Here is a 136,774-nt window from a genome sequence, read left to right on the forward strand (position 1 = left end):
GCTATCAGAGAGTGCTTATGATTCTTCCATGAAATTGGTCCATCAGCAAGCATAAAAATGTACCCAGAAGTAGACTTCAAGTGTGTTTACATCCAGCATAATCAGCATCTGAATAACCAACGACTTCAAGGCTGTCTGTTCTTTGATACGTGAGTATGTAATCCTTAGTGCCTTGTAAATAATAAATATCGCAACACTTTCTTAACTGCTTTCCAATGATCAAGTCCAGGATTGCTTTGGTATCGACCAAGCATATCAACTACAAATGCTATGTCAGGACATGTACAAACTTGAGCATACATAATGCTCCCAACTGCAGAGGCATAAGGAATTTCTTTCATTTGTTCCATTTCTAAATTATTTTTGGGACGCTGAAATTCACTAAATTTATCACCCTTAACTATAGGGGCAACACTACTTGAACAGTTCTGCATGTTGAACCTTTTCGATATAGGCCCTTTGGGACAATCCTAAAATACCACAAGACCTATCTCGGTGAATTTCTATCCCAATGACAAAAGAGGCTTCACCAAGATCTTTCATTTCAAAATTTCTCGTAAGGAATTTTTTTGTCTCATGTATCATTCCCAAATTATTGCTAGCAAGCAATATATCATCAACATACAAAACTATAATACAAATATTGCTCCTACCGATTTTAAGGTAGACATATTGATCAACCACATTATCTTTAAAATCAAATTTGGTAAGAACTTCATGAAATTTAAGATACCATTGTCGAGATGCTTGCTTTAGACCATATATGGACTTCTTAAGCCTACAAACCATATTTTCCTTGCTTTCATCCTGAAAACCTTCAGGTTGGTCCATGTAGACCACTTTATGCAAGTCACCATTCAAAAAAGTTATTTTAACGTCCATTTGATGCAACTCTAAATCATAATGAGCTACTAAGGCCACGACTATTCTCAAGGAATCTTTATTAGAAATAGGAGAATAAGTTTCCTTATAGTCTATCTTATCTTTTTGAGTGTATCCTTTAGCAACTAATCTAGCCTTGTATCTTTCGACATTGCCTTTAGGATCATGCTTGGTTTTAAAAACCCATTTGCATCGAACAGTTTTGGCTCCCTTAGGCAATTCTACAAGATCCCAGACATTGTTGTCTTTCATGGATTTTAACTCGTCTTTCATGGCATTTAACCATTGAGTTGCATTTCCATTTTTCATGGCTTAGGCATAAGAAACAGGATCATTCTCCAAGCCTATATCACACTCATTTAGGTAAACCTCATAGTCATCTGATATGGCTGGTTTCTTTTCTCTTTGTGATCTACGTAAAGGTTGTTCTGCAACTGGGACAACTTCTTTTCCAATGTGAGAAATCTCTTGTGTACCAATAGGTTCAAGTACTACATTTTCTTGGATAATCGTGGAAGGCGTAAAAACACGATTTTCCTCCAAAGAAATATTTTTGAGATTCATACTCCCACTAATGTTTTCATCCTCTAAGAACACGGCATTTCTAGTTTTAACAGTTCTTGTGCTATGAGTGGGACAATAGAATCTAAAACCCTTTGATCTCTCAGAATATCCAATGAAATAATAACTTGTAGTTCTAGGGTCTAATTTCTTTATTTGTGGGTTGAAAATTTTTGTTTCTGCAAGACAACCCCATACATGTAAATAATTCAAATTAGGTTTCCTACCAACCCATAACTCATAAAGAGTTACAGGCACAGCCTTACTAGGAACCCTATTAAGAACATGTACAGCAGTTTTTAAAGCTTCACCCCACAAGTAATCTGGCAAAGAAGAGTTAGTCATCATACTTCTCATCATGTCCAAAAGAGTACGGTTTCGTCACTCAGCTACACTATTTTGCTCAGGTGTACCAGGCATTGTGTAGTTAGCAACAATACCATTCTTAGCCAAAAATAAAGCAAAAGCACTTGGATTTTGACCCGACTCAGTGAATCTACTATAATATTCACCACCTCTATCAGATCTTACACTTTTAATCCGTCTGCCAAGTTGATTTTCAACTTCAGCTTTATAGAGTTTGAACATATCTAGTGCTTCTGATTTTTCACGAATAAGAGACACATAAGTATACCTAGAAAAGTCATCAATAAAAGTAATAAAATATTTATGTCCAGAAATAGTTGGAACAGTAAAGGGACTACATATATCAGTATGAGTTGTGTCTAATAATTCAGTAGTCCTAGTAGCACCCTTTTTTTTTTGTCTTTGTGTATTTTTCTTTAATGCAATTCATACGAGTACTAAAATCAGAAAAATCAAGTGAATTTAAAATTTCGTCTTTAATAATACGTTCCATCCTTTCTCTTGATATGTGGCCCAAGCGCTTATGCGACAATATGGATAAATTTTCATTCACTCGTTTTCTCTTTTTATTTACCAAGTCGTTTACTTTAAAGGATAAAAGAGATTGTGCATAAGTGGAATCTAAATTCAATAAATAAAGATTACCATATAAAGTACTAGAACCAATCATATGAGAATTGTGGAATAAAGAGACTATTATTTCCAAACTTAAATTCATAACCACATGAATCAAGTTATAAAACAGAAATTAGGTTTCTAGTAAAAACAGGAACATAAACTATGTTTACTAAATCTAAAATGAAACTAGAGTCCAAAATTAGACGGAGGGTGCCAATAGCCTCAACGTCCACTTTTATTCCATTCCCAACCGTAATGGTTCGTTCTCCTTTATTTAGTTTCCAACTTGTAAGGTATCTCTGCATGGAATTTGTTATGTGAATACTTGCACCAGTGTCAATCCACCAAGAATTTGATGGAACATCTACCAAAAGGGATTCATAAGACACAAAGTATTGAGTGTTACCTTTCTTGTCCAACTAACTTTTAAAACCTAGATAGTCATTTTGTATGTGACCTTTCTTTCGACAGAAATGGCATCGAATCTTATTTTCTTCATTAGCCTTGTGAGTTTCATCATTTGCATTCTTCTTCTTCTCACTTTGCCTTTCTTGAAAATCTTTTTGGTTGGACCCAAGGTGGTAAGGTGAGCCATATCAGGCTTTTCAACTTTAAGCCTCTCTTCTTCTTGAACACACATGGCAATTAACTCGCTCATCTTCCACTTATCTTTCTGCGTATTATAATTGATCTTAAAAGCACCAAATTGCGCAGGAAGAAAAGTCATAATGAAATGAACAAGAAAACCTTCAGAAATTTCCATGTCCATTCCCTTTAATTGAGAGGCCATGTCATTTATCTTTAAGATATATTCACGAACACCACTCAAACCATCACATTTCATTGTCATCATTTTAATCATGAGGGTACTAGCAAGGGATTTAGAAGTTCCAATGAATTATTCTTCAATAGATTTCATATAGCTCACTGCACTTTCAGAAACAGGGATTGCTCATTGAATTGCAAGCGTAATTGAGCCTTTCATAATCATTAGACTTAAGCAATTAAAGCATTCCTATTTTTCATATAAAGTCTTATGTTCCTTAGAACTTGTATCATTAGGCTTTGTAGGAGCTGGCTCTCTTAATGCATAGTCTAAATCCATAATTCTCAAAACAATTCTAATTTGTTCCTTCCATTTCTTAAAATTAGTTTCACTCAAAGCTTCAATACCAGACAAGTAACTATTAATTGCAGTAGGATTCAATGCTGCAAACACATAATATCCATTACATAATATAATCAAGAAAACTACTTTTCACATCTTATAAAAATAACACCATAAGTTAAATATATCTAACTATAAAATATAATTAGTTAGATACGAAATCAAGTTATCCTTCCGTTCGAATAACAATCACCTTGCTTGTTTCCACTTTTCAAAAAATACTTTTTAAAAAATTATACTTTCTTATTTTTCGTGTTTTTTTGTTTTTACTGAATTTTTTTAATATTTTAAGTAATTTTTTTACTTTTTAGACACACCTAACATAAATACACCTAAAAAGTAAAAAAAATGTAAAAAAAATCTTTTAAAAATTCACTAAATACAAAAAATACAAAAAAAAAATACAAGAATTAAGTACATTTTTTGTATTTTTATGTATTAATTAATTTTTTAGAATATTTTTTCACAAATTTTTTACTTTTTAGATACATCTAAGTAAGGTGCATCTAAAAAAGTTAAAAAAATATTTAAAATTTAAAAACATTCACTAAAAACAAAAAAATACGAAAATAAAAAAAGTTAGTTTTCAAAAAACTTAATCCAGAAAATTCAAACCAAACACACTGAATATATTTTAACAATTCATAAAAATAAATGAGATGACTAATAAAAATAAACAATATAAAATAAAATAAAATAATCATTAAGACCGTAACGAGTTTATCACCGTTGGGCAGAAAAACTTATTGTTATATTTATTATACTAATCATCTCGGTTGTTCAAACATACATAGTGTTGAACCTTCGTTGGGTTGATCAACAATAATGTTTCAACTCATAAGGTGTGTAACGAAACATTATAAGTGCATAAAATATTTTATTAATTACCACTTGTTCAATAATTTTCAATTTTTATTTTAATAAATAAAAATAAAATTGAACTAGTGTAAATCAAGGTTTTGCACTTGTTACATAAAACATCATTATAAAATGAAATTCATACTTATACGTTTCACGCATCAGAATTGAGAATCAAGCTCTGATACCAATTGATAGAAAACTTTGCGGAACATAAACTAAAAACCGTTAAGGATTCAATTCTATACATGAAAATTATATGAATTTCTACTATACAAAATAAGTGAATACATACATTGATTCATGATAGTATGAAATTCTCTTTTAAGAAAGAGAAACCTTGAATGAAAGACCTTGATCTTCAAGTTCTTTACTTGTCTAAGATCTTCAAACCACTTCTCTCTCTCTCTCTCTCTCTATAGGTGATAGGAGCCTTCTTGTGATGACAACTTGAGTTTTTTTTTTTTATGGAGAGTATAGTTTGGGACCTTACACTATTTATATTAGTATTCTTCCCATCAAAGAATCCATTCATTCGATGAACTTCATTAAATAGATTAATGTATCTTATACATTCATGATACATAATGCATCTTCTATATTAATGAATTCATTAGATAGATTAATGTATCTTACATATTCATAATAGATACATAATGCATCCCTAAAATTCATTCATAATGAATCTATCACATACAATGCATTAACATTATCTCCATTAGTCTTCTATACATTGTATATATAGGTGCATTCATCAATGATTAGTCACCATCTAATTAATGTAGATGTATTTTTCTTAATGAGATGAATCTAGTATAATTATACATAAGCCACATTAAGTCATATTTAGGAAAAATTCTTACATTCGTTCCAAACATCATATTAGAATATAGATGTAGAATCATTGTTTGGAAACACAACCAAACACAGAATCTTCATATAGTTTTGTTTTCAAATTTTATTTTAAGTTGATAAAAATAAACATGAAAATATATTTAATTATTTTCACCAAAAAAATGAGAAAAACATATGATATGATAAGTGTTTTTCATTTTTTCACCAATTTGTTTTACAAAAAAAATCTTTAATAAAAATAAAAAACCAAAACAAACAAGCTACATATTTTTCAAAAATATTTTTTTACTTACCGTGCTTGTCTTATTGTATTATTGTCGAAAAATATGTGCACTCCTTAAAAAGAATTAAATTAGCTCAAAATTTTTCGTTTTAAAGGGTTACTTGCAATAAATAAAAAATGAAATATCGAATACGAAACACTCCTGAGACTTGATTTCAAGTTTCGACTCAAATTAAGAATTCCTTTTCAACCCTATAATACTGAAGAGAAACACCCACAATCTCATTAACCAAAATGCTATTATTTTGCCACCACAAGTTCATAACCCTTGGTACAAGAGGCTAGACAATTGAACTCTCTCTTAAGAAAATCATAAAAGAAACAGGAAATACACAAACATAATACAATCACAATGATATTTATTGCTGTCAGGATTACTATATGGTCTTAATCAAGAGTTTATTTTTCTGCAATGCTTTCGAATCTCTCCTCTTGGACCGGTTAGGGGAGAGATGTTCCCCATCTTGATCATGGACTTGGCGAATTGCTCGAAGAAAAGCTCATAATTCTCTGCATATTTCTTCACTAACTCCATTGATTGTTGGTTCTTTGTCACTAGAACTTGGTCAGAACTCAAAAGCCCCTTAGAAGCCAACAAGTTCTTGAAGTAGTTGTTATCAAACTTTGTTGGGGTGACAAAGTCCAAGAAGAAGAGGTTCTGATCACCGCCGGACTTAGGGCATCGGGTACGCAATTGGGCGGCATATGATTGGTCAAGTGTGAAGTCGGCTAGCCCATTGCCAGCCTGGTTGTACAACCTCTGCCTGAAGCTAGTGCATCTGGCATTCCCAATTGTGTGACTCCCTGGCATTGGCAATTTTTTTTTTAAAAAAAAAAAATGTAAAAATAGGTTATTTTCAAAAAAATATACAACAAATATAATTTGAAAAATAAAATGTAAAAAATTTATGTACTTTAGATTTTCGAATCAATTAGTTTTTTTTCATAGATATCTACACAATGGCCTCGTTTGGGAAGTTGGTTATTTTAGTAGGTAAAATTTTTTGTATTTGGAAAGATGGTTGGAAAGAAAAAGAGTAAAATAATTATGGGTTTCATGTGATATTTTGTTTTATTGACTATTTTAGTCTATTTTGTCTTGTTGTAAATTTTAGCCTGAAAAACGTCCTAAACTCACTTTTTAAACAGGGCCAATATGACAAAAAATTAGAAAATGACCAAACCAAATCGTTAAAGTGAATTATATGATAAACCCCAAAAATTGGACTAGATGGCCTGATCTTTTATGAAGGACAAGAACTTGGTTCCTATTCAAAAAGACCACGAAACACACGAAAACTATAATATTTACCGGACAATGCCACAAGATCAACAATGTCAAGTCCTTGCAACTTAAATTTGGTGAGGATGGTTTGGAAAGTATTGTTAGGGGCAGGAATGTTGTTGTTGGAGCCACTCAAGCTTGCACCTTTGGAGTCCCTTCTTCCTAATGGGACCTCCCAGCTAGGTCCACCAGTCTGCACATTGTACAATTCAAAAAATATGCTATTATGCATAGCTTGTAAGGGTAGTATGGTCATCTAATCCAAATTGGCACTAGCTAAAAAGCAAGACATACAAGAGAGGTGGAGTCTCTAGCAGCTAGAGCCAAGATATCAGCACAAGAGACAGTGTGAGGGCATTCCTTCTCCAATGCAAATTTGATCTCATCGATAACTTCAAACCCACGAACCGAGTCTCGGTTAGGGTTCGACCTCTTCTCACTCAGCATGCTCCCAGTGCTCACTAGAAGTATCGATGCATCACACCCCTGCATTTAATTAACAAAATCATAAACCAAAGTTAGTAATGCACTAATCTCAAGAGATTAGTTGGATGCAATTTAAGTATTCATTCCTGTTAAATTTTTAATAGTGGGATACTTGGCAGATTAGAGGTAAAAGCGAGGTCAATACAAGTGGGACAGTGAGACTATCTATACTCCGAGGACTAGGGGTAAAAGCCCTAAATATTTCCTTTTGTATAATTTAGACAAGCAATTTTATGGTTTAAGATAATATTTAATTTTTGGAACCAAAAGGTTAGCCGAGCCACGATATGCATATCAAGAAGTGTAGGTTACCAAGCTCTTACTTGATATGTGTGGGATAGGACCCTAGACCACATGTCATTACAACAAATAAGAGTTTTAGAAACCAAATGTTTTGGTTTCTACAAGTAAAAATTTTGTTATAAAAGATATTTAGGGACCAATTTATATCGTCATGAGGATAGTTGCTAAAAGGTCGTTTCGAAAAGTCCAAAACAAGGCTTTTAGCGAATTTTTTTTGAAAATGTCACTGATAAATAAACTTTTAGGAACAAAATAATTTGGTCTGAAAATGGTTTTTTTTTTGAGACAAAAATTTGGTCGCAAAAGAATAATAATTTATCACTAATGTCTAATTTTTGTTGTTAAAAATATAATAATGGCACTTTTTGTAACAAAAATATTTGGTCCCTAAAAAATAATTTTATCCCTAAATTTTGGTCTCTAAAACCTTAATTTGTTATAGTATGTATTTAAGACTAATTGAGACAAAACACCGAATACTCAAAAGAAAGAAAAAAGGGTCAAGTTTTGAAATAAAACTTTAACTCAAAACACATTCTATATCATGAAACTGCCTCACCAATTAGTAAGCTAACTAGTATTTTTGATTTTTGCTTTACATTCAAATCCAATTAACAACAACTCACATGGCATATTTCAGCCCATCACATATACATGTAGACATTTTTTCTCCATAGCTAATCTAACAACTAATAATTATTTTTGTCTATAAAAAAATAAAATGTAGTGCATGGGTAATTATAGGGTCCTGAAAACTAGTAGATTAATTAATAGCTCTGCTTGCTTGACTGACCTTGACAAAACAGTCATGGAAATGGAGCCTAAGCAATGAAGCAGCCATGCGGGTATCTTTGGCGACAGCCTTTGCAACAACAGACTTCACAATTTCTTGAGCTTTGGGGCAAGACCGGCCGTAGAACTGTGGGTAGAGGTAGCCACCATTGCTCTTCCCAGCAAAGCAAAGTGTTGGAGCAAAGACAAGGATGGTTACAACAATGAAAGAGCTCAGAGATTGAGCCATTGTAGTCCCTGTTGTTTTTCTTAGCTAATCTTTTATGAACTTCAAGAGCTATATGAAGGAAAACTTGATATAAGAATGTTTGTCGTAATGAAAGCTTTAGATGGGTAAAGGGTATTTATAGAGAAGACTTCATAGAGTATTCTGTAGAGAGAGAGAGAGACAGAATAATGGAGTTGGTAGAGGTTTTGGTTTTGGTTTTGGTTTTGGTTTTGGTTTATGCATATGATATGAAGTAGAGAAACAAACTTTTGGTTGAGCTTGCCTAATGTATCCTTAAAATAGAAAACAATAATTACCAAAATTTGTTAGATTGTCTGAAAATATTGCAGATTTGGACTTCTGTTTATATCAATGATCATTTGTCCCTAAATTTCCTTATCATCCGTTTTTATTTATTTGTTTATTTTTATTCGTTAGAACGTATACTAGCCTGATCTAAGGGAGAAGGAAAGGGGATCATCCTCAACACCTCACATGGGGCTCAAATCCGCAATCTCCACTGTAGAGGTTGGAGAGCATACTACTTTGACACAAGACCATGTGTCTTCTTCTCATATTTTAAAACACTTTACATCATTAAAAATCTCGAAATACAATAATTTCTATTGATGATTCTGTATAGGAAAAAAAAAATAAATAAATTGAAAATAGAAGATTACGTGCCTTCTATTCAACCATGAAATTATGTAAATGATGCTTGAATTTGAGCAAGGTCTAACAAAGCAATTCTGCAATCCTAGAATCAAAACAATAAATGAACCAAAAATATTCAGAAAATGAAAGGTAAGCGTAATTCAAATTTGGTGTAATACAAGGTACACCCAAGATAAATTTGACTCATATATTGCATTTTCTGGATACTTCAATTTGGTGTTTTTTTTTTTTTTTTGATTGAATGATTCAATCTAATAATAAGCATTTAAATCTGGATGGCATGTCAATAAAAAGGACCATTCACAATGAATCCAACCAAGGACTACAAAGGTCCCTCAATCACTATACACACATACATGGCCTAGTATTTGGTACTCTTAGTTTGTATGTACACAAGTTAAGAAATTTGGGTGAGTCAACCCACCAGGGTCTGTTTTTTCTTTTCTTTTGGTACTCTAGTCTTTTTTCTTTTCTTTTCTTTTCTTTTCTTTTTTTTCTTTTTATTTTTATCAAGTCTGTGGACAGTGAGGTGAGGACATGAATGTAAGGTGGAAAGCACAAAGAGTTGGAGTAGAAGTACCTGCTCTCTTATTTTCAAATGTACCTAAAAATAAAAAATAAAAGAAGTACCTGCTCTCTGTTGACAAAAACTTTATGATCACATTTCCTATTATATATGAACATTGTAGGTATATAAAATGTGAATGTGAAATAAATCCAAAAATGCCTAATGTTTTTTTTTTAAATTTATTTTTATGATTTATTTTTAGACTTTGTGTGTAAATTGTTTATGAAAAAAAATTAGATTGATTGGATAATCGTAGTCATATTTATTATGTTTATATTTTAAAAAATGAATGATAAATATGATTTAAAACTAAACTATTTAAATTTTTTAAAGAAAAATATAAATAAAAAAATCATATAGATACAATTATCAAATATGTTTTTTATTTTTATTTTTATTTATAGATGATTCACACATGACATAAAAAATTAATGTTAAATAATCAAAAAAAACACTGAGTGAGGATGAATCTAAGGCCTAACAATATAGTCTAGTCGTTCCTCTACCTGTAGAAACGCTAAACAGTTTATTTATTATTTTATTTTTTCAGAGTTTCCTTGACAATGTTTTATTCATTTTTCATGGACCTAAGAAGGTGTACGGGGAAGAAATAATTCTCCTCGTATAATCCTGTTGACTAAGTTCACGTTCCTCCGTACGATGTCGTTTTGTCACCTGAAAACACAAACGTGAGCTAGCCGGCGGGTGTGTGCCGGAAACCTCTCCGATGCCTAAGTCAGAAAACTTGACAAATAGACAAAGCTCAATGTGTTCAGAAAGCAAAATTGTATGTTGTATTATGTTACCTCCTCCAAGGTGATGCTTGTGAGCTTTTATAGGTTTCGAGTGGCATAATCCTAGTAGGACTTTTATTTCTCCATGCAGAGTCCTCCTAGGATTCATATTCCTAAAGGATAATGCTTATCCTTTTACACCCCCACTGCTTAAACCAAGTGGGATGGTTTTTACTTTGGCCGAATTACCATATGACCGAAATAATACTGGCTATACCGAGCCACGGAGTAGGCCGTACGAACAGTAGTTCGGTTCTTCTTCTTTCTACATCATATTTCAGTTCTCTTTATGCACGAACCATGGTGTGGTTGGACCGGTCTACAGAGTAGCAACATTCCGACCGACCTACCCAGAATACATCATGGCCAGACTATCTCCGAGACCGACCTTACTAGAAAAGTTGTACGGACCGAAGTAACTTAACATCTCTTCTGGGCCGAAGTAACTTTACCATTCTTCAACCGGAGTAACTTTCTTACTCTTGGACCGGAGTAACTTTTACATTTCCATTGGGCCGGAGTAACTATTACATTTCCATTGGGCCTTTTTATCCAGTCCTTCGTACTTTGGGTCATAAAGTTCATCCCTGTAGCTCGGCCCAATTTTTACCAAAAATTACCCTCTCAATTGCCCCTTAATTCCATCTGCACAGCATGATTGGGATTACCAGTTTACTAGCCGAACTACAGTTTTTTAAGCTTTTCCAGCCGGGCTAAAAACCCTTTAGCTTCTCCAGCCGAGCTAAAAACTCCAAGCTTTTTAAGCCGAGCTAATTCTTACTCCGGGCATTGTTTTGTCCGGTCAAAACGTCTCTTCAATCATGACTGTAACGCTTCCCTTTCCAATAACACGTGGCAGATTCTGATAGGCTGGGGGCAGCTGTCACGCCGCCCTCGTACTACGAAATTTTTTGAACAGTTCCCGCCCTTTTCCTTTCTCTTTCCACAAAACAAACATTTCTATTCTTGAATCATTCACTCGTACTTCTTACCTTCTTCTCTCTCCGTGCTTCTGCCTTTCCAACCTGTGTTTGTGTTCTTCATTTGCAGCTACTGTCTCCATCTCTAGTTCCTTCTTCTTCAATCTGGTAAGCCAATCCATTTTTCCTCCTTCGTCTTGCTTTCGTATTTTGCATTTAATGTTTATGCGAAACATTTTTGCCCATTTTCTTGTTTGCTTCAGTACTTTTATGAAAAAACATTTAGCAGAACCCATGCGTGTATGAACTTCTGTAGAAAACTAGTCTTAGATCCAAAATTAGGTAGTAACCGAACTAGGATACTGTTTGTCCTATATAGGTAGATCACTTTAGTCAATAACCGAACTAGAACTCGAATAAATAACAAAAGTTTCAATGAGTCACCAACTCCTGATTCACTTTAACCGAAATAAGATCACCGAGGTTTGAACATATTAAACTAGGAACCTCGGTTTTCAACTGAACTAAGCTTTTGGGGCTAAGCCAACTTTCTTAGTTTCTAAACCGAACTCAGAAAGCTGTCCCTAGAGGCTCAACCGAAGTAACTTTATTCATACTTCAACCGATTTAGGCCTTTGGGGCTAAACTAGCTTTCTTAGTTTTTTAGACCGAACTCAGAAAGCTGCCCCTAGACGATGAATCGGTCTAACGAGCAACCTGCTCAAACCGAGCTATCAAACCTTTTGACGAACCGAGGTAGAACCAGTTCATGAGGCCGAAGTAGGGCTCTTATACCTTGCTTTTAAATTGTAGCACGGTCCAATGATCAGTGCTTAACCCCTTTGTTTTTTACTTTGTAGACTTAAGTTACCCAGGCACTCCTGCGTGCGCTCAACCGAGCTACTGAGCACAATTTTTGCACCGATATAATTTATTCGTAAATTATACATCAGATGCGTAAGTATAGGTATTTGGTAGAGACCCCCGGTGGCATGGCCGAATTCCGAAGGGATTATGGCATTCCAGACGATGTACACCTTACCCTAGCCAAGAAGGATATCATACCCTGGGGTGAGGCAGGCTTTGTACCCTTTACCCTGCTTTCAATAATAGAGACCGGACTAAGGTTCCCAGTCCAACCTTTAATTTGTGAATTTCTTAGGCAAACCAGACTATGCCCAACCCAGCTATCCACCAATACATACCGGATAATAATGGGTATAGCCGAGCTAAACCGCCAAGCAGGCCTGAACCTCGGTTTAGCCGAAATCTTCCACCAGTACTCCATAGGTTCCAAAGAAGATGGCTGGGTTTATTACCTTAGGATACGCCGCCATAGAGAAAAGATAATACAAGACACGCCGGATAAGGACGTTAATGATGATGACTTTTTCTGGGTATCGGGCAATTTTGAAGATCAGCAAGCCCAAATCCCAGGCCGAAGTATAAACTGGAAGAAAGGAAAACCTGGTAGAGTTTACTTCGGTTTTATGTATGTTTTTTCTTGTACTTGGGTTTCAGATGTCATAACCGATCTAACAGTTGTATCCTTTTTGCAGACTCAGCTCATCTTGCTTCCCATTATAGTTACCCAAATCTGAACACACTCCGAGCCACATTACGTGTTAAAGAAAGGAGTTGGGCTAAGCTTCTAAACTTTGAGCCGACCTACAGATATAGCAGTCGTCGAAAAGCCCGAGTGATCGATTTCCTTCTTGAAGACGCACCTGAACCGGTCCCACCCTTGCCCGAAATACGACTTGTCCCATTAACCGCTGAAGAAGAGATGGCAAAGAAAAGCAGAGTTAGGGCCCTTCTGACCGCAACAACCAGGGCCGAAGTACCACCATCAATCCAAACGCAGCCTGCCGTTGTGGCCCTCCCTTCTCAACAGCCTTCTTCATCTCGCCCTTCTAAACGCGTCCGATCTACATCGACCGAACAGCAACTTGTCGATGAGGTTGAATCCATCCCCCAAAGTCCTCGACCAACCTTTCAATCGGAGCAAACTGACCGAGCAGAATCTTCCACATGGGCTCCGAAGCTAACCTTCAACGACCGAAATATCAAAGATTCTGATTCGGTTGTTGCTGAAAAAGATCATCAATTGGCCTTCAACTTGGCCAAAAGTGTGTGTCTCTCCAAAGATATGGAGCACCACCTAAAGCAATTAAACACCGAATTGAAGTCCATTCGGTCTTCGTCGAAGTCAATGATTTTGGTAAGTAGCTCTGTCCGTTTTTCTGTCTAATTTTTCCAACTTTTACTTCGGCTCAAGGAAAGTCTTCGTTTTGTCAGGCCTTGCAGAAAAACAACATTACTTACAAGAAAGTTCAAGAGCTTAGAAAAGCCACAAGACAAGCAATGGCGGAAGCCGAAGCAAAGGTGGTCGAGCTAGAAGAAGCCGAAAAGAAAATGGCCGAGCTACAAGCTGAGAATGGCCGACTTGCCGGTCTGGTTAGTTCGGCTGAAGCAGAGAAGCAGAAAGCCGCCATCGCTATGAAAGACAAGTATCTGCGCGAGTTGGTAAAACTTGAAAAGAGAAAAGATACCGAAATAACCCAACTAAAAAAGAGCGCGAAGGGAACCGAAAAGCAGGGCTACAAGAAGGCAGATGATGCTTATGTCAAACAGTGCGACGCTGCCAAGGAGCTGTTCTTCAAGTGTGGCTGGAGGGCAGCTGTTGAGAAGCTCGGTCACAAACCGCAGACCGAGGTTTTCAACCCTCTAGCCTACTTCATATCGAGCTCCCTTGGGGAGTATGCCAATGCCCTGCAGCAGCAGTTTCTAGAAGACTCAGATTCCGACGACTCCTCTGCTTCTGAAGATACTCCGGTTGTTAGTGCAGACCCATTACTTCGGTTGGAGCCCATGGTAGAGGACCTACCTATTGAACAGCCAAGTGAAACCGTGGTTCCAACCGAAACCATCCTGGCAACCGAGGGCGAACTTCCTCTTGAAACCGGTCTTCAAGTTGATGGTGATGCAGCTTTTGACGCCGAAATTGAAGAACTTTTTTCTTGATTATGTACTTTTTCCTTTCGTTATTTTTTGTTCTTGTAACCGGGCTATGCCCCTTCTTTGTAATGGGTTTTCAATGAATGAAAAATTTTACTTCAACTCTTATTCCGGTTTTAATTCATATGCTTGCGCTTGTAATGTCTTCTATTACTCCAACTGTTATTTCGGTTTGAGCTGGTTAAACTATACTTACAAGCCAACCACTCCTTAGCCGACATATTTACTTCGGCTGAGGAGTACACAGTTGGTTTAATCCAGCCGATCCAATTTCAGCCATACCCTTACTTCGGCTGAAGAGTAACAAGAGTTGGTGTATTCCAGCCAACCACTCTTCAGCCATACCCTTACTTCGGCTGAAGAGCAACAAGAGTTGGTTTATTCCAGCCAACCACTCTTCAGCCATACCCTTACTTCGGCTGAAAAGTACAAAGAGTTAGTTTATTCCAGCCAACCACTCTTTAGCCATACCCTTACTTCGGCTGAAGAGTACAGAGAGTTGGTTTATTCCAGCCAACCACTCTTCAGCCATACCCTTGCTTCGGCTGAAGAGCACAAAGAGTTGGTTTATTCCAGCTAACCATTCTTCAGCCATACCCTTACTTCGGCTGAAGAGTACAGAGAGTTGGTTTATTCCAGCCAACCGCTCTTCAGCCATACCCTTGCTTCGGCTGAAGAGCACAAAGAGTTGGTTTATTCCAGCCAACCACTCTTCAGCCATACCCTTACTTCGGCTAAAGAGTACAAAGAGTTGGTTTATTCCAGCCAACCACTCTTCAGCCATACCCTTACTTCGGCTGAAGAACAACAAGAGTTGGTTTATTCCAGCCAACCTCTAAGTTAGTTTTTCCATCCAACTTAGAATAGTGTTTGGTTAATCCGACCAAACGTCCTACAGCCTGGATCCTTATCCTGGGCTTAGGAGGGGTGTTGGTTTATTCCAGCCAACCTCTAAGTTAGTTTTTTCCAGCTAACTTAGAACAATGTTTACAATATTCCTATCTTTACTAAAGCTAACTTTTACAAAGAACAATTTATGCTGAAAAGAATTGCTTGTTTTATTGAAGAAAGAAAAAATTACATGTTTAAAAAAGAAAAGCTAAAAGTAAAATAACTTGAGATTGGCCGTGTTCCATGGCCTAGGGATTGCTTTGCCATCCTCGTCTTCTAGGTGGTATGCCCCTTTGCCTGCTAACCCAACCACCTTGTAAGGACCTTCCCAGTTTGGCCCTAACTTGCCGTCTCCTGGAACCAAGGTGTTTCCCATTACTTTGCGCAGTACCCAATCGCCGATCTTGAATTGTCTTGGATGCACCTTTTTGTTGTATTTTCTGATTAACTCTCGTTGGTATGCGGTGATGTGAACCAGTGCTCTTTCTCTTCTTTCTTCTGCAAGGTCGAGTTCCAATGTTATGGATTCTCCATTCAAGTCTGGATCAAAATTTTCGCTTCGAATTGTGGGGAGGCCAACTTCTAGTGGGATTACTGCTTCCATTCCGTAGGCTAAGGAAAATGGTGTTTCTCCTGTTGATCGCCGAGGTGTGGTGCGGTAAGCCCATAAAACATGAGGAAGTTCATCCGCCCACTTGCCTTTTGCCTTTTCTAGCCTTTTCTTTAGTTCGTCCAGGACGACTTTATTTGATGCTTCTGCTTGCCCATTTGCTTGAGGATATGCCGGTGTAGAATTGTAGAATTCTATCTTGTATTCTTCACAAAAGCTTCTGAAGATTCCGCCGTCGAACTGAGTACCATTGTCTGAGATCAGTGCTTTTGGTATGCCAAACCGAGTGATGATATTCTACCAAACGAACTTCTTCACATCTTTTTCTTTGATTGATGCCAATGCTTCTGCTTCCACCCACTTTGTGAAGTAGTCTATTGCTGCGAGAAAGAATTTTCTGTTGCCGGGTGTTGTTGGAAGTGGTCCTACTATGTCCAAGCCCCACATTGCGAAAGGCCATGGGCTAGTTAATGGTAGGAGTTCTCTTGCTGGTTGATGTATTTGGTGTGCGAATTTTTGGCATTTCTCACACTTCTTCACATATTTCTCTGAGTCTACTTGCATATATGGCCACCAATAACCTTGTGAAATGGCCCTGTAAGCTAGCGACCTTCCCCCTTGATGGCTTCCGCACACTCCTTCGTGTATTTCGAACAAGAATGCTTCTACTTTGCTGGGATGAACGCACTTTAGGTAAGGCCCTGAGAATGACTTCTTGTATAATGCCAGAGATGGAGATAGCCAAAATCGCTGCGACTTCGCCTTTATTCTGTTGGCTTCTTTTTTTTTCTTCTGGTAGGATGCCATCTTTTAGGAACAGGATGATGGGATCCATCCAAGAGGGGCCTAATTCTGCGCAACATACTTCTTCTGCTTCGGGATCTTCTATGCTTGGTCTTGGTAAATAGTCGATCAGTAGTGGATGAGGTATGGAGGAATCTGCCATTGAGGCGAAGCCTGCTAGTTCGTCTGCTCAACTGTTTTCCTCCCTGCCGATTTGCTCTATCCTTACTACTTCAAATTTCTTGATCTCTGTTCTGACCAATTCTTGGTACTTGGCCATCCTGTCATCCTTCACTTCATAGTCGCCAGAAATTTGATTTACCACCAGTTGTGAGTCGCTGTAAACCATTAGTTCGGTGGCCTTCATGTAGTATGCTGATTTGAGTCCTGCGAGAAGCGCTTCATACTCCGCTTCGTTGTTTGATGCTGGGAAACCAAGGTTGATTGCTTGCTCTACAACCAGGCCGTCTGGGGAGATGAGGACTATGCCAAGCCCTGCACCATGCCGGTTGGATGCTCTATCCACAAAGAGCTTCCACATCTCCCCAACGAACAACTTCCAGCACGTGGAGGGGTTAGATGATGTCGTGGGGTCAAGGATGGTGTTTTCTTCAAAGTCCATGTTTGCTGTCTGCCCTTCGTCATCTGATTGTACTGTTGGTGAATCTTTGTTTGTTTCTTCCTTGTTGTCCTTAGTTTGGTCTGCCTTGGAGTTTGACTGAGTATCTTCTACTAGGGGTTACGCTATTCCGGCGTCAACTTCCGTCCCTAGTTCGGTTGTGTCAGTTAGGTCGACTGGGCAGATATGATGACTTCCAGGAGTAAACTCTGCGATGAAGTCTGCCAAAGATTGGGCTTTTATTGCGGTCCTGGGTTGGAACTTGATGTCGAATTGTCCCAACTCTACTGCCCACTTCAAAATTCGCCCAGAAAAGTTTGCCCTTTCAAACAAAGCTTTTAGTGGGAAAGCTGTGAGAACGACTATGGTGTGGGCGTGAAAGTAGTGTGTCAATTTTCTGGAGGTCATCATCAAGGCTAATGCCAATTTTTCCAGTGGTAAATACCTTGTTTCGGCTCCCAGCAATGTCTTGCTGACATAATAGATGGGCAAGTGTTGGATTCCTTCTGCACGTACCAACACTGCGCTGACTGCATGCTGAGAGACTGCCAGGTACAAGAAGAGCTCTTCACCAGGTATTAGGGTAACAAGCAGAGGTGGGGAAGACATGTATTCCTTCAAGCTTTCCAGAGCTTGGTCGCATTCTTCATCCCACTCAAACTTGGCCTTCAAAGCTTGAAAGAATGGTCGTAGTCTGTCTGATGATCTGCTTATGAACCGATTGAGCGCAGCCGCCATGCCGGTGAGATGCTGCACTTCTTTGACTGAGTTTGGTCTCTCCAACTCTTGGATTGCTTTGATCTGGGAGGGGTCTGCTTCTATACCCGGTTGGTCACAAGGAAGCCCAAGAATTTGCCGGATCCTACACCGAACGCACACTTGGATGCATTGAGGTGCAACTTGTGTTTCTTCAAGACTTCAAACATTTCTCCCAAGTCCCTAAGATGATCATTCTCATCCTTGCTTTTGACCACCATGTCGTCGATGTAAGCCTTCATTGTTCTGCCTAACAATGGTTCAAACATCTTGGTAACCATCCGTTGGAATGTCGCCCCTGCGTTCTTTAGGCCAAAGGGCATGACCTTGTAGCAGTACAACCCCCTTGGTGTTGTAAAGGATGTGACCTCCTGGTCTGGTTCATGCATGGTGATTTGGTGATAGCCTCTGTATGCATCCAGAAAGCTAAGTCGGTTGTGCCCTGCCGTCAGGTCCACTAGTTGATCTATCCGGGATAGAGGAAAACTGTCTTTTGGGCACGCCTTGTTGATTGTTTTGTAGTCGACGCAGACTCGCCATTTGCCATTTTTCTTTGGCACTACGACTGTGTTGGAGATCCATCTTGGGTAGTGCGCTTCTCTAATTGCTCATGCTTCCAGCAGGTTGCCTACTTCTTCCGCCACTATTTCAGCGTGGTGGAGTGCCGATCTGCGTGTGCGTTGAATGACTAGTCTGGCAGATGGGTGGACATTGAGTTGGTGACTGATGAAGTTTGGATCAATGCCTGGCATGTCGTAGGGCGTCCAGGCAAACACTTCGATGTTAGAGGTCAAGAATTCCAAGACCTCTAATCTCTCAGCGCTGGACAACGATGAGCCAAGCAAGAAGAACTTATCCGGGTTCTTTTCATATATTTTTACCTCCACCAAGTCCTCTACCGCTTTCTGATCAGCCTCTTTACCGACGTCCGCAAATAGTTCATTACTTTCAGGTTCCTCCACCGAATGAACGTACCCTTTGGCAGCGCGGCTGCCATTTACTGTGGTGAAACATTGTTTTGACATGATCTGATCTCCATAGACTTCTTCAATTATACCGGTGTCGTTGGGGAACCGCATTACCTGATGGTAGGATGACGCCACCGAGCGCATGGTGTGCAGCCATGTTCTGCCCAAGATGATGTTGTAAGTGGAGGGGACTTTCAACACCCAGAACTCCACTTGTTTTGTCACGTTTCCTGCTCTGACTGGAAGAATTATCTTGCCGACGGGCCATTCTGGCATGGAGTTGAATCCAATCAGGGGAGACACGGCTGGCGCCAAGTCTTTGTCTTGTAGCTTCAGCTGTTTGAATGTTTCGTAGTACATGATCTCACATGAACTACCCTGGTCAATCAGAATCCGCTTGACGTCAAAATCCTTGACTCGGAGAGTGACGACCAAGGCATCATTGTGGGGGCAATATATTCGATCTAAGTCTTTGTCCGAAAAGGACATGACGTTTTTTGTCTCTGTCTTCCCCTTCTTAACGGCAGGTTGGGCACTTTGTACTTCTCTAAAGTGCTCTGCCTTTTTGATTGATCCCTTGAGCTCGCATACACGCTCAGGTTCAAAGATTCCATGTATTACATTGATAATGCCTTGAGGTGGGGCGTCGATTGGCATTCCGTTGGGGTTATTGTGATCTTGGGGGGCTGGTTGCGTCCCTCCTTCAATATATTTATCCAAGTGGCCTGCTGCCACAAACTCTTCCAAGTGTTGTCTCAATGGCGTGCAATTCTCAGTGCGGTGCCCTTTTTCTTTGTGGAAGGTGCACCGTGATCTTTCGTCATAATCCTTCTGGGCTTCTCCTAGCTTGGCTGGCCACTTGACGAAAGGCTCATCTCTTATCTCACTGAGAATCCGATATATCAGTTTCTTGAACACCGTGGTTATGGCAGTGCGGATTCTCAACCATCTTTTATCGGGGTCCTCTCCGTTATCTCGTTTGCCACGTCCGTTCCTGTTACTTCGGTCTACCGTGTTGACCTTTGCTGAGGTTTTCTTTTCTGGTACTGCGGTCGCACTAGATTTTGCTTTGGCACGTGCGCCATCCTCTTCTACCCTGATGTGCTGATGCACTCTTTCCATCAGGGCCTCCATGGTGAGGGGTGGTGTCATGGTGATCGAGTCCCTTAATCTGTTCCCAACTGGAAGGCCTCTTTTATACTGTGCAATGGCGAGATTGGTGGGGCAGTCCCCAATCTGATTGAATGTCTCCCAGTAGCGACTGTTGTAGGATCTTAGGGTCTCTTTATCACCCATGTCGATGGAGAGTAGCTGATCGATCTCCACCGGGGTTTTAGTGTTTGTTCGGAACCTTGTCACAAAGGCTTCTGCTAATTGTGCCCAAGAGGCTATGCTGCCTTCTGGGAGCTTCTTAAACCAAGTCAAGCCTAGGTCGCCAAGACTTGATGGGAAGAGTATGCACATTAAGGCCTCGTTTCGCCTGTATACAGCCATGACTTGGCGAAAGTGGCTCAAGTGTGAGTACGGGTCCGTCTTCCCTTCATATGTGGTGAATTTCGGCTGAAGGAAGCCTGATGGTAGGGGCGCGTTTTCGATTGCTGGAACAAACGGTGAAGTCTGCAGTGTTGCTAATGCCTTGTCCGTCGGTTCATAGGCAGGGCGCGGTATTGGCATTCCAACCTCGACGCTTCCATGCGTCCGAGGAGCCAACCGCTGCAAGGTTGAAACTCTATGTGGATCCCTTGCCCTGGCATCCTTCTTGCATCGTGCTTTCTCTTCGAGCACGGTTCGTAAGTCGGATGATCTGGGTAATTCCGTCTGTTTAGATCTGGTTTGGTGCGAATGCGAGGGCCAATACGTGCTTCCTTCAGTGTATGATCTCTCAGATCTCGTCCTCTCAGACCTGGAGTGACGAGTTCTGGAAGAAAAGGATTGAGTGTCGCCTGTCCTGAGGCTTCTGCTCTCTCCTTGCGAGGGTGTAGTATTCCTACTACGATTTTCTGAGTGGCGAGGGGGCGTCTTGTTTTTGCGCCCCTCTCCTGTCGCCACTTCTTTTTTCTTCATCTGGCGCTTCAAGGCTTCCATGTCCGCCACCATCTTCTTTATCAATTCATCTTGCTCTTTCACGCGATCTTCCAGAGCTTGAGGGTCAATCCTCCGTCTTTGTCTGTCAGGACTTTGAGAATGGGATTGACGGGGGCTGTGAGTCCGTCTCCCCCTAGCATCTCTCCTGGAGGTATGTCTTTGGGGCTCCAAGTCCGCCATGGGAGGGACAGAAGGTAATCCTTCACGCCTTGCGCCCCCTTCTGGAGTTAGTCCGTCGACAGCGGATTGCGGCAAGTCTTCAATGTGTGCCATTGATTGTGAAAAGGAGAAGCTTAGTCAAGAGGTTTTGTTCTGTCTGTTTTTCCCACAGACGACGCCAATTGTACGGGGAAGAAATAATTCTCCTCGTATAATCCTGTTGACTAAGTCCACGCTCCTCCGTACGATGTCGCTTTGTCACCTGAAAACACAAACGTGAGCTAGCCGGCGGGTGTGTGCCGGAAACCTCTCTGATGCCTAAGTCAGAAAACTTGACAAATAGACAAAGCTCAATGTGTTCAGAAAGCAAAATTGTATGTTGTATTATGTTACCTCCTCCAAGGTGATGCTTGTGAGCTTTTATAGGTTTCGAGTGGCATAATCCTAGTAGGACTTTTATTTCTCCATGCAGAGTCCTCCTAGGATTCATATTCCTAAAGGATAATGCTTATCCTTTTACACCCCCCACTGCTTAAACCAAGTGGGATGGTTTTTACTTTGGCCGAATTACCATATGACCGAAATAATACTGGCTATACCGAGCCACGGAGTAGGCCGTACTAACAGTAGTTCGGTTCTTCTTCTTTCTACATCATATTTCGGTTCTCTTTATGCACGAACCATGGTGTGGTTGGACCGGTCTACCGAGTAGCAACATTCCGACCGACCTACCCAGAATACATCATGGCCAGACTATCTCCGAGACCGACCATACTAGAAAAGTTGTACGGACCGGAGTAACTTAACATCTCTTCTGGGCCGAAGTAACTTTACCATTCTTCAACCGGAGTAACTTTCTTACTCTTGGACCGGAGTAACTTTTACATTTCCATTGGGCCGAAGTAACTTTTACATTTCCATTGGGCTTTTTTATCCAGTCCTTCGTATTTTGGGTCATAAAGTCCATCTCTGTAGCTCGGCCCAATTTTTACCAAAAATTACCCTCTCAGAAGGTCTATGGCTTTTCACCATACAACCCATCCAGTGTTTATGTGGATTAGTAATTAAAAAAGGATATTTGAGGGTTGGATAACTGCTCTCCTAATTGTCCAAACGTAAAATGACAAATTATCTTTATATGGAGAAACAGTTGGCTACATATATATATATTTTTGAAAAATTAATATTCAAACAAATTTCTTGTATTTTTTTGAAAAGAAAATATAAAATTAAAAATCAAAATACAAAAAAACATACCTTAAGTCCCAACGGATAGTGTTCATTCACCATGTCTGCCCTTTTAAATTTATGATAATTACAAATATACCCTTTAATATTTGCTTAAAATACAGATTATTTAATATATTTTTGAAAAATACACATGCTCTTTCAAGTTTTTAATCACATAATAAATGAACCCTTAAATTAATAAATCTAAATCAATTATTAGTTTTTAATAATATCAAAAATATATTTTAATTAATAATTATGATAATTTTATTATTGTATAGGAGAGTAGTTACTAATTTTAATTTTATTCATATCTTAAACAAATCTCAAAAAATATATTTGTAATTTATCCATAAAATAGACATCTCCTTCAAATCATTCCCAAAAAATAAATATAAGTCATAAATAATTTGTGTTTATACCTACCACTAATATATATATATATATATATATACTTATTACAAAAAATAAATAGTTAAGGTTTATAGTAGTCTTCCCAATTAGTAGCAGGTGATTATTTAGTAATTCCGGAATATGAACACGTGATATTTTATAGTATTATGATTAGTGGAGAAGGTGGGTAAGTAGAGTATTGTATTAGGTGATTGATGAACATGATGAGCATATTGAATGATAATTAGTTAAGGAGTACAAACACGTGATACTCTAAGAATATTTAATAATTTCCCATTAGTAGCCTAGCTGGGCATCTCTAACTCTTAAACTCAAACATATATGAACTTTATATTTGGATAAAAATTAGAAAAAATTAGTCTAAGCTCCCTCTCCCATTTTTAATAATAAAAAAAATCTATAATATTATTTTATGATATCTAACGTCTCTCACTCCACCCCTGTATATCTCACCTCCACGCCAACTTGCAAAACCTCTCCCTTTCTCTCTCGCTATACACACGCATATATTGAAGTTGATCTATAATGATCTGCTGTCGCCATCTCCAAATCTACAACAATCCGCTGCTGCTGTCTTTAAATCTACACCGGTCCACTGCCATCTCGGCCATTGGTCTCCGATCAAACTCTCATGTTGTGTTGGCCTCAGTTATCAAGGCTCGATTCGAGCTCTCTTTCCATCATCAGAAGATCTTCAAGGCTAATGATCACATCTGTGTCGCAATTGCCGAACTTACTACCGCTGCCTTCTAGGGAAGACAAACGAGAGGAACAAGTTCCGCATAGTTGTCCCCACTTACAATGAGCGCCTCAACATTGCCCTTTTTGTCTATCTCATCTTTTTGCACATCTTATACTCTATATATGTATATCTGTCTCTTTCATTTTGTGATTGCACTATATTATTAATAACTCTTTGTTGACCGGGGAAATTGAAAATGAGTGAGAAGACCCAAAAAAATTGCAAAATTATAAAAAAAGTTTATCACTTTAATTATTAAAGTGGGCAAGTTTTACCACTGAAATTCAATTCTCTACTATCAAACACAGAGAAATTTGTGCTAAATTTTCTCTGGTTTGGTTAAAATGTCTCTGGTTTGGTTAAAATAATTTTTTTTGGTTTAAAATCATTATGCTAAAATTTCTATGATTTGGTTAAAATAATTTTCTTTGGTTTAAAATTGTGAACAAACATAGAGAAATATGTGAACAAAGATATTTGGTTCATTTTTTAGAACTTGTTTTTTTGAATATTTTTTTGAAAAATTAGTAACTAGTTTGAAGTTCTTTCTCTTGTTAATGTCGAGGTTCTTTCTCTGTGAAGAAATTCTCTATGAAGAAATTTCAAGAGAATTTCTCTGGAGAGTGGGAAGTCTAGAGAAATTAGAGAAAATTTTTTTGGGAAGAATTTTTCTGAGAAGTCTAAAGAAATTTTTTGGATCAAATTTTCTTTAGATCAATTTGAAGGACCTTAGACATTATGAAAATATTAGATGTTCTTTATGCTATAAAATCTTAATACAAAGGACCATAAAAAAAGTTCCCTAAAAATTATTTAAAAAATCTATTTATTATTTGACTTGAACTTATATTAAGTTGAGTTCTATCTATTTTTTTTTTAATATCAAAATTAAAGAAGATTTAAATATTTACTTAAAATTTTTATAATTATTTTGCAATTTTTAAAAGTACAACTTTGTCATTACTGGAATTTTTACTTAAACTCATATATAAATGGATAAATTATGTTCTGCCTCTTTTATATTTGGTCACTTTTCACTCTAATTTTTAAAGTTTATTTTTTCTTAATTTGGCTTTTCATGTTTCAAATTTTTCCCAATTATTCTTAAAACTAATTTTTGTTCAAAATTAAACAGAAAATGACACATTAATAGTCACGTGACATAAAAATATTTTATTATGTATAACTCACATTTTTAACATAAACTTAAATTCTAATATAATAATATATTTATGTGATAGTTATCATGACATTAACTGTTTAATTTTGAATAAAAATTAACTTTAGAAGTAAATTGAGAAAAACTTAAAACTTAAAAGGCTAAAGTAAGAAAAAATAAATTTTAAAGGTCAAAGTAAAAAAATAATCAAACATAAAGGGACAAAATGTAATTCACCCTATTTACATGTGAGTTTGCCATTCCATATCAAAACAAATTTGTAGGCACAAAATTGAAAGGAAAAGTCTCTGGTACATTCACTCTTCAAAAGGCATTCAATATGTACCTTATAATTAAAAAAAAATGAGATAATTTTATATCTCCTGAGTTATAACTAAAAAATAAAATAAAAATAATAATCAAATAATATGTGAGACATAACCAAAGATCTCATAAGTTATAACTAAAATAAGGTCATAACTAAAAAAGAAAATTAATCATAACTAAATAAAAATGATATAACTTAGGGGTGCATATAATAGAGGGTGTATATGTGTTGGAAAATTTGAATTTAAATTTACTCCAATGGTTGTGTCTCTTGAGATGAAAGGATGTGTCCTTTTGAAGGATCACAACCTTTCTGAAGAGTCACATAGAAGTCTTTATATTCCATCTCCCTCACTTCATTTTATATGGTGAATTGTCATTCTTCTTCACTTTGCATTTATTCTTCATTTTTCCTGAGTCTAATTTTCCTATAAAGAGAGTTCATGCACAACAAAGTTCGCTAGGCTTGCATTAGTAGTGCTGCTAGTGCAAAACATTGATCGTTTTATCTTGGGAGATAGACGTTCATTGAATCCTAAGCACCGGTGAGAGGACGAATCTGTCTTAAGGAGAGAGTGTTACACACTCGACTCGATCAAGTTTTATCTATTTATACTTTATCACGTTATTATATCGATTTATTCCAGTTTTGGTTTTGCCCAAAAATCGTTTGCATATTTTTAAATTATATTTTCCCGATAGTTTGGTACTATTTTTCTAACAATCTTAAGCCAGATTTTCCATGTATATAATTTTTGGAAAAATATAGTTTTGTGTATCAGGAACTGTTATTAAACAGATTTATCATTGTTCAAACAGTTTCGGTTATAACTTTTAAGTAGTTTGAATCTATCATAAACCAATTTACATCTTTTCTATTATAATATGTTTAAATTTATATTGGGAGTCAATTGGTTTGTTCTGAAACTTCACTCATTAATTAAAAAATTGGTATTTTTGTTTGAGTAATCATGTTAGTTCAGAATGTATATCTGTTTATTATTATTTGTGTGTTATAGAAAATATTATGATAAGTCAGATCTAAGTTCTATGAATACTGGTAGGAAAGTTTGAATTGATTTTCATAGTTGGTATTGGATGATTGTTTTCGGAGTTTTACAGAAAATTGACTTATCAATTTTTATATGTATTTATTGTTTATTGATGTGTTCAATAGTTTTTATCATGCTTTGATTTTCACACAAAGGCACTTAGTGGTGCATCATGTATGTCATGATGATGATGATGTAGTATGAAGAACATATATTTTGATTAAACAATATTGGGATTTTGTAAATCAATCTTCTTTTATATTATAAATATTAGATTTGGATCGGTACTTTTTCGAAATTAGAACGATTCAGTTATTTTATTTCTTGGATCACATAAACCATGTATAGCATAAATATTTGTATGGTTTTAAAAGAATTGTTGTGAATCAGTTTTATATAATCTTGATTTACATATTCAGAAACTGTTTGTTTATAAAAATGGGTTGCTTTGAATCTAATAAAAATGGATGTCTCTAACTTCGTGTATAAAGAGTGCTCATTATATAAATATATATATATATATATTTATGATCTTTGTATAAGAATTGGTTTGCCTATACAAAAACAGTTTTTTGTCTTTACATGCAGACATAACCGGGATGAATAGTTACAACTTTTCGAATTATATTTATTGAGAAACTCAGATTCTTTTGATTTTTGGTTTGTCTATTGACAAATATTTTTAATCAATTGGAATGGCTTTACCTTCAATGAGATCTTTAACTGTTTTAAGTCAGATTAATAATTTTATTTGATTAACTTAGGACATGTTTAATTTTTCTTGTTTTTAAAACCAAGCATATGGTATATATGGTGCCTCATGCATTATACAAATGTAGAGATGTCATTTACATGTTCATATTACTTTGTAGTAATTCTAATTAATTTGCAATGAGCCTTATGGTGTCATATGTTGCCATGAAATTTTTTATGGGAAAAGAAAAATGTAATGTGTTAGTTTTTGACTGATTTATTTCCAGTGCTTTGTCTGGGATTTAAATTAAATTTTATTTGAAAGTTTGTGAAATATTATTTTGAAAAGTATATTTCATGTGTAAATAATCATTTTGTTTGATTGTGACAGTAGTATTAACAATCGTTAACACCAGAAAAGTTTAAACTTGATGATTGAAATAGTGGTATCATTCCATTTAAGTGGAAGTAGATTGAAGAATCTTTTATGTTGATTATTAGTTTGATTAATAATCAAATTGAAAGTTATTTTTAAAGTAACTTTGAGTTTGTGACATAAATTGTCATCAATTATTATTTTACTTGTATAGTAGAATTTGTTTAACCATGAACCATAATATTAATGTGGGCGTTTATCTTTTGAAAGAGAAAAGATAATTCAATTTTCTTTGTCCCAAATATTCATCAAAAATGAATTATTAGTTGTGGCAATGACATTTGTCTGGGAATGAATCATGTTGTTTGTGCTAATTTATATATTATCACAAATGTGGGGGAAGAGAGATTCCATGTCTACATATGTTGTAGAGTTGACAATCAATTTATGATGTCATTAATATCAATTTGGTATGCGGTGTATTATAAATGGATGTCAATTATTTATCAAAGTATTGATATATTATAAATGGATGTCAATTATTTATCAAATGTTGATAAGAATGTGAACTTATGTGTTTTGACATAAGAGGAATTCTAATTATTCTTTGGAATAATGATTGAAATTGGTGTGATGACTAATAACTCCGTAATGAAATATTATATGAGTTAAAATATTTCATGGGTAAAGGACACTTGGGTAATTATCGACGTAGTCACCAATACTGGATAAGACAAATAAGATGTAAATGTATTTATACAGTGATATTCATATTCCATGTTGAGATTGGAATTAAGGGTTGCAGTAAACAAAAAGAAATTTATCATGGCTCACTACAACAAAAATCACCTTTGGCGACTAAATTTTTAGTCGCCAAAGGTCCATTTTTAGTCGCCAAAAGTCACTTTAATACCTTCCCCGACTGATTTTTTTTGTCGCCAGTGTTGTCGCCAATAACTGGTCGCCCAAGGTTTTGGCGACTAAAAACGTTTTAGTCGGCAAAAAGTCAGGTCTTCAGCGACAAAACTTTTAGTCGCCAATACTCAATTCCACTTTTTCAAATTATCCATTTAGCGACAACTATTTTAGTCGCCAATAGGTCATGAATCGCCGACTAAACTCATTAGTCGCCCAAAACAACACATTTGGCGACGAAAAAGTTTAGTCGCTGAAAGCATTTTTCCGAAAAAAAAAATTCAACCTTTGCTACTCCCAGGTTTCGAACCACTAACGTCCCAGCCTCTGTAAACCTTTACCAACACTCTACCCACTACGCCACAAGAACATCACATGTATATAATTGCAACATATATTATTTATATAATATATTGACCAATATTAATAGAAAACAATATATATATATAAATAATTATTTTTATTTAATATATTTTAAGAAAAAAATAAAGTATTTACTAAAAAAAAATAGGGGAGCACTTTTGGCGACTAAATATGAATTTTAGTCGCCAATTCTATGCTTTTTGGCTACTAAATGCAATTTTGTCGCTAAATGCAGAATTTCCGCCCAAAAAAAACAACTTTCGGCGACTAAACTGATTTTTAGTCGCCAAAAGCTCCACTTTTGCCGACTAAACTCAGTTTTAGTCGCCATTTGTCCACTTTTAGCTACTAAATTTTTTTTAGTAGCCAAAAACCTTTACTTTTGGCTACAAAAAATTTGTTTGTCGGTAAAACACCTATATTCGGCGACTAAAGTAGTTTTTAGTCGCCAAAACCTATAGTTTTGGCTACTAAATGCTTTTAGTCGCCAAAAACCGTGCCTTTTAGCTACCAAAATTTTTTCAGTCGCTGAAACTCCTATATTCGGCGACTAAGCTGACTTTTAGTCGCTAAAAGGCCTATATTTGGCGACTAAAGTGCTTTAGTCGGCAAAAGTGCTCAGGTTTGGCGACAAAACTGACTTTAGTCGCCATTGGTACTACTTTCAGCGACGAAAATACTTATTTTGGTCGCCAATTCTGCATTTTCTTGTAGTGGCTAAAGAAATGTTTTTTGACAAAGTGTTGTGGCCACAACCGGTTTTAGTCATTTCTTCTTTGTACTACAAAAGCCAGTTATGAAGTCTAATTGTTTTTAGACAAATTAGTATTGTGATTATATTTGTTATTTAGTTCAAGCACACCAATTAATAATATATTCTGATTTATCTCAGAATTGTGGGGATGTATTAATATTTTGTATACTTATACATCAACAAGAGGAATTAAGTTTCCTTAGAATGCTTAAAATGTGGGAGTGCTTGGAGGATTTTACCAAAGTAACGGTTCCGATAATAGGTCCACAAAGAATCTGAATTCTTTATATAGGACAAAGTTGGAGTAGAAGCAACAATGGCTTCATTAACTCTTAAGGAATAACTCTATGTTTATTATTTAAATAGGAGTGACATAGAGTAACGATAAGTCTCGATGTAATCAAAGACTTAACACCTTATGACATTTGCATTTAGTTGTGAATATTGTTAAGGATAATATAATGGATTCACTAACTACTCAATGATATCTAACTGAGAAGGTCAAACGGAAAAATAACGGCCGTTAAACAAAAAGTTTGACCAGAGAGCAAATGAGAGAAATTTTATCGAGGGAAATGTGATTAAAGCCTATTACATCAGAGTCATCATAATAGTAACCCTACTTAGATGACTGGAGATCCCAAGAACTAAGTTCAAAGGGACAACTAAGTTATGTGTGGCTCGGCAGAAATCACTAAAGGGGTCTAACTCCTATCCATTCCTATGATGAGAGTGATATCTGCAACATGTGTTATATGTAGGGAACTTAGGGTAAGCTATGCTTTTAATGATTATTTATATCTTGGAAATCCTAGTGGGGTATCTTTCAAGAGGAGTATTTAAGAGACTCGAAATAAGGATCACCTATATGAGTGTGAAGGGGCCGCTTCTATGAGAATTGATAAGGCTAAATTCTCTAAAGCACTCAAGAAACACCAGAACTTGCCCAAGGCCAAAACGGGTACAACCATGAGAACTAAGCTGTGTTTGAAGATATTCTATGTGAATTCTATTGTCTTGGCTTACACAAACGGCTGAACAGTTCAAGGCATAATGTCCACTGATTAGCTAGTAAGTCCGATAGGCTTTCACTAGGGAAGGTTCAAAGCCGAAAACTACCTATCCCGATACAGGATATTTCCATAATGTACTCTCTCTTTGTTTGCATGTTGTTGCATGTCCTTTCCGTAAATTTTATTCATGTGGGGATTGTTGGAAAATTTGAATTTAAATTTACTCCAATGGTTGTGTCTCTTGAGATAAAAGGGTGTGTCCTTTTGAAAGATCACAACCTTTCTGAAGAGTCACATAGAAGTCTTTATATTCCATTTCCTTCACTTCATTTTTTATGGTGAATTGCCATTCTTCTTCACTTCGCATTTATTCTTCATTTTTCCTGAGTCTAATTTTCCTATAATGAGAGTTCATACACAGCAAAGTTCGCTAGGCTTGCATTAGTAGTGCTACTAGTGCAAGACATTGATCGTTGTATCCTGGGAAATAGACGTCCATTGAATTCTAAGCACCGGTGAGAGGACGAATCTGTCTTAAGGAGAGAGTGTCACACACTCGACTCGATCAGGTTTTATCTATTTATACTTTATCACGTTATTATATCGATTTATTCCAGTTTTGGTTTTGCCAAAATCGTTTGCATATTTTTAAATTATATTTTCCCGATAGTTTGATACTATTTTTCTAACAATATGTACCTAACACATGGTTAGAGGTGACATAATCATCAAGAAGTGCTAGAGACCCATAATGTGGATTCTTAAATTCACCTACAATGATGTAGTAGGGAAGATAAACCCTACACAATTGAGTGTGTAGCAAATCAAATGATAACATCTATCCTACCACATTATTATGAGTCAAATTGTTAAAAATATTTTGTTGTCACCTGAGACCTACTAAGATCTCCAACACCAAAAAAAACCTACTAAGATGATCTAAAATAAATTTAATTATAGAAAGCTATTTTTTAATAATTTAATAAGATAATGTTTCATTCTAATATTTTGGGTAAATTACATTGTCCTCCTTTGATATTTTAAAAAAATACAATAAGGTTGACAATTTTATCATAATTACACTAACCTTTCTTTCAGTGGGAGTTTGGCGCTCGTTTATTTGGTTACTTTTTTTGTGAGTACTTATTTTCGTCTTTTGTGATTTTTTTTAATTTTTAAAAAGGTTTTAGATTTTTAGTTTTGCTCGATGAGACAACTTGAAAACTTTGTTTTTTAAAAAAATTTCAAAAAATTTCAGAAAAAACGAAAACAAGTAAAAATTAGTGAACTTTTTTACACTTATTTTGGTCTTTTTATATATTTTCATTTTTTTTTACTGTTTAAATTTGTCTACTCAAGACAAACCGATAAAGTAAAACATTTTGACATAATTTTGAAAAAAATCACTAAAAAAAAATTCAAAAAAAAAAATGTGACTTATTTAGCTTACCCCCCAAACTGTAAGGTAGACATAAATTAATGTAGACGTTACAAAAATACAAAAATAAATAACATAAAATATAAATTTTCATATAAAAAATATGACAATATTATTAATTTTATTTATATTACTAATAAATTATTAATAAAAATAAAGTTAAGTATTATATAAATTAAAATTAAAAAAATTAATATATTTATATTAAAATTATAAAATTGACAATGTAATTTAGCCTAATATATTTTGCTGGAGATATCAAAAAAATCTTGGGAGCTTTACTGCAACCACCCATGTGACAGGAAAGTTGGCTGTTTTTTCTCACCAGCCCAACGAACTATGACCCCCGCAAATAAAAAAAAAGGCAAAAAGAAAAATACCCCAATGGAAATTCATTCACAGAGAAAGAGTGAAAGAGAGATGAATGAAGAGAGTCGAATTTGAAAGTAGTCGAGGAGGAGGAGAGTGTAACTTCCAGAACCCAAAGCCCTGACTAAACCTCCCACGCACCAAGTTGCAAGCTTTGCATAGCCAGATGCTCACACATCATCACCACTCGAAACCGTCGTCCAACCTTCAAACCCTAAAATGCGGATCCCTCTGACGACACACTTCTCATTCTCCAACCCTACCACCATCACTACCATCATCATCAGAAGAAGCTGCAAATGGCGAAGCATTCTTCTTCTTCTTCGGGATGGCTCGCCCTTCAGAAGCAGCGCTGGCTCTTTCCCCTTCTCGTCGGTCTCTCCGTCACCACCGCCCTTGCTTTCATCCTCCGAGCCTCCTTCGACTCTCCCTGCGATCATCGCCCTCGCTTCCCTGCTGTTCCCGACAATAAGCGCTTTACCTCTGTTAATGTACACTAAACCTAACCCACTAACCTAACCCACTACATTCACTCCACTAAACCTAACACACTTACCATCTCCACTACCACCCACCACCTCCACTACCATCCACTACCACCACTCACTTACCTCACACCTCTCCTATATAATAGCTTGTAACATACAAATCAATATACATCAATCGTGTATCATACATACAAACAATCAAATAATACATCAATCTTAATATGGTATCAGAGCAAGGTTAACAATCTAATCATTCTGCTTCACCGGCGGGCGGCAGTCTCGCCTTGGCCGCCCGCCGGACCTGTACACCTACCTTCACTCAGCAGCCGCAGAAGCCCCACATCTGCCACCGTAAAACACCCTCATCAGTTTAATCATCAACCTCATCTAGCTCCTCAGTCAGCAAGTCGTGCTCCTCCTCCGCAGAAGCACTGTGCCGCCGCTACCAACACACACCATTACTTTGCGGGAGGAGGGTCTCTTCTCTCTCTTATGGCGATGAACACCACCGAAGCCTCGTGGAGCTGCTCCAAAGCAGATGCAGCTTCTTCCCCAGCCGACTCAGCTTCCATCCGAAGGGACTGAATATCTTCGCCTCCGCCGTCCGATCCAAACCCTTCCCCGTCGATCACAAGCACGGGATCTACCTCGTCCTTCCTTCAAAGTCCCTCTCGGCACCTCTTCTTCTCTCGGCATGCATTCCGCCGTCCGATCCAAACCCTTCCCCGTCGATCACAAGCACGGGATCTACCTCGTCCTTCCTTCAAAGTCCCTCTCGGCACCTCTTCTTCTCTCGGCATGCATCTCTCTCTCTACGCAGAAAGAGAGACACAGCAGCAGCTCGAGGAGACACACACACACGGCACACACCGAACCCATCTCATGACCAACGGACTGACTCTCTCTCTAGTTGGCAACAACACAGCCACAACAACCTAGGCTCTCTCTCGGGTGGGAGGGGGAGAGAGCATTTCTTTGAAGCAAAATACATACACTCATGCACTGATCTCTTCCCTCTCACTACACACGGCAGCTCACACACATAGAGACACCACACATGCAAACTTATCTTTCTCTCTCTCTCTCTCTCTATGTGTTCAATTCCGGTGAGCTGGGTTCTTTACACTCTCGAAGCCCTCGCGCTAGGGGCCATTAAAAAATGTTCAAAGCTGCATGATATCTCTCTCTCTCTCGGCAGATTTGAGAGTAAAACAAAAAAAAAAAAAAAAAACACCCCTCTCTCTCTTCCCATCGGTATTGTGAACACAATTGGTGTGGTGCTTCTTTTTCTTTTATTATTAAACACTTAGTGGTCCTTCTTTTTCTTTTATTATTAAACACTTAGTTGGTGAGCCCCTTTCATACCCACACACTCACACATGCACCTCTGGTTTTTTAATCTTTCAACTTTTTTCTTTTTTTATTTTTTATTCTTCAACTCACGTGGCATGTTTCTTTCTGATTGTTATTTTCTTTTATCATCATCACATTACACTCATCATTTTTTTTAAACTTTTCTTCTGCCAACCTGTTCCCATTGATTTTATAATTTCATTTATTTTATCACATATCTATTTTAAAAAAAAAAAAAAAAAAAAAAATCATAAACACAAAACACACCACACACCGTTTTATTCATGACAGGGAATTAACCCCCATCACATTTCTACACAAAAAAAAAAAAAAACAAAACAAAAAAAAAAAACAAACAAACAAACAACAACACAAGCTTTGTTTTCTTTTCTGCAGCGGCCATACATCGACCTCACTTCTTCTCTACTCTGCCGCCGGTCTTTTCTTTTTGCCTCCGTCCTGGGCGGCCCTTGCCGGTGTTGCCTTCGTGTTTCCCACTCCACTGGGCACGATCACTACTCCCTGCTCCTCCACTGCCGCATATGGCGGCCCTCCAAATCGGAACATCACGGTGGCCTTCCGCTTCAGCTCCTTGTTTTCTGCCCTTAGCACGCTTATCTCTGCTCGCGCATCCTTATACATGCGTTGGAGCAGAGCCAGCTGGGAGTTTAATTGCTGCACCTCATTTGTCCTACTCTGCAGCCGGTGCGACAAGTTTGTGACCGCCGTCATGGATTCCACACATGCCTTCAAAGTATACTGATTAGCCTCCACATCCGTTTGCACTGCCATTTTTTGCTCCACCGACTGCATCGGAAAGTTCAACGGAGCAAACCCAGTGGTGTTTGGTTGAGGTTCACGGGACACCGCACCAGTTCTCTCTCCTGTGGACTCGTTGAGATCGGGAAAGAGAGTGAGCAGCCCACGGGAAGACGAGGCCATTTTCTGGGCAACAGAGTGTTACAGAATATCTCTCACAACAGAGTGTTACAGACTATCTCTCTCAGCAATCTCAGCAAAACGACCTCTCTTACTCAGCAAAACGAAGAATTTTCAGAGGTTTCTCTCTGTTTTTCTGTCTCCGTTTCTGCCTCCTCCGCTTCGGTTTATAAAGACCATGACACAGAGGCAGCCACGCGCATCGCGCGCCTTTTGACGCCGACAACCTGGCACGCCTTTTCATGGCACGCCTTTTGATGCCTCGGGCACCCCTTTTGATGACACGCCTTTTGAGGGTGCGGGCACCCCTTTTGAGGGCACGACTTTTGAGGGCTCGATATCTACATCCATGTATATTTTTTGGGCAGCCTATATACACACTACACAGTGTCTGCTACATCGGTCCGACATGACCCCATAAACTGTCTTCTACATCGGTCTGACACGACCACACAGTGTTCTGCTACAACGGTCCGACATGACCCCGTAAACTGTCTGCCACAACGGTCCGACATGACCCCGTAAACTGTCCTGCTACATCGGTCCGACATGACCCCGTAAACTGTCTTCTACAACGGTCCGACATGACCCCATAAACTGTCCCGACATTGATTCCGGTCAGCTTCTACATCGGTCCGACATGACCCCATAAACTGTCTTCTCCAACGGTCCGACATGACCCCGTAAACTGTCTTCTACATCGGTCTGACACGACCACACAGTGTCTGCCACACAGTGTCTGCTACAACGGTCCGACATGACCCCGTAAACTGTCTGCTACAACGGTCCGACATGACCCCGTAAACTGTCCTGCTACAACGGTCCGACATGACCCCATAAACTGTCTTCTACATCGGTCTGACACGACCACACAGTGTCTGCTACAACGGTCCGACATGACCCCGTAAACTGTCTTCTACAACGGTCTGACACGACCATACCGTGTCTCCTATCCTGTTTTATTTTATTTATCAGTTTACTTTTCTGTTTTGTTACTCTCTTCAAACTCAAGTTGGTTAGTTCCTATCCTCCTTGAGTTTGAGGGGGGCTGTTAATGTACACTAAACCTAACCCACTAACCTAACCCACTACATTCACTCCACTAAACCTAACACACTTACCATCTCCACTACCACCACTCACTTACCTCACACCTCTCCTATATAATAGCTTGTAACATACAAATCAATATACATCAATCGTGTATCATACATACAAACAATCAAATAATACATCAATCTTAATAACCTCTCCTCTCCCCACCCAAACGCCTCCCAATCCCCTCACTTTCATGAAGTCTAAGCGTGTTCTTCTTGTTTCTCATGACCTCTCGCTTTCTGGTACTCTCTCTCTCTCTCTCTGATCTCTCCTACTCATTTTAACATTTAAATTTAAGATTTTTAGGGGGAAAAAAATTGATTCTTTGATTTGAGGGAAATAGTCTTGTGTGTACTTCTTCCACTAGCTACAATTTTCTGTTCTGGTACTCCATTTTAGTATCTTTTGTATCGTGAAGCTCTACTGATTCAGGAACTTGATAGTAGATATTGTTTCTTGCTTTTGCGAAATTTGACAACTTTATGTGTCTGTATGTATATTACTGTATGATTTGAGTTTAAATTTCTGTAGTGTTAGCCATTCAGGTTGATTTTTATGCTTTACGTAGTTGAATCGAAGCAGCAACTAATTGAATGACGTGCCACCCAAGAGAGAGAGAGAGAGAATACTGATATTCTGGTAATTACAATCAATAGGTCTAGCCATGCACATACGTTATTTAAAATATGCGTTAAAGGAGAGATGCACAATATGTGTAGCGTATCAGCTGAAGTATTGGAAAATCATCATATTTTTCGGGTTCCAATTCTTACAACTCCATGTGTTTTCGCTAACTTCAGGATCAGCTCTAACGTAAGAAGTTCATCTGTTGGGTTGAATGTAACTCAATCCTTTAGTTACAGCACAACAAAAAGAGATCTGTGTCGTGTTGTCGCGGGCCATGAAAGCTAGTGTAGCATCATGAATTTAAAAGAAGCTGTGCAACGAATTCTCTGGTAGCAATTCTTCAATTTTTAATTAGTTTGATCTTAGTATTTATTAATTACCAAAATAAATGAGTCTTTGGTGGATTTTGCAATTGCTTCGCTGGAACAGTAATTGAGTTGATTGACCATGTTATCATACATGAAATGAAACAGTTGTATTTTAGATTATCACAGTTGTAGAACATTTTCAGCATGTTAACTGCGGTGCGTAGTTGTATTTGAATGATTCCCATGTATATATAATCACTCCTTTGCATGAAAATTAGTGGGTTGATCTTCTGGTGAGTACCAATGGTGTAGCTGTTAATTGAGAGATTGCTGCTTCCACCAGTAAAACTTTCCATTCACTATATGATATTACAAAAAAGTTTTCGGTGGATTCAACAAAGTCATGGAAATTATTGCTGGAGATTGACCTGCCTTATAATTGGTGAAATTTTAATTCAGGATGAGAATATAAGTATAATATGATGATTTAAAATTCCAGCTGTCCTGATATCATTTCAAATTTGATTTTTTGTATTTTACGGCAAAAAGTGCTTCAATTTTTGTTGTTAAAGGCAATATGAGTACTGCCTAAAATGCATACTAATCAGTACTCAACTTATTTTTATGACATATGATTCCTAGGTGGACCACTATTGTTGATGGAGCTAGCATTTTTGTTAAGAGGAGTTGGTGCTGAAGTTTGTTGGATTACAAACCAGAAACCATCAGAAACAGATGCGATCACATACAGTTTGGAGCATAAGATGTTGCACCGAGGAGTACAGGTCATACATCGCTGTGCTTTTAGCATATCTGCTGTACTTATTATCTAGGGTTTTAGTGTTTGTATCTTCATTTACTGGTATGCAGTAGCTGATTTGCACATAGGACTATATGTCAAATGTCATGTGTATATTGCTAGCACAAGGGCATATATTATTTCTTTCTTTATTGTTAATATTGTTTTGGGTATTTATGCTAAAATCAGCATTGATAGAATTGGGTTAAGACTTGAGAAACTAAAAGAAGTTGTTTCTAATCTCAATTTTGTGGTCAGACATTAGGTGTCAGCATGATGTCACAATCTCAACAGCACTAGAAACACCTGCTTATGGGTTCAGAGTTCAATTATAAACTAACACATAAATTTGTTAAGTATGGTGATTTGTAGTTTCTGAATCCATTTGAGACTAAACAGTGGAAGTCCTCAGGCTACTACTTAGCCATCTTTCTGTTGTTGAAGTAAAATTTATTACATATAAATAAATAGATATATGTGTTCATTTTGCTGTGACATCAGTATGATAGGCGGAATTTTCTTGCAATCATCAAATGATGCTTACTGATTCCTGCCTACTCATGTTGTTTGATGATTTTTAATAACAGAAAAATTGATGTACTGAAGTCTTGGGCTGTCAAGTAGTGATTGGAAATGCTATGGGCTACTATTTGGAGTTTGGACATGAATTTTCTGAATTTCTCTCCATTTTTGGTTTCTTTATCATAATTCTGAAAATGCACAAAATCACGATGGGGCCTGTAGCTTTATCATTATACTAGGTTATTTCATTATGTAACATCAAATGATAGGAATGTATGATGGTTTGCTGGAGACTGGAATCCTATTGTTCACGTGAATGGGTTTGTGTTGCAGTTCGGTAGCGTTTTGGATATTTCTCCTCTTTATAACTAAATTTCCTATTTAGGGGCCATTGCTTGGATAATGGTAATCGATGCAGATAAACTGATTCTTAGTCCACCTCTTTCAGCAATCTAAATTCTTAGGACCAGTTCTGGGTGATGCACACATATGTATATGAATGTGTGTATATATCTGTAATTATGATGTTCATAATCCTGGAAGCAACCATTTTGTTCTGTGATCTTATACTTTTAAGCAGATCTCGGGTTGATTTTTAAGGAAAATTATATGTTAGTATAGCAAGTGTCCTTTGGCATGTGTGCCTTTTGTTACTGTTCGTGATGGATCAAGTTGTTTTCTCGTTGTATTTGAAAGATCCTGCTGTACAACTTTTCTCCTCAGTTTCTCATTGTGGCTTTTACGTTGTTAGGTCTTGTCTGCAAAAGGTGAAGAAGCTATGGATACAGCTCTAAAGGCTGATTTGGTGGTTTTAAACACTGCTGTTGCTGGGAAATGGCTGGATGCTGTTCTCAAGGAAAATGTTACTCATGTTCTGCCAAAGGTCCTCTGGTGGATTCATGAAATGCGAGGTCATTACTTCAAAACGGAGTTTGTTAAGCACCTCCCCTTGGTTGCTGGCGCTATGATCGATTCACATGTAACAGCAGATTATTGGAAGAATAGGACTCGAGAGCGCTTAAAGTATGCCTCCAACATCTATAACTGTGATCTGAAGATCCTTGAAACTTTTTGTTGACAGAGTTATTAGTTGTGAAAAAATTCACATAGATAAGTGCATGGTACAAACTTATTCTACTATAGATACATATATATGCATTTAGTGTACTAAATTGTAGCAAATAGTTACTTGTGCAGAGTTTAGTGCGTTATTTATTTATTTATTATTTATTTTTATTTTTTTTGCAGGGGTCTAGGTAAGGTGAGGAGACTTGAACTAGAATCATTTTATTGGGGGACTGTGACCTAAGCGGCCAGGGTGTCCCCTTGGGGACATCTTGAAGCATTAGAATTGGCCCTGCCACTTACGCTCCATACTAGGTCAATTGTGTTTATTCAGAAGCTGGGACAAACTTTTGAATTTGTAATCTCGAATGTCAAGACATGTTGCTTCACCTTGAAAATTATGCCCCACTCCATTGTGCAGGTCAAAGAAAAAGGGACTGGTCCATATGTTTTGTGGACCTCATTTTCTTGGCTTTCTGTCGGACATTTGTGTACTTTCAGTTCAAATTTCAAGGGAAAGGACATTCCTTCTTGTATTTAGGGAATTCTAAATCATATGTGGTGTAAGTGAGGTCCATATTTAACATAACATTTTCATTCTTGGGCCAATGGAGATGGGTCATTGATCACCTTCTCTCCTTAAGTAGTGCCTCCAATTTAGAACACAAACCACAATCCCAGCCTGATTCAAAATTGTGCCTACTACATATGGTAAAATAATGTTCAGTCAGCAATTTCCTCCAAATATTGCAAAAAAGTGATCATATATGAGGCATTTCATGTTTCACCATATTTGGCTGATTTGGTTGATTCATATTTATGTTTTTTGTCACTCTGCAGGATTAGAATGCCTGAGACCTATGTTGTTCACCTTGGCAATAGCAAGGAACTAATGGAAGTTGCTGAAGATAAAGTTGCAAAAAGCGTTTTGTGTGAGCACGTTCGGGAGTCGCTTGGAGTGAGAAATGAAGATATACTCTTTGCTCTCATAAACAGTATGTCTTTTGCACTTTGAGATTGCATTTTATTTCTTATCCACCTTGCTGTAGATTTTAACTGTAACAGATAATGTAACTTGCTTTTTCAGATCCAGGAATTACTTTTCTGTATTAGAATCTAGAGCTCAATGTTTGGGTTTCCATATTATATTAGTTTTATACTTTTATTGGCACTGACATATCTAATCACTCTTAGATTCCCAGAGGTCAATGTTTGGGTTTCCATATTATACAAGTTTTATACTTTTATTGGCACTGACATATCTAATTACTCTTAGATTCCCAGGCTCCTCCTAGCTATTACCTTCCTAGCTGTGTTTGTGCTAATATTCTGGGCATCCATATTTTCTGATCACCACCCTACTTCACAGGTGTCTCGCGTGGAAAAGGCCAGGATTTATTTCTCCATACGCTTTATGATAGCTTGTTACTGATCCAAGAACAGAAGTTAAAAGTGCCATCATTGCATGCCGTAATTGTAGGAAGTGACACGACTGCTCAGACCAAGTTTGAGTCAGAACTTCGGAACTTTGTAGCACTGAAGAAAATCCAGAATCGTGTCCATTTTGTAAATAAAACTTTGACAGTAGCTCCTTACCTAGCTGCTATTGACGTTCTTGTTCAGAATTCCCAGGTAGGTTGTCATTCATTGCTAGGTGTAGTTGCCTCTGATTTGTTGATTGTTGCATCTGTTCTGTTTGCCCTTTATTAGAAGCACTATTTGATTTGTTCTTTGCTTAAATGTTTATATAATCTTTCCTGTGCTGTTGCTGGTGAAGTTCTCAAGAAATGACAAGAAAACTTAATTGGGCAATGATTAATAAACCAAACTAAGCCAAGCCTTACGTTCCATCAAATGGGGTCGGCTGCATGAATCATTCTTCTCCACTCGACTCTATCTAAGGCCATTTCGTTAGTCAAATTAAGAAGATTCATATCTTTATTTACTACACTAGTCCATGTCAATCTAGGCCTACCCCTTCCCCTAACATTACCATCTACCATCACTGTATCGTATCTCTTTACTCCTGCCTCTATCGGTCTCTGTTGTATATGACCAAACCATATCAATCTATTCTTTCTCAACTTATCTTTTATTGGTACTACTCCTACCCATTCTCGAATATACTTATTTCTAACTCTATCTTTTCTAGTCTTGCCATACATCCATCTTAACATACTTATCTCAGCAATACTCATCTTATTTACATGTTGTTTCTTAGTTGTTCAACATTCCGTCCCATACAACATCGCTAGTCTAATATCCGATCTATAAAACCTTCCTTTTATTCTAATGGGTACTCGTTTATCGCACAGTACTCCAGACGCACTCCTTCACTTAAGTCACCCCGCCTTAATTCTGTGGATCACATCCATTCCAATCTCTCCAGTCGTTATGATAATCGATCCTAAATAACGAAAATATTCACTTTTAAATAGTTCGCTTTCAATTTTCACTTTTCCTCTGCTTCCATTGTGACTGTTACTAAAATTACATTCTATATACTCTGTCTTAGTTTTACTTATCCTAAATTTTTTAGATTCAAGTGCTTTTCGCCAAATCTCCAACTTAGTGTTAACTCCTTCTCTAATCTCATCTACTAACACGATATCATCTGCAAAAAGTATACACCATAGTACATCATCCTGAATATTGTGCGTCAACTCATCCATAACTAAAGCGAAAAGATAAGTACTTAAGGTTGATCCTTGGTGTAACCTTACAGTAATTAAAAATTCATTCATTTATCCAACAGACGATCTAATATTGGCCACCACACCTTCATAGATATCTCTAATCACATCAATGTAACATTTTGCCATCCCTTTCTTATCTAATACTCACTAGATTATATCCCAAGGCATTATATCATATGCTTTCTTAAAATTGATAAAAACTATATGAATGTCTATTTTCTTTTCTCTATATTTTTCTATTGCTCTCCTTAAAAGATAGATTGCTTTCATTGTTGACCTACTAGGCATAAATTCAAATTGATTCTCTGACACCTCTGTTATATCTCACAATTGACATTCCATCAGTCTCTCCCACACTTTCATTATGTGACACATTAACTTGATTCCTCTGTAGTTGTTGCACTTCTGGACATCTCCTTTATTTTTATATATTGACACTAAAATATTTATCAAAATATATATGTATATATATATATATATTGGCACTAAAATACTCTTCCTCCACTCCTCTGACATTTTCCTAATCAACAAAATTTTGCTAAATAATGTAGTCAACCAAACAACTCCCTTCTTACCCAAACATTTCCATACTTCAATAGAAAATAGAAATCAGTAGGGAATTACTTATGAGCAATGAATCATAGAATGCAAGCCATTTGCAAAGTGTGATATGAAGCTAAAGTTGCCACCTAAGAAGCACGGACACTTCTAAGGTGGCGTATCCATGTCGTGTCTGTGTCGGAAACTGACACTTGTTAGACACTTTTTGACACATGTGCGACACTCATCAAAACGTGTCTTATTATTTTAAAAAAAAATTTAGACTTGGACACTTGGAGGATACACGTGTCCATTCCTTAAAACATAGGTGTCCATTGGTTAGATACGCATAAAAACTAATTATAAGTTTGAACAAATTAACTTAGAATACAATGATAATTAAAAAAAAAATTTTAAAAAGCAATGTAAATTTATAGAAATTAGTATTATATTGTATTTCTTTAGTCTTTGAATGATATGTTCATAAATATATATATATATATATAACATATAATAAATATATAAAATTACAAATATTGTGCGTGTCCCCCACGCGTCGTGTCACGTGTCTGTGTCTGTGTTTCTTAGGTTGCCACACTACATGTTTAAATCCACAGCCTAAATGGAGGAGTTTGTGTTACAAAAACCATGGGTTAGTGATACTTGTGGTTTCTGTTTATGTATATATATATTTGAAACTGCACTCATAATGGATTCTCATGTTTAAAGTAGTTAAATTATAAGAAGCATGGAGAAAATTGCAAAGACAGCAAAGTAACTTCTTTACTGATACACAATTAGTAATTCATGCTTTTAATATGACAAAAACATTATGGGTATTCTCTCAGTTAGAAATGATAAAATTGATTCATTGAAATCAGAACTCCTTTTCAAGTAAATGTTGCTCCTTGTGATCTGTTGGACTTTCATGTAAGGCTGTTAAAGGTCATTTGTGTGAGCAAGAAAGAAGCCAAGAGTGACCGGATTGAAAGTCTTAAAATTTGATCATCCAGTTCAGAAGAGCTAAGGTTTTCTAGTAATGCTAACCTTCACTATGCCAGGGCTTGGTTTATGGGGAATGTTATTTGTTGGTTTTCACAATTTTTGCTTAGGTCTACAAATTCTTATTAAGGTTTAGAAAGAGGAGTGTTTCAGATGGTTCCTGGTGAGGAAAGCTGTTCTTTGTAAGCCAACATATGATGCAAATGATGCTGTTTTGACGGTTTCTTTTGGCTCTTTTAGACGTCTCATTAATCTGATCTTAGGTATTATGACTTTCTGTCCAATTGTTGGATTGCTTGATTAGTCTGTTTTTTATTTCACTTATTTATTGTTATTTATTTATAATTATTATCATTTATAGTCCAGGTTCTGTTTTTGGAGATTACTGGAGTGCTGAAATTTAATATCTATACTTTTTATGTATTTCTTCTTTCCCTTCCATGTAGGCCCGGGGAGAGTGCTTTGGGAGGATTACCATTGAAGCCATGGGGTTTCAGCTACCTGTGCTGGTAATTATTGGATTTTTTGTGTTTGCTCCGTTTATTTCGACATAATTTTTTTCCCTGGAAATTTTTCTGTATTTGGTCGCACTTATGTTGGGTAAAAGATTTTACCTTCTATAAACAGAAAACGCATACCCAATCCTATTTGGTAAGTCATTTTCCTGAAAGATATTAGCACTACCGAGCCTTAAATCATGTCCATAGTGAGAGAGGATCTACTGATCTGTCAAGAGCCCAAGACTTGATCCCTCTGTCTGATACAGGTGGCCATTTTTCAGATCTTTTGACCATTCTCCCTCTCCCTCTCCCCACCTACCCCATCAATCATAGGGTTGTTGTCAACAATGCTGCTACGCTGTAAATCAACATTAGCTTTTAGCATACCATTGATTTTGCTGTTGGGTCTTTGTCACAAAATTGGAGTTTGAAAACCCAGCATCAATGAAGTGTCAATGGTACTCTCTGTTTTGTGGTGAATTGAGCACAGCTGGACCTGGGTGGTTTGAACTGAGAATTCAGACAGAACTACCCTAGCTCACTGAGTTGACCTGCTCATTGAATTGAACACTCTCTGAGTCATCTGTTTGACTGAATGAACATTTATGTACTTTAATGAACATTTATCTGTTTTTTTCTTTCTTTTCATCAAATTCGTTTCCAAATATATTTTTCAAGATTTCAACTGAAAACAAAAATGAAAGATATGGAATTTCTTTTCATGAAACAATGTTTTTGGATGTTAAATATATTTCATTCGTACCAACTGAGCTACTTTGGTTGTTTTCTGTAATGTTCTTGCTAGGTACGATTGTTATGCAACATTTCATTTCCTTCTTTTGACACTGTCTAATTTATTTATTTTTAATTTATTCTTTTTGTGTTGGATACGTATGTCAGGGAACATCTGCAGGAGGCACTACAGAGATTGTAGTGAATGAAACGACAGGTTTTCTGCATCCAGTTGGGAAAGCAGGAGTGACTCCTCTTGCAAAAAATTCCAAAATAAGCTAAACGTGGTTACAAACCACGCTTTCATTGTTTTCAGGATCCTCTCGTGAAAAATTAGTGAAATAGTAAAAACGTGATTACAAATCACGCTTTTAAATATTTTTTTTTCTTCAAAAAACGTGATTTCAAATCACGTTTTTACTGTTAAAATGTAAAATCGTGTTTTGAAACAACGTTTTCCATGCAAACCAACCCACACTCTGACACACACACCCCCACAACACTCACCCACATCAACTCTCACTCATTATATATAATAATAATTAAATATATATAATAATAATTTATAATTGAAAAATAATAATCAATTATATAATTTTTATAATTTTTGTAAATATAAATAATTTTTATATAATTTTTAAGTTATAGATGGTTTGATTTATCATTTAAGTCATTTATCAAAATTTTTACCCTTAAACCATACGTATGTAAGTCATTTATCAAAAGATTTTCAAGTTATGTATGGTTCGATTTTTAGAATTTTTTTTAAAAAAATTAAAAATTAATTTGGTTAAAAAATAAAAAATAAAAAATAATTATCATTTAAGGGTAAAAAATAATTATCATTTTAACTTTTGGGCAGGTTATATACACACGTATGGTTGTTTTAATTTAATTTGTAAAAAAATATTTCTAACTACTCGAAGATAAAAATTATATAAAAATAATTTATATTTACAAAAATTATAAAAATTATATAATTGATTATTATTTGTTATTATAAATTATTTTTATATATAAAAATTAATGTGCGTGAGTGAGTGTTGATGTGCGTCAGTGTTGTGGGTGTGTGTGTGTTGGTTTGTATGGAAAACGTTGTTTCAAAATATGTTTTTACATTTTAACAGTAAAAGCGTGGTTTGGAATCACGTTTTTTTTGAAATTTTTTTTATTTATTTAAAAGTGTGATTTGTAATCACGCTTTTTTAATTAAATGCGTTGTTTGTAACCACGCTTTTACTATTTCACTAATTTTTCGCGGAAGGGTCCTGGAAACAGTGAAAGCGTGGTTTGTAACCACGTTTTAACTTATTTTGGGAAATCCGTCAAAACTAGCCCTAGTTTGAAAAATAACTTGGTATTTTGGTTTATTTTGGGAAAAGCCCCAATCATAGCTATCAAAGGGGTGTTCATTTCCAGCTTAATTCTCAAATCGAAAAGAAAGCTGAAAATTTGATTATATAAAAAAAAGTTCTTGATTAATTCTTTTACTTTTATAGTTGGATTTGATTTTCATTTTAATCCTTATAATTTCAGATTACATTTGAATCGAAAAAGGTGCAAAATTGTTTGGGCAAGATTTGCCTGTGACTCATCTCTCATGTCGGATCCGGGCTTTTTCAATCTACATAGTTGTGGGCATAAATCTAAGGCATAGTTTGGGAAGTTGGTTTTGGTGGGTTAGGGGTTAAAATAGTCACAAAAAATAAAATAGACTATTTTAACCACAAAAAATAAAACATCAAATCCAACTCATAATCATTACACTATTCTCTCACAAAAAAAGTCAAAAAAGTCAAAAAACCAAAAAGTCCTTCTCAAACCAGACTTTTTAGCCCCAGACTAAAATAGTCAAAAAATCAAAAAGTCAATCCACTTCTCAAATGGAGGCTAAGACGACGTGACAAAGGTGGTAACTTCTATGTTGTCTATTCATGTTATTCTTTCTTCTAAGCTAAGATTACATCTCAGAATGACAACTGGAAGGGATGTGATCTTTCTATCACTTTTTTAAGGTTTTGTTAGTCTACGTTGAAAAAAATTCGGTTCCTACTTTAAGGCTGCTTTAAATTGGTCATCCCATCTAAATGTTTGTTAATTTTGCTATGTATGCTCCTTAGAAAATCGATAATTTTTTCAAAATTATTAATTTTAATCTCCAATTTAGACGGAAGAACCAAATTGAAATATTAAGGCCTCGTTTGGCAAGAGGTTATTTTAGTCAATTAGCCAAAAAGTTACTAAATTAGCCAAAAAGTCAACAACCCATACCAAAAAGTCAAAGATTCTCTTTTCTCTCTACTTTTTGCACATCTTTTCGTAATTAGCCAAAAAGTCATCCCAACATACAAGTTTTTTTTACCTACCTTTTTAGCCAAATAGCCAAAAAGTTACTAAATTAGCCTGTTCCCAAACGAGGCCTAAGGCTAAGTTTGGCATGATTGAAAAAAGATAAAAAGTCAAAAAGTCACTATCCTATTTAAGTCACATCATCTTATTTAAGTCACATCACCTCTCTAACACATCACTTCAAACCCAACCCAAACTCAACCCATATTTCATAAAAAGTCAAAAAGTGCACTTATTTAGTCTTCCCAAACTAGGCCTAAGTGTGAGAATTTTGTACCATAATCTTTCCCCAAAATCAATAATAAACAACAAAATTTTTCCTCTTCTTTATTTTCCATGTTTATAAATTTTTGAGAGAAACCTTGTTATGCCAAAAGAATCAATGGAGCAAAAAAGAATGGAAAAAAAGGGCAAAATTAAGCAATACATGAATTAAGAGACATAAAAGGGAGAATAATCATTTTGTTTGCCTTTGCCTTGAGTTTTTAAATATAATTTTTGAGTTTTTTTATTTTTTGTATTTTTAGTGAGTTTTTTTTTAATATTTTAATCAAACTTATTTATTTTTTAGATACATCTAACCTAAATTTACTTAAAAAATAAAATATATTTTTTAAATTCATTGAATAAAAAAACCAATACAAATTCATATATTTTTTTTAATATTTATTGAGTTTGTTTTATATTTTTTAAATGTATTTAAATCAAAATATAAAAAAAAATTACTAAAAACAATAAAATGTGGAGAAAAAAAGAAAAGAAAAAAGAGTTAGTTCTAATTGGGCAATATGTAGATTGGAGGGAAAATAATAATAATAATAATGATGAAGTAGTAGCAGGTAGTTAATGAGTTGGGGACTGGAGATGGTGGATTTATTAAGGGGGATTGGCCACGTTTGATTAAGTGGAATTACAACCCAAACACATAAAAAATAAGGAGAGAGAGAAAGGTGAAACATTGGTCACGTTTGATTTGATTTTTCGAAATTCTGCTTTGAATATAATTTCTAACAATACAAATTAACTTAATAAAAATAAATATTAAACAAATATTTTAAAATTATTTATGCCATCCAAAAAAATAAAACAATATACAAATGACAAATGCTTTGATTTTATTTCTTTTGTCAAATTAATTTATAATTTTTTTAGAAGAAAAAGAATTTTAAAATCAAAACAAACATGTTGAGTTTATTACAAATATTAAATATACTTAAATTTTGGTGTCGACTTTGTAGAAATTTAACATTGTATAGTGGGTTTTCTATTTTCAAAATGTTACTTCCTCCGTCTCATTTTATTTGTACACTATTCTATTTTAATTTGTCTTAAAATGTTTGTCCACTTCTATCTTAGAATAAATTGCTGCTATTAGCACGTATCTAATTTCTTTGGACCCTCAAATTCTCAAATTTTTTATTTTTTTTACTCTAAAATAAAATTACATTAAAGGACAATTTTTAATAAAACACTCACCCACCAAATGTAAACAATTAGAATGATATTATACAATATTGTACACCCACCTTCATCCCTATCTATACATATTCCTTACCAATCTAAGTCCTAATTTTATTCTTCTCCATCACCATCCTAAACTCATGTATTCATCTTCAATGAAAAACATTTAAAACTACCCAATCAGTTAATGTTTTGTTCAGTTGTTTCAAATGTGTTCGGTGTTCCAAATAAGTTAACGTTGCAAACAATCCTATTACAGATTCCGAGTTTCTACATTTGTTGTCATTTTCACCATTCATTGATATTTATAGAATAATGGAAAACGATGACAACAACTCTGATGAGGTTGGCGTTGTATTGGTAAGTTGATATATTTTACATTTACGATTTTGGGTCATTTTCGGTTCAGTACTGGTTTGCCAACTGTTAAGGTTCTGTTCAATAATACAGTACTGAACAAAAATATTTAGTTCAGTAATACAGTATTGAACATAAAAATTTTGTTCGGTACTGGAATACCGAACGGTTCCATTTTTGTAAATTTTTCTCCCTATTTCTGTTTTTTTTTGGATTTTTCCCCTTTAAAACCCCCTGTATTGAGGGTTTTACCCTGAAATAAACAAAATAATAATAATAATAGCATGTGATGGGGAGTTGGAGGTTACCTGAAAAAAGAAGAAAAAGACCGTCGAAGAGATTTTCGACTAATATACCGTTATTCACGGTGACAAGGAAAAAGAGACTATCGTTTATGAGAGAAGGAGAAGAGATGGACAATCAATTTGTCTCTCAATCGTTTGTTGTTTTTAATTGTCTCTTAAATCATTTATCGTTTGTTGAGAGAAGAAGAAAGGGTGTGCAAAATTAAGTGGGTGTGCACTTGGGTGTGATGATATTAGAAATATGGATAAAATTAGTGTTATATGGAGTGTTAAAAGAAATCTTATTAAAATTTAAGGTTTAAGGTAGGGGTTTAAAGAAATAGGGAGTCCAAAGAAATTAGGTAGGTGCTAATAGCAACTCTCTTAGAATATTAAATTTTGTTAGATTTTCAAAATTGCCCTCTATAAATCATTATAAACACATTTTAAGATTCAAAAAGAAAGGTAATGCTTGGAAAAACATTTCAAAATTAAAATTAAAATGTAATGATTGCATATCTCCTTAATAAGTTATATTTTCTATGGTGGACAAATAAATTGGGATGGAGGAAATATTATAAAAGAAAAGGGAGAGGTTTCTTTCAAGTTCACTGTGTGGATAAGAACATACTTTTGGGCCCGTGGAGCCCATCACAGGTTCCGTTTCGATAATTTAAACCATTCAATGTGTAGACCATGTTGAGTACTTTATACTTGCAAAAAATCATGTTGATCGGATATCGGTCGTCTCCTGATCGAAACATAACAAAAATTATGTTCCGATCAAGGAGCAGACGATATCCGATAAATGTAATTTTTTGCAGGCATGAAGTACTCGACAAACTTTACACATTCAATGATTCAGATTATTAAAACGAGACCTATAATGGACTTTATAGGCCCCACAATATTGTGTGAACTGGAGCGAAGCCAAGGAAAATATACAAAACATAATTCTCATGATTTGTGCTTAAAAAAAAAAAAGATTTGCATTCCTGTGTCATAATTCTCACAATTTTCTTTTTTTAAGTTTATAATTTTCCCTCCACCTCTAGTTGTAGTAGTGGGAATTGTATAACCAACTTGACTCTCCTTGTGTCAGTATATTCTTTTGTTGCACGACTTAACATCCACTATAACAAATCATATTATCGAATTCTTTCTATTTTCATATTCAAATCTTTTCCCTCAGTTCATCTAGTTAATGGGGCCTAACAAGTGAAACCGTCATCTACACTCAAAAACACCATCGACGGAGGATATGACCACCGTGGGAGGCGAAGCTTCACATGTTGAGTTTGACATACCGGTGAACAACCTATATTGATAACACTCTAGTACCACAAAACACTTTTACATAATCACACACCAATACACTTCACTTATCCATTCACACATACATTCAAACACTCACACTTTGTGTCTTCCTTACACAAGACCTTGAGACACTTCACACAAGATCACTCTTGTAGTGCTTGACCACTTACTTTGGATTCACTCTTCTTTCACTCAATTGTCCAATTGCTAAGTACATGCACTCATCTCATATTTATACTAGTTGAAGAACTTTCTAGAATACACTCATACTTTCCCTACACTCTAGAACAATCTAGATTACTCTAGTACATACTAGAGCTTTCTATTATTCTCTAAAATATTGTAGAAGCTTCAGAAACTTTCTAGATTTCTCTAGTTTTCTCCAAACTTCTTTAATGTTCTGGAATCTTCTAGGATATTCTAGAATCTTCTAGATTTCTCTAGGTCTTTCCATAATCTTTTAGATCTTTTCGGAGTATTCTAGATTCATGTGGAAACTTCTAGAATGGTCTAGAGAGAAGATTCTAGAAAGTGAGGAGAGTTAGTGATGACTCTCAACACTCCCCCTTAGCACTAACTCTCACTTCTAGATTATGTAACCATGCCACGTTGTTTCAGAAACTCCTCGTAAGTATATCTGCACCCTAGTCCTCTACCACGATAAACTTTGTCTCCATCTCTTCCAGTAACGACTTCTTCTATTTGAAGTGATGATACACTACCACACACTTTATCCTTCCATGGAACACTAGGTTCTTGGTTGAATATACAATCTCGATCCTTGCGCTTAAGTACCAAATGCCAAGTCCGACTTTGTCTTAATGTAATACCTTCCTCTTTCATTATCTTCCTCCAATTGTTAAATTCTATTGTTTCTTGAAATGTTATTGGCTCCTTTATATCATCAATTTTAGCAAAGGTTGCATCAACATACCTTGAATTAGGTTAGCATTGACTTGTAGATATTGGATGTTGCAACTTTATCACTTCTTCAACTACTTCTTCTTTTGTTTGCTCCCCCAACTTCTCTAGTAAGTGAGCTTCTGGATCTTTAAATGTTAAAGACTAAGACTCAATTGCAAGAATTGACTCATCTGTGATAGAGTGTGCATCCACTTGTTTGGTAACTGTATTGCACTGCCCATGTATGCCTTCATCGAAGTCTATCTCCTTTTTTGAATCTGCTTCAGCAACAGCGAACATTGTAGGAGATGCTTCAAAATCCCATTCTTCTTCAAATTTTGGCTCTTCTTCTAAGTAGCCTAGTTCCACGGTCTCGAACATTGCACATGAAACTTGGAAATCCCATTCTTCTTCACTCTCATCTTGGTAACCATTAGATGTTACCATGTTACCTTCAATTGGTCTTCTTCTTAATTGACAATCTTTTGCATAGTGGCCAATCTTGCCACATTTGAATCACTCTATGTTGTGTCGTCCAAATCTAGTAGCTCTTCGATCATTTTCATCATGTCGAGCTCCCCCTCGTTGATAGCTTCAATCATCTTGTGATTGTTCATCTTCTTTTTTCTTCGATTTTTTATATTCTTGCCACTTCGGTCCATCTCTTTTCTTGCTACTAAATAATGCCTCTTCTTCACTTTTATTTTTTAGTGTGACTCCATCCATTTGCTTTGCTAGAGTTTCTTGATTCGCTAATAGACTTTTGAGCTCAACCAACGATGGTCGGGTGGACCATTCTCTAACAGCGGTCATAGCCCACTATACTTGGGTCTTAAACCTCGAGTAATAATGTGCCTCGTTCTTGACTTGCTAATTTTTGACTCGAGATCAAGTTGTGAAATTTCATTGCAAAGAGTCTTTACCTTGAGAAAATATTGGCTAATAGTCATTGATCCTTATGTCACCGTTGCAAGCTCGTTCTCTAGATACTGAAGTCGTGCATCATTTGGCTTCAAAAATAATGCTGCAAATGTGTCCCAGACTGCTTTTGGAGTAGTAGCCTCCCGAACATACTCCAATAACTCTTTCTGAATAGTTGTCCTTAACACGAACATCGCTTTTCCAGCCTTAATCTGCCACTTTCGCTAGGCCTCTACATTTTCTTCTCCAGGTGACGCAGTTTCTTTGCCATCAACAATCTCCCATAGATCCTGTCCTTGAAGATATGCCTCGATACATATTTGCCAATAATCATAATTATAATAATTTAATTTCTCCATACCACCAATGAAGTTTTCGAAATCCACCATCACAACTGTGCTTGTTGACTTCAACAATCTCTTGTATCAATCTCAATCGCTTTTCGTGTCGGTCCACAAACGACCAAGCTTTGATACCAAATTGTTGAGTTTGACACACTGGTGGACCTAGAAATATAACATTTATTGATAACACTCTAGTACATAAAACACTTTTACACAATCACACACTAATACACTTCACTTACCCACTCACACATACATTCAAGCACTCACAATTTGTGTCTTCCTCACACAAGACCTTGAGACACTTCTCACAAGATCACTGTTATAGTGCTTGACTACTTACTTTGGATTCACTCTTCTTTCACTCAATTATCCAATTGTCCAATTGTTTAGTACATGCACTCATCTTATATTTATACTAGTTGAAGAACTTTCTAGAATACACTCAAACTTTCCCTACAATCTAGAACAATCTAGATTACTGTAGTACATATTAGAGCTTTTTATTCTTCGCTAAAATATTCTTGAACCTTTCGAAACTTTCTAGATTTCTCTAGTTTTCTCCAAACTTCTTTAATGTTTTGGAGCCTTTTAGGATATTCTAGAGTCTTCCGGATTTCTCTAAGTCTTTCTAGAATCTTCTAGATTTTTCCGGAGTATTTTAGATTTATGTGGAAACATCTAGAATAGTCTATAGAGAAGACTCTAAAGAGTAAGGAGAGTTAGTGATGACTCTCAACATCACCAACTGTCAATCTCACTGATGATCTCCGTCAAGAATAGAGCAAGATAGAACCACTCTATCCCTCCGATTACAATTCTATAAAACTCCAATCAAATCACACGCTTAATGCTCTCCACTAACCCTAGAGCTCTAAAGATCATGAAAGAAGCTTGTCTTCGCTACAAAAACTGTGCTCTCGTATACCACGCTCAAGCTAATGTACAACTTCTTACATCTATAAAAATAGGCAACAAAAGCGCCAAACTACGCTACTTGAAAAATGCTCTCGAGTCCCCTCGATGCAATGTTTCTTTATCCCTGAAATCACTAGAGTTTGTAGATTTCTATGCAAATCTATTCTACGATCTGTTGACTTGTGGCATAGGCTATAAAGAGGTAGCGAGATAGTATGAGCGAATGTTGTTGATTGATGATCCAATCGACCCTGCCAAAGAAAGTTTGCAAAATGAAAGCCATTCAAACACGGCTGAAGAGCGAGTTGCACATATGCGAGAATCATTGCAGCAGCTTGTACAGAAATGTATGATTGCTTCTTTACCGCCTTCAACAGAGAATCCTAAAATTTTAAAGGCACTTAATAAACCTGAGAAGAATCTTGAAATCAAGACACCTGAGGAGCAGAGAAGGGAAATTGACAATGTAATAGCTGCAGCGATGCTTTTGGAGCAAGAATCAATTTCTGAAGTAAGGGGGGGGTCTGATGTGAACATGAAGAAAAGTAAAATTGCTAAACGAATGAATGATGCTGCACGAGAGATGAATATGATGAGAATGCATCAACTTCTATGGGAATTTCTTGAATTCAAAATTCGTGATTTGGAAGTACATTTTGGTTCAGTCGAGGATGGTTTAGTAGAAACAATTTTCTCAAAAGCTATAGGGTTTGCTAAAAAACACAAGACTTGGAAGTTCTAGTCGTGTTGCTTTTGTGCTGAGAAGTTTAATGATTTAGAATTGTGAATGCAACATTTTGATCAGAAGCACAATAAATCAAAGTTGCGATATGTTAATCCATAAGAAGTTGATGCCAATTGGGCTCGCATGCTTGTCAATGGTATATGGAAAGCAGTGGATACCCGTAAAGCTCTGAAAATTATTGAAGAACAATCAAACAGGCAATTTGCTGATCTTGTTTTTCACTCGAATGTGAAGTGGCCAATATCTGATAACGTTGAGCGCGAAAAAATTCTTCAAAGCATTTATGACGAGTTCACAGTGCTTCTTAGAAATAATTGTCTTTCTAAGAGTAATCTTGAAAAGGTGATAAAAGATTCCATGGATGAACTGCATAATCTTGTTCCATTACCGCAGTTTCACATTCATGGCCTGGACCAAATACCTCTCTGCATCTGTTTTTTAGAGGTTCCCCAGTTAGAAAAGACCCTAAATTCTTGCACGTTGTGTCCAATCTTTGTGGCTTAAACAAGAACCCTGACACGAATAGTTCCTTGGATGATGAACTTGATGCCTATAAGATTGAGGAAATTGAAATTAAGGAAATGATTGCTTTTAATGGTGACTCATTGCGTCTACTTATGGATGAGCATTTATTGCAAGGGGAGCTTAAGTGTCGGGATACAGTTGCAGGTGCTAGTTCTGCAGCGACTTGTACCATTCGTGATGTAAGAATTTATGTATTATTGATTGATGTTTATTGATGATTGATTTCTTGATATGTTATATTACAAATCAGAGTGGCTCATTATATAGGAGAGAGTTTGGGTAGTAGGTGAGGAGTAGGTGAGGGTAAATTGGTGGTAGGTGTAGTAGGTGTGGTAGTAGGTGGTGGTAGGTGTAGGTAAATTCTAACAGCCCCCCGCAAACTCAAGGAGGATAGAAACTAACCAACTTGAGTTTGAAGAGAGTTACAAAACAAGAAAATATATAAAAATAAAAGAGGATAGGTGACACTGTATGGTCGTGTCAGACCATTGGTGAAGACACTGTATGGTGGTGTCATAACGTTGTAGAGGACACTGTATGGTGGTGTCAGACCGATGTAGAAGACAGTTTATGGGGTCATGTCGGACCGTTGTAGAAGACAGTTTATGGGGTCATGTCGGACCGTTGTAGCAGACACTGTGTGGTCGTGTCAGACCGTTGTTGAAGACAGTTGTTGTGACAGTTTACGGAGTCTTGCTGGACCCTTGTAGAAACTAACCGGAATCAATGTCGGGACAGTTTACAAAGTCTTGTCGGACCCATGAAGGAGCTAACCGGAATCAATGTCGGGACAGTTTACAGAGTCTTGTCGGACCCTTGAAAAAACTAACCGGTATCAAATGTCGGGACAGTTTACAGAGTCTTGTCGGACCCTTGTAGAAACTAACCGGAATCAATGTCGGGACAGTTTACAGAGTCTTGTCGGACCCTTGTAGAAACTAACCGGAATCAATGTCGGGACAGTTTACAGAGTCTTGTCGGACCCTTGAAAAAGCTAACCGGTATCAAATGTCGGGACAGTTTATAGAGTCTTGTCGGACCCCTAAAAAGTCGCACCCTCAAAAGGTGTGCCCAATCTTTCAAAAGGCGTGCCATTAAAATGCGTGCCCAATCCATAAAAAGACGTGCCATCAAAAGTTGCGCCCTCAAAAGGCACGCCCACTTCATCAAAAGTCGTGCCCGACAGAAAGCGTCGAGCCATCAAAAGGTGAGCCGGAGACGCGGCGAGGCACGTGAGCGACAGAGTGGCGTGTCGGCCGCGTCGTCAGTGTCGATATAAACCAATGCGGAGGCTGTGCTTGAGGCAGAAGCGAAGACAAAAAAAACCTGGGAAAAAACTTCTGAAAAACTCTTCATTTTCTGAGAGAGATATTCGTTTTTCTGAGAGATTGCCTCTAAGAGCTGCAAATCTTGAAACACTCCCCTTCCGAACATTATCAGTCTGAAATTGCTATTTCGCTGAAACACTCAGCAACCCAAAAAACATGGCCTCTTCTTCCCGTTCAGCTACCCAGAATATGGCCTCTTCATCCCGTGGTCTACTCACTCTCTTTCCCGACCTCAACGAGTCAACAAGAGAGATAACTGGTGCGGAGGCCCGTGAACCTCAACCAAACACCTCTGGTTTTGCTCCGTTGAACTTTTCGATGCGGTCGGTGGAGCAAAGAATGGCAGTGCAGTCGGATGTGGAGGCCAATCAGTATACATTGAAGTCATGTGTGGAAACCATGACTGCGGTTACAAATTTGTCGAACCGGCTGCAGAGTAGGACAAATGAGGTGCAGCAGTTAAACGCCCAACTGGCTCTGCTCCAACGCATGTATAAGGATGCGCGAGCAGAGTTAAGTGTGCTAAAGGCGGAAAATAAGGAGCTGAAGCGGAAGGCCACCGTGATGTTCCGATTTGGAGGTCCACCGTATGCTGTAGTGGAGGAGCAGGGAGGAGGCAACTTGCTTGGTGGTCTAGGAAGCACGGAGGCAACACCGGCAAGGACCACCCAGGACGGAGGCAAGAAGAAAAGACCGGCGGCTGAGTAGAGAAGAAAAATCCCACTGTGGGTGTGGTAGTTTTGTTTTTGTTTGTGTGGGTTTTTTTTTTTTGATGTAAAAGTGTGATCGGGGTTGATCCCCTGATATGAATAAAATGACAAGGTTGTGGAATGTTGTTGGTGTTATTTTGTGGTGTTGTTTTGTTTAATAAGAAAAATAAAATAAAAGAAAATAATGGATAAAGAAAATAGAGAAAAATATTTGTGGATGGAATAAATTAAGAGAAAGGAGAGATATGATTAAAGTGGGTTTGAAAGTGGGAAAAGATGAGAGAGAGGGAGATAGAGTGGGTGCATGATGATGATGTTGGGTCCATGGAGAGAGAGAGAGAGAGGGATGTCCAAGAAGCTTGTGCTTTTGATAGTTACACATTACCCAAGCTGTATGTGAAGATGCATGTTACTGTCTTACACTTCTGCAGGCTTGGTTTTCTTTGTGGGGCACTTGCAACACGTGACATTGAAAATTGTATTCGAAAATGATGACATCTCCAACATGAAACGTCTTGGAAGCAGCCCAGGCCTTGTAATCAATATTCCCAATGATGGTTCAACCAGCGGAGTCCCCAACCTTGTACACTGCTGCCATTGAAACCTTCAAGCCAGCAAACATGGCTACCAACAACAGAGCCACAGCTCTACACCCCACACCCAAATCCATGGCTAAGAGAGAGAGAGCAAATCAGGAAAAAAAAAACAGCAGTGACGAGCAGAAAAGCAGCGCCAGAAACGCCAACGACGACGACGAGTAAGAGTACAACCACGGATATGTGAGAGGCGAGGTGAACGGCGATAGAGGCTAGACGATGATGCGGGTGCCGCCGCCGACATAGCGGAGGAGGGGTGTAAGAAAATGTTGAAGAAGTCAAGGTATGTGTAGAAAATAAGCGGAATAGGTTGAGGTCCGGCGGGCGGCCAAGGCGAGGTTGCCGCCCGCCGGTGAAGCGAGAAATACTAAGGTCTTAACCTTGCTCTGATACCATGTAAGAATTTATGTATTATTGATTGATGTTTATTGATGATTGATTTCTTGATATGTTATATTACAAATCAGAGTGGCTCATTATATAGGAGAGAGTTTGGGTAGTAGGTGAGGAGTAGGTGAGGGTAAATTGGTGGTAGGTGTAGTAGGTGTGGTAGTAGGTGGTGGTAGGTGTAGGTAAATTCTAACACGTGACGATGAAGTTGATGTTCTTCAAGATAGTGATGCTTTAGTATCTTGGCTTATTGTTCCTTCAATTGGAGAAGCTTTAAAATCATGGACAAACATACAATATACTAAGAAGCATCAATTACTGAAAGTTATTCAACAATTAGAGAAAGAATTTGATACCATAGAAACATGGAGAAGAAAGAAAAGTGAACTTGAGAACCAAAAGGAAGCATTACTGGCAATTGAGAGCATCTGTATTAAGGAGCTTGACAAGAGAAAGCAAGTTGAAATGCATATCCCACAAAGTTATGCATCCCTCTTGAGTAAACGGCAAAAAGAACTTGATGGGGCAGACAATGGTGCCATGTCCTAGAACAGTAGATTTGAGTTAGATGTTATATCAAGCATACTTATAGAAGTTCAAAATATTGACCACTCCCAATTTGAGGCTCTTTTGACTAGCATAAGTTCTTTGAGTAGTGACAGTGTGGATCAAGAAGATGCTTGCATTACAGATGCAATCTATAGACGAATTGATGAGGAGCCATCTCTAGAGGTAGCATTGGGCATTCTACCTAGAGGAAAATAAAGTCTTTATTTGACTCTAGAATTAATAAATTTCCATGTTGTAAAAATCTTGTGTACCTTACCTTATCAAGGTTAGATAGTTGATCATATATCAATCACTGGTTCAGATGCTTTGTAACTAACCAATCTTGTGAATAGTTTATCAATTTATGCTTCTTTTCTCTATTAGAACTTGCATTGTTTTTCCCAATTTGGAACTAATATTTCAACTATATATCCCTAATATTTTCCTTTTTCAACTTGTTTATATTGCATATTTCTTAGGCATGATTTCCGAGCTTTGATTTTTCTTGAGTAAAGTTTTGTTATATATATATATATATATATTTTTCCTGTGCTCATTATGCTCAATCCTGTAGTTTAGCAAGCGTCAAGCATTGGTCATGAGAATTTTTAACGTTATGCAAGCATCTACGCATGACTATCAGTTCATTATTCTGCCCCTTTTGAAGTCATTCATGTGGGTTTGACTTTTTTATGCAGCATAATTCTCTACAATGTTATCCAACTTTCTTGGATCTAAATTTAAATTAGTCAGAATTTCTCTATTCCACGAACTTTTTGAGGTTTTGGTTGACAAAGACACAAAGAAGAAGGCAGATGTTGCAAGAGAAGCACTTTTATCAGAGATTGAACTGGAAACCAAAAAGGAGAAAAATTGAGTCCAAGAAAAAGAATAAAAATCAGAGAAAAAATAAGGATCCAAAGGTTTTTAACTTTAGACTCTGGTTGTGTTTTTTACCATCAAGATTGCTGTCATGTATGTCTTACATGTTTTGTACAAGTTCAGTCTAATACTCATAGCATCGTAGGTTACTCAAGGCGATAAGCTATATGTGCCACAAGAGGAAACTAAAGAACAAGTGTAAGTCCTCAATTGTCTCTCAATTGCAGATAACACTGTAGAAAATTATTAAAAGATCACAACCTTTTTCTACTGTCGGCTCTAACGCACATTTTGAGTTTAATCTGGGTTTTCGACCTTTGTTTTCCTCCAGTCACTTTCCTGTTAGCTACAATGGTGATTATCCCAGTTCTGATTGTTGTTGCTGCAAGAGCTGATGAATTGGGGCTACAGGAAAAGGAACTTAAGCATGAAATTGAGCATGATGTGGAGGAAAGAAAGCTCGAAGAGAAGTTATCAAAGGCAGATTGTGGAAGAGGATAAGCATAGAAATCTAGCCAAGCAAAATAAGCATGCAGTTGCAACTATATCAGAGGAGTTGAAAGAAATGGATGTTACTTGCTCCACTGATTTAGGGCCAGGACTGAGAAATGTTGGCGAAAACAATTGCTTTATAAATGTGATTGTACAAGTTGGTGTTCTGTTCAAAAAGTTTTCCTTTTTTGGGGGTCTCGATATAAATTTCATTTTCTATCCCCTTTAACCAAAGTATGATAATGAATTCATTTTATCAACCTTTCTGTCAATATATAGTCTCTCTGGCATTTAAGAATGTTTAGAGGCAAGTTTTTGAGAAGATCAACACCTGCTCATGCTCATATCAAAGATCCCTGTATTGTTTGCGAATTACATGGGATTTTCATTGCCCTAAAAGAAGCTAAGGAAGGAGATGATGCTATTTCTCCTACCACTTTAAGAATTGCTCAGAGCAAATGGCAAGATGGTAATTTCCAGGAAGTTAACAATTTTGATGGTCTTGTCATCATATTTTCACCCTTTTCAAAGTAATAAATTTAGACGTCATTTTTGTTTCCTATGTGAAAAACCTAAGTGATTCGTGATTTAGATCAAGATTAATTGCAACAATACCCAAACAATTAAAACTAACAATTTAAATTATTTAGCACATACGAAAGTGATTTAGATTGTTGTTTCAAAATCAATAAATCAACACTATCAATTTTTACGTGAAAAAACCACAATTGGAGCACCTCCAATTGTGATTAAAAAATCACGGATGAAACGCCACTAATCAATCCACTAAGAAAGAAAGAAATAATACATATTTACCAAAACAAATTACTTAAATGCAATCAATTTGTCTTCAACAATCTATATCTCTTTCACCACCGCCTTCGTCTTGGAATTGATCAGCTTAATGTTGAATCCACATCCAAGTTGAATCAACGACTGTGCATAGCTTCGAATTCCTTCGAATACTTCACGCTTGAATCTCCGGATACCACCGAAGAAGAAACACTCTTGTTGTTAAATAATCAATGATCTCATTGATGTATATTTGTTAAACCATGAATTTAATACTCAACACAACATCAAAGAAAACTAGTAAAGTTGCTCCAGAAGAAAACCCTAGAACCTTCAAAGAAGATTTGGAAGTTATACCCTAGATTCAGAGCAAACTGCAACTTTATAGTAGTTGAATACGCGATCTTCTCTCGAATGGCCACTTTATAGTAGTTGAGCGCAAGAATGGCCGCTCAAGCGGTGTCACCAAAACATGTGTTCCAAATTAGGGTCCACGTTTGAGCATTGGAACTTACGCTCAAACGTAAAATCACACCTCAGTATTTTTGTAGACAAACCAAACGGCTGAGAAGGTGAAAACTCTGCTTGAGCGCAACTTTCTCCACTCGAGCAGAAAGACCAAAACACCAAGGAAAAATACAACTCGATTAACCCAAGCTTGTTCGCGGAATTGACAACAAGTAGGGACCTAACAATCTCCCTCTTTGTCAATTCCCGGACAAAACTTCCTAACAAACACAGATACTAGACACATTACTTTGAACACAACCAAAAGCTTCACCCCAACAAAAAACTCCAAACCACAAACACCAATTCGATGTAAAAACACTTAGAAACACTGTGGACAACCCACCTATTGAAAATACCACACAAGCCAAAACTGTGGAACAAAATAAGATAAATAGATAGAAATAAGCAAAATAGCAAAATAGCCAAATATGTATATCCAAAGCTATCTATTCCAATACATCCCAACATCCATGTAAAACAAACCTGAGTGGTAATCTACAAACAAAAACAACCCAACCAATAATATCTACTCCCCCGTTTTGTCCGGGAGACAAGCAACAAAATCAAGAAACAAATCAAAACTTTGCAAGAAATACTGTCCAAGAAGTGCGAAAGATACATCACTGATTCGGCGGTGGCGGAGACTATTGCATCTGAAGCAGGGATAAAAGCTGAGCAAGATGTTGGGAAGACTGAGCAACAGACTCCTCAATGCGGCCAAAAGATGCCTCTAAGGCAGTGAGCAGGGCATCGGTGGAGGTTTCGAGATCGGTGAGCCGAACATCAAATATGCCCATCCATCTCTCCAAATGGTCAAAGTGGGAAACCATGGCATGCTCAAACTATCGCAGATGGCCCCTGATAGATTGAGCCAGAGGAGGTTGCTCCCCCTTACTTCCAGTAGCGGCATCAAACTCAGCTTCCTCAGGCAGAGGATCTTCACCCATACCAAAACCACCCACCCCCAAAAGAACCCCCCTTAACATGAGACTAACTCCGAGAAACAGTCTTTTTGGTGAACAGTTTGACAGGGAAGGCAAACTCATTGTCCTCAAAGGTAGGAACCTCGAGTTTGGTGAGAAAATGTTTAAGAAGGCAACCATAAGGTAATATTAAGGATTTTCTCTCAAACGCGGCAACCGTCTTTGGGATGACTAGGGTGGCAAGATTGATAGAGAGCTGGTGATCGATGCAAAAGAGAACATACCCTTGGTCTTGATTGATTTTAGAACTATGAGTGGTGACTATGATATTGGCACAGACAATTAAGTTGAGTAACCTGAACCGGGGTAGAAGTTTATTTTGTTTGATGAGAGCCCCCTTGATCCAAATGCGCGGTGTACCACACAACTCAATGGCTACCTCGTTGAAGTCACAAGTGGGTCAAACAGGGAAGGAACAGTGACACTGAAAGGCAGGGCCTATGCCCAAGAGCTCACGGATAAGATTGGGGGCAATGGTGATGGGCTTAGACCTAACCCAGGTCTTGAAAGAAGGACCAATATCATCAATTCCTTCGATGTTACAATAAAACTCTCGTACCTAGTCAAGATTTTGACGACCAGAAAATGATAGAATCAAGTCACGCCCCAAAGGATCAAACAGCGGCCAAATAGGTATGGACTCAAATGTATTGGGCTGGACATTGCGCTCTAAGTGGACAGAGGTGTAAGATTCCCCAAAGGGCTTTTTCTGCGGATGGAAACCGGTTGAGGTTATAATTTGGGCGAGTGTAGACATGGCTAAACCCAAAAAAAATCCCAAACCAAACCGATAGAAAACAACCCCCCAAAACCAAGGCAGAAACCAAAATCATTAGGACCAAAAATTTTTAGAAACATAGCCAGTCAACCAAAACCAGTAGGACACAAAGCCAACAATCCAACAAAGACATGAGTAAGAACAGAAATTCCAATAGGTATAAAAGACCACATATTGTTAACATAGCAAGAATAAGAGAAACAGGTAAAAGCCTAGAGTATGAAAAAGAAACAAAAATACTAGACAAAACCCAAAAATGCAGAAAGCAAAAAAAAAAAAAAAAAACAAAGAAAACACCATACTAGGCAAGACCCTATCACAAAGCGATAGCAATGGACAGACAAAGCAGGAAGATATATCAATGCACACACCAAGATTGACCCAATTAGAACCAAGAGCAACACAGAAACTGTTCAAACCTACCGTTTAAGTGTGTGATCAACAGAAACCCAAAAAAAAAAAAAAAAAAAACGCAGCCCAAGCCACCCCAACCAAGACTAAGTAGATAAAAACATGAGAGATAGACAAAAATAAAACCAAAGAAAATAGCAAGAAGAAGAATGAAGACATACCTGAGGCAAGATGGACGACTGGAGTAAGGGAAGTGCACACATTGATAAAGGAGACCAAGAGGGAATCGAGAAAGGTGAGAGTGCACAAGAAGCCCTAGGAGAGAGACGACAAAAATTGGAAAAAATGGACTGAAAGGTTGAGGGTTGGGTTTATAAAGCAATGCCGTCTGCTCGAGAGAGGGTTTTGACACTCGAGCGTAATTCTATATGCGCGTAGCTTGGCTTGAGCCAAGACTCATGCGCTTGAGCGCAAAAAAAAACCTCAGAGAAGATTGGTGCCTCTGCAAAAGTGCTAAATGAGGGAAATCTTCGCTTGAGCGCTAGAGTTACCACTCGAGCGGGTAAGAAAAAATAACAAAGGCAAAATGCACCATTCTAAGCAGTTAAAAACAACTCACACTGTCAAGTGGGACTTGAAACAAGAGAAGATTAGTACAATAGCAAACAGTGGCACTAAGAGTGGATAATCCACAGACCATGAAGCCCGTAAACTTGCAATTTTGACAATATGAAACACAATATCATAAGCAAATAAGGTAAACATCAATGAGCATAAGTTACATGGGAATACACAACTCAAAGACAAACATGAGAGCTCACATAATGATTGTTTGTGTGTGCAATCCTTGAGAGGTCACAGAACTAGAGTTAATCCTGGTACTGATCGGATGGCAGGACCTCTGACAAGAGTAACTAAACATCACTGAGAAAAGTCAAACCACTAGAAATTAAGGGGTATTTGTTGAGTAAAAGTAGAGGCTTCTCCTCATTCAATGAGTCCATTTGTTATTTTTTATTTATTTTTATTTTTTCATTTGATTTTTGACATTTCTTTTTTGTGGGCACTCACTTGTGGCTTTCACACTTAATAGTATGGAGACCAAACCAGAGAAGGATGGAAACAATAAAGAAGGCCTGGTTAGTGCTTCCGAGGTAGCCTTTCCTTAATGCCCGGACTTCGAACTCTAAAGAAATGAGAGAGGAACCGTGGAAGTGAAAATTGATGGTAGATTGGTTAAGAGACTCAATATCACCCATGATATGCTAGTATAGGTCAATTCCTCTAAAAATGTATAAGAGACTGTTAGAAGTCCATAAAGAAATTTGATCACTTGAGCGGAAACCCCTGCAACAGTTTATCTCAAAGAAGTGTACAGAATGAGATCATGAAATCAATAAGCATGAGCATTCAAAATAAGCTATGAACAAAGAAGAATGAAATCTTGCAAGCAGCATGAGAGGTGTTCATATAAGTCTTCAATGCAAGGATGACAAGAACCAATGACAATGAGATTATAGCATCCAAGAGCACAGAAAGCCAATCACTCTAACCCACTCAAGTAACAATTCACACCCTAATGACTGAGCACTACACCCAAGGTCTTTCTAAGGAATTCAAACCTAAGAAGATTAAGGGGTTTTATAAAAATATCAGCCTTTTGATGCTCAGTAGGTACATATTCACGAACAACAAGGCCCTCTTCTACTAACTCTCGAATGAAATGATAATGAATGTCAATGTGTTTGGTGCGAGAGTGTTGGATGGGAATTTTAGAAATATTAATGGCACTGGTATTATCACAGAAAAGGGTGAGAGTGTCCTGGTCTATGTCATAATCATAAAGCATTTGCTTCATCCACAACATTTGTGCACAACAACTCCCTACAGCAATGTACTTAGCCTCAGCGGTCGAAAAAAAGATGACATTTTGCTTTTCGCTATGCCAGGCAACCAAATTATTCCCAAGGTAAAAACACCCTCCAAATGTGCTCTTACGATCATCAGCACACCCAGCCCAGTCGGCATCAGAAAAATTAGTGATTTTGGCTGTAGTGTTGGTCGAGAACCAAATCCTATACCCTAATGTCCCATTAACATACTTAATGATACGTTTGACCGCAAAAAGTTGAGACTCTTTAGGACAGGTTTGGTAACAGACACAAACACCTACACTAAATGGAATGTCAGGTCGATTGGTTGTGAGATACAAAAGACTCCCTATCATACTCCAATAAAAGGTAGGATCAACATCAGTACCAGAGGAATCTTTGGAGAGGTGAAGACTAGTGCTCACGGGAGTGCGCGCATGTTTGGCCGACTCTAGACCGAACTTAGACACAAGGTTTTTGGCATACTTGGTCTGAGAGACAAATATACCTGAAGGAGACTGTTTTTGAAGACACAAGAAATAAGACAACTTCCTTATCATGCTCATTCCAAACTCATGTGTCATGCAATCTGAGAAATATTTCACGAGAGAATCAAAAGTGGATCCAAACACAATATTATCAACATAAATTTGAGCAACAAGTATACGAGACTTAGTATGTTTCACAAATAAGGTTTTGTCCACACTATTCCTTTGAAAGTCATTATCAAGAAGAAAGGTAGTAAGTCTATCATACCAAGCTTGAGGGGCTTGTTTCAACCCATACAATGCCTTGTCTAACTTATAGACATGGTGTGGACAGTTTGGGTCCTTAAACCCTTTTGGTTGCTCAACATAAGCCCCTTCTTTCAAGTAATCATTCAGAAAGGCACTTTTTACATCCATTTGAAACAATTTGAACCGTAGAAAGCATGCAACACCAAGTAAAATCCGAATAGATTCGAGACGTGAACAAGGGCAAACGTCTCATCATAGTTAACACCCTCTACTTGTATATAGCCTTGAGCAACCAACCTAGCTTTATTTCTAACCACAGTACCATTCTCATCAGATTTATTTTTACATTTCCACTTGGTACCTATCACATTCATGTCTCTAGATTTGGGAACAAGAGTCCAAACTTTGTTACGTTCAAATTGACACAACTCTTCATGCATTGCATTGACCCAACTATCATCTAGTAAGGCTTCTTTTATATTTTTAGGTTCAATTAACAACACATAGTACATATGGGATACCTTTTCCCAAGTTCCATTGCTTATGGGCTTCATTTAAAGTTACTTTTTCTTCTTCTTGTGAAATGTTGGTTTAGCAAAATGATTTAGCTGATTTTTTTTTCTCTTTCCATTTTACTGAAGAATGTCTCCTTGCTTGATTGATACTCAATTCTCATTCTTTCCCTGTAGTATAGCAAATGCACTATTACTAGTTTGGCATCACTAGTTATATTTTGGACTAAATCAATAATATGACACAAGAATAGTTTATCTCATTAACAAATTTCCTTTCAGGTTTGTTATAGCCTAGAGCACTACATTTGCTTTGTTTACAACCATGCGAAAAAAAATTGGATTTTGCATGACGATAATAAAGTGAAGGTACATTCAATTAAGTTACAAGGTTTTATTCTTACATCTTACCTTTCATTTAGTTTGTGTAATTTATGTTTAAATTTGAACAGGTTACTGGTAATTGGGATGGTGTTCTTGCCATGTGTTCAAGAAATCGTTTGCAACCCCAACTACTATTTTTTGAAGTGAAGGGAAGTGCCTCTGTAACTCCTTTGGAGGAAACCAAGGTGCTCGACAATCCTTAGGAAGTACGAAAGGAAAAGATCTGGCAACCATGGCAAGGCCAAGCAGCCTTTTATTAAAGCTAGGCTATCCTGAATGTCATTCTAATCTGTAAACAATTGAAAAAATAATAAAATTGACACGACATCTGCAAATCTCCAGGACTTGTTTGGATGGTTATATTCCCAAAGAAATATGTAGCAGTAAAAAGGGCTTTATGCCTACTTATAAAGTGACTTATTATGTATTACATACAATTATTGTTGTTTACCATCTAAGGTTATTTTAATTCCATTATACATCTTAAGATATAGATAAAATGGGGCATATACAGGCAAGTGCTTGTGTTTTGGATTGTTGCTCTTTCATGGGTGGGAAAATTTGATCCGACAAAAGATTCTCTGAATAACTAACAAAAAAAATAAAATAAAATTGATGAAGTAAAATAAAACCAAATATTGAATTCAGTGTTCCATATTCCCCCTGAAACATAAATGAGGAAATATGAGCTTGCCATATTGAGAGGTAGCTAAAGGAGATTCCGGACTTCTAAAATTTATATTTATTTCATTTACTCAAGTAGTTGAAAACTATGGAAGGGCCTTTGCTCAGATTTCTGGTTTGTCAACAATTTTCAGAGACATCATGAGCATTGTAATGAGCCAAAGGGTGCCGTCAAAGCTACCCTTAGGGTTGATTTGATATTTAGAAATATTGATTTAACAAATATATTAGGGCGAGGTTGTTAGATATTGGTTTAATTTTATATTTTATTACTGTTTGTTTGTATTCAATATTCAAATTTGTAGTTTAAATTCTATAAAATTTGTGGGTTTGTGATTCTATTAACTTCTATTATTTGTAGTAAAATTTGTTATCTGCAGCGATATGCTTTATAATTTTTTATTTTCATTTTTCTGTAGATATGGATTTGGGTGATGAACACCCATGCAGTCATCCTCTTCAGAGACAGTCTAATAATGTTATTTATGTACTTGAGGGTGACCTGGGAGACCATTCCTATGGTTATACCTCCATGCAAAACTGTGTTAAGGATTACACTTTTAAAATTAGTACATTGGATTATAAAACTGATGAGGAGGCGTTTGAAGGGTTTATCTGCTTGAAGTCTTGCAAAGGGTTCTATGTCTTCGATGGTTTCATGTTGGATAACAACATTTTATTAATAAAAAGATTAGGGCCCGACTTGGCAACGTACTTTCAAGATGAATACACAACATTTTTAAGAAAGGGTGGGCCTTACACTCGTTGGTTTGACTTTATCAAGGACAAATTTTGTGCAATTTTCAGGTATTGTTTTCTTCTAATTATTATGTTTAATAATAATACTTTGTAATTATTATTTTTTGCAATTAGTTATAATTGTTGTTATGTAGGGATATATTTAACAGATTACGGCACATATATTCATTACAAATTTGTGAGTGGAATGAGGGCTGGCGATACTTCAGTAATCAATAATTGTGTGAAACTTATTTTTTATTCATAATCCTAAATCTGGTACGTTTAGCAAGTTATATATTTTTATTTTAGACTTTCTATTTTAATAATTTCTTTTCTTGGTATTGAAGTTTTTTTGTTTTATAGATTTTTTTTTTTTTTACGAAGTATTTGAGGAGCTTGTTGAACTAAGGAAAATAATCATTGAAATTTTATTGAAGCCGTGTGGTAATTGGGATGGTTCTATAAAGATGCTGGAAGATTGTTTTCATCAATGGGCTGTACCAGCTGATTTGTACTGCTTTGTATATTCTCTGCGTGATGAAAATTATTTGTAAGTTTTATTTTTTTAAATCTTTTTTTTATTTAGGTGCCGTTTGGTAACACTTACGTTTTCAGTTTTCTGTTTATATTTACAAAAATTTAAAAAACTCAAATAAAAACTTGTTTGGTAAAATTTTTGATTTATAAATCAGTGGTCTCAGTTTATAAATTTGGTCAAAAAATGAAAACACAAAAAATGTGTTTCCATTTTGAGTTTTCAGTTTTTTTTTTTTTTTATCACCCAACATTAGCCACCACTTGCCACCATTTTCCACCACCGTCTTCCGCCACCACCACCCACCACCCACCCTCCACCACCACCTGCCACCACCACTCACCACCCACCTACTACCACCCGCCACCACCACCTACCTACCATCCACTCGCCACCACCACCTACCCCTCGCCGCCGCCGCCGCCGCCGCCACCACCACCACCACCACCACCCACCTGTCATCCACCCGCCACCACCCACCACCTGCCACTTCTATTCACCGCCCGCCACCACCACCCGCCACTTACTTGCCACCACCACTTACCAGCCACCTGCCACCACCAGCTACCTGCCACCTGCCACCCACCCGCCACCACCACCACCATCACCCACCACCCACCTGCCACCACCACCCACCACCCACCACCACCACCACCACCCACTCGCTATCACTTACCACCCGTCACCGTCATCCACCCACCCACCCACCACCACCATCACCACCCGACACCCACCTGCCACCACCACCACCACCATTACCACCACCCGCCACCGTCACCCACCCACCCATCACCACCACCACCACCCGCCACCTACCCGCCACCACTCGTCATTCGCCACCCACTTACTACCACCACCCACCACCCGCCGCCACCACCACCAACACCCACTCGCTACTACCCATCACCCGCCACCGTCACCCACCCACCCACCACCACCCACTACCACCCGCCATCTGCCACCCACCCGCCGCCGCCACCACCATCGCTTACTCGCTACCACCCACCACCCACCACCCGCCACCGTCACCCACCCACCTACCACCACCATCACCACCCTCCACCCTCCACCGGCCACTCACCACCCACCACCCGCCACCCACCTCCCACCACCACCCACCACCACCTCCCACTCATTACCACCCACCATCCGCCACCGTCACCCACCCACCCACCACCACGAGTTACCCACCACCCACCGTCACCATTTTCCACCACCGTCTTCCGCCGCCAATTGCCATTTCTCACTCTTTTATATTTTTAATTTTTTTTAAACATTTTGTCAATTACCAAACGCGTTTGTAGTTTATGTTTTTCTAAAAATAAACAAAAAATAAACAAAAACCAGTTTATAAAATTTTTGTAAATATAAACTGAAAACGTAAACGTTACCAAACACACCCTTATATATTTTTCAATTCACTATTTTTTTTCTCCTTTTTGTAGGAATAATGTTGATTTGGATTGCCTACTTGATAATTCTTCTCTGGAATACAATGGAAAAATCTAAGTTCATTCGTAAGTTGGATAATATTTTACACATGCGGCAAAGGTTAGATACCTCGTTTCTTGACGAGTATATACATGAATATCTTCGTGATACTTATGGTATTATTGTACCGTCTGGCTGGGGGAGTTTGGTTCCAAAGTCCGGGCCGGCTTGAGATGTCTATTGTCGGTTTGAAGCAGATATGAAGAAGGATAGTAGTGACAACAATAGTAATCGGCTTCAAAGTGTCAGCCATAAAATAGTAAGATACATACGCAACTTGTTTGAACATGCAAATTCGAACTTCCCTGTACATGTATATATATAACTTTTTTGTCTTTATTTATTTATTTGTCCTGTGATTTGACTTTATTAAAAATTAATTCTTCTTTTAAATTTTTGATAGATGCGTGTGACAAAGAAGAGAATTGTTTAGATGGAAGACGATATGTTTGGAGGGATTGCTGGCCTCTTACGCCGTGCATGCAACCACCACTTTTTTTATCCCCTGTCAAAAAGACTCAGCAATACTGAACGGTATTTAGTATCTCTGGCTGTTTTTTGTTTTTGAATTTTTTTTTTTTTGGGGATAAATAACCAAATACCATTTAGTATTCCAAAACAAAAAACAACCACAAACACTAAATACCATTTAGTATTGCTGGGGGCTATTTGACAGGAGATAAAAAAAGGGGTGATTGCATGCACGGCGTAAGAGGAGAGCAGTCTCTCCAAACACAAACATAATATTGTCTTCCCTCTGAACAATTCTCTCCTTTTCACACGCATCTATCAAAAATGTAAAAGAAGAACTAATTTTTAATAAAGTCAAATCACAGGACAAAAAAAAAATATATACAAGTATAGGGAGGCTCGAATTTGCATGTTCAAACAAGTTGCACATGTATCTTACTATTTTACGTCTGACACTTTGAAGCCGATTACTATTGTTGTCACTGCTATCCTTCTTCATATCTGCTTCAAACCGACAATAGACATCCCAAGTCGGCCCTGACTTTGAAACCAAACTCTCCCAGCCAGAAGGTGTAAAAATACCATAAGTATCACGAAGATATTCATGTATATACTTGACAAGAAAAGAGGTATCTAACCTTTGCTGCACATGTAAAATGTTACCCAACTTCCGAATGAACTTAGATTTCTCCATTGTATTCTAGAAAAAAGAATTATCAAGTAACCAATCCAAATCAACATTATTCCTACAAAAAGGGAAAAAAAAAAAGAAAGTGAATTGAAAAATATATAAATAAATAAAAAGCTTTAAAAAAATAAAAATAAAACTTACAAATAATTTTCATCACACAGAATACACAAAGCAGTACAAATCAACTGGTACAACTAGTTGAAAACAATTTTCCAACATCTTCATAAAACCATCCCAATTACCACACGGCTTCAATAAAATTTCAATGATTATTTCTTTTAGTTCAACAAGCTCCTCAAATTCTTCGTTTAAAAAAAAAAAAAAAATCTATAAAACAAAAAAAAAATTAAATACCAAGAAAAGAATTATTAAAATAAAAAGTATAAAATAAATAAAAAAATATATATATATAACTTGCTAAACATACTAGATTTAGGATTATGAACAAAAAAAAGTTTCGCACAATTATTGATTACTGAAGTACCGCCAGCCGTCATTCCACTCACAAATTGTAATGAATATATGCGCCGTAATCCGTTAAGTATATCCCTACCTAACAACAATTATAACTAATTGCAAAAAATAATAATTACAAAGTATTATTATTAAACATAATAATTAGAAGAAAACAATACCTGAAAATCGCACAAAATTTGCCCTTGATAAACTCAAACCAATGAGTGTAAGGCTAACCCTTTCTCACAAATGTTGTGTATTCATCTTGAAAGTACGTTGCCAAGTCGGACCCGAATCTTTCTACTAATAAAATGTTGTTATCTAACATGAAACCATCGAAGACATATGACCTGCAAGACTTCAAGCAGATAGACCCTTAAAACACCTCCTCATCAGTTTTATAATCCAGTGTGTTAATTTTAAAAGTTTAATCCTTAACACAATTTTGCATGGAGGTATAACCATAGGAATAGTTTCCCAGGTCACCCTCAAGTACATAAATAACACTATGAGACTGTCTCTGAAGAAGATGACTGAATGGGTGTTCATCACCCAAATTCATATTTACAGAAAAATAAAAATAAAAAATTATAAAGCATACCGCTACAAATAAAAATTTTTACTACAAATAATAGAAGTTATAGAATTACAAACCCACAAATTTTATAGAATTTAAACTACAAATTTGAATATTGAATACAAACAAACAGTAATAAAATATAAAATTAAACCAAAATCTAACAATCTCGCCCTAATGTATCTGTTAAATCAATATTTCTAAATACCAAATCAACCCTAAGGATAGCTTTGAAGGCACCCTTTGGCTCATTACGGTCCTTACGTGCTCATGATGTCTCTGAAAATTGTGGACAAACCAAAAATCCGAGCAAAGGCCCTTCCATAGTTTTCAACTACTTGAGTAAATGAAATAAATATAAATTTTAGAAGTCCGGAATCTCCTTTAGCTACCTCTCAATATGGCAAGCTCATATTTCCTCATTTATGTTTCAGGGGGAATATGGAACACTGAATTCAATATTTGGTTTTATTTTACTTCATCAATTTTATTTTATTTTTTTTGTTAGTTATTCAGAGAATCTTCGTCGGATCAAATTTCCCCACTCATGAAAAGAGCAACAATCCAAAACACAAGCACTTGCCTGTATATGCCCCATTTTATCTATATCTTAAGATGTATAATGGCATTAAAATAACCTTAGATCCTTAGATGGGAAACAACAATAATGGTATGTTATACATAATAAGTCACTTTATAAGTAGGCATAAAGCCCTTTTTACTACTACATATTTCTTTGGGAATATAATCATCCAAACAAGTCTTGGAAATTTGCGGATGCCGTGTCAACATGTATAGCATGCCAATTTTATTATTTTTTCAATTTTTTACGAATTAGAATGATATTCAGGATTGCCTAGCTTTAATAAAAGGTTGCTTACCTTGATTGGCCTTGCCATGGTTGCCAGATCTTTTCTTTTCAGGCTTTCATACTTCCTAAGGATTGTCAGGCACCTTGGTTTCCTCCAAAGGAGTTACAGAGACACTTCCCTTCCCTTCAAAAAATAGAAGTTGGGGTTGCAAATGCTTTTTTGAACACATGGCAAGAACACCATCTCAACTACCAATAACCTGTTCAAATTTAAACATAAATTACACAAACTAAATGAAAGGTAAGATATAAGAATAAAATCTTGTAACTTAATTGAATGTACCTTCACTTTATCATCGTCATACAAAATCCAATTTTCTTTCGCACGGTTGTAAACAAAGCAGATGTAGTGCTCTAGGCCATAACAAACCTAAAAGGAAATTTGTTAATGAGATAAACTGTTCTTGTGTCATATTATTGATTTAGTCCAAAAACATAAATAGTGATGCCAAACTAGTAATAGTGCATTTGCTATGCTACAGGGAAAGAATGAGAATTAAGTATCAATCAAGCAAGAAGACATTCTTCAGTAAAATGGAAAGAGAAAAAAAAAATCAGCTCTATCATTCTGCTAAACCAACATTTCACAAGAAGAAAAAGAAGAAGAAAAGTGACTTTAAATGAAGCCCATAAGCAATAGAACTTGGGGAAATTTGTTTACTAAATCCATCATGAAAAATGGAACTAAATGATAGAAGAGTATAAAGCTAAGGCAAGTTTACCATTGAAATAAGATAATGTGTGTTTCTTGGATCTAAACCCTCGTACATGACACCAATATCAATCTTGGTACTCAGAACTCCCAATGTTGCAGATATTTTACGTGCAGGCTCTTCAAGACTCTCCCAACTAAGAATTGCAATTAACAAATCAAAAACTAGTAAACAAAGAACACAAAGCGTAATGAAATATTTTCAAACAACTTATAATTTACCTATTGTGAACACGTGGAGGAGTTGAAAGAATACATTGAGGAATATTTGTTTTGCTACAGCAGCCACAACTATTCTGATGTTTTTCCCTTATATCGCGTTCAAAAGCTCATTCAGATGATCATGCTGAGTTGGGAAATAACACAACTTTAAAAGACATATCCAAAATGGACTTTTCTTTTCTTTCGCTATAACAAGAAAAATTGACAATTTATCATAAAATGCTTCAGAAAAAACATGCCTTCAATTGTCTGATTGCAGACGCATTTGCCCATTTCCAAAGATAATTCATTTGTGGGGATTCAACAGTACTACAAGCGTTACAGTTCAATTTTTCAATTTTGTTCATTACAAAAACTGTATGTGCTATACAAGCATCACTATCACAATTCCGAGTCTATGTAACTGCTTCCGGGTAATTTTAGTATCAAAACCAAAAGTAAATGACCAATGAAGAACATCCAAAATAGCTTCAGAAGCATCATTCTTTTGTCCCTGTAAAATCAAGCAAATCAACAACCGAAGTTGCATAGGAAACAGAAGTGACGTCTAAATTTATAACTTTGAAGAAGGGTGAAAATATGATGACAAGACCATCAAAATTGTCTACTCCCTGGAAATTACCATCTTGCCATTTGCTCTGAGCAATTCTTAAAGTGGTAGGAGAAACAGCATCATCTCCTTCCTCAGCTTCTCTTAGGGCAGTGAAAATACCATGTAATTCGCAAACAATACAGGGATCTTTGATATGAGCATGAGCAGGTGTTGATCTTCTCAAAAACTTGCCTCTAAATGTTCTTAAATGCCAGAAAGACTGCATATTGACAAAAAGGTTGATAAAATGAATTCATTATCATACTTTGGTTAAAGGGGATAGAAAATGAAATTTATACCTAGACCCCCAAAAAAGGAAAACTCTTTGAACAGAACACCAACCTGTACAATCACATTTATAAAGCAATTGTTTTCACCAACATTTCTCAGTCCTGGCCCTAAATCAGTGGAGCAAGCAACATCCATTTCTTCCACCTCCTCTGCAATGGATGCAACTGCATGCTTATTTTGCTTGGCTAGATTTGTACGCTTATCCTCTTCCGCAATCTGCCTTTGATACTCCAACTTCTCTTCGAGCTTTCTTTCCTCCACATCATGCCCAATTTCATGCTTAAGTTCCTCTTCCTGTAGCCCCAATTCATCAGCTCTTGCAGCAACAACAATCACAGAACTAGGATAATCACCATTGTAGCTAACAGGAAAGTGACTGGAGGAAGACACAGATCGAAAACCCAGATTAAACTTAAAATGCGCATTAGAGCCGATAGTAGAAAAAGGCCGTGATCTTTTAATAATTTTCTACATTGCTATCTGTGGCTGAGAGACAATTGAGGACTTACACTTGTTCTTCAGTTTCCTCTTGCGGCACATACAGGTCATCACCTTGAGTAACCTGCAATGCTATGAGTATTAGACCGAACTTGTACAAAACATGTAAGACATACATGACAGCAACCTTGATGGTAAAAAACACAACCAGAGTCTAAGTTAAAAACCTTTGGATCCTTATTTTTTCTCTGATTTTTATTCTTTTTTTTGGACTCAAAATTTTTCTTCTTCTTGGCTTCCAGTTCAATCTCTGATAAAAGTGCTTCTCTTGCAGCATCTGCCTTCTTTGTGTCTTTGTCGACCAAAACCTCAAATAGTTCCTGGAATAGAAAAATTCTGACTAATTTAAATTTAGATCCAAGAAAGTTGGATAACATTGCAGAGAATTATGCTGCATTAAAAAGTCAAACCCGCATGAATGACTTCAGAAGGGGCAGAATGATGAACTGATAGCCATGCGTAGATGCCTGCGTAACGTTAACAATACTCATGACCGATGCTAGATGCTTGCTAAACTGCAGGATTGAGCATAATGAGCACAGGAAAAAAATATATATATAACAAAACTTTACTTGAGAAAAATCAAAGCTCAGGAATCATGCCTGAGAAATATGCAATATAAACAAGTTGAAAAAGGAAAATATTATGAAAATAAATATTCAAAAACAAAAATAAGTAATCAGAAAGAACAGTAATTAATCATCAAATTTTTTTTAGAGATTTCATAAATGAGAAAAATAGAAAGGACGCATTTTGCTCCAAAATTATAAATTAAACATTATGGTCAACAAATTTAGTCTCATATCAAATTGTTGAAATCCACAGCCTCAGCTCTGTAAATTGTATTTTCATTATTAGAGACAAATGAGGTCAAGTATCATATTCTGTACATAAAGAAACAAACCATACTTGCTGTTGTAAACTTTCCGAGAGAAACGAGCCCACGACCTGGTGGCCAGCATCTGTAACCGCCATCTTGAGGACCTGAAAAAAAGAATTGATATCAGATGCCAGAAAGCGAGGAAGGGAGAGGGTATAGAATTAACTTATTTATTTATTTTTAGATTGGAAGAAAAGCAATTATTTTTAGATTGGTTTTTTTAGATGGTGTTTGGGAAGTGGGTTTTTATAGATGTAGGATATTATTGAAGAATTTTTTTTTTTGTGTTTGGGAAGATAGTTGGGTTTTTTTGTGATTGGATATGATGTTTGTGAGAGAAAAAGTGAAATGATTATGGGGTTGGATGTGATATTTTGTTTGGATGTGTTTTTTTTGATTTTGCGAAATTTTTGTCTTTAGTGGAAAAAATGAGAAAAAACCCAACTAAAATTCTTCCCAAACACCACCTTAGTGACTCTCTGACTTTTTGGCTAAAAAAGCCATTTGCCAAATGAGGCCTAAACAACCCAAAAACTATATTCTTATCTAGGTTTTTAAACAAATCCAAAACTATCCAAAGATTATAGAAATCCATTCATCAAAGTCATATCCAAAACTATCCATACCTGTGCAACAACTTTTGATGTGGTAATGCTCCAAATCCAATAGTTGTGCTATCACCATTGTTATCACCACTCTTTGCTTCCTAGACAAACAAGGAAGTGAAATGAGCATAGAATTTTTAATTCTTCATAAAAGTACTGATAAAACTTCCAAAACTTAGAACAAGTAACAATGAGGCTATGGATTTAGAAAAATTCCATTTCCAGAATTTTTAGATCATTTTCCACTATACTTCATTTAAAAAGTAACTAAAATTCATCTGCCTGGTAGAAGATTATTTTGAAACATTGTTTCTTGATAGAACTCTTCAGAAATGTGTGTAGTAAAAATTTGGAAATTGATCCAAAAGAGAGAGAGAGATGAATAACCAGAGCCTAAAGGTGGTCCCGATAATATTTTGGATTGGACCTTGACCTTCTCTGGATTTGAATTTAATACAGGGGTCATCTAATAATAGCTTGGATGCAATGTTGGGGGTCCCAGTTTCAATTTTATTACAAATAGCACATCTTACTTTATTAAAACTATCATTTTTTATTATTATTTAAAAATCATTTTTTATGTTTGGATTAGAATTTTATATCTATAAGAACAAAGAGAAACTCTAGCATCCCTTAATTAGATCTAAGGAAGAGCTCGCATCAGACAGATGAACTATGTGAAGATGAGCTCCTTCAGCAGGGCCACCAGCCCTTGCGTCGTTTGCTACTGTTAAGAGCTCTCTATTAGCTGCCTCTTCCTTAGTCATCATAGTAAAAATGAGCGGAAGGAGAACATTATCCATCCATTTAAGATGAAATTAACATAAATCACGCAAATCATAGTATGTAAATACATTCATCCTAAAATTCACACGAGGCATTCCTTTCATACTTTGAAGGTAGAAGTAGATAAACGCAAATATGACTGAAAACTAGCAGCCTTTAAAATAATGTATTTATGTAGTATGATTTGCTTGATTTATTTGGATGCACAGTAGAACGTAGAGAAATCAACTTACTTTTCAGGAAAGGAACTTGAGCAATATTTTAAAACGAAGCAAGCCTAGTCTTGAGATATGTTGAATAGGATTGAGGGTCATCTGCAATATCTTCAAGTTCTTGTTGAATCTCTGCATGTACAAGTAAAAGTCTTCTATACTTTGCCAGTATGGACAATCCTTCCTACAGGTGAATAAGATCAACTTCATTAGAAAATTATTCATTTAGTGTGTTGGGGGGGGGGGGGGGTGGGTTAAATTAAATTAAATCAGCCAACTGTTAAAATGGTGCACGATGAGAGGGGACATGAGTGTGCATCAAAGTTTTTTTTTTTTAAAAAAATGTATATTGCACTGTACATTAAAAAAAATAAAAAAAATAATCTGTGAACTTGTGGATAAATTTGGAAATGCATCAGTAAACATCAAAGATGTGGCAGCAAATAACACCGTCATTTATTTCATATGAAAAACAATTAGTCATTGTAATATGTGGTCTAAATATCACCAAACGCACCTTAATATGGTCAGCATTTGTCATGGGAAAGTCATTGATCCCCAAAGGACACATAAAGGACTACAGCAAAGAGCAAAAAATGTCAGATTTAATACATGGTTCTCCAACAACTGGAAGAATGGGAAAGAATAACACATGCACACAGATTATCAAAGAGAATTGGCAATCAAGCCAAGAAAAAAAAAAAAAAAAAGTTTTCTGATATCCCAGGTATTGAGCAACATTGTAGCAACAAGTAGTACATTAAATGAAAGGGAAAGAAAAAGAATACGGATAATTCCCTACCTATAAACCAAGAACACCGGCGTTGATCGTACTAAAAGAGCTAGCACTACAAATAATTGGCAAAGAGTAAGAAGAGAAGTATTTAAATGTTCTTTTATATGAGAAGTTATGTGTGAGCTATCAACTCGATCCACTCAAATAATTGGCAGAATAGTACAATGATTAATTTGACTAAATACACCTTTGATTAGTTATTTGTGATGCAAACACCTTCCAATATGGGTTGTCAGGAGGTTTCGCTTATAGAAACCAGATTGGATCCTCAAAATGTGCCGCTGCTCTCTGTCTCTCTGTCTCTCTCTCCATAAAGGGCAGCAACATAATAATTTATTTTTGTAAATTGTAACCAATATCATCATTATGAATGGAGTTGAGTAAATGATACGAGCTCTTTTGGTAGGATTTTTTCTTTCTTATTTTGGCAGGATATGAGTTGTTTTTGGTGGGAGATTAATCACGTCAAAAAGAATCCATCACTGCCTGTAGTTGATACAATTCTTCTGCAGAAAAACAGAATCTGAAACTTTATTAGACATCTCGTAGAACTATAAATTGCACCATCTTCAAGGTCACTTCACTAAAAGTTTTCATCAATAATAGGCTTTTAAAATCCAACCAAGTCTGATTTTTTAATTGTTCCAAATTTCCTTGTCAAAATTTCTCTTTAAGTGAGTTGAGATAGGCTTATGATGATTATTGCAAGTTTACTATAATGATTTTTAAAATGAAAATTGAAGAGCTAAACAGAAAGATATAAACATGCTTTTAACTTTAAGCAGCCTCCATGGTAAAAAATGAAAAACTAATGGTGCTAGCCATCCATACCTTAAGTTCAAAAGCTTCTTTGGCAACTGTGGATGGAAAACTATTAAGAGGCATGTCAACCAATGTTGTTAACCCACCTGTATAAATGAAGTTAATTAAGTAATTAGTTACATGTTGCCAATAAAAGTTTGATTTACAAAGTCAATAACCAAATATAATTAGATACAACAAAGAAATGAAATATTATTTCTATATATATAAGGTAACCAATAGGGTTACGAATTATTATAGAATGAGACATGTACTCAAAAGGTTTTTAAAGCATTAGCTTCTGAGAAATCTATGAACTCTTCTCTAAAAGATGATCAAAGCAAGACAAGATATAAAGGACCAAGATCTACAAACTGTAGTTTTAGAGAAGAAAAAGAGTTCAGGAATGAGTTAGACTTCATTCCCTTTTATATTGATAATTCTGAGCAATTACAGGAGTGCCATAAGGCATAATTCTAAGCAATCAATCAAGAGAATAAATAAGAATACAATCAATTATTTCCTATTCTAACACTCCCCCTCAAGTTGGTGCAAAGATATCTTTCATGCCCAGCTTGTTGAGAATGCCATGAAAGGATTTGCTTCCTAGTCCCTTGGTGAGAATATCAATTAGTTGGTCCCCAGTCTTCACAAATGGAATACATAGGGTGCCACTAGTAAGTTTTTTCTTGATAAAGTGCCTATCAAGCTCCACATGCTTAGTTCTATCATGCTAAACTGGATTATGAACTATGTTGATTGCAGCCTTCTTGTCACAGTATAGTCGCATGGAGTTAGTCTAATGAATTCCCAAGTCTCCCAACAATAGTTTAATCCATAGTAACTCACATACACCCTGAGCCATAGCCCTGAATTCTGCCTCAGCACTAGATCGAGCAATCACATTCTGTTTCTTACTTCGCCGTGTGACTAGATTGCCACCAACAAATGTGCAGTATCCAAAAGTTGATTGTCTGTCAGTGACTGATACTACCCAATCTGCATCAGTAAATGCCTCCACACTGAGATGGCCATGTTTTGAGAAGTAGAGACCCTTTCCAGGAGAAGATTTCAGGTATCTCAGGATTCTCATAACTACCTCTAAGTGGGAAGTTCTAGGAGTATGCATAAATTGGCTCACCATGCTCACAGCAATGGCAATGTCTAGACGTGAGTGGGATAAGTATATGAACTTACCCACTAGTCTCTGGTATCTCCCCTTGTTCACTGGCTCTCCCTCTTGATCCTCACTGAGTTTCTGGCCTGGTTCTAGAGGTGTATCACATGGTCTACCTCCAAACAGTCCAGTTTCCTTTAGCAAATCAAGCACATACTTTCTCTGACATATAAAGATGCCATCCTTGCTCTTAGCTACTTCAATACCTAAGAAATACTTCAAACTACTGAAGTCTTTGATTTCAAACTACCCAAGTCTTTGATTTCAAACTCCTTGGCTAAGTATTCCTTCAACCGAGGGATCTCCTCAACGTCATTCCCTATCAAAACAATAGCATCAACATAAACAATGAGAGTTGTGGTCTTACCATGTGAGGAGTGTTTCACAAACAAGGTCTGATCAGCTTGACTCTGCTTGAACCCATATTTCAGCATAGCTTGAGCAAACCTTTCAAAATAAGCCCTAGGGGACTGCTTTAGTCCATAAAGCGACTTTCGGAGCCTGCGTACTTTACCTTTGGACTTAGCATCTGCAAAACCAAGAGGAATATCCATATAGACCTCTTCTGCTAGGTCTCCATAAAGGAAGGCATTCTTCACATGAAACTGATGAAGTGACCAATCCAAATATGCAGCAAGAGAGAGTAAGATTCTCATAGAGTTCATCTTAGCAACCGATGCAAATGTCTCCTGGTAATCTACTCCATAAATTTGAGTGAAGCCTTTAGCAACCAATCTTACTTTGTACCGTTCTATGGAACCATCTGCTTTGTGTTTTACCGTGTACACCCACTTACACCCAACTGGTTTTTTTCCTCTATAACTCTACTAACTCCCAAGTGCCACTTTTGTTGACAGCTTTCATTTCTTCCATCATGGCATGTTTCCATTTAGGAATAGAGAGAGCATCCTGAAAAGTGGTAGATAGACTCACAGAAGATACTTTAGATAGAAAGGCTTTATATGAGGAAGACAGATTAAAATAAGAGACATGATTAGTAATAAGATGCTGAGTACATGACCTAACTCCCTTCCTATTAGCAATAGGAACATCAAGATCAGGAACACCAAGAATAGGAGTACTAAATTAGAATTACTTGGACTCTTAGGAGATGAGGTTGACTCTGAACACTCATCCGGAGAAGAAGTTGGCAGTAGTGGAGGGAGAGTAAGCTCTTGTATCTAAGTGACTTGCTGTCTATCCTTGTCCCTAATATAAACTTTGCCTGCTTCCTTGTCCTCAACAACTGCTGGCTCATCATCCTCTATCTGTTCAACCACTGGTGGAAGAGAAACAAGTGGAAAAAGAATCTCTTCACACCAAGGCTCCCCCTGAAGAGATGACTGGGATACCGGGAAAGGCGGAAAGTAAGGCTGAGACTCAAAGAACGTGACATCAATGGAGACAAACCATTTGCGAGTGGGATGGTGATAACACTTATAACCCTTTTGGGTGGCAGAATAACCCAAAAAACACACTTAAGTGACCTAGGATCCAATTTACCACGAGTAGGAGAATGATTATGGATAAAGCAAACACAGCCGAAGATCTTAGGAGAAATGGAGAACCCAAAAGAGATAGACCCGAACAAAACTTGAAAAGGTGTTTGTTTTTGAAGGACTTGGGTAAAAGACGATTAATCAAATAAGCAGCAGTGAGAACCGCTTCCCCCACGCATCTCAAAGGATAGACAATGGGCAACATCAAGGAGATGGCAATTTTTGTGTTCCGCAGTAACATTTTGTTGAGGGGTATTAGTGCATGAAGTCTGGTGAATAATACCATGTGTGGCGAAGTAATTGACAAGACCAGAGCCAATATATTCCCCCCCATTATCCGAACGTAGAATTTTGACAACCGTCCCAAACTGAGTACAAACCATTTTATGAAAGTTTTGAAACACAAAAAAAATATCACTTTTATCTTTCATCAAATAGACCTAAGTGGCCTTAGAACAATCATCTATGAAGGTAACAAACCATTTTTGACCAGTTAAAGACACAAAACGGGATGGATCCCATACATCAGAATGAATCAAAGAAAAGAGAACTAAACTTTTATTAATAGAAGAAGCAAAAGAGGCTCTGTGTTATTTTCCAAGTTGACAAGACTCACATTGAAAATCTGACACATTATTTTTCTCCAAAACAGAGAAAAATAAATGCTTAAGTAATAAAAAAGAGGGATGTCCTAAGTGATGGTGCCACAGCCAAATGTCTTCCTTGGTGGATGATAACTAAATAGATTAATGAGCCAGTTTGTCCATCTGATCTAGAATGTAGAGCCCATGTTCCTCTCTACCACTGTTGATTTTCTTCCTCGTGATAAGGTCTGGAAAAAGACAATGATCAGGAAAAAATGTCACGTTACAATTTAAGTAACGGGTGATATGACTCAAAGATGAAAGATTAACACTGAAATTGAGAACATGAAGGACAGAAGACAAAGGAAAGGAAGAAGTGACATGAATTAAACATTTTCCTAACACAAAGGAAATGGTACCATCAGCAAAACGCACTTTTTCCTGACCTGAGGAGGGGTTATACTCTAAAAATAAATTAGAGGAGCCAGACATATGATCGGAAACATTGGAATCAATAATCCATGGTACAGTCGTATGAGATAGCAATGCACATGGGGAGGAAGCCAAGTTACCTGAATTGGCAAAGGAAGAAGAGAGTGCACCTATAGCAGAAATGGAGGCTCGACGATCTAGCAAGTGGCAAAGAGCAATCTCAAAATCCGAGGTAGATAACCCCGAAACATCAACAGCGGAGGAGACAACTGGAGATAAAGATGGTGGTTCAATAATGTCTGAAAAATGGACTCGTGCATTGGCCCCGCGGCCTCTAGTACCAAACTGACCCCCTCGAGTACTAGGACGGTCCACCAGAGGGAGTGCCATGCAGCTTCCAACTAGTCTCTCGTGTGTGGTGAGGTCGACGACAGTAGTCACAGTAAAGATTATCCTTCTCAAAGGAAGGACGAGAACCACGAGTCACACAGTCGCCATCGCGAGAGGGTGCGGAAACCAAGGCCGAGCGATCAATAGTAATAAAAGGAAGCATCACAGAACGGCAACTCTCCTCATTTTGCACAAAAACAAAGGCTTCCTGGAGAGAAGGACGCACATCTATGCCAAGTACTCTGTCTCAAACCGGATCATACTCCACATTTAGGCCTTCCAAGAACTTGAAGACCAGCTTTTGCGCCACAAACTTCCGGTAACTAGCAGAATCAATGGGACAGACAGGCTTGTAATTCTGAAGGTGATCAAGCCGCTTCCACCCATTGCTAAGGAAGATAAACTACTGAAGGATAGTCTTCTCACCTTGTACCATCCATTCAATAGAGCGACATAACTCGAAAGCCTGTGAAAAGTTCCCCTTCCTGGAGTAAGTAGTTGCTACGGCCTCCCAAATATCCTGGGCAGTGTCCATAGACAAGTAGCTCTCTCTAATCTCCGGAACCATAAAATGGATCAACCAGCCCATAATCAGAGAATTAGTGATCTCCCACTGGTCATAATGAGAGTCGGTGATACTGGGTGCCTAAACCCGCCTATTAACATATCCCATCTTCCCATTGCTCTTCAAGAAAATAGTCAGAGTCTGCGACTACGCTAGATAATTCTGACCATTGAATAGAGATGTGGTGATTCTAAGGCCAGGGCGGAGGGTATCAGTTATAGTAGAAGGGTTTGCCATGGAACACTACTAACTACTCCTCAACCACAATGCCAATCACAAACCTAGAAGATGAGAGTGGAGGGACAAGCACAATAGTAACTAGAAACTCATAAAGAAGTAAGAAACATTTTTTTTTTTTTTTTATGTAACTAATGAACCATTACAAGTCAAGAGGAAGAGAGAAGAACACACTGACTATTCAATCGAGAGAGAGTCGATGGCAGCCTAGGAGATGCAGACAGAAGCCAAGGAAGCCAGAGGGATTGTCGACAGGCCCCCTAGTGGACTGAGGATGGCTTGGATGGACTGTGGGATGACAGACGATGGCCTGGGTGAGAGGCTACTGTGGCCAACTGGGCTTCTGGGGAAGAAAGAGCTGCCAGCAAACAAGAAGAAGGTATGGGCTAGGGTTTAGGCTCTGATACCATGTAGTTTTAGAGAAGAGAGAGTTAGGGAATGAGTTAGACTACATTCCCTTTTATATTGATAATTCTGAGCAATTACAGGAGTGCCAGAAGGCATAATTATGAGCAATCAATCAAGAGAATAAATAAGATTACAATCAATTATTTCCTATTCTAACACAAACTAGCGGTAGCCGCTCTAGTCCCTGAAAGAAATCCTTGCCATTCTGTTCTTCTAGGGTCATCGAGATGTTCATGCCTACCATGAAGGTAACTTGTGAATATCATATCAAAGAGAATTTAAAAGCCTGAAAATTACTTTGATCAATGATCCTCACATAAGTTTTTCAGCAAATACATGAATCAAGTGAACGGGAATCCAATATCACTAGAGAACAATGATGTCATCTAGGAAAATTCGACATTCCAAGAAAAATTGTGAATGAGACCACCAATATAATGCAAGAGAAAATTTTACTACAGAGAATGAGTGTTCAAAATAAAAGATGGGTTTTGATTGTTTACTAAACAAATTAAAAATAGTAACAACCATGGCAAGTAAACATTCTTTATAAAAATAAAGCAAAGCTTTCTAAAGCTACACCAAGGCCATAGCAGCCATTCCAGAAAGACCAAAACTAACTGAAAATGATCAAACCAAAAGCATAATGTAGCCAGCAAACAGAGCAAGAGAAAAGGCACATAGGGTAAAAATTGACTTATAACATTGTCCAATTATTTCAAGATGATATACAGCATCTTGGACGTGGACTAATGGGAATTTGTGCTCCAATTCAACATTCTAGTGTAAGTTGTAGAAATGTTTTTAGTTTAATTTTTAGCCAAAGCCTTTTGGATTCCATTTTAAAATAGTATTTTGTATGCATTGAACGTTGAAAGCATATGGCTTTTTTTGAAATGTGCCTTCTGGATTTTTTGAAATCTCCAAGCAGTCAATGTTGTATGCTACATTCTAATCGTGCTTTATTTATATATTTTGTTATATCTATCTTTCTAGAGAAAAAAAAAAAGGCATAAATTGTAGTGCAAGTTACTTTTTAAGAAGAAAACAAATTGATAGGTACTATTGTTCCCGTTTACTTCTTGAAGGTGAACATATAATTTTTTCCTTAGCTGCTATGTTTGTTGTAATCTTCTTCACTTTGGTATAGTTTTCTCTCTCGCAATTGAAGGTTGTTCATTGTGGCTTGCCATACGTAAGTGTTCCATGGGAGCTAATTTTAATTTATTATTATTTTTTTTTATTTAAATGGATGGCTTTTCTAAGCTAATATTTGGTTTAAAATTTGTATGGGTGCTTTAAGTTTTCCATTGTCCCATGTCTCCATGTTGATGCTAGAGATAAGAATGTCATAGTACCACTTGACATAAACAAACACACACCAACCCCAGTATTTTTGTTCAAGAGTTGTATGGTTATTCTAGATTGCATGTGTGCACACATACTAGCACGGTGGGTAAGTTCAAGGTTAGGTGGGTGTGTGATTTGGGACTTTCTCTTGCCAAAGTACTCCTGGCTTTTGCCAACTCAAATGACTATGAATGGAAACAAAAAAATGTCCTCCTAAGATTCAATTAGGAAACTTGACTCGGGCAAATATGTTTATTCAATAAAAGAATTACCCAGGAAACAATAAGCCTACTAGAAATTGGAAATTATAAACATATCTTATGAACTATTGCTAGATTGGTCCTATATGTTTGCTTTGTTCAGTATTAGCCGAGAAAAAGGGAATGTGAACTATAATTGCAGCTTCCTATTTTTAATAAATATAATTTTTTTTATTATTTAAATTAGTAAGCTTTTGAAAGAACTTATGTATTCCCTTTAAAATCTACTTTCGAATATTACATAAACAAATCCCCCAAAACTAACACCGGGCATTCCTTATTAAAGATTTCCATCAAACTAGAAAGGAGATAAACATTACTCATTACATTACTCAAGTCACCAGTGGACACAAGGAGTGGCTAGGGGCACCATGGCCCCTGTGATCCTTTCAAAGAACATAATTAAGTATATGCACTAGCTGCCATGTACTAACTCACATCTTCATTTTTTGTTGTCTTGTGTCATAGGTCCTCAATTTCTTATTCTTCCACTACAAGCAAAGATATAATTTTTTTTAGTTCCATGAATTACTAGCGGGTGTGCATTTTACTCTTTTATACTAGTTCGCGTGGGGGTCACGACATTGTTAGCGTCAATAATTGAAATGTACATGTAAAATATGAGATGTCCCAAGGGGAGACAGAGAATAACATTAGAGGGACATACTCATTTGTTCATCCAAATCACAGAGAAAAATTCTTAACCCCGATAATTTGTCTCAATGATCAATTACACCCCTAGACTTTGAATAATGTCAATTTTATCCCTATACTCTTTGAAATCGTATCAATTTAGCCCCTACCGTCAAATTTGAAATGGAAAAAGTTAAAAATTACATTTTGACCCCAATTTCAAAAGAAAGATGCAAACTCACCCTCTTCTACTCAAATCCACCATCTCCTGAAACCCTCTCCAAATCCAAACCCCAAAACCCCTTCTTCTTCAACCTCTCTCATCCTTCTCTGTTCTAGTATTTTATACTCACTTTCACACACACACACACACACATATATATATATATATAGAGAGAGAGAGAGAGAAAGAAAGGAGGATAGAGAAGATGAAAGGAGAATATGTAGAGGAAAATGATCCCACACCTCCGATGAAACCAACAGTCCCACCACCGCCACCATGCAATCACTTGTGAAAAGATTCGCATCCTCACATTCAACTAAAATTTGATAACAAAGTAATAATAATGATAAATAACCATTGAACTTCCTATCTATAAACATCAAAATTCATATCATACAACTCAAAATAATATGCAAATGTGTTAAGTAGATATCGAAAAAAAAACTAAAAACCCTCACCAGAAATCCTATCACTGAGACCGAGCACTCGACACAATTCAATAACTTGCTGATACCTTGCAGCAATGGCAACAAAATCAATATGTTCCTCTATGTGGGTGTTTGGGAAGTTGTTATTTGAGTAGGGTATTTTAGTTTTTGGCTATTTTAGAAGACTAAAATTTTTGTGTTTGGGAAGATGATTAGATTCAACTGTGTTTCCCCAACCTTGAATTCACATTAAGAAAGAAATTATTTTGGAAAAATTTCTTGTAATGCACCGAAAATGTGGTAAAATTTTAATCTGTCTTTTAAAAGTTTAAACTTTGTAAAGAGAAGTGTAATTTAATCTTTATCCACTTGCAGGGGAAAAAAAAGTGTTTGGATTGAAAAACAGATCTAAGAGTTACGTGAAATCTTTCTTGCAGTTTGCAAAGTCACTCTGACTTTCACATTTTCTTCAGTTGTCAATAGATAGTAAAACTACCACTTACCCATCAACGACAAATCAAAACATTTGATAGGACCTAGGCATGTAGTTTGAAGTCTATGTGACAAATGCAATTATGCTGGCTTCACTTGGGAAAACACTTTGAAAGAAGGAAGTGGTCCAGAAAAGGAGTTTCACACAGAAATCCACTCTTTTTTGTTTTATTTTATTTTAAAAAAAAAAATTTAATTAATTTACAAAAGTCCATATGTAGAGGCCACCAATCTATTTTGCCTGTGGACCAAGACAACAATAAGTGGAGAGGCTGGTGAATTGAAAACAATTTAATTTTTAATTTTCCAAAAATAAAAAATCCAATAATTTGCATGTGCATTTTTTCTTTTCTTTTTTCTATTGCATTTCAGAAAGTATGTATGATGAGGGACGTATTCAATCCAACAATAAGAGAAAAAAAATAGAATCTATCCTGCTACTTGGATACGGACAGCATGAAAAGGAGACTCTTTGAAGCAGATATACTAAGAATTATTGTAGTACTTGATAACTAACCTTTGGGAGCCAGCAACTTTGTACTTATGAACAGGAAGAACATTTATCTCTTCCTCAGTCATTGAAGAAACTGTGGGAACATTACCAGAATCCAGTGCTCTTAAAGTTTGATAATTTGAGTTTAGCAAACAAATGGCTTTTAAAAACCTGATTTAGTTTACCTAAATGAAGTTTTTATGCTTCCGGGAAAAGAAAAAAAAAAGGAGAACTAAAATTGTGTACATCACCTCCTTTGTATCATTTTTCAGTTCATTTGTTGTTGAATCTTCGAGCCAGACCATAGTGAACTTCAGAAAATCAAAATAGTTAAAATTTAGATTTAGTTTACATGTGGTTTTAAAATTGATTAGAATTTGAGTAGTTGAATTTTTTAAGATTGATTCGAGTATCTGCAATTTTTAAGATTTGAATTTGAATTTAATTTTAAGAATTCATGGTAGACACACAAACATTTAAATTAGATCAGATTCCCTCAAGTTCCACAACTTTAGTATTTATTATTAGCAAGCGTCGCTTGTGTTGTCAATATTATTCGATTTTGTTTCATGGACCTCCAATATAATTATATCTGTCATTCCTAATCGAAAAAACATTTAGTGAATAACTGAACAATGTGTTGACAATCATACACAAACATCTAAATTACATTCTCCACAAGTTAAAAGCAGTTTGGAATACTACACCGATCATTTGTATTGTCTAAAATATCATACATTATTCCTAATCCAAAACCAGTTCAGCTAATACAAGAGCAACGTGTTTTCCAATCACACATAAACATCTAGAAACCAGCTTAGTAAAACAATCACTTTTGTTTCCTTGAGTTGGGAAAATTTTGCAAAGCAAATAAAGAGAAACATAAAGAATGTAAAGGCAGTCTGAAGTATATCATTTTTCTTTTTTCTTCATTTTTTCAGGCATATTGACAAATATGTGGTATGCATGTAGTGCACATAAATACAAAAGAAAATAGGAACATGGAAATTAGGATATCATACAAGACAAATAAGTGTGGAGGTAGGCACGTACATACCAGAATTTGCAGTCATGAGAGAAGCGCATTACAATATCAAGTTGAATGCAGGGATAAACATCAGACAGTGATGCTGAAAAATGAAGACAAGGATAAATACACGAAAGCAATTTGAGAGAAATAAAGAAACAAAAAATCTAAAATTAGAATTAACAAAAACCTTGACTTTTGATTTTGTCATATTAAGGTAGTGTTTGGAAGAGTTTTGGAAATATGATTTGAGAATAGAGTTTCATTTTGAGTTTGTGTATTTTGAAATTATGATTCGAGTGTAGAAAATTTGTTTAGTTATGAGTTTGAAAAGAGTTTTAAATTGAGTGGGGAATTTTTGGTGTGACATATGATATCTGATACAAAAACTTACAACTTATAACCAAACATACAACTCAAAAATCTATTAAAAGCTCATAAATTTTTTTAAAAAATTCCAAAAATATTGTTTTATTAAAAAAAAAATTTATAAAAAAAAGTGCCAATTGCAACCAAAAAAAAACTTGTCCTGTTCCACTTTACGGTCGGACGACTAGTTTACCCAAATTTCAAAAAAAAAAAAAAAAATCCCACCTAACGCAGTTTTCTTTTTGTTGAGGAAATATAAATTGAAAAATGTATCCAAACATGGCATTGGAATGTAGGGGTGGAATTATAGTTTGAAAATCTATCCAAACACAGCCTAAGTGTCTCCCTTATTAATTCAGGAGGAGATAAATACACATGAGAAGTAAAATCTAATCAATTCCAAAATATAGCAAGAGAGGCTGATATTTGGCATAATATAAAAGGCACACCACCCCTCTAATCCACAATGGATGCAATCCAAACAAAAGAATAGATTCAATTTGTAGAAGACAATCAAAGTGACTCATTGTGGGATACAAAATGTTTGCATACATGAATTTAGATATCTGGTTGAATTCTTCAAATATCTCATCAACTTCATATGTAATCTCTCCTCTTTAACAAATCTGGGGTCCAAAGACTAGTAGGTTCGGTCTATAATAGGTGATTTCAGGGGCACCCACAAATCCAGTTTTACTATAATCAAATATTTGGGTTAGGATTAGATGTTTTGAATCTGATTTTCAACTTTAGAATTCTAAACTTTTCCCGGGTTTATTGAATTTTGGTTTGAGTTTTGAAACTTATTACGGATGTAAAGTAGTAGGGAGATAGATGTTCAGATTGAAGTTTTGTGGGAGATTATGTTGTGAACATAACTGGTACATTTTAAGATGCAAGAGGATTATTCTGAAACTTGCATACAGAAATTGTTGTATATGTCTCCACTCTAGAGGCATCAAATATCACCCTATAGCCTTTTATTTCATTACTTGAGTTTGTTATCTATCCAGAAGAGTTTGAGATATCTTCCTCTCTTTTGATATTCACATCTACCCTTCTTCTAAAGGTTTGGTCCTTTTCACCAACGATCCTTGATATAGTAAGTGGCGATCAGAGGATCATGGTTGTGGTGGAAAATCCCAGTTTGTGCTTGATCCAAGCATGCCCAATTGACAAGTATTCAAAAAGAGTGTGCCAATTTCACTCTTTCCATGTCTTGTCCAACTAATTTCCTTACAGGAATAAAGCAGACAATTTTATCTAGAATTTCTGAATATAGTCAAATTTAATAAGGAATCAAAAAGTGTGCTACTTTCTCCTACAAAATAAACAAAATTTGAATTAATTTTTGGCTTTGCTAAACTTGGTTAGGCTTAGTCAGCCATATAGTCAAGCAGATGGAATGCATAATTTGTCTATGCACTAACAAACATCAATCTAATACAGAAACATAGAGATCAGGTATTGACATCTCCATAGAAGACAAAGAAACAGCAAACCAAAAAATTACATACCAAATAGTATGGATTTGCATCTGGTCTGTGAAAGAAAAAAGCATACAGAGTTCAGCCCAAATACAAATTGCAGAATAAAGGAAGATACAACACTCAAACGAACATTCATTGTAAAAAATTGAACAATTTCTTTGATAAACCTGAGAGTAATTTGCAGCAACAAAATTGAACAATTTACACCTCTTAATATCTCACAACTTGAGGAACAAGCTTGGGTGAAAAGCACACTGCCTAATCTGTAGTGGCATAGATCTCGAATTGATGAAGAGCTTGTTGGAGAAGCACCGCATACAGCTCAGCCGGTGTCATTGTAGCTTCCCCAGAAATCTTCAACGAGGGTGATTTCATAATTTTCTGTTTGTTAGATGCACTGTTTAGACTCAAATTTTGTTGCTTTTATAAATAGGTTATAGATGTATGTAGTCTTCTCTGCAGGGGACTATACATACTATGCTGACTATACTATGCTGAGTACTGGCTGGTGTGCTAAAATTTGTTTTTGTTTTAACAAAGCTGTTGGGTAGCTCGAAACGAGCAACCCCGAATGGCTCGAAAGTATGATTTGCCTTTGCTGTCACGCGCTTAGTAAATTAAAAGAAAAGAAACAAACGTATAACAATTTAAAAACAAAACACAAGAGAGAGGAGAGGACAAAGAAAGCGCGGGAAACGAGAGAGCAGAGCTGAGCTGAGCTGCCACAATGAAACATCTTCTCCGACAACCATGACGACAACCGACTTGGGTGTTCGCCGACAACCGACTTAGGTAAGCTGCGACAGTGAAACATCTTCTCCGATGATGACCACTTCTGTTCGAAATCCCTACTACCGTGCATTGGAGATTAGGTAAGTTCCTCTTCTAATTTTTTTTGCATTTGCGATAGGTGCAAATCTATTGATTTTTGTGATGCATTTGATTTGTCTGCAATGGTTCTAGGTTTGTTTTGTTTTTCATTGGTTGTGTGGCCAGTGTTTTTGTAGTAATGCATTCCAGGTGTTTGATGAAAGTCCACATAGAGAGATTGTAATTTTGTTAATGAAAATAGTAAATTCTGATTCTCTTCAAAACTAGTTTATGATCGGATGCATTCCAAGTTTTTGTAGTGATGCATTCAATTGTAGGAATTTATGCTGTGGCCAGTTGATGGTTTATATGGTTTGTAATTTTGTTAATGAAAATAGTGAATTCTGATTCTCTTCAGAACTAGTTTATGATCTAATGCATTCCAAGTTTTTGTAGTGATGTAGTCAGATTACACAAATAATTTCCAAACACGAAAATATTTACTTCATAACACATACTTACATATTTTGATGGGCAAACAAAGAACAAATCCCATGATTTCCATTCTCATTGGTTTGTACAATATACATTGCAGTTGTTCTCCCACAGTCACACATTTTTGGTTTTAATGTAATGTTGCTATTGTTCGTAGAAGAAGAAGCCATATTTAATCTGCAACTAAACAATGAGAATGTAATATGTGGGTGTTTGGGAAGTGGCTATTTTAGAGGCTTTTTAAGCTATTTTAGTGGGTTATTTTAGTTTTTATGTTTGGGAAGTTAGGTTAAATTTTTGGTTGGTTGTTGTATTGAAAAATGTGCTTGAAACGATATTTGAGGTTGAAATGCCAAATTTGTCCCTAATCTTATTTTTTCCAAAATTGATCTGCGGGAGCAAAATGATAATTTAACTGCCTTTGGGATGGCAGTGGTAGCCTGAGCCTACATTGTGTTGGTCATAGTGTAGGCTGTCCGTGCATGACAGCCACTACCTTTTCTTTATTTATTTTTTTTATTTTTAAATCAATGGGTTAGTGTGGCTAATTCGTAACGATCTGCTTGTGTTTTCCACAAAATAGTATTTGAGATTTCTTTTTCTTAAATCCGTATGTTAAGTTTCCATATCTTCCTGATAATCTGAGATGTGCTTGCTTGCTGTTGTCATGTTTGATTGTACTTTCAGACATTGTATCAAATGGACTGCCCAAAACTTGGGTTTGTTTTTGACTTTGTATACAACCAAAGGCAAAAACAAATTCAGCAAGAATACCACATTTATCAGCAAACATTGTTATGGAAAATTTCAGCAGCAAAACAAGATTTAGCAAATAAATTCTTGAGCAAAAACTCAACAGCAAACCAATTTGTAGCAGAAAAACATTATTGGCAAACAATTCAGCGGCAAAACATGATTTTAGCAGCAAACATTCTTGGGGAAAAATTCACCAGCAAACCAATATGTAACAGCAAAAATCATTGGAAAAAAAGCAACAGCAAAAAAAATTAAATATGTGGCAATGAACATCCTACAAGATCATCACCACAATTAATTTGCACATCCCAAGAAGAACTAACTGTACAACCCACACACCAAAATCAAACCACATTTTGACATAAATTAAACTCCATCAAATTCTTCATTCAAACAGCTGAACATATATACATATACATACAATACATCAGAGAGTCAGGCAAAAGCTAAAAACATAAAACCCTAATTTCTTGAATCTTCAAACCCTAGTTTTGTGATGTAAGGTTTACCTGAGATTCGTTTTCAATTGGTCGGTAATCCGGCATGTGACAAGTTTCCGGCACCGAGAGGAGTCAGATGAGCGTAGTCGAACGAGAGGAGCATGAGAGGAGTATCTCGCTGACCACCAAGTCGAAGGAGAATGAGCATTGAGCAAAGAATGAGAACTTTCCAGTGTGGTGTCGGATGAGCGAGGGATGAGAGGGTTTTAGGTTGAGAGGAGTGAGGGGATGAGAGCGATAGAGGTATTAGGTGGAGAGGAGAGAGAACGAGCTCAAACTATGGCTCCTAGAGACGGAGATAGAGAAGTAGCGCGCGAGTTCAAACCTTCAAGCCATTTCGAGCCAAAATATTCGAGCTGTAAATCATTTTTGTTTAGTTTTTTTTGACTATTTTATTATGATAAAATTTTTCAATAATGTTAAGTAGTTCAAAATTTTGTGACTCAAATTGCTCAAATCACTTAAAACGACGTCGTTTTGACAGATTTTGAGTATAAAACGACGTCATTTTGACAGATTTGAGACATTTGAGCCACAAAATTTTGAGCTACCAAACATTTTCCAAATTTTTTATATTTGAAAAGATAGTTAGATTTTTTTATAGTTGGATTTATTGTTTGTAAGAGAAAAAGTGAAATGATTATGGATTTAATGTGACATTTTGTGTTATTAGTTATTTTAACTTATTTTGTTTTTTTGTAAATTTTAACCCAAAATACCAAAAAATAGCCTTTGCTAAACGCCCCTATATATTTCTCTCTCGTGTATGCTCAGAAACAGTAGGTGGACTTCCAGGTAAATATTTATAAAATTAAAATTACATATCACGGTAAAACAAGAGAGAGATACCAAGTGATGGTAAGATGCATGGTTTTGAAAACCGGACCAAACTAGTCGGTTCGACCAGTTGAACCGTCGACTGGTCGGTGTTCTGGTTCGGATATACTCATTAAACCGTTCGAAGCTAAAAATCGGCCTATTTAAAGAGAATTGAAAAAACTGGCAGTTGAACCGCCGGGTCGATGAAATTGAATTTTTTTTTTTATTTCTTCTTTCTTTTCTTTTTTTATTCTTTCTTTCTTTCTTATTTATATATAATATATATATAAGAATATAAGAAAATTTTAATTGGAAACTCTCTTTCAATGGTCTACTCTTGTGAGGAATCCCATTAAAAGCTTGAAATTATTGTGAAAGTCTCTACCTATTTATAAGAAAAAAAATTTATCAAAAAAACTCAAGAAATCCATGTGGGATTCAATCAAATGCATTGGAGGGAATATTAAAATTTTAACATCCCTCCAAAATTTTTGCTCTTCTTTCAATCAAATTATTTGAATTAAAATCATATAAGGGGAATATTGAATATTTGATTTCTTCTTCCAAAATTAAAATTAATAATATCTCAAAATATATTATTATATTTTCAGTAAAAAAAATATTAGGAGAAATATTTAAGATAATTTAATATTTTTAATTTTTTAAATTTATAATTTTATTACTTATATTTTTATTTAAATATAATTTTCATATATTTATTACGTCACAGTTCAATTCTGGTTCAACCTGACGGTTGAACCGGTAACCCGTCCACCTGATCCCTTTTCCGGTTCGCTCACCAGTCCGGTTTTTAAAACATTAGTAAGATGGATGTTGGCAACAACACGAGGGCAATAGTGTATGATTTAAATATTTTACCTATGAAAGTTCTATGTAGGAAAACGGTAAACAGTGTACGATTTAGGTGGCATTTGATAAAATTGAAAATTGAAAATTAAAGACTAAAAATTAAATATTGAAAATTGAATGCTGAATTTTTTGTTTAGTTTTTGACTATTTTACTAGGCTAAAATTTTTGTGTTTAGGAAGATAGTTGGATTTTTTTGTAGTTGAATTTGATATTTGTGAGAGAAAAAGTGAAATGATTATGAGTTTAATGTGACATTTTGTGTTATTAGCTATTTTAACTTATTTTGTTTTTTTTGTAAATTTTAACCCCAAATACCAAAAAATAGCCTTTGCCAAACACCCCCTATATATTTCTCTCTTGTGTATGATCAGAAACAGCGGGTGGACTTCCAAGTAAATATTTATAAAATTAAAATTACACATCACAGTAAAACAAGAGAGAGATACCAAGTGATGGTAAGATAAGAGGGACGTTGGCAACAACACGAGGGCAACAGTGTATGATTTAAATATTTTACCTATGAAGTTATGTATAGGAAAACAGTAAACAGTGTACGATTTAGGTGGTGTTTGATAAAATTGAAAATTAAAGACTAAAAATTGAATATTGAAAATTGAATGTTAAATTTTTTAAGTTGAAAAACTATTTAATAAAAATTTAAGTGGTAAATTAAAAATAAGTTGTTTGATATATGTAAGATAAAATTTGAAATTTATTATTTTTAAATTGTATATTTTGATTTTTATATTATAATGGTGGTGGTGGTGGTGGTGGTGGAGTGGCATGGTGGTGGTGACAGCGGTGGCGTGGTGGTGGTGATGGTGATGATAGGAGTAGTAAAATGATGGTGATACTTATGGTAATAATGACAATGGTGATGGTAACAGTGTGGCGGCGGCGGCGGCATGATGGTGGCAACAGTGGTGGTAGTGATAGTGGTAGCAATGATAAAAGTAGTGACACGAAGATGGTGGTAGTGATAGCAATGGCGGTGGCGTGATAGTGGTGGTGGCAGTAGTGGTAACAGTTTAATATTTATAAATTCCAAGTTAAAATTTTCTAACGTTTTAACCTAGATTTTAACCCTTAATTAATCATGTTATTAAACACCCCTCACCTACCCACGTTTATCTGTAAACACAGATCTGACGGTAGATATTGCAGAAAACGTAAACTTAACTAGGATTAGAAATCAGGGAAAGGAGAGCCAGATACAGAGAAAAATCAAATTACCTGATTTTGGAAACAGGTTGGAATGCAAAGGGGCTGGGGTTGGGGTTAGCGGTGGCGTAATGGTCGTTGTTGGTAAATCAGTGGCGGTGACTTTGGATTCCCAACGGTATGGCGGTGGTGCGGCCGTAAGCAGAACGCGGGGGAAGAGAAGGGATCGGATAAACAGGGAGAGAACGTGAGAGAGGGATCAGAGAAATAAGTCAGTGAGATAAAGGGTTTAGATACAAACACATCAGAGAGAGTGAGGAGGAAAGCGAGAGACCAGAGGTTATCGTATCATATATATATATATATAGGGATGGGGGAACGCACAGCCCAGCAGCAACTGCTGCTCGCCTATACGACCAAACACAAGGCATTGATGCCCTTGCCTGCATTAAATAAAATAAAATAAATAAATAAACAAACTATCCCTCTCCCTTTTCATTTTAAATATTATATTTCTATTATAGATTGTTTTCTATTTAAAATAACAGAATATGTTAGTTTATTATTTTAGAGTCAATTTAATGAATAAAAAATAATAATTAATTTTTAATACGTTTCAATTTTGTGGTAGTTGCGTAATACCAAAAATAAATAAATAATCAGTTTGTTTAGTTTTAATTTTTTTAAAATTGAGTTTTTATTTTTATTTATTTTTATTTTTAATAAATATTTTTAAAATTCTAAGTATTTTTTTTTTACTTTTTTGAATGCACCTTAATTAGATATATTTAAAAAGTAAAATATTTTAAAAAATCAATAAATATGAAAAATATATTGAATTCTCATATATTTTATATATATATATATATTTTGTATTTAGTGAATTATCTAACGATTTTTTTCACAAATATTATACTTTTTTAAGTATATTTATGTTAAGTTTATCTAAAAATTAAAAAAAATTGCTTAGGATATTAAAAAAATCAGTAAAAATAAAAAAATATGGAAAACAAAAATTTTAATTTTCTGAAAGATAAATTTTGAAAATCCAAACCAAACAAGCTGATCTTGCTAATGAGGTGTTTTGTTAAAAAAAGTACATAATAACAAAAAAAATTACAATTTTAATACACGTTCACATTCATATTTAATTTTATATTTTTTTTATATATTCCAAACTCATTACTCTCAGTTTAGTCATCTCAATTTAAGACAACATTTGGGATTGGTGGGTCTATTTTAGGCCAACCTCGATAATCTAAACCGTTCAATTTTTAAGATTTATTATGTAGTTTTTTCATGAAGAAAAAAAATTAAAATAACCAAATGTCAATAATTATATTTTTGATACATTTATATTACAAAAAATAGATAGTTATTCTTGAATTTATATTTATTGTTCATTATTTTAAAACAAATATGATTGAAACAGATGGTTACTGATATCCAAGTATCTTATTTTTTACATGAATATTCTACTAAACTAGTCTTACAATGTGAATAGATCATCGAGGCCAACTTCAAAATGAACTCACCAATCACAAATACTTCCTCAAGTTTGATGGCTAACTTGAAAAAAATCAAACCCATTTTAATAATATTTATTTACATATCAAATAGAAAACAATCTATAATATAATATTTAAAATAAAAAGGCAAACGGATTTTTATTTTTATTTTTAATGCAGGCAAAGACATCAATGCTTCGGTTAAAACGGCATCGCATAGGCCCACAGCAATTGCTGTCACACAAGGCAGCATCTCCCCATATATAGTTTAAAAAGGCTGGTATAAGACAAAGATTATTATTACAATATATTTAAGTTTTATATTTTGATAATTTTTAAAAAATTAAAATATTATTTTATGAAATTGAATAGTAGAATAAATCATTAGCTATATGATAGAATTATGTGGTATGATATATATCATTTTTTGATTGTTATATACCTAATGATGTAGACTCCAATTCTATTACCATATAATTTTGAGTAAATTTTATGAGTATTTAACATTTCTTCCGAATTTATAAAATAAAAAAAAATTATGGTGTGTATCGTTTCTCAAAACATAAATATAAATAAATACTAAGATAATTCTCCTATCTAAAAAAATCTACTAAGATAATTCACTAAATTAGGGGTGATCGCGGTTTGGTTTTGGACGGCTTGCAGAATGGTTTAGATCCACCCGCATATATGCGGTTTAGGAAAAATTCAAACGACAACTGCCAGTAGTGTGGGTTGTGGTTCATGCAGGTAGGATTCGTGAATATGCGGGTGGTTTGCGGATTAGACTTTTTCCTTTAAACAATAAGCATAGTTCAAAAAAAAAAGAAAAAAAAGAAACAATATGCAACTAAATTCATCCAAGTTATTAGAGCCACACATAGCAGCTATATATATTTTCAATTTGTTATGAATCTTCAATTTGTTTATATTTTCAATTGTATATATTTTGGTACACACACAGTAACTATTGTCAAATTTCAATAAAAATATTTGATCAATGGGTACATAACAACAATATTAAATTGCAAAAAAAACCAAAAGGCATTCTTCATTTTCTCTGGTTGCAGTATTGATTTAACAAAAAAAAAAAAAAGTATTTGTCCAGGTTTTTTTTGTTAAAAAAATAAAAAAAATGCGGGCGGGTTCTTACAGGTGCGGGTAAAACCCATAATCCGCAATCATGCCTTATTCCAAATCACATCCGTCCGCATTGTGTATACAAAATCGCTCATTCACATGCAGTTCGATTTAGGTTAGCGGGTTGGACGATTCGAATAACCCTATGCCCAGCCCTACGTTGAACTAATAAAAAAGCAGAAGAAAAAAAAAATATATATATATATATATATATAAATGGCTAATTTTATTAATACATAAATTATACTTGCAAAACAAATTACCACTTTTATTAATAAGTTTTTCATTAAATAAATTAACAATTTTTAATGATATAAAAAATATTTTTCAATTAACTATTCTGTTAATAAAATAAATTATTAAGTCAATTAATAGTTTTTAATGATATGAGAAATATTTTTCAATAAATAATTTTGAAAATTTATTATTGCATAGGAGGATAGTTTTTTTTCCCTGAGTACTGTATTAAATTAAAATTTATAACAAACGATAGTTGTAATTTCTAGTATTGTAGAACTGTTTCATATTTTAAACAAACCTTATGGGTGTATATGTAATTTGTTAAAAAATAAAAGATTTATGTTTCATAATTGATCAAAAATGATTGCGTAATTATGAAAAACCTTGTTTTATAATTGATTGAGAATGTTTGCATAATTATAAAAAACTTTCACTTAACATATAGGTCACTATTAGTAAATTATTTAAAATAAAAATGACAAAATTGGAAAGAAAAGACAAACCTCAAGGTTTTAAGTGGTTTTTATAAATATAGATATATATTAGGAAAGTATGCCCGTGCAAGGCACGGGCTATTTACGCATAATATTTGAATTTTAAGTAAATTAAAAATATATTTCATGAAATATGTTTAAAATATAGATTGTCTTTTGTAATTGTATAAACTATATCTCACCTTTTTAAGTTTTAATTCCATAACAGATGATTTATTTTGTTGATAAATCATTAAGTTAATCAACAATTTTTTAATAATATCATAAATATATTTCAAATTAAAAATTCAAGTAATTATATTGTTGTATAGGAGAGTCGTTAAGATTTTTTTGTTAATTATGTTAAATAAAAAATTGTGACAAAAAATATTTGTAATTTTCAAAATCATAGGAAATAATCCATATGAAGGTGAAATGTCAATGAATTAGATGAAAATTGAGTGGAATTATTATTTTTTAACCTCTACGAAATAACCATCCCATTATATTTTTTTTCCAATAAAAAACCACTACCTTAAAGTAAAAAATCAAAATTATAATTTTAAAAAAATCAAGGGTAAATAATAAATATACCTTTTAAGATTTACTTAAAATGAAAGGTAAGACAACCAAGGGCAAAGCCAAGGCTTGACAACAAGAAGCAAGGCCACTAGGACCAAATTCAAACATCTTTTTAGAGAGAATAATTAATCAATATTGCTATGATTGACACTTACATGATCATTATCATGGCATATCAGTATCACAATAATCACTAGCAATGCAACCATTTCCTCTTCCTACCAAAACTCACGAGGACGATTACAGACACGTGACATGACATGAATATGACATGCACATGGAAATTTTTAAAAAATACCAGACACGACACGTGGAGTACACGCACAGAATATATAATTTTATATATTTATTATATGTTATATGTATGAATATATCATAGAAAGACACTAAATTAATGCAATATAACACTAATTTTTATAAATTGAAATTGTTTTTCTTTTGTCAATGTATTCTAAATTATTTTGTTCATACTTATAATTAGTTTTGTGTGTATCTAATCAATAAACATGTGTATCTTCTTAGTGTTTTGAGTGTTGAATATGTGTCAAAAGTTTCCAACAAGTGCCAGTGTCCGAAGGGTCACAAACATATATACATATATAGTGTGTAAATAAAAGTAAGAGGCCTTGTGCATCTAGCTAAACAAAAGGAAGGGCCGAAAACTTCCCAACACTTGTCTTTTGTCCCTATAACCAGATTTATAGAGAAAAGAAATTAAGGCAAAAATATGGAATGTAATTGTATGCCGACTAAATTTATTTGAAGTTGTAACTACAGTCTATTGCACATAAATGAGCTATAACTAGTACACTAAAGTTTAATTATTTATGTTCATATACGAACCATTTAAGAAAAAATAAAATAAATTATGTGAGGTTAATTATGCATCTTCAAATATGGGTAGAGATGGCAATGGATAATCTATCCTGTGGGTATCTATGGAGACCTAACCTAAATACATCGATTTTTTCCTTTTTTCTTGTCTGTCGGGTAGGATAAGTGATATTTTTTAAATCTCCACTGGGGATGAGGCGGGGATGGGTACCCACTAATTTCCGCATATTTTTATTTTTTTATTTTTTATAGGTACATCGGAAAATAATTTCTCCATATGTTTTCACTAAGAATGGAAATGGGGGTTAATAGGATAGATATTAATACCCGTCCCCATTCCCCATAGGTACACCTCCTAATGGGTTTGGATTTTCCTCAACCTAACTTGACCTTTTTTTTTTTTCTTTTTTTTTTTAAAGATTTACAACCAAAGCTAAATATACATTCAATCTTATTTTATTTTATTTGGCTCAACAACAAAATCAAATGCACCTTAATTAACGTTGTCACATTATTCTTGTAAAATTTTATGTATATTTAAAAAAAATTATATTTCTACAAAAAAATTCCATCTTCTTTTTTAATTTTTTTTTTAAATTTTATGTATCTCCTTCTCCTCTCTATTAATTGATTTTCGAGAATCTAAAGGTGAGTTATTGCTCTCATTTCGATCTTCTTCTTTTTTAAAAAAAAAAAAAATTATTTGCATTTATAGAATGAATTTTCTTGTTTCAATATCTCCTACAATTGTTTTATTGGATTTCGCTCTGATTTGATGGTAACTTTAGATTGAATTTCCCATTTTTTATCTTGACTAGTGATCACCTTAATTGAAATTTTGTACCTTTTTGTCTTCAATTTTCATGTTTTGGTTATGATTAATTGCGCGTTTTTTGATCGATAGTCACAATCTTGTCACCGCTAGATTGTCGCCATCACAAATCGTCGTTGCTGTAGTGAGAGGATGAGAGAGAGTGAGAATTAGAACTCTAATTGTAAATAGAGTAGTGAAAACATATGGAGAAATTATTTTCCGATGTACCTAAAAAAAAATATGGGAAAATTAGTGGGTACCCATCCCTGATGGAGATTTAAAAAACATCACTTACCCTACCCGACGGACAAGAAAAAAGAGAAAAACCCATGTATTTGGGTTGGGTCTCCATAGACACCCACAGGGTAGGTTATCTATTGTCATCCCTAGTTTTCACTACTCTGTTTACAATTAGAGTTTCAATTCTCACTCTCTCTCATCCTCTCACTACAGCAATGGCAATTTGAGATGGCGACAATCTAGCGGTGACAAGATTGTGACTATCGATCAAAAATGCAATTAATCATAACCAAAAATAAAAATTGAAGACAAAAATGTACAAAATTTCAATTAAAGTGATCACTAGTTAAGATGAAAATTGAGAAATTCAATCTAAGGTTACAATCAAATTAGAGAGAAATCCAATAAAACAATTGCAGGAGATATTGAAACAAGAAAATTCGTTCTATAAATGCAAATAAAAATTAAAAAAAAAAAGAAGAAAAAGAAGAAGAAGATGGAAATGAGAGTAACAACTCACTTTCAAATTATGGAAGATCAATTAACAAAGAGGAGAAGGAGATACATAAAATTAAAAAAGAAGATGGAATTTTTTTGTATGAATAGAATTTTTCTAAATAAATTTTAAAAAATTCTAAATATACATAAAATTTGACAAAAATAATGTGACAATGTTAATTAATGTGTATTTGATTTTGTTGTTGAGCCAAATAAAATAAAATAAGATTGAATGTATATTTAGCTTTGATTGTGAATCTTAAAAAAAAAAAAAAAGTCAAGTTGGGTTGGGAAAATTCCAAACCCATTAGGAGATGGGGAGAGTAGTACCCATGGGGAATGGAAAATGGGAAATGGGGAATGGGAAAAAGTAATTATAGGGGAATGGAGATGGGGAATTAATATCCACCCCATTAACCCCCATTGCCATCCTTAGATATGGGGAAGACTACTCCAAGTTCTCGAATTAAAGTCTTCAAAATGAATTTCAATGTTCCCAAAACTTCAAGCAAAGGCAAGATGTTCAAGTGTTTAAGTTAGGTGTATGAAAGATCTAATGCAATAATGGACCAAGAAGAATGGAAGAATTTCCACGGGCTTGGACCAACAATTTAGAAGGCAATGAAATAGGGGGAGAGGTTTCTTGGCTGTGCAAAATCCCACAATATCTTTATCTATATTATTCCTTAAATAAATATCATGATACGCTACACTAGCCAGTACTCTACAAATTATTAAATTATACTTTTAGTAATATAATCACTAGGGGTGAGTATGGTCCGAATTAGTCTGAATTGAGATAAAATCAAGATCAATCCGTTATCTACAGTTCCTGAAAAATTGGAACCAATCCAATCTATTTAAATCGTGGAACAATCCAAACCAATCCATTTAAACACAGATTGAATCAGTTTAGAACCACGGATTTACATAATTAAATAACAAAAAAAAAATATAAAACCTGTAATATTATAAAAACATAAACATAGCATCATATTAGTTCCACGATAGTAACATATCTTTCCATAATAGCGACATATTGTTTTAGAATTTAAACAACCATAAGTAAACTATGCGGGTTTAGGTTTTATATGGAATAAGAAAATATACTATGTGGGAGGGTGTATAATATAAACATAAGCTATTTGTATACGGTTTGGATCGGTTCCAATCTAGAACCGTGGGGTTCAATCCGAAACCGATTCGTGGATTACGAATTTTTAATTTTTTAATCCGGAACCGAATCACAGATTCAAAAAATTAATCCAAATTTGTTGGATTGGACTGAATCGAATCGAATTAACAATCTTATGGATACCTTACTCAACCCTAATAATCACACCCGCCAATCTATTAACAATTAAAAGAAAACAAAAAAGAAGCACACCCGGCTATCAATTAATTAAAAAAGACAAATAAATAATTACACCCACCAATACTTTATTATAAATTAAAATCAAACAAATAAATAAGTATATCAATACTCTGATGCCAATTAAAAGAAAATAAAAAAATAAATGTAGTGTTTAGTAGAGTTTTCTAAATATGATTTGATAATAGAATTATATTTTGAGTTTGTGAGATTTTGAATTATAATTTGAGTGTAGAAAATTTGTTTGGTTATGAGTTTTGAAAAGAGTTTTGAATTGAGTTTTTAATGTTTGATGTGGCATGTAAAATAAGAAAATTTGTTTGGTTATGAGTTTTGGAAAAAGTTTTCAAAACTTAATTCAAATTGTTATAACTCATAACCAAACACATTACTCAAAACTCTATTGAAAATTCTGATCAACGCTCTTAACCAAATTCTTTTTAAAATTCAATTAAAAAAATTAATTATTAACAGAAAATAACATTAATCAATTTTTTAATTGAAAATATTACAAAGGAAATAATTTTTTTTTCAAAATAAATATTCAATTACTAATTTAAAATAACTTTTGATTGTATATTTGGTTTGATTTTTTTTTAAAATATTTTTAATAATTACTGTCACAAATTATTTACTATTTATTATATTATTATTTTTAAATAAATGACCAAAAAATTTATCAAGTATTATCTATGTTGGAGTCAAACAAAAATTAGAACATCACCACACATTTCAATCAATTTCAATAAGTTAGCTTAATTCCATCATTTTTTTTTGTCATTCCTACTTCCAATGTTTCTAACTTAGCATTTAAAACATCAAAATAATTTTTCAAAACATTTTGCACTTTTCAAGCCGACACTATACATGTCATCGAACATAGTCCCAATTCAATGCATCTCACTTTAAAATCAAATCCTGACTGTCAGATGATAAACCAATCCTACGGACAAAACAAGCATATGCTTCACATCCACCAGCCTTTGATTAACTCACCTTCAAGCAAATCCATTGTCAAAGAGTGGCGGTTGACCGGTTGGAAGTCTGGGTGGACGATCGGCTAGATTACCTGGTGAACGATCGGCTCAGCCACTTTTGCCCATATTAGAGAACCCATTCCACCTTCTCAGCTATTCCATACCAGATCGATTGAAGGATATATGTATCAGCTGTGAAGCATCTTCAGCTTTAAATTTTATTGCACGTGAAACTTTTTAGAAATAGAGAAAACCAAAGAAAGAATATGTACGTTGAGAAGAGTGAAGGAGACGAAACAGAGAGAAATCTGCCAAATGGGAAAGAGAATTATATTTTAAAATGTGTGGTGGAATTACATTATGAAAACTATATTCAAACATGAAATGCAAATGAAGAGATATAATTACATTTACAGAATACAACCAAACCCAGCCAAAATATACCTATCAATGTTCTGCTATCTACTAAAATAAAATAAAAATGCTTGGTGGCCCAAATTTGTTTGGCCTGAATGGCTTGAATGTGTCAAAACGACGTCGTTTTATATCTGAAACGATGTCATATTGAGACATTCGAGCCATTCGAGCCATAAAAATTCAGGTCACGTAGCATTGTTAAAAATAAAATTAACAAATTTTAGTATACTCACGCCGTGCTCTGCCATCAATTAAAAGGAAAATGCTTGGTGGCCTGAATTTATGTGGCAAAGCAGTACTGAAAACTAAAATAGTTTACTAAAATAGCAACTTCCCAAACACCCACATAATTAATCTGAAGATAAGCAGATTATCAGTATGTCTTCCCCTGCAGTAAGAGGAACAATATAATATTCAATGATGAAAGAAACTCAAAATATGAATCGACAACAGAAGAAAAAAACAAATTAAAATGTTTGTAGATATATCCTACCTTTGACAACTTAATCTTATGCTCTGTACAGAAGCATTGCAACCCCTAGAATAAGAATTACATACTACGAACTAATATATTTCTACTTTTTCTTCCTTTCAGCACATTGAATTTGTAGTATTTTGTGAGTTGTAAGTGTTGTAGGGTAAGTGGGAGTGTTTGTGTAGTATTTCAAGTGTTTTTGGTAATGTTTAGTGCTTAATGTTCTAGTTGAATTAAATAGATTTCAGCTAGTAGCATGTTAAGCAAGATGCTATTTTGTTGAAAGTGTGATATAATAAATCCTTTGTTTGATTGATTTTTAATTTTTTTTCTTAGGAAAAGCGAAATTAGGTATTTGTTCACACACAATAATAGTAGTTCGAATAATGCTAATTAAATGGTGTCTGAACTGCACTTGTTTGTATCATTTTTTAAGCATGAGTAGTTAGCAAGATAATCTCCAGCCAACATAACAAGTGTGAACAACTAAAAAGAAATGTTTTCATTGCTTCAAATCAGCTGTTATATGATTTTAATTTTAATCTTCAATCCACATGAAGCTTATGTTTGATAAAATAAATTTCAGCATTCTCTTTTCGAAGTATATTGATGATAAGAGAATACATGAATTATTGTTTTCCCTCTAAGCATGGAGGCTTTTCTAGAACCATGAAAAGGTTATTATGATACTTTTTTGTTGGGTAAATTACTCTAAAACCCCCCTCTATTATTATTGACACCCTCTTTATTTCTTGAAATACAACTGGCCTCTCTTACTTTTAAAATATGTGTAACATTTAAGTCAATCCATTAATAAATCGTCCATCAACCAAACAGAAAATGATGACATCAGAAAGAAATATTTAAAGTGCCAAAATTACCCTCCTTTTTCTTCCTTTCCTTTTTCTCCTCTTTTCCACAGTTACATAAACTGCACGTGCGTGTGAGCGCACACATATCACCCCTATTACAAAACCCACTATCATATAAAAACTAGCTACAATTTCGTAGAGAAGGTTTTAGAGAGAATTGAAAAATGGAGGCCATGATTCCTGGTCAAACTTTTTTGATACAAAAGTTGTGTATACATATAAAAAGCATGCAAACCCCACAATGAAAGAACTCGACTATTTCCATGTACAAAAGTTGTATATACAAAAAAAAACATGCAAACCCAACAACGAAAGAACTCTACACTATCACCATGCCATTGTAATTAGAGGCGACTATCTACCCCAATATTCCACTACACAACTTAGATAACAAGCAATATATGATTTCAACAATTAAAGAGAGATTCAACAATTGAAGAGCTTCAAATGTAAACAATTAAATATATACCCAAAACAATGTTTCAATAGTTTCATTCTACAAAATCTAGTTTTAACAAATATATATACACAAAATATATGTACACATAATATGCATACATCTATAACAATCACAATGTCACTGCCCTTTTCTACCTAGTTGCAAACTTACATACCCCACCATTACACCCATGATACTGCAAACCCAAACTCAATCCTCGTATATACCATTGTTTCATTCCTTCCATACAAAACCAATAACCAATCCAAACTGTCATATCCCCAAACCAAACCCAGAATCAATCAACCATTTTTTTAGGAAAAAAAATTTGCTAGGACGAGAGAGAAAGGAGGCAAATCAAATGAAAGAGAAGAGAAGTGAGAGGATTGGAATGGAGATTGATCAAACTATGTGCTAGGTTGCTTGTTACCCAATATTGGAGGTTCTTCCCTCTAGATTTGTCTTGCCATTCCCTTTCTCTCTACCGTAGCCATAACCACTTGGCCATTCTTGGCCACCGACGCTGTTGAATCTAGCCCCAACGACGATGGACAATTGTTGGGGAGGTGGAGGGAGTTGTGTAGTCTTTGACAATGCCCTCTTCCTATTTATTCTCTCATTTATTTTACATAAAATTTAGGTAAATTAGTAACTTTACCATTGTAACTGATGGTGTTACTTGACAAGCGGTGTCAAAGTGATTTTAGAGAATAAAGGGGGGTGTTATTGTAATTTACCATTTTATCTTTGACTTCTTTCCTATTGCAAGAACAACTTTCAAAGTTGTTTGAACCTAATGATGTAGTTTTTTATGGTAGGACAGGTTGGACTGATCTACGCTCCTCAAGCCTAATGTCCGGATGACCAAGCCCACCAGAGAACCTACACAAGAGTTCAACGGGGAATGGGGACTCCCCCAGCGAACCCTTCGACAAGCAAGTTAGAGAGAGAGAGTGGAATATGTAGATAGATTAGAGATAGAAAAGCTTAACCTTCGTCTTGTCTTCAACGTTTGCTTATATCATTTGGTAATCATTTCGTTGTCCCTTCCAACCTGTCACCTTGGCCAAAAGTCTATGCTGCAGCTTACCTTGTTCAGGGTGAGGGCGTGCTGTCCCGACGAAGAGGTGTTGTCGTAATAAATGCAGTGAGGGGTGCATTAATGGCGATGTGCAGTGGCAATAACTTTGCAGATCTTTGTCTGCTGATGTGACTTGTCATTTACGTGCCACGTGTCTGAATATCATTGGTCCTTTATGCCATGTTGACTTCCAGATGGTGTCGGGCCTTATCAGTTGGGTTATGTATTGGGCCTTAAGTGGTAAGCTTGGGTTGTTCATAGTGGGTTATGGCTTTTATGGGCCTACCCACGTCAGGAGTCCCCCATTCCTAAGTGCAGCTTTAGTCCAATGAAGGGAATAATGAGGAAGATGAGGGTTGAAGGTCGAGGGAAAGGAACGACCAACCAGAAGTGGCCGGATCGACCGCGAGAAGGGCTGACCGCGAAGGGTAGCCGAGTGGAGAGACCGATCATGAGGAGGGTCAACCATGAAGGGTAGCCGAGTGGAGGGACTGAGCATGAGGAGGGCCGACTGCGAAGGGTAGCCGAGTGGAGGGGCCGACCATAAGGAGGGCCGACCGCGAAGGATAGCCGAGTGGAGGGACTGACCATGAGGAGGGCCGAACGTGAAGGGTAGCCGAGTGGAGGGACCGACCATGAGAAGAGTCGACTGCGATGGGTAGCTGAGTGGAGGGACCGATCATGAGGAGGGCTGACCGCGAAGGGTAGCCGAGTGGAGGGACCGACCTTGAGAAGGGCCGATCGCGAAGGGTGAGGTGGCGAGGTGCGAGGCTCGAGAGGTGGCGCGTCATGTGATGACTTGAAGTGGAAAAGACAGGGTAGGGGAAGGGGGCAGTGAATCGTAGTCGTACACGTGGCAGCATCTCGTGATGGGGGAGGTTAGACGTTGGGCCAGAAGTGAAACGATAGGTCATTGTAGAGTGTTTAAAGGACAGTTTTGGCGGTGTTTTGAAAAATTTTCAAACTGGAGAAATTTAATAGGGACCCTTGGAATACGGGCAAACCTTGGGCCTTTGGGATTATTTGCTTTACCTATATTTATGCAAAACATCAAAACATTCCAAGCGTAAACTCCTTCGTTGCTAACGATACGCCTCTGCAACATTTCTTGAATTTTCTTGCGCCTGCATTCGAAGCTATTCGAAGATATACGAGAGAGATGACACAAGAGGAAGCAACCACCGCAAGGGTTGATCCCCTAGGGGATGATGACGCGGTTGACCTGGTGAAACAATATAGGCGGGAGAGGCAAGTGGAGAAGTCAGGGGAGCCGGCGGGTTTACCTCGTCCGTTGACAATGATAGCGGCTTCGAAGCCAATTAGCCAGGCTGAGCCAGATCACTGGCATACGAAGGCCGACAAGTCAACCGTTATGGCGAAAGAGTTGGAGGGTATACAGAAAAAATACCAGGTGCCTGAAAAAATAGAGTTAATGTTACCGACAGCAACGGAGAGGTCATCCGACGCCCGGCCGAAGGAGTTTGCCCTCTATGAGGAAGCGTTGAAGGAAGGGTTGAGGTTGCCGCTTCCACAAGTGGTAGTGGATGTCCTCAACCGACTGGAAGTGGCGCCAGGCCAACTAATGCCCAACGCATGGAAGATTGTACTGGCCTGTGCAAGTGCGTGGCCGAAGGCGAACGAGGGGGTGGCCATGACGGTGGACGAGTTTTTTGCCTATTATAAGGCCTCGGGCTAGCAAGAAACTTGGGTCACTTTGCATGTGGCGGCAGGAAGGGGTTTGGTAGCGGGGTTGCCGTCATCAATTAAGGGATGGAGGCCGTGGTGGTTCTACGTATCCGCGAACGACGGAGTTGGAGTACGCACGGTGTGGAGAGTACCCACCAAGTCTATGGAGCCAAAGCTGGGGGCGGCCACGGAGGAGAGGGTGAAGAAGGTGAATGCATGGAGGGAGAATGAGGGGGTCAGATGGGACGACCTCGTTCAGCCGTCAGCTTTGTTTGCCGCAGGATTGGGCCCTCAGTCGAGTAGTGGGGATCTGGCACCTGTAGAGCTTGAGGCGAAAAGGAAAGCGCAAGAGGCGGAGGACCGGACCATTTTTGCCAAAGCTAATAAGTTCAAAGAAGCACAGTTAGGCCCGCCACCAAAACCGGTTGCGAGGGAAAGAATTCGATCGCACCCCAAGCCGCGAGGGGAAAAAGACTTGGGCAGTTTTGAGCCACGACCGTTCCCCGTTGATCCAGTGAAGGAAAGGGCAAACAAGGAGCGGGAGGTCTTAAAGAAGAAGAAGAAGAGGAGGGTTGCCCCTGAGAGGGCCTCAGATGCGCCTGGATCGAAGAAGGCCAGGGTGGGTGGTGAGGGCACTCCAATGGCGGAGGAGAGAGGGGAAATAGGGGTGGAGGCTGCTCCAGAAATGGTGGTTGCCCCAGAGGCGCAAGGGGAGAAGAGACAAGGGGTCCTAGAGGAAGAACGGCACATAGGCGCCCTCGACCCCAAGATGCAATTGGAGAGTGGGTCAGCTGACCCTAAGGAAGTGATGGAGCAGCAGCCCAAGGGGGACATTGCGCCCCAAGGAGAAGGGGCCAGACTGACGACTGTTATCTACCACGCTCGCGCAGTGTTTGGGCGGCTGGAGGGAGAAGAAGGCCCAGCCAGGGCGGCTGCAGATCGCCTTGTGGGGATTGTGGACGACGTAGCCGTGCGCTCGGTGGCCAGGTTCAATGAGTCTGAGCTGCTAAGGGGGTTGTGCTCTGCCCAAATGGAGGCAACCACCTTAACAGGGGCTCTGTTGAGAAAGGCGGCGGCTATGAAGGTCAAGTCAAAGGAGGTTAAGGCCCAACTTGCAAGTTTCAAGAAGGAGAGTGTAAGCTGGAAGAAGGCTGCATGAGGCGCATGTGTCAGGGGTTGGCAGGAGGCTGAGAAGGCAAAAAAAATGGAAGTGTTGGCGATTGTTCAGTGTAATGTTGTCGCTCGAGCCCATGCTGAGCTGTTTACGGTCAAGTTGGATCTAGAGGACGAACGTCGCAAGGTAGTGTCACTCGAGTTCCAGCTGGCTGGCGAGCAGAAGAAGCTGGGGGATGCTTAGAATGCCTGCACGGTCGCCACCGAGCGGTTTGAAGAGGCTATGATCAACAATGAAGAACTGCGCGCCCAGCAGATCAAAGAGAAGGATGAAGCAGACGTGAAGATTGCTGGGCTGCAGAAGGAGTTGGAGGCTGAGCGTGCTAGGGTAATGGAGGAGAAGGCAAGATTGCAGAAGGAGTTGGAGGAAGAAAAAGCCAAGGCAGCCTCTGAAAGGGCAGCATACCCCGATCTGTGCGTTGCAGCAGTAGAGCAATTCAAGGGGTCTGCTGACTTCCAGATGGCGATTGACGCCGCGGTCGCCAGTAACTTGGCAAGGGAGGTGTTTGGGGGGGCGGGCCCGTCGGGAACGACCGCTGGAGGCAGGACTGAAGCAGGAGTTATTGAGAGCTTCCAGCGGTCGGACTTCTACAAACACGAAATGGCTGAGTTCTAGGACAGTGGCTGGCCCTCGTTCTTATCGCTTCTCTTGTGAACATGCTCATCGTATCACGATCGGTAATGGCATGGTCAAGAAGGCGTTGGTTTACTTTTTTCGTCACAATCGGGTTCGTTTGACCCGTCGACTGCGTTTCGGAAGCCTTAGCTTTTCTCAGCTCGCTTTCGGCCTTTTCTGCGTGATGTTCCAAGCTCTGAATGCGGCTGTCTTTCTGTTCTATCTCTCTTTGCGCAGCACGAAGGTGCATGCCAATTTCTTAGGAGGCATATAGTCTCTTTATCACTCCATGGACGCTCTCTCAAAAAATTTTATAATCAGGCCGACTGACCATTGATTGTTAGACTTCGGACGAAAAAATTTGTCGAGTAAACTCTACTGCCACATTTGGATCACGAATAATTGAATTCGCTTCGGTCATCGGTTTATTCTCAATGAAAACTGAAAAACTCAACGGGCGTGGTGGCCTGCTGGTTTCGTTCCACGGACGGGGGGAGCTCCCTCGTTGTTGTCTTTCTTTTCTTGGTGACTTCTCTACCCCGCCCCCTCTTGGAGACCTACTTCGACGACGGGGAAGCGACACCTCTCACGCTCCTCTGACGTCCTGTTACTCGTTCGTGCAGGTTCGCCACTAGCCCCTCGATTCATTTCTAAATCCAGTTCAGTTAGCGTCCTGCCCTCCCTCTACTGTTAAAGAATACTCTTTTTGACATACGATTTTGAGCAAAATATACTCTTCTTTTCCCTCTCGCACTCCGTTGAATTTGAGCAAAGCATATTTAACGACAGCATAGAACCCACGCGTGCCTGGCCCCCCCTCCAGCTTATTAATTACGAATGCAGTGTTTATGAAGTGACCGCTTCCAGCATTTCACCGAATAACTATTCAACGATCAGTTGGGGCAAGGGCAGAATTATTAATATATTCGGCTTATTTTCATGCATTTTGTCAATGTCCAACCTGATCCATGAACTTTTCGTTACATATTCGGCAGTTCTATTTAGTGAGCTGGGGCAAGGGCGAATTATTAATATATTCGGCTTATTCTCATAGCATTTCATCGAATAACTACAATGTCCCACCTGAACTTTTTGTTACATATTCAGTGGTTCTATTTAGTGAGCTGGGGCAAGGGCAGAATTATTACTATATTCCGCTTATTTTCATGCATTTCGCCGAATAACTACAATGCTCCACCTGATCCCATGAACGTTTCATTACATATTCGGCGGTTCTAATGTGTGATCAGTTGGAGCAAGGAAAGATTTATTATATTCGGTGTATCTCAAATGAAATGGTATACTTTTATTTTTCAACATGTAATAAACTTTCAATAACAAAATGGACATTTTCATTAATAAACTGTGTACATCCACTTTATACTCTCATCATTTTTCCGAATTAAGATGTACAGGTCATGATCTCAATTGAAACGACATACTTTTGTTTTTCAACATTTAATGATAACATTCAATAACAAAATGGACATTTTCATTAATAAACTGCGTACATCCACTTTATACATGAAAATGTCCAAAATTTGAAATAAACTACTAACAAAAAACTAATAAAAACTAACAAAAAACAAATAACGACGATCCATTACAAAACTGCCGATCAAGGGTCCAAATCCTCTAGATCCGATTCCAGCGGTTCGACTTCCAGTTATTCGAAAGGAATCGGTTAATCCAGAGTCACCTTAGTGGCCGCCAAAGCCTTCAGCCATCCATCCTTGAAGCCTCGATTCTTGAACTTCAAGGCTTCATCAGCGTAAAGCTCCTTGGCCTTTAGCAGGCCGCATCAAAGGCTTTGGCCGCGTCCGCCTCAGCGAGCTCCTTTGCCTTCTTCTCAGATTCAAGGTTGGCTTTCAACATTGAGACTTTTTCTTGAGCCAACTTCAGAAAGCCGTCCATAAAGTTTGCTCTCTTTTCGGCAGCCCTGTGGAGCAAATCGGCGTGTTCAGCTTTCTGTTGAGCAGCCACTGCCCTCGCTTGCTCTTTTTTAGCTTTTATAGTCGTTGCAGACAGATCGGCAAGGGCTGCGGTGACCTTGCCCTTCTCTCCCTCCGGTTGACACTTAAGGGCGTCGAATCGCTCCACAACATTGTAGTGACGATGGCTAATCTCTGCGAGCCTTCTCGCCATCTGGAAAAGCATAAAATTAGTTTGAACAGGAATATGTATTTAACCTATTTGGAAATTTGAGGTTTTAACTTACCAAAATGATTGGTTGAATGGCTAGAGCGATTGAGATTACGTCGGTTCAGCACGGAAAGTCGCTTGGTCTAAAGACAAAGAGAGGGCTGAAGCTATACTCAGGGCCACAGTGGGATCATTGATCGTCGAGCCACTGGAGAGCACTGGCACATTCTTCATCCTTGGTTGGATAACGAAAGCCTCAGTCGAATCATCTTCGAGGGGCGGCGTATCCATCATTGGCCGTTTTTCGATCAGCGTCTCTTGAAAATCGATCACAGTCTCGGCAGGACGCTTCTGCCCTGTGAGATCGGCTTCTAGGACTTCAACTTGATTTTGTTCAGGAATCAACTCGGCCAATGTTGTTTTGCGGGCCGTTTCTTCCTGACGCACCTCGCGAGTTGGCATTATTTGGCTTCGCCATGACCCGCTAGCCTGCCTCCTTGCCGCCATCTTCTTCGCATTTTGTCGCCTGGCAAACTAGGCAAATGACTTCGAGCTCATCTCTTCAGCTTCAGATTCAGCTCCAGGTAGATTCTCTAAGTCGGTGAAGATATCATCCTCTGGAGTAACTAAATCTACTCGGCCAGAAGTAGAAGGAAGGTCGGCGTATTGATCTACGCCGATATTCTCAAACGCTAACTCAATTTTTCTATTCAACTCATAGTCCCCTACATGACCCTCTGATTGTGCATCTTTACCGACCTCTTCACCGGCATTAGAACCTTCGATGCCAATATCCCGTAGACTTTTGTAGCTAGGAAAGATGAGCGCAGTAAGCTGTCATTCGTGTGTCGGCACAGGGATATTATCTGCAGCCAAAAAAGTGAAGTAAGTTAGGTCATATCTCAACAAAACATGGGTTGCACACCCTTGTCCTTAGAGGTTTACACGACCTTTGTAATTAAGGACCGTCTTCACTTGATCCAAAGCGGCTTCGTCCAAAAACGACAATGCTTGTTTCAAATCGTTGACTGTAAGAAAGAAATGATCAGAACAGTATTTAAGCTGAATAAACCATTTATTTTAAGAGATGTTAGCAATTCTAGCCGGCAACCTGGTTCTCCCTTTTGCCTGGGAATTGGGTCTTAGCGATCTTCTCTCTCGTCGAATTTCCAATTAACTCGGGTGGTGACCATGACATCATCATCAACCCTTTTGCCAGAGCTAGCAAGCATGGTTACGAAATGATGGTCAACGTCCTTGGCTCTTAAAAAGTAACAACCTTGCCGACCAGTCGATTTCGCCATAACGTAGCAGTACCGAATAGTTGGGATTCCTAGGTTAAGACCCAATTGGCGATTCAATTCCACTATGCCCATAACAATACGGTAAAAGTTCACGTTTGGCTGGGAGGGAATTAATCCCCAGTAACGCAGGACTGTCCTAAGGAGATGATGGAGGGGGAATCGAACTCCACCCTCTGCAATTGCCAAAAAAGGAAAGTTTATGGTGCTGGTGTTAGATCTCTCCATGTCCACTACGTTGTCTGGAACGAGGGATAGGTGAACGTCGTCTGGAATGGAAAAATGACAACGGAAGACTACAACTCGATCCTCAGAAAGAAGGGCTTTCAAGTGTTTTGCCATTCGAGATGAAACGAGAACAACGTACACAAAAAACAAAAAGAAAAATATGCAGGGAAACTGGAATGAGGAATAGAATGAGAAGAGAGAGGGGACTTACAAGATGAGGAAGGAGACAAACGGTAAGAGGCGGGTTGTAGAGGTCTGGAAGGAGGTTGATATAAAGGATGCTCGAAGGATGGCAATAACTTTCCAATTCAAGAGTATACGGGCGTAAAAAATGTCAAGGGCTTTTCGATTCAAAAGTATACGGAGGTACAGATTTCAAAATGCATTAAATGAATGTCAAATACGAAGGGGCGGGAAGCTGTAATGATTCAAGTAGCGCGTTTACTCTGACGGCTCTGACGAATCAATACGAAAAGGAGTCCAACCGCTGTATCTATCTTTCGAGAGTTTTTGCTTTGATTGGCTGAGAAACCAAACACACCAAGTAAAAACTTTATTCGGGTGTTTGGGGGACAATTGTGGGAGCCGAATAATTACGTGCTCATAAGAGGTTCAAACAGAGCGCTGAGGATGCTGGTAAGGATAACTCGGCGTGATCAAACCCATTGAATGAGAACAAGGCCGAGTAAAATCCAGTCTGTGGGCCGAATATGCCGAATAGTTTATGACGTATCTGAAGGTCCCAGATGATGAAAAGGTGTGCCCCTGGAGAGCAATATAAAAAAGAGAAGCATCAGCCAAAGAGAGGTATGTGTGAATATACAAGATAACTTGAGATAGAAGTAAATTGAGAGAATATTGACTTGTCCGTCGGAGTGCTAATTTTGGCACCCCCTACTAGAGTGTTCATCCTTTTTTTAGGTAGCAATCAGAAGATCAAGAACATTTGATGGTATTGTACTTTCTCAGTCTCATTATGTTGATAAATTTGGTAAATCAAATACAAGTGTGTCAAGAATACCAATAGACTTGAGTCTACATTTGACCAAGAACAATAGTGAGAATGTCTCTCAGCTAGAATATTCTCGGGTCAATGGGAGCTTGATGTATCTGATAAGTTGTACAAGGTTTGATATAGCCTACTCTTTTAGCAGGCTTAGTAGATACACAAGTAATCCTAATGCTACTCATTGGAAAGACATTATGCGGGTGTTGAGTTATCTATGCTACACGCGAGATTATGGGCTGCATTACACCAAATACCTAGTAGTATTAGAAGGGTATAGTGACACGAATTGGATATCTAATATGAAATACTCCAAATCTACTAGTGGTTATGTGTTTACCCTTAGAAGGGTAGCTGTGTCTTGGAAATCTTCCAAGCAAACGTGTATATCGAGATCAACGATGGAATCTAAGTTTATTGCTTTGGATAAAGCAACAAAAGAAGCTGAATGGCTACGCCAATTTGTTGAAGATATTCCACGTTGGCCGAAACCTATGCTCGCTATTTATATTTATTGTGATATCCGATTGGCGATTGGACGAGCACAGAGTAATATATATAATGGAAAGTGTAGACATATTCGTTGTAGACATAATTCCATACGACAACTACTCTCTAATGGAGTTGTCTTTCTAGACTTTGTAAAGTCTAAATGCAACATTGCGGATCTACTAACCAAAAGGTTAACTTGAGAGTTAGTAGAAACGTCGTCTAGCGGAATATGGTTAAGGCCTTTAGCAGGTGTCACTAGAACGGTAAACCCAACCTAGTTGACTAGAGATCCCAAGATCTAGGTTTAAAGGGACAACGTAATTGCATGTAATGGGTAAGTCACTAAGAGGTAAATCATCTTGCCCATTCCTTTATACAGTGATACTCTATGGGAGTTGAAGGTTAAGCTAATGCTTTTAATGACCTAAGTCATATGAATAGTCAACCTTGGTATAGCGAGATACCTTATGTAGGTAACCTATATGAGTGCGAAGTGGGGCCACTTTTTTAAGAATTGACTAGGCCAAATTGTTTTAAAATACTCATTGAACTAGGCTAGTGTTCCAGGGCCAAACCAGACACACCAGTGAGAATAAGAACAATGGTTGGAGTAATTATTGTGTGAGGTCTATTATCTCGGTTTACACAAACAACATAACAGTTCAAGACATCACGTTCATTGGTCATGTGAGACCCTTGACTTTTGTAAACTTTATTAGTTCCTTAAATTTTGAGTTATTATAATAAAGCCCTTAATTCGTTGATTGTTCGCAAATTAAACCCTAGAACCGAAAATGCATCACGGACGAACCCATACAAACCCTAATTGACCCTGGAAGCTTAGAAATCATTTCTAACACTCTAATATTAATTATTTAACTCTCAAATTTTAGATTAATCGCTCTAAACCTTAACTTCCGGTTTTCACAGTTTTCGTTCGGTTATTTACCTTTAAATTCGAAGCAAGATAATACAAACTGAATTATTTTTCCTAACATTAATTTATTAACTCTACACTTGAAATAGATACTTTAATTGAGCCCAAGCCCTCACATTTTTATTAAATCACAAATTGACCCAAAACAAGTACCATTATATATTTATATACACTTGTACCCTAAAATCTTTTTTTAAAACATTTTATTTTACAAATTTCAACAATTGTACACAAAAAAAAATATAAAACAAGTCCATCAATTCACCATCACATGGCTAGCCATCACCATTGTAGGTGTAATGAATGTACTATGAGACAATTTTCCATGATTTAAGGAAGAAAAATCTTTGACTTGGTACAAACTTTTATATATATGTATCTATGCAACTAGGTTGGTTTGATTAGAAGGAAAACCCTAACTAGATCATTTTTAGGAACCTAATTAAGACCTTTAATCCTCTACTATTCCATTGAATTCAAACTAAATCCAAACTATCCAATCCAATTCCAACCAAGGGGCATTTAGGACCTTTTGCACCAAATTCATTATATAAACAACCCCTCCCTTAGAATTTTACATACAAGAACAACACTTATACACACTATATTCAGTTGAGAGAGAAGAAAGGAAGGAGGGTGAGCTTGGTAGAAGAGAGAAGAGGAAGAAAAAGTTTGCTAGCAATTCCAACAACCTTCAAGTAAGTCACAACACAACTCTCTTTTCCATTTTTCTTTTTCAAATACATGTTATTAGAAGTTTAAAATGGTATTTTCAGATGTGTTATAATGGTATTCTTGTGTCAAAAATGAAAGGAGTTGAACCTTGATTCTACCCTTCTTCTATTTTTCTTAATCGGTATAAGACTACATTTTTCCCTATCAATCTCTCAAAATTTTCAAAGGCACACCTTCACCTTAATTTTTTGAGTTTAATAGATATTATTCAGCATGTTTTCATCACAAGATAAGTGGAAAATTTCCCCTAGCTGACCTCTTTTCTCACAACTTTTTATTTTCAAGGACTGTGTCAGAAAAATCTGTTTTACATCCACCTTACGAAAATTGTAGAAAATGTATAAAAATATTATGGACATCCATTTTATGTCAAAATCTTTCTTAAGGAGTTATATTTCAAGGAAAATTGGTTTAATTGAAAACGAGTGAGCGGTTTGTGAGAAAATCTGATTTTCGACGGTCGACGAATCTGGACAGAGCTAGAGTATTTCTGAAATAACTACAAATCTGGAAAAGCTGTTCCATTTCCAAAAAATGTTTTGAAAACTAGATAAATTCCCTACGAACCATAGGAAGGCCGGGCTCTGAAAAAAATTTGAAATAGCCCTTTTGTGCATAATCTTTAGGTAGTACTGAATCTAAAAATTCTGTTTTCATTGGTGTTTAATGCTCTTGTGTTCATGAATATGCTTATTAATTTATGATCATGTCTCGATATAATATTTCACATGTCATAGGTTTATGCATTTTATTTTAATCCTTCGATGGTGCTCACACTTATGCAAATCTGGAAATTATATTCATGTGTGAATTTATTCCCTTAACTACTTGAATATGCCTAGAGCTACTTGTGCCTATCTTCATATGTGAATCTTATATGTTGTAACCTTATTTCCTTCTATTTGTACTATTTAGTTGTTCAAACTTGTGCAATAGATGTTGTTTCAAGAGCATGTCCTAACTCTGACTTAAATTATCTAACTCAAGCGGGAAACTTAATGGGTGGTAATGGGTTGTGAATTTTTGGACAAAATTACTAAGATATTGATTGGTTGACGGGTTGCGTTCGCTATTTGGAAGTTAAAATCTTGTGCAAGTGGTTTTCAGAACCCTTGAACGGAGCGGTTGTATTCAGACCCTAGGTATTTGGTGTAAGGAGGGATTTGGGCAAGACCCATTATTACCGTCTCTTTTGAGGCCCTGCGGTTGGCTCTACCCAGTATATAACCGTTGGTAGACATCCAAGGTTAGTTCTGCAACAAAGCAGCAAAAGAGGGGGCATACCGAATAATCCGCATCTGATTCTTGTGGTTAGGAGAATGAAGTCTCTTTGGGGGATTTCTAGATTTCTACATCTAACCTTGTAATCCTTTATTATTGAATGATTATCATGCTTCATTACTTGCTTGTTATAATTGTGATGGTGTATTGGATTGGGAAAAAGGGATGGGGTGTGTGTGCGTTTACTGGGCATTCAAAGCTCATGGTGTTTCATATCAGGTATCGAAAAACGTACGAAGCCAACGAAGAGTCAAAGACATTTGAAGACTTAAGTTTTCCATAGAGAAAGTTTGGAACCATTTCGCTCATTAGTCTAATTGTGCTTTTATTTATTCTTTTTGGATTGTAATAGTAATGGAACTCATTTTGTAAATTTAAAATTTGAGTATTATTTACTCTGTAATCCTATGTCTATCTCTGCATTGCTTATGAGACCTTGTGTTAATGCCTTTTAAGATTTGTCAAAAAGGTGGTGCGCTACCTAAAAAAGCTGGACTTAGAAGGGAGGCTAACTTGACTCCTCTGGCGATCTAGGATCTTACTCGGTTATTGGCCATAGGACTCATTAGTGCCGTTTCCTAGACTCTTAACCTTAGATAAACCCTGTATTTAATTGATAATATATTCTTTGAAGTTCGCGATTTTTGGGGCGTCATAGGTCAGCTAGTAAATTCGATAGGCTTTCACTGCGAAAGGTTCAAGGCTAACAACTATCTTTTTTGATGCAGGGTTAGTCTGTATGCTCTCTCTCTCTCTGGGTCTTTGTTGTTAAACGTTGTCCGTTTTTCTTTGTTCGGTCAATTTTTATTCATGTGGGGGATTGTTAGAAAAAAATAATTTATGGTGACTTTAATGTGAAATTAAAGTGGGTCCCAACCACCAATTGAGGTGGGACCAAATGGGTCTAGATTCTTTGTAGTAAGATCTTTACACCACAAAAAGAATGATAAAAACCATTAAGAATTGAATGAGAAATTGTCTCATAAAGTTGGCCTCATGAATGAGGTATTAGGAATGATGTGTAACCACCTATCCCACATTGATTGTAAAGGAACACATTGATGGGTATTTAAATCTCAAGTTTTTAATAAGAGTGTAAGCCCTTTGGGGCATCCAAATTTTGGATGCTTCAAGGATGGGTTTGTACCAAGACTATGGTCCAAGTTAGTTATGCAAAAAATACCATGAATCGTCGCTCGTCCGGACCGGATTGGGCTGGGCTGGGTTGTGGTCTGTCATCCATGGTTCTTGGGACTTAGACTTAGGTTTGGGCTTGGGCTTGAGGCTTGAAGTTTGCTGGACTGGATAAGGTTTGGGTTGGGCCAGGTTGGTGACCCACCAACCTAATCTTTTTGGGTTAGGTCAGATTGGTGGCTGTTGATACAAATATACACACAAAAGTGTGTAACCTTTACATTGAATGATGGGTTTTACTCCATCAGTTTTCTGCATTGGTTGGACAGTTTTGCAGAATTCATTTATGCATTTGTTGCTAGCCTTCATGTTTGGGAGGCTCCTCATCTCTCCTTTTTGTGTATAAATAGAGACCACCCTATTTGGAATTCACATAGAATTTTTTTGCTCTCAAGTTATGTAGTCAGTCTATATATATTATATTCTTCCTATGTGAGAAAGTGCTGCCATTGTCAGTTCACCGAAGCTATACAGAAGGTGCTTCTGACTTTGCTGGTTTCGACCGTAGCATCTTGGGAGATAGACGCTGGCATATATAGCGATTCTGGCTTTGACCCGACTCTTGTTGCATTCCGGACTCGGGCTTATGATTTTTGAATGTTGTTTATTGTCGTTTTTCCCCTTATTCCCCCTTAAATGTGGTTATTGGATTGTAGTTATGTATTTGGAACAGGTTGGTTGCTTGATTTTTTCCAAACCTTGTTGCCCAGATTTTTACTCCTCAGCTCAAGCGGTCATTCTTGCGCTCGAGCGAGCTTTGCAAACTCTTAGTATTTTTGCAAACCTGCAAATACTGGAAGAGTGTATTCTATGCTCGAGCGACGTTTTCCATGCTTGAGCGGGTGGGTGCTCAAGCGTCCAATCTTGAGCTCGAGCGATGTCCTTCGTCCTCTAAAAGTGTGTATTTTGCGCTCGAGTGTCACTTCTTATGTTTGAGTGGAACTATATGTCTGGCGCTCGAGCATCACTTCTTGCACTCAAGCAGACTGTTGTAGACACCCCATTTTTTACCGTCCTTAAGACTTGGATGTCATTACTTGTGCATATGATGATTGTGATTGCATGTGTTCGTTTTGAGTGCTCGAAGTCCTCGACAGAACACCCTATCTTTGAGCCTTTAAACCTTGTCTTTTCTATGCCTTGTTTTGGACCAAAACTTGGTGTCTGGACCTTTTGGTGACCTATTTGCCACCACCATAGCCTGTCGGCTATGGCTCACGGTTGTCGGCCATTGGTGTGGCCGGTCGGCCACCAGTGTCTTTTTCCAGATATTTGTTGACAGTTGTGACAACTGTTAGCACACTGAGCTACATCTCCCTACACGTGTATGGTAGGATGTTTCTAAGCTCAAGGCTTGTTTTTCTATATATATGGGGGTTCCTCCCCCATTGTGGAGAGTTGGAATTTTTGGCACAAAAAATCTCTCTCTGTAGATTTCTCTCTCTCTCTCTTGCAATTTTGTGCGTACTTGTCTAGTTTCTCTACACTTTTGCATACACATCCTAAACCAAATCCTCTCTCCTTTAAGCTGAGGTTCCTTAGGACTTGTTTTGAGCTCTTGAAGGTGGTTTTAGCTTGGATTGTTGGCCAAATTGTGTCTTGGCTTCAAGAAGTATAACACTTGTCCTTTAATCTTGTTTTGCACATTTGTTTTCCTATCTCTTTCTACTATCTTTTGGATTGTTTTTGGCCTGGTTTTGAACTGTAAAAAGCTCTATTTTTATGGCTTAAAAGTGGTGGTTTGAGGTCATTTTCAGTTAGGGGGTGGTTCACCCTTCTTGCTTCTTAGTTTGTAAAGTTTTTGTGCCTTTGTTCATCACTTTCAAACCAACTTTTTTGGGCCTTTTAACCACTGAATTTCAAAGGTTTTTCAGTGGCAAAAAACTTATTTTGAAGTCCAAATTTGAAGGGGTTAGCCTCTCCTCCTTGTCCCATGTTTGTATGCTTGGTTAGCTTCACATGTTAGCATGCTTTTCTAGCTTAACTTAACTTAAGTCCAGCATGTTTTAGTCTTTGAAATAACCTGTTTTAGCTCTGTTTTGGGATGGTTAGTTCATTTTTGTCTTGTTTTGCATAGTTGTAGTGTAAATCCTTTCACTAGCTTGGTATTTTTAGGCTTTAACCATGTTTTAGTGTTTTTTCTCACCTAATTTTAGCACTACAATTTCTGCAATCCCCCTCAATTCTTCACTCTTTTGTTTTGCTTTGAAAGTGGTTGCAAACCACTTGTTTGCCTAAGTGTGAAATGGAGGTGCTACACCCAATGGTTTAATCCCTTAGGGGGTTCATTACCAACAGTGTAATGTCTCTTTCATTCCCAAAGCAACTTGTGGTTTGAGCCCTCTTTTCATTAGAGAACACTCACTAATGGACTTAATGGATTAAGGAATAATTTGGTAATTAAAATGAGTAAACAAAATTGGCAAGTAAAAGTGGCAAGATAAGCATCTCTTTGTGTTGCATTGCATGTGCTCAAATCAGACGTTAATTTGAACACAAGGAAAATAGGATATTTCATACTCAAAAGTGATGAAAAGTGATGAAATGTGCCACTTTCCTAGGTCTCCATTGCCCTTGATCATGCATGATAGGGTGATGGACATTTTGGTCTCATTTTACATTTATTGAACTTGCACAATTGGTTTCACAAGCCATCATGCAATGAAATTGCTTGATTGATGGTTTATGAACCAAATTTTGTCCTTCCTTTGATTTTCCCTTGAAAATGAGGGGCAAAGTGTGCAAATAACCCTTGAGAAATACACTGCTTTGCTCTGTTTGCTCTCTGTTATAGCAAGGGAGTCCATGTCAATAGTGGCCGATTGGCCACCACCAGTAGCTAACCAGCCACCAGTGGTAGCCGACTGGCCCCCTGTTGGCCACCAATGAAATTTGCATAGTGTGTTGGTAAGATGGAGCCGAGGTGTTCTGGAAGTGGGTATAATTTTTTAGTAATCAAATGTGCAAATAGAGGCTTACAGTAGCAAAACAACGACTTTTCGAGTGGAAACCGAGCACGTGCATGAGCCTCTTTTGCATTTCAAGCTTATTTAACGTTTAAATATCTAGCTTAAATACATGTTGTAATTAATTAGTTGTAGCTAATTAAGAGTTGTAAATAATTAGCTAGTTTAACTAGTTATTCGATTTCATTTTGTAATTAGTTAACTAGAATAGTTAATTAGTTCGAGTTTTGTAATAATTAGGTATCTTAATTAGCGTAGCTAGTTAGAGTTCATTCATTCGGACCCTCGTTCGCGACGGCGTAATATTGTAATAAGTGTGCGTGCGTGTGTGTATGTCTTCCAACCCCACGTCTTTCTCCCTTTTATTTAATCGCTTTCAATGGTTAGATTAGGGACATGTTTTAATTAGCATACCTTATGCTTGCATTCATTCATTCGTATTGCATGCACTAAGGCTCGGCGCATTATTCAAACTGCATTGTTATTTCAATACTTCTTTGAATACGTGTCTAATCGCATGGTATCAAATTGAATCATATGCCATATTAGAAGCCGAGCCTATTAATTGCATATTGCATGTGTTGCATTAGACACTCAACATAGTTAGGAATCATGCATATTTTTCTAACTCATATTTTCCTAGCTTGGAGTACTAGGTGAGTTTTTACGCTTTAGCATACTTGCATGAGTGTGAATGTTGCCATGATTAGCATGTTTGCCATGAGGCTATGTGCTTAAATGCTAAACTGCATGAATGCCTGTGGATGGAGGCTGCTTGTTTGAATTGGAACAGTTCAACAAATGTGTGTTTTAAGCCCACTTTGTTGAGTGTCAAATCATGTTTTAAGCCGACTATGTTTGGTGGCAAATCCGCAATCTTTAAGCCCACTTGAGGTGGCAAATTCAAACAATTTTTGCAAACAAACATGAGTTGAATTGTTCCAAATTGAGCAAACTAGTATATACTTGATTGTGCGCATCACATAGTAATGCTAGTTTAATAACTGGAATAAGAACGCATAATGTTTATAAAAAAATCATATCATGATTAGTAGAGGCTGATCTTTGATCAGGTAAGCGGGGGTGCTCAATTCATGACCTTCCCCTCTTGTACCTAAGTTCTCGAGCCGAGATAGTTTTGGTGATGAGGGGCACGTGGCCTTTGGTACGAGTCATGGGTTTCCTAAATTTCTCCAAAATAAAATATTTAGGTGGCAACTCTGTATTTGGCAAAGCAGTCCAATTTTGGCATTTTTGATCCTAAAATCAATTTTCCAAACAATTTGCCAGATTTGGATTCTTTGGAGTTTATCAGTTTCACATTGCACTTGTGAGATTAGATTTAGAACCGCGGGAGTCCGAACTGTGGGCTTGTTTCAAAATTTCTAAAAGGGGTCGCGAAAAAGGCGAGCCACAACTGCGTGTATATCAGTCTGTGAAGATGACTTTTTAGCTCACTTTTTCAGTCCCCTCTTTCTCTCTAAAACTTTCCAAAACCCTAGATCTTGAGTTTCTCTCTCTAAAACTGATATTCTCTCTACTATTTCATCTAGATCCATTGGGATCTTCACCCTAGTGCCTTTGAGAAAAGGGTAGAGCGCTTCAAGAGCTCCGTTTTGATCTGAGTAGAAGTTGGTTTCGACGTCTTTGAAGTTTCTCCTTTATTTCTTTGGTCTTCTAAGCTTGAGGTAGGGATTTTCTATACTTTGATATGGTTTTTAACTTAGTTATTCGTTGTTGTGTAACAATAGTGGGATATAGGAGTGTTATGGACAAACCTAGGGTTTGGGTTTAAAATCAAAAGAGTGATTTTTGAATGAGTATGATATAAATGGTTATGGGGTTTGAATGTGAGGTATCTTGTGGCAAAGTAGTTGACTTTGGCCTTTAGGTTGATATTTGGAAGAAATTGGAGGGGGGGGGTTGCCCTAAAATGATTCAAATATTTATTTTGTATAAATAAATGAAATCAATTTTGTAAATATGAAATTGGACAAACATTGAACTAAATGGTGAAGTTGGATATGTATTACCTCACACCTTTGAAAATTTTGAATAAATTATCTATCTTGAGATTGAATATCTATTTAGAAATAACTGTATTGGATTATCGGTGGAGGATAACTATGATTATTGTAGAAATTGCATAAGGATTAGATAAATTAAAACTAACCTATTGTTGGTTGCCATTGAAGATGACTATGTTTTAAATACATTATATATGTATGATGTTTGGGAGGAGAAAGGGGATGTACTCCATGTTTGGGAGGAGATAGGGGATGGACTCTATTGAAATTAAGTTGGCTGGAGTGTCCTGGGTAAAAGTCTCGAAACTGCACGTATAAATGGGTGCCAATCCCGCGGACGAAATTTTCATAAATTGGCAGATTGAAGTGTTTGTGCGGTAATTGTGTTGATTGGAGAACCACTAAGTTATAGTCTCAGTTGGGTTGTTGAAAAATAATGAAATTGGCACATGAATTGAAATGAATTGAAGGAAAATGGATTAAGATATGAACTTGGTACTTTATGATTATATAAAATGTGAATGTTTTGTCACAGGCATTGTAATGCACATTGTACTTATATCTTTGTTAAATCTCATATATTGTGTTAGATTATTCCTACTAGGCTTTGGCTCACCCTATTTGGAAAAAAAAAAAAATCATTTTCAGGTCTTAGTGATATGCCGCCACCAAGGCAATAGTTTGGAGGGACATTTAGGGAGCAAGAGCTTTTTTCTTTTGTTGTATTCTTTTGTATAGCCAAGGGTTTTAACTGTATTGAGCTAGGCTCACTTTTGTTATAACTAAGCAATGACTTGGAAAGATGTGAGCCTATAGGGCATATGATTACCTGTTTAGTTTTCAGTTCTCTTATCATTGTAATATATGCTGTAGATTCAGGCAGAATAGTTTGTGAATATATATCACACGAGTTATCTCTTGTATACGAACTTTGATGAATGAAGGCATATTATTTCTTTTATCCTTCCGCTTATGGGTTGTATTTATTGTATTATTTTTTGGGGCGTTACAACTTGGTATCAGAGCGTACCGGGTTTGAATACTTTGGGTACGTAGGAAGTGGTTATTACCACAATGGGTTTGTCTCGCTTAGTTGAGACATTAGTATGTATTGTATGCTTATGTGTAACATGCTTATATGATTATTTGGGTATGGGATTTAGTTCTTAAGATATTGATCAGGTCTACGGGTTTTTGGAAGTCCTATTAAAAGAGCACTTGATCACTACTGTTTCTAATTGGAACTCTAGCAACACCGCGGGGCGGCCATTATCTAGGAAGGAAATTCATACGTGTTTACATGACTACGTGTTTATGTGGAGTGAATTACCATTGTCTATCACATTAGGACACGAGTGAGTTAGCTTTGGCACATTTGTAAATGTGCTAATCTCTTTGTAACCTTCATTAGGATATCAGGACATGGTCGTGGTCGTGGTAGGCGTGGTAGGCCTAGGAGACATGAAGTGCCTTTACCGGCCTATATTCCGGCACAGGAAAAAAAAGTTGTTCAGGCCAATCTGGCCGAACCAATGGGTTAATAGGCCATGGGCACCTTAGCCTGCGAAATGGCCAGAGCATTGTGGAAATCTATGGACATTCTCAGGGTTGAGAATAATTTTGAGGCCTAAGTAGCTGAAGCAGGGCCGTCTTTCTTGAAGAGAGAGTTTTTCCGGTTGAATCTGGATGAGTTTTTGGGTGATCCTAAAGAGCCACTGAAGGTAGATGAGTGGCTAGAGCAAATAGAGAAGACAATCGAGATGCTTGGCATCGAGGACGACGAGTTGAGGGTGACGTTGGCGTCTTTCCAACTGAAGGAGGACGCGAGTTAGTGGTGGAAGTATGCGCGTGGGAGCATTGGGGTGACTTTGGAGGCTTTTGTCAGTGCCTTCCAGGATAATTTTCTACCTCCCATGGTTCTAGAAAAGTTAAGAGACCAGTTTTCCAAGTTGGTGCAGTTGAACACACCAGTGGCCGAATTTGAGGCCATCTTCACTAGCTTGTCTAGGTTTGCACCTGAGCTTGTGGTGACTGAAGAGCGCCATTACTTGGAGTTTGAAAAGCGGTTAAGGACTGGGCTCATGTTTCGAGTGGCCGAGTCCATGATTAGAGATTATGGGTGCCTTGCGGAGGCGGCGGCCCATCTAGAGACCATTATGTAAATGGAAGATGAGAGAATAAGGGGCTCTAGAAGGAGCCAGGATAATCAAGGGGATAGCAAGAGGCAGGGAGGTTCTAACCCCTAGTCGTCCTAGGGAGTTCAGCTTATATCCACCTTTCCAGTACTGAGTTCGGGTTCTGAGAGGGGTGTCCAGGGAGATTTTACTTGTTTCAAGTGTAGTTAGTTGGGCCACAAGTCTTTAGCTTGCCTGTAGAGAGGAGGAGGACAACGGTCTGTACCGTCTTTGGTTTGTTCTCAGGGCCAGAGTCAAGGGAGAGGGCAGCCACTCACTTGTTATCAGTGTGGGCAGACGGGGCACATGAGGAGGTTTTGCCCACAGTTGGGTGGCACACCCAATGCATCTAGTTTGAGACAGACATAGAGCCACCAGCCAGCACAGTCAGCACAGGCCTCGAGGGCCAATCATGGGGCCTCATCAGCTCAGTCAGTGCATCAAGCCTATGCTCTGAGAGGTGAGTAGGTAGACCAAAGGCCTAGAGGGCGCGTGTATGCTTTTACCACGCCAGATCTTGTACCAGCACCCTCGGTAGTGAGAGGTACCTTCTTGTTTTGCAATTCTTGCTAATGTGTTGATTAATACCGGTGCATCCCATTCTTTTATCTCATTTGCATTTGCATCGATTTTGGGATTAGAGTTGGCACAGTTAGCATCTTCTATTTGTGTAGAGTCACATTTTGGTGGTGAGGTTATCTTGAAACAGGGATGCCGGGGTTGTGACATAGAGGTTGTCGGCTTCCTTTTGCATTTGTATTGCTTGATATGTCTAGTTTTGATGTTATTTTAAGTATGAACTGGTTATCGTCATATCGGGTTGTTATAGATTGCTACCATCAGAGGGTTACTGTATGTACTTTGAGTGGTGATTGCTCTTATTTCTTGGGGGACTGGGTGGATAGAGTCTTATCAATGGTATATGATCCACGTGGGCAGAGTGAACTTAGTTGCCTTCTTGCTAGCTTCTTAAGTAGTGAGTGTGATGAGGTCCGGGTGGAGTTGCTAAGGATAGTTTGCGAATACCTAGATGTCTTTCCCGAGGATCTTACTAGTTTGCCACCTCATTGAGAGATCGAGTTCTCTATTGATCTAGTGCCTGGTATGGCATCGATTTCTTTGGCACCGTATAGGTCTGCACTTGCTGAATTGAGTGACTTGAAGATTTAACTCCAGGAATTGCTAGATAAGGGTTTTATCCGCCCTAGTACTTCACATTGGGGGGCACCGACTCTCTTTGCTAAAAAGAAAGATGGGGCGTTGCGACTTTGTATAGATTACCGGAAGTTGTACTGAGTGACTATTAAGAACAAGTACCAATGCCTTGTATAGATGATTTGTTTGATCAGTTGAAGAGGTCTTGTTACTTTTCTAAGATAGATCTAAGATTGGGTTATCACCAGCTAAGGGTAAGGGAGGAGGATATCCCGAAGACGGCATTCCATACGCGGTATGGCCATTATGAGTTTCTAGTGATGCCTTTTGGGCTAACCAATGCACCGGCTGTGTTTATGGATTTGATGGACTGGATTTTTCGTGAGTTCCTAGATTGTTTTGTGGTCGTTTTTGTAGACGACATCTTGATTTACTCACCCTCTGAGGAGGAGCTCGAGGAACACTACGAGTGGTACTTGAGTTGCTTAAAGCCCACAAGTTGTATGCTAAGTTTGGGAAGTGTGAATTCTGGTTGAGAGAGGTTAAGTTCTTAGGCCATATGGTATCCAGAGAAGGGGTGACTGTAGATTCATCCAAGATAGAGGCAGTGCAAGATTGGGAACAACCTAAGAATGCCTTTGAGATCCATAGTTTCTTGGGGTTAGCCTGGTATTACTCTCGGTTTGTGAAGGATTTCTCTAGGCTAGCCTCACCACTAACTAGACTGACGAGGAAGAGAATTAAGTTTGTGTGAAATGAGACTTATGAGAAGTCATTCCAAGAGCTTAAGGTTAGACTTACCACTATTCTAGTATTGATTATTTCGGAGAGGGGTTTAAGTTATTTGGTGTATTGTGATGCCTCACGAGAAGGTCTTGGTTGTGTTTTGATGCAAGAAGGGAAGGTAGTAGCCTATGGCTCACTACAATTGAAAACACATGAGAGAAACTACCCTACTCATGACCTAGAGTTGGCAATGGTGATCTTTGCGTTAAAAATTTGGAAGCATTATTTGTATGGGGAGAAATTTGAGGTGTTTTCTGACTACAAAAGTTTGAAGTATCTGTTTACATAGAAAGACTTGAATTTGAGGCAGAGGAGGTGGATGTAGTTCATAGAGGACAATGATTTGGGGTTGCATTATCATCCGAGAAAGGCCAATGTTATAGCTGACGCCTTGAGTAAAAAGTCTATTAGCGGTGTGGCTAGTATTGTCGTCCGGGAGTGGGAGATGTTGGGTGCTCTTGGAGAGTTTGACTTGTATCTTGGCGAATCTGTTAAATCTGCGGCCTTGTTTACGATAGTTGTCCAACCTACACTTGTGAATCGAGTGTTAGAAGCGCATAAGAGGGACCTTGAGGTAGAATCACTCTGGGAGAAGATCTCTAGTAGGAAAGTAGAAAAGGGCTTGAATGTATATCCCGACTAGAGTGTGAGATACCGTGACCATTTGTTCGTACCGGAGTCTTGCTGAGAGGAAGTACTCCAAGAGTTTCACCATTCACGCTTTGCGGTGCATCCGGGAGGTACAAAGATGTATCACGACCTTTGTCACCAGTTTTTGTGGAGAGGTATGAAGAAGGATGTAACTGTGTTTGTATCGAAATGCCTTACTTGTCAGCAAGTAAAGGTCGAGCATCAGAGGCCAGTGGGTTGGTTGCAACCCTTGCCTATAGCTAAGTGGAAGTGGGAGCATGTCATGATGGATTTTGTTGTGAGTCTTCTGAGGACTCAACGGGGTAGCGATGCCATTTGGGTGGTAGTTGACCAGTTGACCGGTTGACCAAGTTGGCGCATTTCATATTTGTACGTGTGAGCAATTCGGTAAACTATCTTGCAAACCTTTACATTAGGGACATAGTGAGGTTGCATAGGGTCCCTGTAACAATTGTTTCAGATAGAGATCCGTGTTTCACAACTCGGTTGTGGCAAAGCTTGTAGAGTGCCTTAGGCACTAGATTGACCTTTAACATTGCGTATCATCCTCAGACAGACGGGATGCTTGAGGATATGCATTCAGATCCTTGAGGATATGCTTCGAGGTTTTGTCCTTGACTTCAAGGGGTCGTGGTAAAGGCACTTGCCCTTAGTGGAGTTTGCCCATAACAATAGCTTCCAATCGAGTATTGGCATGGTGCCATTTGAGGCCTTGTATAGCCGATTGTGTAGGTCTCTAGTGTGTTGGGCCGAGGTGGGTGATGCACCTTTGTTGGGGCTGGAGTTAGTTCGGGAAACGATGGAGAAAGTAGAACTTATTCGTAAGAGGTTGGTTACGGCTCAGAGTCATCAGAAAAGTAACACTGACCGTAGGAGGAGACCTTTGTCATTTGAGGTAGGAGATCATGTCTTTTTAAAGATATCACTTAGGCAGTTGATGAGATTTGGGGAGAGTGGGAAGTTGTCCCCTCAATTTATTGGCCCTTTTGAGATCCTTGAGCGGATTGGGGAGGTAGCTTATCGTTTGGCGTTACTGCCACAGTTTTTCGGGGTTCATGATGTGTTCCATATTAGTATGCTCCGGAAGTATGAGCCGAATCCATCGCATGTGTTGGATTGGATCGACTTAGAGATAGATGATGATGCCTCGTATGGGGAGAGACCGCTGAGAGTCTTGGATACTAGGGACCAAGTTTTGCGAGGCAAGACGATTCCCTTGATTAAGGTATTATGGAAACACCACGGAGTTGAGGAAGTAACTTGGGAACATGAATTGGAAGTCCGAGAGAAATATCCGGACTTATTTGTTGGTGTTTGAATATATATAATGAGATTTTGATTATGCAAATGAAATGTAAAAGCATTGTACATGTTTTAAAACACGAGAACATTGTATATGTTATGGGGTATTTTGGAAACATGGATTCAATATAAGCATTGTATATGTTTTGAGAATATGGAATATCGTGCATGTTGTATCACTTTTGGAAGCATTGTATATGTTGTGTAAATTTTAAACATTGTAAATGTTTTGGGAAATTGTAAATTGCACTTTAAATATTGGAACTTGTGTATCGAGTTGATGGGAATGAATGGTCGGAGAGTGGGTCATGATGTTGAATTTGTTAGATTAGCATTGTTGTGAATGGTTTAATAATGACTTTGAACTTGATTTGAAATTCCAGGGACTGAATTCCTTAAGGGGGGGACGTTATAGTGATTTCGATTTTGACCCAACTCTTGTTGCATTCCGGACTCGGGCTTATGATTTCTGAATATTGTTCATTGTTGTTTTTTCCCTTATTCCTCCTTAAATGTGGTTATTGGATTGTAGTTGTGTGTTTGGAACGGGTTGGTTGCTTGATTTTTTCCAAACCTTGTTGCCTAGATTTTTGCTCCTCCGCTTGCTCGAGCGGACTTTGCAAACTCTCAGTATTTTTGCAGACCTGCAAATACTGGAAGAGCGTATTCTATGCTTGAGTGGTTTCCTACGTTCGAGCGGATGGGTGCTCGAGCGTCCAATCTTGAGCTCGAGCGATGTCCTTCGTCTGTAAAACTTCTGAAAGTGTGTATTTTGCGCTTGAGCGTCACTTCTTGTACTCAAGCGAACTGCGTGTATATCAGTCCATGAACCCTAGACAACTTTTTAGCTCATTTCTTCATTCCTCTCTCTCTCTCTCTAAAACTTTCCAAAACCCTAGATCTTGAGTTTCTCTCTCTAAAACTCATCTTCTCTCTACTATTTTATCTAGATCCATTGAGATCTTCACCCTAGTGCCTTTGAGAAAAGGGTAGAGCACCTCAAGAACTCCGTTTTGATCCGAGTAGAAGTTGGTTTCGACGTCTTTGAAGTTTCTTCTTTATTGCTTTGGTCTTCTAAGCTTGAGGTAGGGATTTTTTACATTTTCATATGGTTTTTAACTTAGTTATTCGTTGTTGTGTAACAATGGTGGGATATGGGAGTGTTATGGACAAACCTAGGGTTTGGATTTAAAATCAAAAGAGGGGTTTTTGAGTGAGTATGATATAAAGGGTTATGGAGTTTGAATATGAGGTATCTTGTGGCAAAGTAGTTGACCTTGGCCTTTGGGTTGATATTTGGAAAAAGAGAGAGGGGAGTTTGCTCTAAAATGATTCAAATATTTATTTTATATAAATAAATGAAATTGGTGTTGTAAATATGAAATTGGACGAATATTGAACTAAATGGTGGAGTTGGATATGTATTACCTCACACCTTTGAAAATTTTGAATAAATTATCTGTCTTGAGATTGAATATCTATTTAGAAATAATTGTATTGGGCTATCGATGAAGGATAACTATGATTGTTGTAGAAATTACATGAGGATTAGGTGAATTAAAACTAATCTATTGTTGGTTGTCATTGAATATGACTATGTTTTAAACACATTGTATATGTATGATGTTTGGGAGGAGAAAAGAGATGTACTCCATGTTTGGGAGGAGATAGGGGATGGACTCCATTGAAATTAAGTTGGCTGGAGTGTCATGGGTGAAAGTCTCGAAACCGCGTGTATACATCGGTGCCGATCCCGTGGACGAAATTTTCGAAAAATGGCAGATTGAAGTGTTTGTGCGGTAATTGTGTTTAGTGGAGAACTACTGAGTTATAGCCTCAGTTGGATTGTTGAAAGATAATGAAATTGGCACATGAATTAAATTAATTAAAGGAGAATAGATTAAGATATGAACTTGGTACTTTATGATTATATAAAATGTGAATGTTTTGTTACAGGCATTGCATATGCACATTGTACTTATATCTTTGTTAAATCTCATATATCGTGTTAGATTATTCCTACTGGGTTTTGGCTCACCCTATTTGGAAAAAAAACATTTTTCAGGTGTTGGTGATATGTCTCTATCAAGACAATAGTTTGGAGGGACATTTAGGAAGCAAGAGCTTCTTTTTTTTGTTGTATTCTTTTGTATAACCAAGGGCTTTAACTGTATTGAGCTAGGCTCACTTTTGTTGTAACCAAGCAATGACTTTGAAAGATGTAAGACTATATGATTACCTGTTTAGTTTTTAGTTCTCTCAACATTGTAATACATGTTGTAGATTCAGAAAAAACAGTTTGAGAATGTATATCGCATGTGTTATCTCTTGTATACGAACTTTGATGAATGAAGTCATATTATTTATTTTATCCTTCCGCTTATGGGTTGTATTTATTGTATTATTTTTGGGGTGAATCTGTTTTAAGGAAACTATGGTATCACACGGATTTTAGTTTACTTCCTGTTTTTTTTGTTTACTTTACTATTTTATTCCATGTTGTATGTGTTTTATATTTCTGTTCTTCAAAATGTAATGTCCAGCATAAATTAGTTCCATGATTTCTTGTTCTATAATTTAAATATCCTTTTTCTGAATCTGTTTGTAATTTAATTATACCTATTGTACAACATGAACCACATTGGTTGACTTTCATTGTCTCCATCCACAAAACCATGTACATTCAAGCACACATACACAGGGAGGGAGTCATTAAACATATGAGAAGTATGTAAAAAGTCCTTATATTGGTTTTCATGATGGATTTAGTAACAAATTTTTCCAAGTTTTGTTGCTTATGGGCTTCATTTAAAGTCACTTTTCTTCTTCTTCTTCTTCGTGTTGTGAAATGTCGGTTTAGCAGAAGGATGGAGTTGATTTTTTTATTTTCTCTTTCCATTTTATTTATTGAAGAATGTCTTCTTGCTTGATTGATACTCAATTTTCATTCTTTCCCTGTAGCATAGCAAATTCACTATTACTAGTTTGGCATCACTATGTATATTTTTGGACTTAATCAATAATTTGACACAAGAATAGTTTATCTCATTACCAAATTGTTTTTTAGGTTTGTTATGGCCAGAGAATTACATCTGCTTTGTTAATAACCGTGCGAAAGAAAATTGGATTTTGTAAGACGATCATAAAGTGAAGGTACATTCAATTAAGTTACAACGTTTTGTTCTTATATCTTACCTTTCGTTTAGTTTGTGTAATTTATGTTTAAATTTGAACAGTTATTGGTAGTTGGGATGGTGTTCTTGCAATGTGTTCAAGAAAGTGTTCGCAACCCCAACTTCTATTTTTTGAAGTGAAGGGAGTTGTCCTTGTAACTCCTTTGGAGGAAATTAAGGTGCTCGACAATCCTTGGGAAGTACAAAAGGATGAAGGAAAAGATCTAGCAACCATGGCAAGCCCAAGCAAGGTAAGCAACCTTTTATTAGGGGGGTGTTTGGCAAGTTGGATTTTAGCCTCTCTTTTTTTGTGTGGCTAAAATCTACAAAAAAACAAAATAGGCTAAAATAGCTAATAAGATAAAATGTCACATCAAATCCATAATAATTTC

At 36.9% G+C, this 136,774-nt stretch overlaps 3 protein-coding genes across 39 annotated transcripts; 1 reads left to right on the forward strand and 2 right to left on the reverse strand.

Annotated features, from left to right (window-relative positions):
• Window positions 1-5,786: 5,786 nt before the first annotated feature.
• Window positions 5,787-9,967, reverse strand: LOC114255969 (peroxidase 72). The gene is made up of 4 exons (XM_028195514.2): window positions 8,459-9,967; window positions 7,171-7,362; window positions 6,904-7,069; window positions 5,787-6,395 (listed from the first exon to the last, which is right to left on the reverse strand). The coding sequence occupies exons 1-4, from the start codon at window positions 8,684-8,686 to the stop codon at window positions 5,983-5,985; spliced, it is 999 nt and encodes a 332-aa protein (XP_028051315.2). The 5' UTR covers window positions 8,687-9,967; the 3' UTR covers window positions 5,787-5,982.
• A 26,421-nt stretch (window positions 9,968-36,388) lies between these two features.
• Window positions 36,389-45,307, forward strand: LOC114255968 (uncharacterized). The gene is made up of 7 exons (XM_082918943.1): window positions 36,389-36,476; window positions 37,812-37,954; window positions 39,242-39,513; window positions 40,396-40,550; window positions 40,925-41,187; window positions 44,240-44,302; window positions 45,194-45,307. The coding sequence occupies exons 1-7, from the start codon at window positions 36,428-36,430 to the stop codon at window positions 45,305-45,307; spliced, it is 1,059 nt and encodes a 352-aa protein (XP_082775069.1). The 5' UTR covers window positions 36,389-36,427.
• A 15,412-nt stretch (window positions 45,308-60,719) lies between these two features.
• On the reverse strand, window positions 60,720-97,835 carry LOC114255965 (putative mitochondrial protein AtMg00810). Of its 37 annotated transcripts, none has more exons than XM_082892948.1 (19): window positions 94,554-97,835; window positions 90,155-90,227; window positions 89,349-89,408; window positions 79,957-80,033; window positions 79,313-79,631; window positions 79,132-79,177; window positions 78,847-78,906; window positions 78,351-78,513; window positions 77,353-77,432; window positions 76,756-76,830; window positions 76,257-76,361; window positions 76,014-76,166; window positions 75,858-75,910; window positions 75,400-75,724; window positions 74,705-75,277; window positions 74,466-74,589; window positions 74,254-74,380; window positions 73,815-73,901; window positions 70,377-73,731 (listed from the first exon to the last, which is right to left on the reverse strand). In XM_082892948.1, exons 10-15 carry the CDS (start codon window positions 76,819-76,821, stop codon window positions 74,945-74,947), a joined length of 1,035 nt encoding a protein of 344 aa, XP_082749074.1. In that variant the 5' UTR covers window positions 76,822-76,830; window positions 77,353-77,432; window positions 78,351-78,513; window positions 78,847-78,906; window positions 79,132-79,177; window positions 79,313-79,631; window positions 79,957-80,033; window positions 89,349-89,408; window positions 90,155-90,227; window positions 94,554-97,835; the 3' UTR covers window positions 70,377-73,731; window positions 73,815-73,901; window positions 74,254-74,380; window positions 74,466-74,589; window positions 74,705-74,944. The 37 variants fall into 37 exon arrangements, with proteins under 37 accessions (XP_082748998.1, XP_082749074.1, XP_082749080.1 ...); XM_082892954.1 differs by having other exon boundaries at window positions 79,313-79,648; XM_082892889.1 differs by lacking the exon at window positions 89,349-89,408.
• Between the last annotated feature and the right edge of the window lie 38,939 nt (window positions 97,836-136,774).

Source organism: Camellia sinensis, chromosome 1 (assembly GCF_055761805.1).
Source record: "Camellia sinensis isolate YWXY chromosome 1, ASM5576180v1, whole genome shotgun sequence".
Taxonomy (NCBI): domain Eukaryota; kingdom Viridiplantae; phylum Streptophyta; class Magnoliopsida; order Ericales; family Theaceae; genus Camellia; species Camellia sinensis.

What these genes read in the sequence shown, in the direction of transcription:
- LOC114255969 (XM_028195514.2), bottom strand. Translation starts at nt 8,686, where the DNA reads ATGGCTCAATCTCTGAGCTCTTTCATTGTTGTAACCATCCTTGTCTTT. An exon ending in TCCATGACTGTTTTGTCAAG is followed by an intron (nt 7,363 to 8,458) that starts GTCAGTCAAGCA and finishes AATTAAATGCAG; the next exon opens with GGGTGTGATGCATCGATACT. An exon ending in TGATCTTGTGGCATTGTCCG is followed by an intron (nt 6,396 to 6,903) that starts GTAAATATTATA and finishes TGCCAATGCCAG; the next exon opens with GGAGTCACACAATTGGGAAT.
- LOC114255965 (XM_082892872.1), bottom strand. Translation starts at nt 66,286, where the DNA reads ATGGATGTAAAAAGTGCCTTTCTGAATGATTACTTGAAAGAAGGGGCT.
- LOC114255968 (XM_082918943.1), top strand. Translation starts at nt 36,428, where the DNA reads ATGAAGTCTAAGCGTGTTCTTCTTGTTTCTCATGACCTCTCGCTTTCT. An exon ending in AGGACTCGAGAGCGCTTAAA is followed by an intron (nt 39,514 to 40,395) that starts GTATGCCTCCAA and finishes GTCACTCTGCAG; the next exon opens with GATTAGAATGCCTGAGACCT. An exon ending in ACTCTTTGCTCTCATAAACA is followed by an intron (nt 40,551 to 40,924) that starts GTATGTCTTTTG and finishes CCTACTTCACAG; the next exon opens with GTGTCTCGCGTGGAAAAGGC.